The sequence below is a fragment of the Pseudorasbora parva genome, chromosome 11 (assembly GCF_024679245.1).
Source record: "Pseudorasbora parva isolate DD20220531a chromosome 11, ASM2467924v1, whole genome shotgun sequence".
NCBI lineage: Eukaryota > Metazoa > Chordata > Actinopteri > Cypriniformes > Gobionidae > Pseudorasbora > Pseudorasbora parva.
The window spans coordinates 15,126,155-15,268,080 of NC_090182.1; the positions used below are offsets into that span (position 1 = coordinate 15,126,155).

The following is a 141,926-nucleotide window of genomic DNA, read 5'->3' on the forward strand; positions in this document are numbered from 1 at the left end:
GAAGGAAGGCTTTGTGATTTAGCACAGCACAGCCTCCCATGCCTTATTACTTACTTACAAACCACCGCTTTGGTGAAAAAAAGTTCTGCGAATCCATGCGGCCCTGCTCTTAACTGATAGTTACTCAGAGGAAGAATGTGCCCCTGCACACCTGCACATCAGATCCAGCAATACTGAAAAGAATTTTGTGCTTTGTGGATCAGAAGGGGCCATTGTTACTTAGACAATAAGGATTCTGTCTTTAGGTAGAGACTTAAGTTGCTCCTTAATGATCAAGAAGTTTCTCACTAGTATTAAAAGTTTGAGAAAAGCAACAGATTTTAGATGCCTAATTACATTTTTTTTTTTTTGTAAACCTAGCCTTTAAGAAAACAAATCGTAAAACATGAAACTTGTTGTTGTTTTTTTGCAAGGAATATGCACCACGACCGGATTTAAGAACCACTGCTGAAAGGCGAAAACCTGTTAAGTTTTTTATAAAGGTTTGTGAGGCTTGAAAAACAAACTTAGCTGTATGTTATGGTCACAGTTTCAAAGGCATTTTAACAGATTGTCAACTTATTTAAACAAATACTAAGATTTAATAGTATCAAAGGAATCAAAACAAATACTTCTGCAAGTCCAATTCCCGAGTAAATCACAGTACATTTCTGGCCATTGTGATGTCTTTAAATGGTAACCCTTACAGCTTCTCCAGTGAACTGAGGTTTCCCTCTTGTGGGAGTAAAGGGTCAACACCTCAGTGAAACAGTTTGCTGGCTATTGTTTTCAATGTTTCAGTAAGTAAGGGTTTTACTTTTTATGCCCATACAAATCAACAATCAAATGACTGTAATCTAAGTCAGTTTGGTCTGTAGTGAAGCAAAGAATATGTCATAAACCAATACAAACTGAAAACTGGAGTAATGGTAGTAATATTTCACAATATTACTACCATTACTCCAGTTTTCAGTGTCACTTGATTTTAGTAGAAACTTTTTTTATTTTTAGTAGAAACCATTTTAGTATTCTTTGAAAGAATATAAAGTTAAAGGTGCACTATATAATATTTTTGCAGTAAAATATCCAGACAAAAACACCAGGCCAGTGTTATATATTTTGTTCAGTTGAGTACTTACAATATCCCAAATGTTTCCAACTATTTGTAAATTGTGAGAAAATTGTTATTTTTAACCAAGGAGCCAGGAGGTGAGGGAGCTGCCTTTGCTTCTGCTTTACCCTCGGTTTTGGGTTTTATTTGGCAGAAGCGATTTACTCTTAGCAGTGTGAACAAGTGTCACAGCAGCCACTGAGCGAACACAGAGTAACGTCGTAACATAATTTTCAACACACTCAAACATATCTAATATGATAAACAGTTACATTACCTCATACTCATGACCGGAAAGTGAAAATAGCGCCGGCGACTGTGTCCCGTCCGTCATAATAAAAGACCTGATGCTCATGAGGCGTGTATTGTTCATCTCATTAATAATTCCTCCAGCGGCCTTGCTCAGCTCCACGAAAATCAGTCCTACTCTGCTTCATACTACAGCAACCTAAATAACTGCATCCATGAACACGATTTCTGCCTGAGTCCCATCCCAATTCTTTGCCACCGGCTGAGAGGTGTGAAGACCACCAATCTGCTGTGCTCAAACTTGGCGTCATCTAACCACCTTTTGTTTAGAATAGGCGCCCTCTAGCGGACGGAAAAGTTGCATAATGCACCATTAAAAAAATGTTTGAAATAGAATTATTTGAATGTATATATTTATATATAATTTATATTAAATTATATTGTCTTCTTTGCTCACTTTTTTAAGCATTGTATTTACATGTATAACACTGATAGTGTATACTAAGATAAATTATTGCATATTAAACATTTTCAAAAAAGGCGGTATAAAATATTCTAGAGGTTCTTTTTAAATTAAAAACAGCATCATGCATTTGTGCAAAACTTGTTTATAAAACTTGTGTGTAGAGGCAGACAGAAAACTCAAAAGCTGAGTATAAATATTTTTATTATTTAGATGCAAGTATAATAAACATACTGTACTGTTAGAAGATCAATATTTACAATAGTTGCCTTGTGGTAGTTAGTAGAGAAAGCAGAGTCATTTCTCAATCACCGAATGAAAACTAAAACAAAAAAGCACTTTACTCTGCTTTGATCTTACAAATTTCAGGGAGGTAATAAATGATTGTCTACTAAAAGAAATATCAGACAAAGTTTATTATCAGATTTATGTCAGTGGCCACATAGCACTCCTACACACCTCTTAAAGAGGACAGTCTTTGCTTTTACCAAAATGAAAGAAAAAAAATCTGACATAGTTTGCTGTAAAACACAGCTGTGCTGGTACGCCCGACCTTCGAGAATGTCAAAGAGCTCCAGAAAGGTTTCTCTCTCAGATAGATGATACTCAGGTCTCAGGTCTGGATCATGTATGCTATAGGTGGGCAGGGTTTTGAAATTTCTTTTTTCCATTTAATCACTGTAAAAGGGCAAACCACACATTCCGCTTCGGCATGCACATTTCAAGATATTGATCTCAAAGTGAAACGGAACAATCAGCAGTTACATTGTGTTAAAGCCAGTGAGCATTTGATGAATATCCTGAGGGATACAATATTATTGAACCTTCTCCCTTCACCTATACAGATATAAACAATGAACTTTACATTCAGGGATTATGGAAAACACCTGGAAATTCTCATCTCGATGGAAAACATTAAAACACAGTCAGTCTACCATCAACTGTACATTAACGGGCATATAGTTTCATTACATTATGCTGGCAAAGTTTCAATCGCTAATGCAACTGTCTGCAAAGGATGCATTTCTCGAATCTGTGTCTGTCTGTGTGTGTCTGTGTGTGTGTGTGTGTGTGTGTGTGTGTGTGTGTGTGTGTGTGTGTGTGGTGATTATTTAAGCAGAGGAGCCCAAAGACGTGACAGCTAATGCAAGCCCAGTCAAATCTGTTAAAACAATTTGTGTGTGTGTAAACTGTTTAAATATATTACATATGTAATAATTATACTAATGAAAAGTTATACCATCACAAATCACTGCAGATTTTTAATAAACTTTTTTTTTAAAAAGAGCAAGACAGTTTGGATGAAGAGGTTTCCTCTGACATCAGACCAGTGCAAGGAACAAGATCACAGTCGGCACACACACATCCTCTGATCTCTGATGAATATTCACACTAATGCACTAATCAAAATGCCATTCACTCCAATTACATTTTTTTTTACATTGGGAAAAGAGACGGAATTTGTTTATAATCAACAGGCACCCGTTCACCAATCATTTTTATTCTGTAATTGTTAATATACATACTGAAAACCCATTTCTATCACGTACATGTGCAAAGAATCCCCCGTTCATGGATTTAAATGTGATTTCAAAAGAGGAAACTGTGGATATATTCTGGCAAGAAGTCACCCACACAGATGCATCACGCCTATTTGCTTAATAAAAGTCTCAAAGAAAAAAGGTGTTATACCATGGAAACTTAAAAATACTCTGCAATTAAAACAAATGAAGAGGAAGTGAAATGCGCACACACATACATACTCATAAAAGCCTGTTTATACTAGGCCTTGTTAACAAATGAATGATCCACAATATCTTTTCCTCGTTAGGTACACTTACTGACTCGGGTTCTACAGGTGTGTTGCCATGGCCACCGGCCTCTGCAAACTAAAAGCTTTGGAGAGGGAGGTGGCGTCGCGGGGGAGAAGCCGCCACAGAAGGCTCGTCATGCCAGTGAATGAGGATCATTCTAACTGTGGCTCCAAGAGCTCTTCAACACATCATTCAGCTACACTCCGAAAAAAGACATCAGAAGAAGATCTGTTTGGCATCTGATGGATTCTGCTCCATTGGACAATATGGGCATTTAAGTCTGGAAATAGAGTTTAAGACATTGTCAGTAAAGAAAATCATTTAATTTCAATACATTTATATAATTTATAACTGAAAACAACAATGAACCCCTAGTTTAAAAGGTGAAATATGACTAACAGCACCAAACATTGGTTTCCAGTGCATTGCTATGTGGTTGCTACTAGGTTCTCATTCTTGAATGTGCAGAGTGCACTTTTTAAATAATCAGGCATCGGGTCTGGGGTCAGTTTGCCAGCACAGATTAAATGTAAATGTAGAGTGAAGTAATAAATATTTATAATAATAATTTATTACACTTATATAGCGCTTTTCTCTGCACTCAAAGCACTTTACATATGGAAGAGGCAATCTCCACCACCATCAATGTGTCCACCTGGATGATGCTACAGCAGCCATTTTGCACCAGAACACCCACCACACACCAGCTTATTGGTGAAAATGAGACAGCTTAGTGAAGCCAATCAGTATATGGGGATGATTAGGAGGCCATGATGATGGACAAAGGCCAATGGGCAAATTTCGTAAGGATGCTGGGCTTACACCCCTACTCTTTTTCAAAGGATATCCTGGGATTTTTTTCATGACCACAGAGAGTCAGGACCTCAGTTTAACATCTCATCTGAAGGACGGAAAGTACACTTCATTTGTGCCTGGGTGATGCCTAAGTCAGCGTCTTACTTTCCAGCATTGGTGAGTTTGTTTAGAGCGTCTCTGGATATGACATGTCCACAGATGAGCTTCATGGGTGGATTGCTCTCTGATGTCTGCTGCCTCAGGATAGGGCAGGCAAACACAGAGTGATACCAGCACTTCTTCCCCAGGTCTATTTCAATCTAAACACACAGAGAGCAGAGATTAACAGATAAAGCATTAATATATTTGAAATGATCACAGTTATCCTTTAACATTATAATAAGCAGATGTATCAGCCAAACATTGGCCAATAAAAAGTACTGGTCTTTAAAAAATAAACTAAATGTATCTGTTTTGAGTAGATCATTATTTGATTTGAATTATCTGTGTTGGGGTCTAATGCTATTTCAAGCATTCCTACTTACACTGATCAGGCATAAGATTATGACCACCTTCTTAATACGGTGTTGGTCCCCCTTTTGCTGCCAAAACAGCCCTGACCCATCAAGGCATGGACTCTACTAAATCCCTGAAGGCGACACCCCCTTTAAGTTGCGAGGTGGAGCCTCAATGGATCGGACTTGTTTGCTCACCACATCCCACAGACGCTCGATTGGACTGAGATCTGAAGAGCCAAGTCCACACCTCAAATTCGTTGTTGTGCTCCTCAAACTCAAATTCCTAAACCATTTTAGCTTTGTGGCAGGGCGCATTGTCCTGTTGAAAGAGGCCACAGCCACCAGGGAATACCATTTCCATAAAAGGGTGTACATGGTCTGCAACAATTCTTAAGTTGGTGGTACCTGTCAAAGTAACATCCATATAGATGGCAGGACCCAAGGTTTCCCAGCAGAACATTGCCCAAAGCATCACACTGCCTCTGCCGCCTTGCCTTCTTCCCATAGTGCATCATGGTGTCATGTTTTCCCCAGGGAGGCGATGCACATGCAACCAGGCATCCACGTGATGTAAAAGAAAATGTGATTCATCAGACCAGGCCACCTTCTTCCATTGCTCTGAGGTCCAGTTCTGATGCTCACTGTTGGCACTTTCGGCGATGGACAGGGGTCAGCATGGGCACCCTGACTGGTCTGCGGTTATGCAGCCCCGTAATGCAACAAACTGCAATGCACTGTTTATTTTGATACCCTTTTCTTTAATAAGAGCTAGTATTAACTTCTTGAGCAATTTGAGCGACAGTAGCTCTTCTGTTTGAACGGTCCACTGCAGACTGGGAATACCCCACAAGAGCTGCAGTTTTGGAGATGCTCTGACCCAGTTGTCTAGCCATCACAATTTGGCCCTTGTCAAATTAGCTCAAATTCTTATACCTGCCAATTTTTCCTGCTTCTAACACATCATATTTAAGGACAAAATGTTCACTTGCTACCTAATATATCCCACCCACTAACAGGTGATTTGATGAAGAGATAATCAGTGGTCATTTTAGTGGCCTGATCTGTGTATTTACACTGTTAAAGAGTTAGATTCTCAAGCTAAACAAGCCAAAATTTTGAAAAATTTGTTGGACATATGACATATTTGTGTGCCAAAAACACTCCTTAAGGATTTGAACAAGTTTCAGAAAGTTTTTTTGCTGAGTACGGCCCTGTATGATGTCATAAAGAGCAAAACTGTTTTTATGGGCACTTCTCCCGGATGAGCACATGCCCACATCAACCCGGGCAAGAGCATGAGCACACCCATCAAGGAGCTTTGTTCATGTTATGACAGCCATCAGCAGTGGTGTAATTTTGTTTTAGACCATGAAATCAACAGTCAATAAAGTGCGTTTTTGATTGTGAGGGAAAGATAACATTCTTAAACTTCCCAAATAACCCAGCATTGAGGAAACAGTGGATGCAGTTTGTTTTTCTTGAGCAGCAACGGAATTCTGTGAGTATGTTTGTTTATTCCTGTCCATGAGTCGAAACCACAGGCGGTGAGTTAAACTGCATCAATTATCTGTATTTTGTTGGCAATTGGCGCATATAATGTAAAAAACAAGAATGTATAATGAATCAAAAGTTATCCATGGAAAATGCCCTGATGTATTGTGTGTATGCTTGTGACTACTGCACGAGTTCTGCTATAACAGCTCCAACTATTATGGTACAACTTATCTGTCTTTTATAAATATGATAAAACTAATCACTCTTCAGAGATATGAAGGATGAAATACTATTCTACTCAATATTGTTTTGTACCGTTTACAAAAATTAGAACCATCAAAATACTGGTATCAGTAATTCTGGTTCTAAGTCATTAGTGCATCCCTAATTATGATGTAAACATTTCACATAATTCATACAAACAAACTGTTTCATAGACATATAGACATTTAAAACCAACAAGATTTAGAATAAGCATTAAAAGGTAAAGAGAGAGACTTACTGGCAGCTCATCCTTATGTGTCCAAACACCACTGCACTGCCTCTGTTCAATAACCTGTTTGATGTTCATGAGAACAGGCAGCGCCATACAGCCGGATGCAAAACTAATGGACAGTCATAGAATAAAAACAGGATTTAGTAATAAAGTAATAATAAATCGTTAAAGCTAAGAAAAGATTTTACTGTCAGTACTATTTGAAAGAAATTGCCTAAAACAGAGCATGACTGTCAGTCGATAACAGTACATTATGCAGATGAGCACTGAATACACATTACAAAAAGTGGACTTTCAAGTTTAAACTTTTTAATGTTTAACTTTTAAAAGTGTGCTTCAATACCCTTACACCCTCATTACTCTCAATACCCTTAACTGACATCTAAGTAATCAGTGGTTAGGGCCTACCCTTAAAATCATACATGATCAGGAGAGATTTTAGGGAGATTGTACAATTATTTCTGACCTGACACTGAGCGGGGACTCCACAGAGAGTCCAAGCAAGGCGCAAGCGTCCCGTGTGAAGATGTTACAGATCTCTGCCCACTGATCCGTCTCCAGCAGACTGCGGTATGGAGAGTTCTCAATCCCATGGCGGAGGTACACTAGACTACCCATTAAGATCTGAATATCTAGAGAGCACACACAAGGCTCAGATGTCAGACTTTGTTCATAATAATGAATCAGGTAGCGCAACACAGCTGTCAATCCACCAAGAACTTTAAAATGAACAAAATACCTGCTTCAAATAACATGACATTACTGGTAAAAACAGCCTCAATGGTGATTTGGTGGTTACACCCATATGTTTACATAAAAGACTTGAGGTTAAAGAAGCAGTTTTTCCATCAGTTTGGGACTACACCTTTCCTCACCTCTCTGATGCTGTGAGGCAAAGGGTTGGAAATGGCGTGCATACTGTAAAGCTTCCTGCTGTTTGCTTATGCCCCCGTTGAGCAGGCTGATGAAATAGAGTCTGTGAAGCTTGAACTCAAGGGTGCTGTTTAGATCCAGCAGCCGCTGTCGGTTGGTCACCGCCCACCTACCACAGCAACCATACAACCAAAATAACTGTTAGAACTACTAACTTGAAATCTACAACAACAAACCAATATTGTAAGCCACTCCCCGTCCAATTCAATGTTCTGAAAAAATCAAGGGTATTTTTAAAGTCTGAGAGGATGTGCATACATACAACACCATACAAAAGTTTGAGGGTCAATAAGATTTTTATTGTTTTTAAAAGAAATACTCTTATGATTGTCAATGCTGCATTATTTGATTAAAAAATTGAGTAAAAACAGTAATATTGCGATATATTCTTAGCATTTAAAAGAACCGTTTTCTGTTTTAATATCTTTTAAAAAAAATATTCCTGCGTGTGAATTTGAAGCAACCATTAGAAATAATTCTAATATGCTGATTTTTGGTGGTACAGAAAAATGTTTTATTATTATCAATATTAAAAGCAGTTACGCTGCTTATTATTTTGTGGAAACTGTGATGCCTCTGAAACAGAAAAAAATAGCATGTTTAAAAAAAACAGCAATTTAATGGATCCTTGCTGAAGAAAAGTAATGATTTGTTTAAAAAAATAATCTTTACTGACTTCAAACTTTTGAAATGCAGTGTACGTGAAGATAAAATAAAAAAAGTGGGCACCAGAAAGATGGGACACATACTCTAAAGCTGGTCTGAGATCTTGTGTTCTTAAAGCCTCTAAAATCCGGTTGAGCTCGAGAAATGGCTGTTTCATGCTCATGTCGATTACTACACCAGACTCCTGTGAAGTCAGATTGAAACATTCTATGTTAATGGCAGGATCAAATTGTCAACCAAATACTAGCGCTTATAAATCCAAAGGTTAACAAAAATGTGAAGTACAGCAATGTTAACAGAAATGCACACTCATTTTTACAATATTTTTAAGAAAAATACAAAAGAAAAGCATACCTGGCAGAGGTCCTCTGCAACACTTAGCATACCTTGTCGATACAGGTGCTCTACGATAGTCTCACTGAGGTATTTTTGCCTCTCTGGAGAGTCCCAGACATTCTCAGCTACAACTGCACTCACCTCTGCATCAAAGTTCTGGACAAGAGAACACAGCATTTAAAAGGCACTTTTCCGATCTCATATTATTTACTATGTTAACTCATACTACAAGGCTAATTTTACCATAAATAAAGTAAAGAATCTGGGGTCTCATTTATAAAGCTTTGCGTAGATTTCATCCTAAAAGTGTACGTACGTACTAAAGTTAGATTTTGCGCACGCTTCAAAAAATTCTAATTTATAAAACCATGTGTACACAAGAACCTGCGCAAAAATCCCTTTATAAATCACAGCCAGCAGCATATTGTGCGTACATGCATCTCCATCCTGTCTCCTCCCCAAAATCCCCATATATGGAGCTTACAATGCCTAGTTTTACTATGCATGACCTCATCTGCATATCATTTGCATGCATATTCCCATTAATTTTAAACACTACAAATAAAATAAAATTCATGCAGTTTTGCTGATAATGTCCCTGAATGAAAACTCGTTCTCTCCATATCCTCCATGAAGCATTACATACCCAGGTTACCAGAGGATTTATATGTTTCTAACAAATAGACTGATCGTTAACACCTTGACAAAATCACAGAATTAATTTGTGGGATAAAAATTTAAGACCAAAATGTTATAGTGAACACATGCTTCTTCATGACGTTTTTGTAATGTAATAGTAGGCTAGGACCGATGAGGAGTAGCGATTGTGCTTCATGACTGTATTTGCAGACTTTGACATTTTATGATATATGTACATTAAGGTAAATATTTCTTTTTTTAAATGTTCTGCAGTTTTCTAATAAAAGGGTATTTGATGCTATTCTGTATCACATCGCGCCATCTCCTCCTGCGCTCCCGTTGTGGACGATGTGACTGTAAGGCAGCGCTGATTATAATTTTTTACAATTTTTAAATACATTTTGAATTACGAATGGATTTTACTAGATGCCTTTAACATAAAACAATCAGCACAAATAACACTGTTGGATTTAATCTTCATGATAATGTGGATATAACGTATGAAATGGAGTGAAAATCATTAATTCTTATAATCGTTCTCACCACCTGTGTCGCCAATTCCCTTTGTCTCCAGAATGTGCGTACCCACAGCTCAAAGTTTGCTTAAATGTCCGCATAATCTGCCGTGAAGTTTGTTTTTTATAGATCACAACCATTGTGTGAGAACTGGCGTGCGTACGTTTCCAGCCCTGTTTTGTGCGTACGCGCGCTTTATAAATGAGACCCCTGAGCTGTACTTTGTCACTTTTAATTTGATTTTTCTTTCAATTGTAATTTTTTGTTTTAGATTTTTTATTCCAAGAGGTTTGCAAACCCCACTTTGAGAAACCTTGACTAAGATAAACTGCCAATAAATAAACTTGACTATATGATGTGCTGTTAATTTTTAATGCAATTGAATTGAACAACAACAAACAATTCCGGTCTCAAACTCTTACTCTGTCAATCGCTTTCCCCACTTTTGACACACTGCCATGGATGTCCTTATGCCTTGAGGCGAGCATCTGCACAGTTTCTTTGATTTCCTTGCAGCACTGGGCCATTGTTTGATGGAGCACTGACAAATCCGCATCTTGTACACCTAGAGTAGAAATGGAGTACAATGAAATATAACAACTGAGCGAACTTTGATCTGAACAGACATATGCTACTGTGACTCATCTATGTAACGGAGTTCTGCTTATATAACCATCTACAAACCTAACGTGTGGGCTAGAGGTTATACAGCTAAAACAGTTTTTTTTTCTGTTTTTACATGTTTGTTTGCACTGCAGGCTATTATTTATGCAGGCATCCAAAGTACACCTATTGTTCCTGACTTAATGTCACTGAATATTTTTTTTCAAAGCTGAAAAGGCACTTGGTTGACTTCATCCTCCTCTTTAGACTTGTTTTCATATACAAGCATTGACATATGAATCACTCTCTCAAGTTGCTAACTGGCTTAAAACATTTTTTTTTATGGACCAATACACCACAAAACGATACCAAATTTCAGTACTAGTGTAGTGTTATTCACCAGATGAGGTGTTGTAATTAATTTCTATCATGAAAATTAATTAGCATTGACATGCAAGTATGAATGAAATACCATATTCTTCTACAAATTAACTTTTGTCCATCGTCTTTATACATATTATGCACATATAGGCAACACTTTATTTTACAGTGTCCATGTTACATGTAGTTTCTACTGTAATAACTATAAACGAGGCATTATTACATGCAACTAATCCTATACCAAGTACATGTTGCTCATTAAAATTACTCACTACTTAAATATATAATCACACACTGACAAGGCAGTGTAATGGCACAAATATTCTGCCATGTCACGTGTGTCATTCACATGAATCACCAAGCCTTCATTTCATCAGTCACCAGTAGATACACAGATATTTTGTTGCCTAAGGTAGATACCAAGTTACCAGAGGTTCATTTTGTACCAAAGCAAAAATTATGGTATTCAAGCAGACTCTGAGCTCACCATAGGCAACCAATCGACTCCTTAGCTCACAGACATTCCTTAAGAGTTCATCCAGCCGTTCTTCTGACTGATGCCCATACGTGACAAACCTGTGCAGCACCTTCTCAAGCTCCCGTTCCACACACGCACACTGCTCCATCAGCACAGCCGTTACAGCTTACACACACACACACGTCCTGCAAAACAACAGAAAACTTGTGTTAATCATCTTTTTTAGGTTAGTATATTGGGAATTGGGAACCAAAAATTACATATAAAGGCAACCAAACTAATTACAAGGTAGATAATTTAAATGAACAACTATAATGGAATTATTGCATGACTGAATGCTGATTAAATCAAGCCAATGGGTCAGTAAATGTTAAGAAGATTGCCAAAAGTCAGACTGACACCTTGGGTAATATACAAATAGTTTACATAGAATTTAGTAGTTAGATTCATAGCCTATATACATGATTATGCAACATCAATGTCCTTTTAAAAATAAACAGTTCACTTACAAAATATAATTTAGGTTCACAGGCCCTTTGTCATCAAAACAAAGACTTTAATTGAAATCCTCAATTGGAATAAAATGTTACAATAAAAAAACAATACTGCATTAATGCATACTTAAGCAATCATAAACAACTCTGAATGAAGCGAAGCATGAATAAACTACTGTGAATTGCTCAGTTTACAACATAGGCATAAAAAAAACTCTGCCGGGGTCAGGGATATGCAGCCCAAACACTGCATTATGATGAGCTAAAATAAACAACAACAGTCATTCTTAGTTTATTTCAAATGTTTAAGTAAGCCACTGAAATAAAATGTATGTCTACTAAAAAAAAGCTCTCAAAATCTTTGAAATTGTGCGTTGAAATGAGATGCTACATGATCAAAACAATCAGTTAGCTTGTTAGCTTAACCGGGAAAACATCAAGTCATTAGTACGAGTCTAAAACTCGCGAATTCAGCCTGTTCTTTGACAATAACGATACTATTTAAATCGTGTTAATCTAGTACTGACCTCGAACGAATTTTAGAAGACTGTATCAAACGCGTAAATTAAATAATACATGATGTTCTTGCCTGTTTTGACACCACTTCACCAGCAGACGTCCCTGAAGCTATGCAGTCTGTTCTTCTGGAGTAATGTGTGTTTGACGCTCTGCTGCCCCCTGTGGCCTGGAGGTGTAAATCGATTGACCTGAATGCTAAGATTAACAAAGCATGTGTACAAAATCACAACTTGACCAGTTTGATGGTCTTCGATAGTATAAGTTCGTTTCCCAGTTTTACTAGTTTAAAAGTGTCTATAAAACCAGGCAAAAGACTGGAGGCTATCTAAAACCAGCAAACTAGGAGGGTTCTTCTAAGGGATGTAATATATTGTGTCACAGTATATTACAATGCGAAAATGCAACCATATATATTGTGCAGTTTACCCAAAATGAAAATGTGAGGGGGAAAAAAAATCAATTTTGCAGAGTTTTAGTGTCAGTACTATAAGAAACGACTATATAATGTTGAATACAATGTATAATAATGTAATGGGGGAATATGTGGGTCCTGCATAATGCCAAATGTCTTGTGTCTCTAGTAAAAAAGTGCCCTACATTATTTTAAATATATCTAGTGAATTCTCTATTTTCAGCTTTAAAATTATGAATAATTTTTATTGTGGTGTCACCATCGTCTTGCATTGCATTTCCAGCACCAAGTCCAAGACTATTAATTTTCACCCCCAATGTAATAGAGGTACCACATGTAACATTTTAATCAACAGAATTAAAAAAAAAAAATTGTTTTAAACCTTTTAGCACAAGTCTTGAACTATTGCAATATCATCGTATCGTGGTATGGATCGAATCGTAACATGAGAGTTACACACCTTGGTCTTTTATAGAACATTCCCCAACCATGATCCTGAAGGCCCAACACAGCACATTTTGCATGTCTCCCTGATCAAACATACTTGATTAAAATTATCATATCTAAGACTCTAAGACCTGAAAATGGGCGTGTCAGATGAAGGAGACAAGCTAAATGTGGTTGTGTGGGGCCTCCATGAACATGGTTGGGAGAATAAAACAAACATACATAACACATTTAAACTTATATGGGGTATAGTTTTCACAGGACCCATAGGAATGGTAACATTTATACATTTTCATATGAAAATATGTAATGTCTTTCACTCTTGATTTTGTATTTTGATCGACGCCATTTTATTGTCAGCAATAATTGTTGTGCATTTGATAGAATTTAAAAAACATTCAGAATGTAAACTACTCCCTGGTGCTATCCACTTATAAGGACAGTAAAAAAATGGTGTCTATTGTAAAATTTTACTTATATTTATTATGCACATGGTACAGTACAAAATCATGGGTCTCTAACATGGCAGCAATCTTTTTGCCCAAAATGTCCTCAGGAAACAGTTATCTGTATTTTGTCTTCTTCGTGGTATCAAGGGGGCACAGTGCTGAAACACAGCAGCAGATTTAGCGAACATACAAGAAACAAGGACAACAAAAAATAAGAGAAAAAGGTTATACAAGGTCCATAAATACAGAGACAAAAAGCATGACTTTGAAAGTAACACAGAGCTAAGAAAACAGAAGTACAAAGGTCAATGATGATGATGATAAAGATAAAAAATGCTTTTTAGAAAAGCATCTGCGTGATTAGGTTGCAAAAAGAGCTATAGAGCCAGAAATAAGTGTAAGGCCTAGATATTCAAACAATCCAATATCAGTGATGATGGAACATATCTCCTTTTCCAAACATGTTCTGTTAATACAAACATTACTTCATTATATGAGGCAGTTTTTCAATCAGGGATTGTACCTGGTGCACAATGATATTGCAAACAAAAGGTGCTTTTATAATTTTTTGGGAATAAAGTGATGGTGAGAAAATGTTTGATATTTTTCAATTCTAAAATCATATTGCTGCAAAAGTTAAACCATAATATGACTGCTGGAAACAAAAGTTCCAGTCTGTGAATATTTTTTATTAAAAATATAAAATAATTTGGGTAAAGACAGCATTTATGTTTGAAAAAAAGCATTTTTAAGGGTCATCTGCATTCCCCAAACATAAATGCTTACATGATGGCTTACATGAGTCTAAATTGAGGATGACCAAGCAGCCACAATGAACTTACAAAATAAGTTTCATCACCTAGATCTAAAGAGTATGTTCAATGAGCTTTTAGCTTGGTATTACTAAATGGCTCAAAATGAAAAAAAAAAGTTACTGGCTTCATGAATATAACTGATTTCCTGATCTCTGAAAGAGTGCAAAACATTCAGAGGCACCTTTTAAAGTTTACCTGCTCATAGACATACAAACCTGACTAAACAGAGATCATAACCCACAAATTTGTAACAACGTGGGTGAGAATTTCTTTGACATTCTGAATGGATACCGCAATGAAGCATCTTAAGATTTTGACCAGTATTTTGACACTGGTTAAACTAGGGGACGTACAGATGGGCCTTGTGTAACATCCATCTTATCTAAGAAGTACAAAGTCATCTTTCCTAAAATCATCAAGACTCAAAGGCCACAAACATGGAGAATGAAAGGTGATACAAATCACTCGTCTAGACTTAAAAACTTAACTAAAAGTTTCAAATGCAAGACTGAAATCAAGCTGTGTATGTACTGACTTCTTTGTCCTTTTAGACAGTAGCACTCTTTTTTTTTTTTCACAAATCAGCTGATAAGATGGACTAGGACTCCTATTATTCATTCTCATGTAGCCACTCTGTGACACTAACAGACAGACCTGAAAAAATTATTTCAAGCACCTTGACCCATGGAGCGTAAACCCTGATGATGTAGCTATGTCATTGTAATCACACGATGACGGGTCAGCTGCTTTGGGGTTCTGCATTTTCTTTTTATAAATGATCAGACATGTTCTTAAAAAACCAATTGGTTGATCAATGAAGTGTAATCAAAATCTATGCATGGCAGATTCTGTACGTAAGACAGTATGGTGTGCCCCATTTCAGCCCCCCGTGAGGTCATCCTTCTGTTTAGATCAGAGAATGTAAACAAGTCGAGGAGGAAAATGTAAAAAAAAAAAAAAAAAAAAATGCACAAAAGAGCACCAGACACTATATACCAACAAAAGGACTGTGAAGTCACAGTCCCACAGCACCAGGTCCAACCCTCTTTATGGACTTTTTCAAGAGGACTTGGGTTAAGAAGGCTTAAGAATGTAGCACATGTCCATCTTTCCCAATAGTTGCTTCGCATTTAGCTGGGCACCGAATGGAAAAACGGCAACTGACTTTCCCTGCAGGTCACCCTCTGTGCCCGCTGTCCTCATCAGAGAGAGAGAGAGTTTGTGTGTTCGTGAGATGGATGTCTAGCAAAAATGCAGGAGAGCTCACTTTTCTCCTTCAACAGACTCATCCCATGATGATTCCTGGTCATCCCCCTCAACTTCCCCTAAGTCCTCAGTGCCTTCAAAGTCATCATCCACATATTCATCTCCCCAGTGCACCTCCTCTTCCTCTTCTTCTTCAAACCTCATCCCTTCGTAGTCCATTTCTTCATCCTCCTCCTCCTCCTCATCATCATCATCATCATCATCCACAACCTCAAGGCCTTCATCTTCTCCATCATCCCCGATCACTCCTTCCACCACCTCACCTTCATCGCTCATATCTTCTTCCTTGATGTCCTTAGAAGGGGAAGAGGATGGCAAAACCACATTGTCCACCACCTCGTCTGCATATGGGTCTCTTTGGGCTTGGAACGAGGGTCTGTTTGGGGCAGGAATGAAGAGCGGAGCAGCAGGCGGTAGGGCAGGCTGTGGTATCCTGCCGGATGCTGCCATATTGGGTGGCGGGGGTAGGGCGGGCACATACTCTCGTATCTCGCCCGGTTCCAGAGGATCGGGGCCACATGGGTCGTGCTCGCTGCAGGACAGCTTGCCATCCAGTTTGGATATGAACAGCATTCCCTCACGGTGCTGTTTGCAATAGGAGTTAGGACACATCTCGCAGTAGGACGCTGCCTCCCTCCTGCACACCTTACACTGATGCCATGGACACTCCCAACGGCCTACAAAAATTCACATGGATTCAGTGGAAAAGTTTTTCCATTATTTAGCATTACAATATCAAGAAACTTTCTTTTAAAGTGATGAAAATAATTTAGAACATTTTAGTTTAGTAAGATAATTTTTTTGTTTTCTTTCTTCCAAAAAACAAATGTGTCATATTAAATCGTTTAAACTGAGACACAGGGTTCCCCAGAGGTATCACAAAGAGTTTTTTTCTTTTTTAAGTTACATTTTTATATATTAGGTATGATACATTTATTAAAATATTCATATGCTACTGTTTAATACTGCTTTCTAAAGACTAAAGTGAAAAATCAGGAGATTAACCATGATTATTTTACTCTTGACAGCCAGTCACTAATCTGCATAATACCTCTTGACACAAACAAATAATAGCAAACAGCAAATAATGATTGTGTCATGCTGTAACATACACTACCATTTGTGGTCAGTAAAATTTTTCTTTAAAGAAATTGATACTTAATAAATTACATTTTAAAATATATTAAATTGAAAACTTAAAGGCCCACTGAAGTGCCAGGTACCACATTATTCAATGTGTTGATGTAATTTCCGCTGAAACGGCTTCAGCTGTTAGCAGCTCCTCCCCTTTTTTGAAACAGCCAATAGCGTTTCGTTAATATACAGTTTGACTTGAGCGCAAGAGTGGACCTTTTCTGTTTGGTAAAGCCAGTTTCCTATAACACTGTTTACCAGGGATGCACGATATTAGATTTTTGCCGATATCCGATATTTTTCAGCTCCTTTTGGCCGATGCCGATACCGACGCCGATATATGTTTATTTGTTACCTTTGTTTGGAACCAACACCATTTTGAGCAAAAACTTTTTTTTTTCATTCTGGTTTCAGATTTCTGAGGTCTCTTTACTAAAAGGATTCTTGTTGAAGATAAATAAATGTTAATAAAGTTCTTTGTATGATAAGAGTATATTAAAAGCCCTGAAAATAACAATAATACATTTAACCAATAATAAATAAAATAAAAAAATATTTTTTTACCCCAGATGCAGCTGTAACCTAAATATTGTATTTTGGGATTTAGCATTTGTGCACACCTATTGTAGAGCTCCTTGGATTATTTTTCATCATCCATTTCCTAAAATTTTATTACAGAATAATACACGGTATATAAAAGTATTTAATGTACAAGTGTCTTGCTTGTGATTTATGACATCATTACTGATTTGTTTATTCAGAACAAGAAGTAACTTTAATTTATTAATATTCTACTGTATAACTACTTCTAGTAGTTAGTGTAACAAGTAGTGTATTCTACTTTTCATTGTATAACTGTAACAACAGCGCCCCCACTACATGTATAAATATATAGCGATTTGATGGTCGGGCACTAGGACCTGGAGGAGCTTCTGCTGCTGTGGAGGCTGCCGCGCGCGCTAGAGAGTGGGGAGACGCGATTGGGCTTGTTTTGGGTTCGTTTTGGTCTAGTTGTTGTGAATACCAGGCAAATCTGCTGCTGACGGTCACGTGCATTCACAAATTTAAGGCAGCATTTAAAAACAGTCAATATAAATCACTGTATATGCAATGTATTAGGTTGTTTTCACTTCAAGAATGACCGCAGTGCTGACATGGTCTCATCGCTGTAGCACTCCTTGCACACGTGAGTTATTGCAGGCGCATATTAACATGTTATCATATCGGCAAGGCATATCGGCATAATTTTTTCATTTTGGCCGATGCCGATTTATATATTTTAAGCGTTTATCGGCCGATTCCGATGTTGTGCCGATAATATCGTGCATCCCTACTGTTTACCATTATAATCTCCTCCATATCGCTTTAAAATGCAGCATTCTGTGCAGAATTCAAATGGGTCAATATGTTTGTTGTCTGCGCGGACTTGCGCATATGATCCGCGCTGCACTCTCGTGTCTGTAGTCTAAATTTAGACCAGAGCCGTTGGGATGTGTGCGCTTCTGCGGTGTGTGAAACTAACGTGAAAACACTTTATTCGCCTCAAATGAAAGCATATTTACACTGAATCGTTTCCTATCACATATATAGTGTGCTATGTGCCTTTCACAATGTAGAAATTAGTAAATGTGTGTTAACAACTGACCGATTTCAGCCACCTCTTCAGCAGTGTAGGGGGCGGGCTTTAGATTCTAGAGAGCATTTGGATTGGACAGAAGATTTGACGAGAAAGTGAAGTCTGCGATGATGTCACCAAAATCTGAGATTCGTTTTAACGGAAGTGGGAGACTGTAAATTTTGAATGCTTATATCTCCTAAATGCAAATTTTGTCATAGTTTTGGAACATACCTGCTTATTCATAACTTTAAGGCTAACACAGTCATACTAAAAGCTAAACAACTTAAATTTTGATTTCAGTGGACCTTTAATATATTTTTTCATTACTGTTTTTACTGTGTTTTTTAACAAATAAATCCAACTGTGGTGGGCATGAGATTTTAGAGAGCATTAAAAAAAACTGACCCCAGACATTTAAACTGTAAAATATTTCATTAAAAAAAAATATATTTTCTCAAACTAATATCAATACAAGGAAGAAAGGGGGAGCCTACCATGAAAGAAACACATCATAATGAAACTTCAACATAAGAAACATAAGAACATAAGAAAAAAAACATAAGACAATGAAACATGTTAAACAAATTAGATTCAAAAGACTCATGCTGTTTGAAAATGAGTCACTCACCTGCAGGTCTCCTGGACAGATTCAAACAGTCGGCATGATAGACTTTAGGACAGCCGGGCTTCTTACAAGACACAATCTGCCCTCCATCACCACAGTAGAAACATTCATCCTCTCGCTCCTTGGTGACCTCTAACTGACTCTTGCGCTTCCCAGCAGCCTTCTTCTTCAGTTTCCGTGCCTTGTCGTCAGATGTGGGCTGATTCTGAAGAGAAAATTGTGTCACATGGAGCATGGCGGAATAGGTAAATAATGAAGTACAACATACAAAAAAAACTTTAATCATGAATATAAACAAATCTAAAATACATGCTGCATGCCATACCTTCGGTCTGACACCAAGGAATCCGCTGCAGTTGGACGCCCCACATTTACACACCGTCTTCCCGTTACCCAGACACTCCAAATTGTAGTTGAAAGTGAGTTCAACACCTGAGAAGGTCCGAAAAATGATTAAATATACATTCACCTACTTTCTAGTATCATATTATCTACTTCATATATAACACCATATAATCTATTTAAACCCACCTGTAGGAATGTCCTCTAACGCAAACAGTCCGACCCTGGTGTCTCCATTCACAGTCCACTTCTGTGTCTCACAGTTTGGCTGGCAGCAGTGGTTCATAAAACGTGCTTGGTTTCCTTTTGGCCCGGCATCTATGATGCGATCCTGCACGTACATGACGAACACAGCCCGGTGTCAAAGTAAGTGAAGAACATGTTTATCAGGAAGATCTGGATTGAGAAATCGATTCAGGTGACTGACCTTATCCAGTGTGAGCATGTAGAAGTTACAGATGTCGTTTTCCTGTGCATGTTTGATCCTGGCTCGACACTCCTCTTCGTCAATGACCTCTCCAACATACTCATTCACAAAAGCTCCCTATTGATGACATTATGTAATTAAATGGGGAAAAGAGACATAATTAGTAGTGCACATATAATACCAAATAACTAATGTAAAAAAATATGTCAATAATATATACATACATATTAGTGATGCACGAATTGCGGTTATTATATCTGTGGACACTGCCGATAATCCGCGAGTCCGAATAATAATAAAGCACATTCCAATTAATTGTGGGTGTCATAATTTGACATTAAAAAGTAGAATATGCGTCACAACAAATACGAGTATCTCTTCAGGGAAAACTAGGGATAAATCAAGTGCTGGGTATGTGATATGTAACTTCTGTTAAAGGGATAGTTCAGCCAAAAATGAAAACTACCCCTCAAATCATCTTACGTGTATATGGCACTTTTCTTTTAGACAAATGCAATCAGTTATATTAAAAATGGACTGCCCCTGTTTTGAAGTCTATGTATCCTTTTTTATTTTAGTATAACGTTTTACAATCAATATTTACAAGTACAATATTTATTTAAAATAGTCAAGTCAACTTTATGTATTTACCGCTTTTACAATGCTGATTGTTTCAAAGCAGCTTCACAGTGTTAAACAGGAAAATATTGCAACAAAATTTGATTCGGCTGTACAGTCGCTCTGGAGAAAGCGGTGATGTTATTAGCTTATTTTAATTTATCATATAGCGACAGTGTTGACAGATCAGTATAATAGTAGGTAACTGTAGATGTCTATACATTGTTTAGAGACTGTGATTGCATTGAGCACTATATGTAAAGTGAAATATGCTACAAGAATGTATACTCACAATTGATACCACACAGCTCCGGGGGGATAAATGTATAACGGTAATTTTAATTTTTTGGTGAACTATCCCTAAGAGTTGAATATAACAAACTAATAAAGCATATATCCAGCCTTTGCGTGGGTTGAACATTTAATTTCTTGTGTGTGTTCGGGAAGTTGTAGTGATGAAAACGATGACATTCCAATTTAAGATGGAAGGGAGTAAAACCCGTGTTTATAATACCATATCATACTTAACAGTGAGAATTAGAATTGTGACGATCGGGTGCAGATATCTAAATCAGGGGATAAGGTGGGTGATGATTTATTTTCAATAGCGGATTCGGGTGATGTTAGAACTGAACTGTGCATCTTTTAATACACACACACACACACACACACACACACACACACACACACACACGTTTAAATAGGCATGTTTGGTAACAGTTCTTCTAACCCTAATGGATGGAGTGTGTAGCTTATTTCTTAAACAACCATGTAGGAATGTCAAGATTAATTTATCTATTATCTACTATCCACTGCCATTTTATGTCAACTCCTTAAATAAAACGGTAGTAACAAGTAAAATGTGCCCACCTTCTTGATGTCAGACACACTGCGTAAACCCCACCCGCGTGACAGTGTCCTGAAGATCTCCACCTCGGTGTATTGACGTTTGGTGAAGCTCTGGTTCTGACAATGCTCCCCTGCTGGACACACTTGAGGATGACACTCGTACATTAGCATGCGATTGATGCACTCCGAGTCAATGCCGCACGGGTTCTCATCTGTGGCTTTACAGTTGCAGCGTGGTATCTCAGATAGATCTGCTGTGATTATTTGCACCTTCCCTATTGGTTTGTTCACCTGAGCGAAAATCGATCAGTGTACATGAGATCAGTGTCACTATCTGAGAGGGGGGGCATTAAGAACGATATTAACACAGAAGATATGTCTGAAAGGAATGGTTCACTCTCTGTTGTCATTACCTTAATGTGTTTGTAAGGAGGAGGTTTCTTGTCGTTCTTCCTGTCTTCTTGAAGCTGTCTCATCTCTTTCTCCGCCAGCAGTTCCCTGAATCTTTCAGCTGCTTCATTTAAAGCTAAGAAAAATAAAACAAATAAATCTTTAAACCCATTTTCTTTTAGTATTGAATGAATTCACATTTTAAAGCAGTCATGACAGATTTAAAAAAAAAAAATATTACTACTATGTTCCTTGAGGTTCACGTATAATGTAAAAAAAAACTGACAAAAACAAATAAAATATTAAAAAATTTAACCATCATTCTGACCCTCTGTCTGAAATTATACATTTTTAATGGGCGGCTGTTTTAAAGTTTGTCAATAAACAGCTTACTGTTATGATTGGCTAAGGTCATTGCATAGAACAAATTATCCAAACACACATATAACCCCCCAATGCGAACCAGGATACATAAATAAACCATCCACAGAGATGCAAACGAGCTGCTTAAACAGGACACATCAAAGCTAATGTTCTTTCACTTTTCCATTTGTCCTGTTGTCCACAGATTCAAGCGCATGGAGTACGTCAATAAATTGAATGGGCATCTGTATACTGTATCCAGTGTAGACAGTGTCAGTTAAAATAATGGGTTCTATTTGCTTTGGGCCCGATTCTTGCGTCTGGCTTAGACTGAAGTCAGCCATTATAAAATACATACATGCAAGTATAAAACAGTCAACTTTCTTCAAACTCACTCCCTCACCCACTCACCCAAAAATTACAATATATAAAATTGTTTACAGTTCTGTTTTGTCTTTAGCCACAACTTAAAGGGTTAGTTTACCCAAAAATTAAATTTATGTCGTTCCTCACCCATAAGACCTCCATTCTTCTTCGGAAGTTTAATATATTTTATGTTTAGTCCGAGAGCGTATCTAAGTGTATGCACACTATACTGTCCATGTGTGACATCGGTTAATTAATTAGAAATTTCTCTTGAAGCATCGAAAACACATTTTGGTCCAAAAATAACAAAAACTATTACTTTATTCAGCATTGTCTTCTTCAAAACCTCAAAACCTTTTCAAACCTCAAATAAAGATTCAAATGGTTGTGAATCAGCAGATTTATTCATGATTCGGATCACCAGTATCACGTGATTTCAGCAGTTTGACACGCGATATGAATCATGAATCAATAAGCTGACGGTTTGAATTTTTATTTGAGGTTTGAAAACAAACACAGAAGAGAAGACCATGCTGAATAAAGTCGTAGTTTTTGTTACAAAAACTGTGGTTGCATAGGACTTTAGTTAACTTTAGTTAGTGTGTAATGTTGCTGCTTGAGCATACACAGTATCTGCAAAGTTACAGCGCTGAAATTTCAATGCAAATGGAGATATTGTCTTTTAAAGTTATGGCAGTTTATTGCCTACAAAAACATCCGGTTTTGGACTACAACGAGCTTCTTCCCGGGTTGGTGACAACATAAGCCCTTGCTAGTGGCTTCTGCCCGTAATGTAAGGGGTGTGGCATTTCTGGACACCTGTGCCTGGCACTTCAGCCAATAAAAATACATGAAACTGTATTTGGCCATCTAAGCAATCTAAGACCAGTGTTTTTCGGAGGGATGGGCTTCATAGAAGCAGGAAGCAAATGAGCCGTTCAAAGTACAGTGGAGACAGCGGTGTGGAATAAAGGTAAAATATAAGAAAAATATGGCTAAGTATTAAGACATGTTATACTGCGCCCCATAAACACAACCAAGCCTAGAAAAAAAACATGGAACCACCCCTTTAACCAACTGATGTCACATATGGACTACTCTGATGATGTTTTTGGATAGTATGGATAGCATGGATAGTATAGTGTGCATACAATTGGATACGCTCTCGGACTAAATATAAAATATCTTAAACTGTGTTCCGAAGATGAACGGAGGTCTTAAGGGTGTGGAACGGCATTAGGGTGAATCATTAATGACATACATTTAATTTTTTGGGGTGAACTAACCCTTTAAGTCTGGAAGTGAACTTTTAAAAAGTCAGATATGGAATGGCCATGGACACCGTGTTAGATAAATGCTAGAATATAAAACTACCTTTCTTATAGATGGCATCTGCACCCTTTCCCATTTTTTCCTTATTGTTGGCATCCCCTTCCATGTAGGGAAAACAGCGAGCTTGATAGGTCCACACATAGTCTTTGGAGCCAAAGAAGTGTACAGGAAACTCCCCCACCTCATGCCTCATACGGTAGATGTTCTCAGGAACGTTTTTTGGTTGAGTCACTTCAGCAGGCCACCACCTGACACAAATGCATCCTTGAATATCATCAATATTGCACTATAATTTTTGGAGGATTTTTTTTTTTAAAACAAACACAAACCTATAGCGGCCCACTTTCACCCAAAGAATGTCCTTGTAATGGGGTTTCTTTCCTGCTCGACAGTCGTTACAGAACCAGCTTCCCTGGGGCATGTCAATGCTCAGACACTCACGGTGAAAGGCAGCAGGGCAAGATTCACAGCAGAGCAGACTTCCTCCTAAAGAATTAAGGGCCCATTTTTTGACAGTTTTATCACCCATCAGGTAAATATTGCAAGTTAAGCACCACTGATAAGAGAATACAGTGCCTTGCGAAAGTATTCGGCCTTTTGGCACATTTCAGGCTTCAAACATAAATATATGAAACTGTAAATTTTTCAGAAAAATCAACAACAAGTGGGACGCAATCATGAAGTGGAATGAAATTTATTGGATATTTCAAACTTTTTTAACAAAACAAACTGAAAAATTGGGCGTGCAAAATTATTCGGCCCCCTTAAGTTAATACTTTGTAGCGCCTCATTTTGCTGCTTACAGATTACAGTTGTAAGTCGCTTGGGGTATGTCTCTATCAGTTTTGTACATCGAGAGACTGACATTTCTGCCCATTCCTCCTTGCAGAACAGCTCGAGCTCAGTGAGGTTGAATGGGGAGCGTTTGTGAACAGCAGTTTTCAGTTCTTTCCACAGATTCTCGTTTGGATTCAGGTCTGGACTTTGACTTGGCCATTCTAACACCTGGATATGTTTATTTTTGAACCATTCCATTGTAGATTTTGCTTTTGGATCATTGTCTTGTTGGAAGACAAACCTCCTTCCCAGTCTCAGGTCTTTTGCAGACTCCATCAGGTTTTCTTCCAGAATGGTCCTGTATTTGGCTCCATCAATCTTCCCATCAATTTTAACCATCCTCCCTGTCCCTGCTGAAGAAAAGCAGGCCCAAACCATGATGCTGCCACCACCATGTTTGACAGTGGGGATGGTGTGTTCAGGGGGATGAGCTGTGTTGCTTTTACGCCAAACATAACGTTTTGCATTGTTGCCAAGAAGTTCAATTTTGGTTTCATCTGACCAGAGCACCTTCTTCCACATGTTTGGTGTGTCTCCCAGGTGGCTTGTGGCAAACTTTAAACGACACTTTTTATGGATATCTTTAAGAAATGGCTTTCTTCTTGCCACTCTTCCATAAAGGCCAGATTTGTGCAGTATACGACTGATTGTTGTCCAATGGACAGAGTCTCCCACCTCAGCTGTAGATCTCTGCAGTTCATCCAGAGTGATCATGGGCCTCTTGGCTGCATCTCTGATCAGTCTTCTCCTTGTATGAGCTGAAAGTTTAGAGGGACGGCCAGGTCTTGTTAGATTTGCTGTGGTCTGATACTCCTTCCTAGCCTAGAAATCTAGACGCACCCTAGCGGCAGCAAATTTAATCTGCCCGCAAGTGTCGTCTAGAAACTCACAATACCCTTTTGAGCTGTATTCCCCTCACTCTGGACGAGCCAATCACATCGTGTATAGAGTCGGCGGGCGGGGCCATAATGACGACGGCCGAGTTGCGTTTGCGTGCTTCTAGTAAACACAGAAACTGGCGAACGGCGGCGGTCTTTCGAATCAGCTTTGACTGCGATTCTGGAAGACTTGGAGTTAAGCTTCTCTCTGAGAAAAGAACAAAGAACGGCACTGAAGTCATTCTTAAAAAGGGAAGATGTGTTCGGAGTTTAGCCGACCGAATACGGTGAATGTTTAATCTTTCAACAAGCTCTGTTTCACCTTCGTTGCTCTGGTTGGTGTAGCGATATCCTATCGCGTGCAGAGGGAGTTTGAAAGACAACCATTTATCCCGCCCCTCGGATTGAGCCCTGTCTATGGTGAGTTTCCAGACCAAACATCTTGATGTGGGTCTGGCTTGTCAGGCTAACTCCTTCCATTTCAATATAATCTTGCACAGTGCTCCTTGGGATGTTTAAAGCTTGGGAAATCTTTTTGTATCCAAACCCGGCTTTAAACTTCTCCACAACAGTATCTCGGACCTGCCCGGTGTGTTCCTTGTTCTTCATGATGCTCTCTGCACTTTAAACGGACCTCTGAGACTATCCCAGTGCCGGTGCATTTATACGGAGACTTGATTACACACAGGTGGATTCTATTTATCATCAATAGTCATTTAGGTCAACATTGGATCATTCAGAGATCCTCACTGAACTTCTGGAGAGAGTTTGCTGCACTGAAAGTAAAGGAATTAACGAAAAGAAATTCCACTTCATGATTGTGTCCCACTTGTTGCTGATTCTTCACAAAAAGTTTCATATATTTATGTTTAAGCCTGAAATGTGGCAAAAGGTCGCAAAGTTCAAGGGGGCCGAATACTTTCGCAAGGCACTGTAGTTACAATTGGTGTACGTACCTTCAGAACACACAAAACACCAGCTGACGTTAATGTGTTCATGGTTTTTGCACCCTTTGCGTGGAGTGAAGTGGTTGGGGCACAGGAAGCTGTTATTGGCCAATGGAACGCTGCCGGCAGCCATACAGTAGTCATTGGCATGGTAGGCCACAGGGCAGCGCACACAGCGGGTCAAACGGCCTGTGAGATCGGCAAGTTATGATCACGGACACATCCTTTTGTTATATTTTTTTCAAACAACAGATTTATTTCTTTAAATCAATAAATTTTTAATCTTTGCATATGCAATAGCTGAATGATGGGCACCTTTGGAGATACCAGGGTTGGTGGGGTTAGTGATGTAGCAGGACAAACAGACGTGGAGGGAGCAGCGGAAGCCACGGTTTTGAGCGATGGTGGGGGAATGTTTCAATATGCATTCCATATGATAAAACTTCCCACACACCGGGATCATACACCTCCTGACCTCCTTGTCAGGCTTTTTACACACAAAACATGTGTGGACACCTACAGGAAGGAAAGACGTAGAAATTCAAATCAGAGTATTACAATGTAATCAAGATTGACTATTCTTTTTTCACATTTTTTTTTACCGAATACTGCAGTAGTTATTATAAATTATTTAGCTGTACACATCTTTTTTTTAAATAATGTGCCCTTGTAATCTTTAATCAAAAGAAGTTCCCCTCTCGCAGCAACATTTCTTCTCTTCTCTGAAGACGTGTTTACTAGAGTGAGAGCAGGACAGCCTGTCACTCACATGGGATCACAGCAATAGCAAACCACAACCATCCAATACAGAAACTTCATTGATATAGGTACGTTCCAATAGAGAAGAAAAAAACTGTCACAACATCCGTTTCATGTTCACTTTAATGTGTTCACTGTGTAATCATTATTGAACTAAACTTTTTTTTCATGCAACTGGATTTTTGAGGACTGACTGCCTCATGAATCGATTGCAATATCATAATTTGAAGTAGCTGATGTGTTAAGTGCTGGTCACTCACCCGTCTTACACTCTTGGCAGATAAACCGGCCTTTAGGTGTTTCAGTGAGGCCAATGCACTGCAGATGGAAGGCACCACAGCACTGCCCCTCACAGAGGAGCAATTCACCCGTCTTCTCACATACCTACACCATATAGTCCCAAAACAGTTTTACACTGAACAGCTATAACAATTTTTAGGCCATACACTACCGTTCAAAAGTGTTTTGGCAACACTTTACAAAAAGGTCTCATTAGTTAACATTAGTTAATGTATTAACTAACATGAACTAACCATGAGCAGTTTGTTACTGTATTTGTTAATCTTGTTAGTTAATAAAAATCCAGCTGTATATGGTTTGTTCATGTTAGTTCACAGTTCATTAAATAATGTTAACAAGATTTTAATAATGCATTAGTAAATGTTGAAATTAACATTAACAAAGATAAATAAATGCTTTATAAGTGCAGTGCATTAATGTTAACTAATGAAACCTTATTGTAAAGTGTTACCAGTTTTTTTATGACTTATGCACACCACTTTTAAAATAAAGTACAACTTTTATACTTAACTAAATACTTAACTTAATATTTAACTTAACTAAAAAGTACAACTTTTTTACTTAAAGTTTATAGTATTATATTGTGTACTAAGACCGAAGGAAAATGAAAAGTTGCAGTTTTCTAGAAAGATATGGCTAGGAACTGTACTCTCATTCCTGCGTAATAATCAGGAAACTTTGCTGCCATACCATGAGTGCAGCGGTGCAATGATATTATGCAGTGCCTGAAAATAGGCTAACTTCCATCAATAACCCACGTAACAACCTGCTTGCACAGAGAGCATGCTGGGGACTATTTTCAGGTGCGATGGCACGGCAGCAATGAGCGTATAGTCCAAAGCCATATCAGTATTAAAAGTTGCAACTTAATTTTCCGTCGATCTTAGTACACAATGTAACTATACACATCACAACAAGCAAATAGGCAAATGTTGGTGTTATTTTGTCACTTATCGAGAAGTAGGCTAGATGAAGCCATTTACCTTCAGTCTTTGTGCTAAGCTAGCGGTGGGTGCGTCGGACAGGGTTATGGCACGAGCGGAGATGAAAACAGTATTTATATAATACTACTATATAATACTACTATAATACTATATAATAGTGGAATTTTTTAACTCTGGGGGATACGGTGAATAAGCTAAAGTCCCAAAAGTGGGTATTTATGCTGATTTAGTGAGCAAACCTTTTTGTAAGGATCTTTGATGAACAGAAAAGTAGAAAGGACAGCATTCATTTGAAATTGATTTTTTCTTCATTACCAATTTTGATCAATTTAATAATAAAAAGCTTCTTTAAAAGAAATTTAAAAAAATCTTATTGAGTGCGAAACTTTTGCATGGTGTGTATCAATATGACCAAGCTCCTAAACAAAACAAAATTTAAAATTATTAACTACATCCAGTATTTGGTATATCAAATATTTTTACCTGGCAAACATTCTCCTTCAACGACGCACCTCCGCCTCGCTCCCCTGATTTTCGATTTGTCAAGAAGTCACCTGATAAAGAATCTCTGCTTGAAAAAGCACTATCATTGAGTCCTGCACCAAAAACCTGAAAATTAAACAAAAAAACAGCTAGGTAGGTATGCAGGTATGCATGCAGGTATGTATCGTATGCACACACACACATATACATATAAATCTATATATATATAAATGTATTTTGAATATAACATGGGAAAACTTATACAGGTTTGGAATGACACAAGGTTGATTAACTGATGGCATCTGATGAAAAATGTGTAGTTTATAATAATGACCTCAGAGATTAGAGAGTCCTCGCCATCAGTGTGTGGCTCCTTTGCCTGAGGCTTTGATGGGCTACACTGCTCTCCTTCAAGCTGGTTCTGGCAGACACTAGGTGTGTCCTCCTGGATTGGGGACAATGTTCTTATCTCTTCCTCGCTTTGTGCTGCCGCTGAGGATGTCAGAAATAAATCTCATTGTACATTTTTCAAAAATACAATGGTGGATCATTTAGAATATTCTCAATAAAATACAACAAATACATGACAAAATATAGTTACGCATGAAAAACAAACCTGATGCAGCACAAGGGCTTGATGCCGTAGGTCCAGGCTCTTCTGGTTTCTATAAAAACATCAGTAGCATCACTTGTCAGACAGTATTACTATTTAACAATGGATAAATTATTTTTTGAAACATTACATTTACATTAGTAATTTAAAAATACATTTGACAAAAGGCATTTGATTTAATGCCTATTACCATTAAAAAACACTCAGTTTAAAAGGACAGTTCACCCAAAAATAGTGTAATTTACTCACGTCGTTCCAAACCCGCAAGACATTTGTTCAAATCTAAAAGCCTTCTATACTCTCAATTGACCGCTACCATTTAGACGTTAAAAAGTTAATAAAAAGATCTTAACACTAATCCATGAGTTGAGCGGTTTAGACCAAATTTTCTAAAGAGACAAATCAGTATATGACAAACAGATTGATTTTAGGCTTTTATTCACATTTATAAACATTTATCAACTCACACATTAGTTGAAGTCGATAACTGTGTTAGGCAGCACGCTTGAGCTTCCGCAAGAACCAATGATGTTCATTCTGATGTTAAGTAGCACGCTTGAACTTTATCAATAAACAATGAGGTTTATTCTCATGTATTACGCTGCATGCTTGAGCTTCTGCTAGAACCAATGAGGTTCATTCTCGTTTTACCCACCACTTTGTGTTTTGAAGTGTCAAAGTGGTAGTTGTCTATGGAGGGATATAAAGCTCTTGGATTTCATTACAAAGATCTTAATTTGTGTTTCAAAGATGAACAAAAGTTTTACGGTTTGGATCGACACTAGGCCGAGTAATTTTTGGGTGAACAAACCCTTTTAAGTGCATCCCAAAACATTACCTGCAAATCTTTGACACCCGAGTCGTCTTGGTTGTTATCTTGTGGTTCACTCTCCTTAAATAGCAGAAGTAAAAGAAAAACAAACAAATGCAAAAAAGACCCCAAAACATGTAATAATTTTCGTAAATCATATCAAGACCACAAATTCAGCACTCACCTCTTTCTTTGGGACCTTTACAGAATCTCCCTCAAAGCTGCAGTCTAGAATTTTATGCACAGGCTTACGTGGCCTCTTTCGATCTGAGGATGCCGCAAAAGCAATATAAAGTGTGTTTATACAGTGCATCCGGAAAGTATTCACAGCACATCACTTTTTCTACATTTTGTTGTTACAGGCTTATTCGAAAATTTATTCAATTTATTATTTTGTTCCCCTGATTCTACAAACAATACCCCATACTGACAACTTGAAAGAAGTTTGTTTGAAATCTTTGCTAATTTATTAAAAAATAAGGGGGGGTGGGGGGTGGGTATGCACAGCCTCTCTCCTATTCTTCTTTGCAGGACCTCTCAAGCTCCATCAGGTTTGATGGGGAGTGTCACAGCCATTTTCAGATCTCTCCTGAGATGTTCAATTGGGACTCAAGGACATTCACGGAGTTGTTCCATAGCCACTCTTTTGTTATCTTGGCTGTGTGCTTAGATTCATTCATCTAAGGTTCAGAATGCTCTGGAGCAGGTTTTCATCAAGGATGTCTTTGTACATTGCTGCATTCATCTTTCACTCGATCCTGACTAGTCTCCCAGTTCCTGCCACTGAAAAACATCCCACAACATGATGCTGCCACCACCATGCTTCGCTGTAGGGATGGTATTGGCCAGATGATGAGTGGTGCCTGGTTTTCTCCAGATATTACGCTTGCCATGCAGGCCAAAGAGTTCAACCTTTGTTTCATCAGACCAGTAAATTTTGTTTCTTGTGGTCTGAGTCCTTCTGGTGCCTTTTGGCAAACTCCAGGTGGCCTTTTACTGAGGAGTGGCTTCCGTCTGGCCACTCTACCATATAGGCCTGATTGGTGGAGTGCTGCAGAGATGGTTGTTCTTATGGAAGAGTCATCTTTCTCCACAGAGACACACTGGAGCTCTATCAGAGTGACCACTGGGTTCTTGGTCACCTCCCTGACTAAGGCCCTTCTCCCCTGATCACTCATTTTGGCCAGGTGGCCAGCTCCAGGAAGAGTCCTGGTGGTTTATCATTTACAAATGATGCAGGCCACTGTGCTCATTGGGACATTCAATGCTGCAGAATTTCTTTTTTGGACTTCATGGCTTGGTTTGTGCACTGACATGCACTGTTAACTGTGAGACCTAATATAGAAGGTTGAATGTATATTGAATGTACCACAGGTGGACTCTAATCAAGCTGTAGAAACATCTCAAGGATGATCAGTAAAAGCAGGATGCACATGAGCTCAATTTTGAGTGGCAAAGGCAGTGAATACTTATATCCATGTGATTTTTTTTGTTGTTGTAACAAATTTGCAAAGATTTCAAATAAACTTCTTTCACATTGTCATTTAAAAAAAAATCAATTTAAAGGGTTACTTCAGTGATTAGCATAATGGCTTTGTATCAGTAGAACTCTTTGTATCGGTGACTCACTCATTATATTGAACAGACACGTTCAGTTTTTTGTCTTCTCCAACTCAGTCACAGTAATCAAGTTGGTGGCTTTGAGAATGGCCACACAGGGCAGCAAAGCATTCTGGGAATTGTAGTCTTTCATCCCCATGAGACAAAAATACATTTTCTGTCTTTTCTCAGTCTAGAAGGCACCAAATTCAATAATAATTTCACATCTCTACTACATTGATGACCCCGTTTAAATACAGATTCATCTTCCCAGTGCTGAAGTACCCCCTTAAATGACTTTAAAAGTACCAATTTTGGAAAAAGGCTGTAACATAACAAAATGTGGCAAAAGTTAAGCGCTGTAAATATTTCCTGGGTGCACTGTACATACAGCTGAAAGTTTGAGACACAAGGTGTCTTAAACTACACATTCTTACCAGATTTCTTCTCACAGGACTCTCTGTCTAACGATGTGCCTCCACAGGGTGGTGATAACGGTAAAGATGGGACGAGACCATCTGGTTGTTGTTTCTGCTCATCTTCTGTGGCCTGCTCAGAGGGTTTTTCAAGTGAAGAGCTTAAACTATCAGGTTCAATCTGTTCTGATGCCGGCTGTGCAGCATTAGTGTTGGTGATGCAAGATCCCTTCAAGAAAGGCATGAAAGAATATTATTAATTTATTTCAAAACAGTTTGCAGGTTCAAGACCATTGGGTCAACAGAAACACTGTTATGTCTTGTAGAATAGTATTGTAAACTTAGCTTACTGTTTTACAGGAATCAGGGGTTTTCTTTGTTTTCTTCTTTGTGGAAAATATTTGATCATATTCTTCACTCCATTCAATCAGCCTCTTGCTTGGTTTTCTGAGTCTTTTGTTTTCTGAGAACAGAAGAATTTATTGAATTTTGCACTAAACATTTATGAGATTTTGTGAACTTTTGAGAGTTATTATTTCAGAGTTTACCTGAAGCATCTTTTTTATCAGGACTGTCAGAATGAGCAGTTTCTTGAAGAGTGTCTTTGAAGACTCCATTTAGCTCTGGGGACACCTTCACTACATCTGGATTCAGACTAACCGAATCACTTTTTGCCTTGGTGCTTTTCCCAATGCCACACTCAAATTTTTGCCATCGCTTTTTAGGAGCAACCTTGGAGATGGTGCCCTTGCCACAGACATCAGGAACAGCATCACTGTGAGAGTTAGAAAGTTCCCCTAACAGAGGCAAACCCTTTTCAAGTGCATCCAAACCTATTGAGGAGTTATGCTTCTTTAGAGGAGAGGCTAAACTGTTTCCTTCATCATCTTCATCTTTTTGAATCTCCTTTTTTGCAGCTGATTTTGGCTTAGCCTTGCTCTGTTTTGAGCTGTTTGGCGTTGACGTCTTACCCTGCCGACTGTTCTGATCCGCAATCGCCTTCCAGTCCTTTTCACAAGGCACCTCATTCGTTGCATCTTCTCCAGGTGAGATCAGTGAAGGTTCTTCCTTAATAAGAGAGGATGGAGATGTGGGAGGAAGTGTTAAAGGCTTCCCTTCCTTCTCCCGGCTATCGTGCATGTCCTTCAGGAGCATTAGGAAAGTGCTGAATTTGTAGTTTGAATCCGCACGGAGCGAAGATTCTCCTGAACTGCATTCCTCTTTGACAAGAGACCTGAAAGAAAGCTCCTTCATATCCTGGAAAGCATCCATGGGAGAGACAGAAGGAGACGGGATGGATGAAGATGATGTGTCCGAGATCATGCTCTCGTTTTTAACAGAATTAGGGGAGGATTCAGTCACTTCTGATTTGGGTCCTTTATGTCGGGGTCCATTATGAACGCCATTTTTCTCCTTTCGGATTCTGGTAAATTTAATAAGAGTTGGGTTTGGGGGTGTGTGGGAGATGGAGGCATCAGTGGACTCTTCACTGGCCTCCGTTTTTACCTCCCATTGTTGTTTTAACAACTTAGAATGGTCAATGGGGGATGAGCACTTGTTGTAAATCTCTGAGCATTCATCTCCATCACATGGTGAGAGAGACTTTGGCTCCTGACTTAAGTCTTTTTCCTCGGTTTCTTCGCTGGCGGCAAGTGCTCTTGACATTAAGCCACTGCTGGCAGGAAAATAGAAAGAGTGCATGGCAAAAGACCCATCTGATGACCCTGGGGAACTGCTTTCCTTCTGTCTGGAGTTCGTAGCCCTAAGTGTTTTATCTTTGGGCGCTGACTTCTTTAGCTTACTGTTTGTTGTGCATTTTGAACTAGACTCTGTTTTCTTCACCGGCTTGTTCGCAATGGCTTTTGTCGTCTTTTTACTTGGCTGTATTTTCTTAGGTTTAGTGCATGGTTCTTTTGCCACCTCTACTTGCATTAATTCCTCTGAACGTTTGGGGCACAGAATCCTCGGGACAGAGTCAATATCTGAATACGGACTATCTAGGGGGTCTGATTTGTGTCGTTCAGCAGCTGTGGAAGGTTTGTAGTTGTCTGATGATGGGTTTGATTTTGATTTAGATGATAAAGACCTATCATTTAGTTTCAAAAGAGATTTTACAGTTAAGCTTTTCTTTCTAGTTGCCTTCTTTTTGCTTCCAGTGTCAGGTTTTCCCCTGTTCTTAACAGATGCATCTAGTCCGTTGGTCAAAAGTGAGCTTGATGATGTGGACTGTGTATTAGACATTGGGCAAGTGGGACTTTTTGGTGCCTTTTCTTCTGTAATAGGCATGTGCACATCATGATCTAAAGACAATGGAGGTTCACTTTTCAACCATTTGGTCAGTGCTGCCTCTGCCTCCAAGACACTAGCTTTCCATGATGGCATTAGACGCTTAGGAACCTGCAGAATGAACAAATACTTTAAATTTTCTATTAAAAGCATTAATGCATTCATTGTTATTCATTGATAACCATTTATTGTTCCAATTATAAGTTGCATTGTAGCATTATAAGTTGCAACACTACCGTGTATTTGTAATCTTTGTCCTTCTGTCTTCCTCTCCGTCTCAGAACAGGGAGTTTTTCAAACTGATGACCTCCTTCAAAAGGAAAAGTGGCTTTTGCCGGGACCCAAGCTTGATCTATGATCTCCCCAAACATCCTGACAAAATAGAGGCGGCATGGCCGACGACTGGGATCTGCAAGAAAATGTCATCATTCTGTAACAATATGACAACAATGGGTTCTGAGAAAAGTTAACCTAGAAGACATTTTGGTTACAGAAGTGGAAAAAATTCTAAATATCCTGTTGCATTGCCAATAGAATTATAAATTAGTACATAAGCATTTACTTTCTTGAAAAGTAAAAAATAACATTTACACTTAGTTGTTTGTCTTATACTTATGGAATAAAAGTTGTTCTTTTAATGATACAGACAAATAGTCTTGAAATTCAATGTTGTACATGCACCACCTGTGCGGACACAAAAATTGTGCTGCATGCGTACAGTGTGTGCCTCCTGATGATGGCCGATTCCCAAAACGATTACGTCATGCGAAAGTATACTTCGAGCTTAAACCAAACCCTAAATTTATCCCTAAAGTAAATACAGGTAGGTAATTAATATTACTCTGTATTTGTGCAATTACACTGTAACAACGTCTCTTTAAATAAAGTGTAAACAAAACCAAAAAATATATATTTTTTGATAATAACATGTCCCCCACCATCTCAATGTCACATCAGATGAAAAAATATTTAAAAAAATTAAGCATCCTCTAAGATAAAATAAAATAAATCACCTTTCATTTTGGTGTGCACTTCAATCTGTGGGTCAGTGGTTACATGACAGGGCCACCAGGGTCTGCGGTTGAATTTGGCCCACACAACATCTCCAACAGAGTACTTTACACCTGGGAGCTGCTTCTTCTTTGGGCTGTTGGACTAAAATAAAAAAATTATTTCAATGGTCATTTATCAAAAATCAATCACACGAGACAAGACTGCTTAAAGGGTTAGTTCACCCCAAAATGAAATTGATGTCATTAATGACTCACCCTAATGTCGTTCCACACCCGTAAGACCTCCATTCATCTTCAGAACACAGTTTAAGATATTTTATATTTAGTCCAAGAGCATATCCAAACTGTCCATGTCCAGAAAGGGAATAAAAACATCATCAAAGTAGTCCATATGTGACATCAGTGGGTTAATTAGAATCTCTTGAAGCATCGAAAATACATTTTGGTCCCAAAAATAATAAAAACTACGACTTTATTCAGCATTGTCTCTCTTCCTTGTTTGTGTTCAAACCTCAAATAAAGATTCAAACGGTTATGAATCAGTGAATCGATCAATGATTCGGATCGCCAGTGTCACGTGATTTCAGCAGTTTGGCATGCGATCCAAATCATTGATCGATTCACTGATTCACAACCGTTTGAATCTTTATTTGAGGTTTGAACACAAACAAGGAAGAGAGACAATGCTGAATAAAGTCGTAGTTTTTGTTATTTTTGGGACCAAAATGTATTTTCGATGCTTCAAGAGATTCTAATTAACCCACTGATGTCACATATGGACTACTTTGATGATGTTTTTATTAGCTTTCTGGATAATGCATACACTTGGATACGCTGTCGCACTAAATATTAAATATCTTAAACTGTGTTCCGAAGATAAACAGAAGTCTTACGGGTGTGGAACGGCATTAGGGTGAGTCATTAATGACATCAATCTCATTTTTGGGTGAATTAACCATTTAAACTGTTTGTTTAGGCTACTCTTTTAGCATTTCAGATACTCTCAACTTTGAAAAAAGAGCATTTTGTGGGTGACAACTTAACTCAACCCACACAAGTGGGTAAAATACAGGTCTAGTGCATACTACGGCCATTGTCCAAACTGTGACAAAGATCATGACCAGATAAAGTTTAAAAAAAGAAGTATGAACCAACAAACACTGAGTGTACACCTCTGCTCCACTGGGAAAAAATACATAAAATTGAACTACTAGTAAACAATTCAGTACAACTTTGTGGTTCAATTGCGTTCAGCTTAAGGGAAAGCAAAACAAATGACTTCTGTTCATGACAACTTGCAAATTTAAAAACAACTGGCCAATACCAACTATAAATAAACATACCTCAGCCTACAAGTTGCAAATGTGTTGCTGAAGTCAAATTGTGTAATTTATGCACCACTAATTTCACTACAGAGAATTGCAAAAATAATGAACATTTTTCAAAGTTACCCAAACACTTCCCCTGTGCGCGACTGGTTAAAAAACAGTTAGTCCCATCCCAAATTCACACTACTGGTTTAGCTAATGTTGCTGTGGCAAAGCAATGTTGTGACAGACCCACTGTCTACTCTTTTAGACAAATCAAACTAAAAAATTGAGTTTCTGCATATTAAGCTAAGATAAGAGAAAATATTTTAACTTTAAAAACCTACACAAATGCACACAAAAACTGCACAAATTTTTCTACTATGGTACCAAGCAAAATATTACTACGCAGATATAAATACTGATACTTATTAGCATATATATAAAATCTAATGCATATTGAGGCAGCATTGTTTATCAGATTAAACATTTTATAATGATAGACTTACATACTGGATAAATACATTTTTTTAATTTATCTGCATCAGTTGGTTACTGTGGTCAATTGACAGTTTTTCTGTCAGCTTAAAAAGGTACTGAGATCTGTTACACTGCACCTTGTGTTTTATGATATGTTTGTGTTTATAGTGTGCAAATTAAGCTTAATTAAATTTAAATATTTAAAATTTAAATAATTAATACATACAAAACTACCAGAGGAATTGTTTCTATTCAACATTTTTCTGACTGAATACAACTGGGTTTTTTTTTGTCCATTATAAAACACTCTATTTTGCTTTAATAATAGCAGCACTCAAGGTGCCTAACAGATTTGTGTAAAACTTGATCATGTTCTCCAGCATGATTTGAGCATATTTTGCTTCAATGGAAGCAAAAAGACAAATTAGTTCAAATTTCTCAAACTTGATTAGCTGTTTAGTTACTTCTGTAGAATCTTGTCACGAAATGTCATAACATTTCTTTGAATTTAATGTTTATTACAAGGTTTAAATATGATTTTGAATCAGATTTGTAATGTGGTTTCAGACCTTTGGACCCCACTATGTGTGCATATAAACTCCATTATATATATATATATATATATATATATATATATATATATATATATATATATATATATATATATATATATATATAAAGGGTGCACTGAAATTTCAGCTATTCAATGTCCACAAAATCATAACTCTAGGGTAGGGCATTTTGTTAAATATGTGTACTGTATTATATATTTATTACTTAACCTGTTAGTGGCATCATTATTTAATATATGTTTGAATAAATCTGTCTTGAAGACAAGTTATTAGAGTTTATTAACGTTTAAATGTTTATATTTCACAAATTGGAGTAGAAACAAAAAACTGCCTTATTATGCAATTTAAATGTTTATACAAATGAGTTTTAGCTATTTGAGTGTTGATTATTAAATAAGCTTGATTGATTACAGATTATTAATTTATTAATTATTTTTGGCTTCAGTTGCATACTGAATTTTCAGACCAGAATTTATTTTGGTACATCCCTTCGGGATTATATATGGATTTCCCTTCCTGGACGACAGCATGTTCTTAAGTGGTAACACTATATCCATATTGTACACCTGTTTTTGTACATCTGTTGTACACCTTGATTGTGGGAAAAACCACAATCAAGACAACAAAACAAATCAGTTGAATATAAAATCATCTTACAGGATTTGAATGGGAGTCACTAGGTGAATTTGGTCTTTTAGAGAGACCAGAGTTAAATATTGAAGCGCTGTTCCCAGTGCCAGGTAGATCGCAGTCACTGTCTGAATAATCATCCATACTATCAAAATCCTCCATCATGACCTCAACAGGCAAATGTGAGGGACTAGCAGGAGGGTCAGACTTCACTGTATTTTTAGCAACACGGTTACAACTTCCATGTTTGTTTGTACTTAGGTCCAGCCTGTGACTGCTCAGAGATTTTGTATTGACCAGATTTCGTTTCTGGCATTTCTTTGACGCATCTTTAAATGGTGCCACTGCTTTTCCCCCGGCATCCACATCCTCATCATTATCCTTGCTGTCCCCACTGTCAAACAGTGTTGACTCAAAATGCAAAAATCCATTTGGGATAGATGGAAAGTGTTCCAAGCTATCAGAGCTTACTGGTGAGAAACCATTTTTGTCCAGATCCTGAATAGCAGTCCTGTCAGTGTTTCCTTGCGAACTGGATGCGTGGTAAAGGCCTATTCCGAACTCACTGCCACCGATGGGATTGTGCATGAGCAATTTATTTCGCCCGTGAAAGTCCTTGTCCTGTAAACTCATGTCCGCATGGTTCACCATAGTGGTCAGGTCCTGAAGTCTCCTCAACGGGCTGTAGTTGGAAGTGGATTCTCTTTGATTGTACGCGAACTGCGATGCGGAGAATTTGTACCCAGAGTTCAAGAAATGCATGGCAGACCCCTGGTCCCCCTGTCGCTTTGTGCCATGGGGTCCACAGGAGCTGATGCGGCTATCAAGTCCCTTGGACTCCTGTGGATTGCCACGACACTCCAAGCCATCCCTGCCAGCCACTTTATAGGACTGATTCATGTTGTCATGGCTCCATCCTGCAACAAAATAAACAGGGAAATGCTTTTAGAATGTTTTTAAGATAATATAACCCTTAGAATTATAACTTAGGGATTTCTGAACTTCTAAGGGGGTTGTTGCAACTGGCCACCGAACATGAGTTGTGCATTTAACCAAATGATTCAACAATTTAACAATTAAGCACCAAACAAAAAGATTACACATTATTGACATTTTTAAACACTGTAATATTGCAAAACACCAGAATGCACATGCAATATCCCTGCTGAAAATACAGATTGAGCTGAACTGGAGCGAGTTGGACGACCACACTAGACCAGCATAAACCAGATGCCAGTTTAGATGGTCAAGATGGTTTTTAGAGCATTATAGCCGGTCGACCTGCTAATGACAATCTTACACCGGTTAGAAACCAGCTATCATGTTCCAAAACAGAGCTAGCATCTTAAAGTGGCTTTTGTAACAGGGTCGCTACTCGGGTTTAAGCCGCAAACCTCGTAGGCCGTCTTGTCAAGAATCCATCAAGACAAAGATAAAAAAGCTTGAAAAACTCGACATGAATCGCTATATCGAAGGCACTTTGATATGCCCCTGCTGGACTGTTTAACGATGACCTCTGCCGCGATTTCAGTGTGAAAACGTTGCTTAAAGTGTTACATTATCATCATGTGCATCAACAGTTCCCATACAGTCATACAGCAGTAAAGTAACCCACGACGGTAAGATAAAAATGCACCAAATACAAAAGGTACAGGAGAGAAATAACCCGGTTTCTTACCATTTACGACTCGGTCACGACAAAACCACCGGAAAGCCCTTCAAATTCGAGCATGTAGCGTTACTTTTGGTCAATTTGTGAAAGCGGATCTGCAAAATCCCAGCAGCATTTGCACCAGTAGGCCCGGCCTCAGCACTCATTTCTCTCTCCAACATCAAAAATGGAGATTAATAAATAAACGAGACTGAAACTGAGCGCCTGTCACTTTCCCCCGAAGCACCACGTCAATACATCGAAAGCACGTTTTTTTTTAGCGGCCACGATTTCTATTGAAATACATGATTGTTTGCCCCGCTTGCCGAGTGCCCCTGGTTGTATGTGTGTGTGTATGTGTTAAAACAAGCCCTGACTGCCTCTGTGTGTGTGTGCTGGTAAGAGCGACCAATCGGCATAGCACATACCCAACCCCCCCAGTAAGTGTACATCCACTTAACCCGATTCACTATTTCCCACCAGGTACATCTCTCACTTTAAGAAAATGCATGTGGACAATGTTGCAAACAAACGCGATTTTAACTTTTCCCCCAAATCGTCATGCACAGTCACAGCCAACGCGGTGCTTGTTGGGTGCATGGAACGATACCACAGTGAGCATTTGCTTTTTAACCCTCACGCCATTTGTTTCCTTGTCCTAACAAAGGCGTAACTTCCTCCATTTTAGAGAGACGGTTCGTTCTTTGCAAGGTAGCCGACCACAAGAAGTCATATGAGGATAAAACACAATTTATTGGTCTCGATTAAAATACACAAGCTCCGACATGCTTCATGCTTCAAGTTTTCTTAGCGCATTTTGTGAGTGGTTGGAAATTAGGCCATGCCACGCATAAGTGTAATATGTCAGACAGTTATGGCAAGCGGGTTTAACATGTAACGTTAGTACTGTCACAAGGGCGCCAAGTGTGCGACCGCCCAGGGTCTCATGCAAAGTCAAGTGACAGCTGACTTGATTTAAAAAGACAATAGTTAAAATGTTTTTTTTTTTGACCCTTTAAAATACTATTATAGTTACATCGCCGTAGCTAAAAATGTTAAACGTGATACCTTTTCTACTTGTTCAAATGTTATTATGTAGTAGGCTAACTTGCAATATTTTTCTTTGCGTGAGACGGTAATATGTCACTCAGCGCGGCATCACACATCAGGCCAGTAGAGAGAGCTTTATTCACCCCATTCAAATTCTGATTTTGGCTCCCTTTGAAACCAAAGATATTAGACTACCTAAGAAGTTCAATAGGCTACACTAGAAATCCACGCTCATTGAAAAAAAATAATTTTAAATAAAGACTTTTATTCAAAACAATACTCAATGCCTCTCCATGTCTCCAGACATATATGGACCTATAATCTTACTCATGCTGCTTTTTATTTTTATTTTTTATAATCAACATATAAAATAAATAAAAATATTATAGGCTAATATTTAAACAAAGCCTAATTAAATAGGCTATGTTTCTTTAACCCATGCCAGCACATTCTGATGGACATTGTCCTTTATGGCAGCGGATATAACTCACAATATAATAGACATTTTTAGCATACAGATATACGCAATACATAATTATAAACTATAAACTGTCTACTTTTATTTGTGTACACTCACAAAGGTCATTGACTCAGAGAAATTATTATTTTTCATGCACTCCAAATGCTGTCTTCATTTAAAAAAAAATGCATTAAATGTGTATTAAATGCAAACTTTTTAGCTTAAAAGCATTTCTATATTCAGTCCATATTTCTAACAAATGAAATTCAAAGCCAAAATAACAAAAAAAGAAAACTTTGAGTTACCACAATGGAAATTTAAACATTTTGTTCTTTTAATTTTAATTAATGCATGGATAACACGCATGGATAACACGCATGGATAACCTTCCATTTCAAAATAATGGCTATTGCGGTGCTGGGATATACACAAACTTACTTCCAAAAAGTATATGTTGCATACTTTTTGGAATGACTTATCATGAGAGGGGAAAAAAACATTATAGACCCATAATAGCGGTTAAGTAAAACGCCGTCCTTTCGCAATAGTTTTTTATCGACATTTAGCAGCTTAAATATCACGAAGGTTTTGTGCAACTCTGTAATGGAAACGCAGCTACTGAGAGAGCAGTCCAAACTAATTCAAGTGGATTCAGGCCGATTTGCAAGCACATTTAACCCATTCATTGAACATAATTTAAGCGTCAAAATGTGCGCACTGTGCAGTTCAGTTTAACTTCTTGAACCCAATGCTGTGAATATATGATTTATTAATTTTTTTAATATCCACATAAACAACAAATTATTTGTCAATATAGACCCCCTTTAATGTAGCTACCCCTGGGCCTCGCACATCACATTCGCACAGGGCGTTTTTTTTTAAACAGCAGGCCCACCAGCAAACTATATATTTATTTTATTTGGTTTGATTGATTTTTTTTTATTCAAACCAGGCCAAGCAAATGGCCGGTTTCAGAGCTGTGACGTCAGAGTGCAGTGAAACACTGCCTCAACATAAGATGGACAATGATTCTGTAGCCCCGCCCACCGACTCATGCCACTGATATGACACACACCTACGTAGAGCTAAACCGAATACAACTTCTAAGCAACAAACATGCCGTTTAGCTTCATTCAGATTGCAATATTATGAATGCATGAATTTACTTTATTTTAAATGAATATCCAGCTCATGTGGGGAAGACCGAGCGTGTTTGTTCTTTTATTTCTGATCACAGATAAGTTTGTAAACAAGAGTCTGGATTTGCAGACAGGCTGAGATTACATGAACGAATGAAGCAACACTAATGTGAGCAAAAATGTTTTTTATATGTGAAAGTATGATCGTTTGATATAGATTTATTTATTATGTGTATGTGTCTAACAAAAAATACCTTAGCACAATGTCAAAGGCTGAATAATCCTTTATTTTGTGGTGTTGTTGGTTCATTGCGATTTGGGATCAGACTCGGACATGTATGGACCTGGGCACGCAACGCCCGGGCTACCAAAATGGACTACCAAACCGGCTACCAAAACATATCACCGGCCTGCCGACAAGCTGTCTTGAAATAACATTACTTCCTTGGCGTGTGTGGTTCGTGATTATATCCACCAATCGGACAGGCGGGCCAAGTAATACAAAAATAACATTCCAATCAATCGCGAGTGGATGAGAGAAAATAAAACATCAAGGAAAATTAAAGGGTTACTTCAGCGATTAGCATATGGCTTTGTATCAGTAGAAACCCTGGAGTATATTCAAATGATTGTGCTTCCCCCCTCATATCCCCCTGAGACAAGAGATTTGTGCAATTTATTTCTGTAAAAATTCCTCCAATGACACAAATTGACGATATTTGCGTCATAGGAGGAATGTTTGGCCAAAGGCTAAAGACTACAGCCAGCAGAGGGCGCTATTTTCTCATGTTTTACACCCGCGCATGGGGGATGGGAGATCGCACTTACAGCACTCAGCTCGCAGCTACAGCCTCAGGCATTCATGGAAACTGAACTATGCTGAGACAGAGAGCAATGTAAGTGTTTTAACTTCTCAAATTAATTTATATGAAAGTTAAGCTTCCAAAGGCATGAACTGAAAACGTGCCAGACTGAACACGCGTTGTGAATGTATGCCACGAATGTGGTCGCGATTACCTCAGCTCTCATCATGAGCTCATCAGCCCATAATGTTTAATATAATTTTACTCCTGCAGTTAGTGCTCAGTGCTATCACACTCACGTGATGACTCGCTCATGATATTGAACAGACACGTTCAGTATTTAATAGTGTATGTTCTCAAACTCAGTCACAGTAATCCAGTAGGTGGCTTTGGGAATGGCCTCACAGGGCAGCGAAGCATTCTGGGAATTGTTGTCTTTTATCCCCATTAGACAAAAATACATTTTCGTTCTTTTCTCAGTCTAGAAAGCACCAAATTCAAAAATAATTTCACATTTCTACTACATTAATAACCCAGTTTAAATACAGATTCATCTTCCCAGCGCTGAAGTACCCCTTTAACAGTTAACTCAGTCAACCTGACGGATAATCTTTATAGGACAACTTTATGATTTGAAATGGAAGTTCCCCAAACTGGAAGTGCCATCCATAATTCAAAATGCAGTTGGCTCATCAGGAATAAGATTAATGCATAACTAGCTACCGTTCATGTTATTACTTATTGTTATTAGTTTGTATTACAATTGTTAACATGTTTGTTAGTACTAGTGAGATTTGTAATACTATAAATTAACCAGGCTGACATATGATAAGTAAATAGTGAGATAAGACATTTTTAATAGAAAATGGAGTCTCATAATTCAATGGCAAAAAATTAATGCATTAATGTTAGTATCCAGTGAATAAGTAGCTAATGTCTATCAAATTCAAGCAATTAAAAATCACATAAAAAATTTAATCATTACTGGATTGTTATATGTGCTACTAACATAGAAACAGATGCCAGTTAGATTAAAGGAATATATGTTAAAATGGCTTGCCACAAACATCAGTCAACCTCTATTGTGTCATGAGATAAAATGTAATGTTGTTATTCGACCTATACAAAATAGAAGTGGCAATATATTTGCAATTAAAAAAATATTCAAATTTGTCAACTTTCCCTTTCTGAGAATTTGGTCCTTATACCTTATCCACACTCAGTATAGACACCGATTTTAAAACCAGAACAAAGACAGTAGGAGAGAACCCATAATTTGGCTGTTTGCATAAGAAATTTTAAGGGGGGAAAAAGTTAAAATTCGAGATTTTAAAAATTTCAACTTACCTTAGCATATACAATTATTAAAGTGTTTATGTAATTAACGTGCATGCCATTATTTTAGTGCTGTATTTTGTTTTATAATATTTATAATAAGTTTCTGATTCAGCCAAATAATATTTTTATTTTATTTATTAGACGTTAGTCATACTTGAATGCTTGAGTCACATCATAAAAGAGGAATTTATATACCAACTCAATTGACATTTAAAAATTGGTAAATTTGAACTGTATAGAACTGTTTTAGCAGTTTTTCCACACAATTTATATTTTTGAAGTGATACTTGTTTATTAAATTTTTTTATCAGATCAGGTGTATTCGATTACACAAAACTGAGCCTTGTTTTAGCCCAACAGTTAAAAAACAAAAGTAACATGGTGTTTTAAATGGGATCATGAATCAGCAAAACTATTTTGGCTGGAACAGAGCACACTGGGTGATATAAACTCACAGTTATATTTACAGGAGCATGTGTAAAGGTTTGCCATTGTGAAAATCTGTGACTAGACTTTTTGTGAAAAATCCACATCTTTCTCTGTCCTAAAAGGGCACCAGACATTTCATAAATACAACAATAACAACAACAAAAAGATAAACATATTCTTAGACATTACAAACAGAGCACTTTCACATACACATCAGGGGAACAGAGGAATTATTACGGCTGATCAGATTTTTCAAGTCAAAGTCCTCTAGCGTGAAACAAACCAGGTGTAATGAAGACTGTAATTGTACATCAAAAAATGTAAGTAAAATGTAACGTTCAATGTAAAACAACACAATTGCAGGTCTTTCTACATTTCACTTGAGCAAAGTCTAAGGACCAAAAGATTAATATGTGTTCAATACTGTAACTTTATTTCACAATACTACCGGTCATGCACATCTGTACAATAGGTTAACATACGTCATAGCGAGAAAGGTAATGCTAATGATCTTTGGAAAAAGATACACAAAAGGATAACACTGGCACATACACGCATTTAGGTATCAAAATCCATCTTTTTTTTCCGTTTTTTTGTTTTTGTTTTTTTGTTCCTTGCAAGAGTTTGACATTGCAAACACAATTCACTGTGACTTTGGACATGCACCCACATCCCTAGTCCCTCCTCGAAATAAATAAAAAAATGGTTTTCATTCCGTAGTGTCTTTCTCTTTCACAGTGGCGTCGCACAATGCCCTTTTCTGCATCATGGTGTAAGGGAACGGTGCACCATTGCAGGCGCCATAGTCCAGTTTGTTAAGCCTTGATAGTGTTTTGATGCTGCCTGGAGGCCTACCAGGGCTCACCTTGTAGCCTGCAGCTTTGGTGGTGCCCAGTGGCCTTCCAGGGCTGGTTTTAAAACCCGCTGCTCTGGTGGTCCCAGGCGGTCGTCCCGTACTTGTCCGGTAGCCTGCAGACTTAGTGGTACCCGAGGGCCTGCCTCGGCGTCCGGACTTCCCGAGGCCCTTCTTTTTCTTAGAGCCCTCTGGAGCATCTGCACCCCTCATTCTAACGGTTTGGGAGTGAAATTCATTCTGGGAGTCCTGCATCTGGCAAGACATGGGCTTGATCATGCTCTGTGGCAAGGGGGGCAAGTTTGGGAGTGGCAGTTGTAGTGAGGGAGGTGGAGCAGTGGGGTAAAATTTGTTGGACTGTGAAGTGCACAACTCAAAATGACTGGCTGGGTGTTGCCCATCATCCCCAATGCTACCCAGACCATAGTCGTTGCTGTTGCTGGCTACTTGGTGCATCATTTTCTGTTCAAATAAAGCATATTTTAAAACATTAGAAAAAAGGACAGTGGTTAGTTTGTTTATATTGGAAAATAACATCCAAATATAAAATGATTGCAATTTATACTTTCCAAACATCTTACAACAAGCGCGTGCATCGCAATTAACTGACTGATTGACAATGTCAATCAAAAAGAAAACAACAGGCCTGTTCAATTAACCACGGAAAGTTATGCAGAGAGAGTCGTAGATATACAAACTATGGAAATAGTATAATCACACTTCAAGTATGTCGCAATAATGTACAGTTGGATAAGCAAACAATGTTTTATCACTAAATGCCAGGGACCGCAGAATATCTCTTATGCAAGTCCACCGTTGTCCTGTCATTCTGCATGAAAAAAGTCTATTTTTTCAGGCACTCTTCGGTTGTTAATATGTAATATTATTTCAATTACTGTAAATAAAATTAAATTTATAATAAAATAGATGCAATTTCGCGTTAAATAATGCAATAAAGAAAGTACTTTACCTCATCTGGAACGCGGATCACGGAATGTAATGGGTTAAACACGAAAAAGATCTATCTTCCATTCTTGAAATCAAAAGCATCATTTTATTAACGCAATAATATACACATTCTTATAGCGCAATGCTTTCTTCCCGAACGATCGTAATAATTCTGGTTTAAGGGATGTATATTTTTTTCCCTGAACCGCTGAGGTTTAAAGCTGAAAGGCAGCCATTTTCACTAGAAAAAAATAATAAAATTGTATGAATAGCTTATACGCATGCGTCAGCTGCTGGTGGGAATTTATACTGTTCTTCAGCAAATACCAGAAGGCCTTGGTGTCAGCTCACGCGCCACTTTTTGTCCTCGATATTTGATATTGATTCATATATGTCACCATGTCACATTGTCTTATTGGATGTCTATTGTTGTGGAGTTTTAAAATTATTATTTCTATTCATTTAAGTCATATTTATGTTCAATGAAAAGCTCTTTTATTATGAGAACTGAGAAGAAAGCGCTGTCAAAAAGCCTATGTTCGCCGCGACAAAAATAAAACTATATAAGATATATAAAAAAATAAAAATAAATGAAAATGAACACATTATAATGATTGGCTATATCAGTATGATGAACAACGTTTAAATAAGAAATGTTAAAGAAAGACCATACATAAGACTGCTTTTTAAATTAGACCCATGGAAGACCCTTCACTTTCCAGAAACGGAAAACAATAATAGTAATAACTTATTTTTTTATTTTATTAATAATAATAATAATTATTATTATTATTATTATTATTATCATCATCATCATCATCGTGTAAAAAAGTGGATGCACTTTCCAGCAACAGAGCATAATGATAACATTATTGTTGTTATATTACTGTCATTCCCTGTATACATCACATGGTGGCACTAAACGCACAAGAGACAAACAATAGATCTGCGACAAATACTACTATGGCGAAAACGTATCTGGTCAATATTAATAATGTCAGGCTGACGTTCATTGATAGCCTTCCTATTGCAAACGGCTGACGTGTAAATATTAATTAGGTCATAAAGATGCAGCGTTGTAATCTACCAATGGAACAGGCTTGGCTCATGAATATTGAGGAGCAAACCTTCGCTGTAGTAGGATTCGTTATTTTGAATGCGGATTAGGTGACGTCAACCTACATACATGAGCGGATTCTTCGTCGCTGCTGCGCATCATAACCAGAGTCTGGCCGAATTCAAAGGAGCTTTTAGGCTGTAGTTTTAATCGTTTACTGTTTTAAAAGGGCTGTAATTATCGGTTATTCTTGAGGGAGTAAAACTAACAGGGTTTCAGTCCAGTTTCAAGTAATCTAGGACTTGACAGCTTCATTTAAAACTGGGATTGATTACTTTGACGCATGACGCCAAACCCATATAAAGCATTTTAAGTCGTTTTACCCTATTTTTAACATTACTTGAATGCTTTAAGGGAGTGTCGAGAATGGACGAGAAGGTATTCACGAAAGAACTGGACCAATGGATTGAGCAACTGAACGAGTGCAAACAACTATCGGAAAACCAAGTGAAAATTTTATGCGAGAAGGTGAGTTCCGTGTGACGCTAATCGTTAACCGTTACCTGTTTTTCAGTGTTGCATTGAATGTTAAAACCTCTATGGTTAATACACGTGTTATGACAGGCGGCTCGTGGGCGCAGCAGCAGACTCTCTAAATTTGTTATCGGCTCAGATACAGTTGCAGTGCGCCCTTCCCACTGGCCGCTTATCCGAAGATGGCGGTGCCGAATTATTCTATTATTGGCCGTCTGTGCGCCATGAATGTGACTATTGGTTGTCGGTTGTGCAGCGCAGTTAGCAACCAGAGCTCCTCAGGTTATGCCATAGACCGGGAAAAATGGGTTATGCCCACTTTTGTTATTCGTTGTTAGGCAGAGTTTGGGGTTTGTCTTTGCTTTCTAAGCCAACATAGGAGAGTAAACGTTCAGATACACCAACTTAAAACAAACTAATTTTGTTTTATATGTAATTTATGTTCTTTTAATGTGGTAAAAATAAAGCCATTCCTGTTTTAATTGCTTAGCAATATTATAATTGCATAACTTATTTCAAGTGGCGCATGTTGAATTAGTCCACATGCATTCATCATTATGACCTTATTCTGTTCCACCAAAATTTTCAGTGCTGCTATACATCCCCATAGCCCCACCACACACACATACATTGTAAAAAAAAGAAAATGTGCAATGTTTCCTTAAATAGTTAACCTAAAAATAAAAATTCTGTCATCATGTACTCACCCACACATTGTTCCAAACCTGCATGATTTTCTTTTTTTCTTTTCTTCTGTGGAGCACAAAGGGAGATCTGCCTCAATTTGTATAGGGAATAAAACCTACAATTTAGTAAGTAAAATAAATAAAAAACAAACAAACAATGACAATAATTATTATTACAAATTAATTTAGATACCACTTGAAGTTCAATTTAAGGTTACCAGACAAACATTGTTTACAGCATATTGGTTCCTCTTAATTTCCCAGCATAACGGCTCATTAAGCATAAGCCATTACTAAATAATCACTGATCAGTGTCAACATTGCCTCCCATAATTTGTAAGGAAAATGAAATGCCCTTTAAGTTAATTTCTTGTTGTCTGACCTACCTGTTTTATCTATTGCAGGCAAAAGAAATTTTATCCAAAGAGTCAAACGTCCAGGAAGTCCGTTGTCCGGTCACAGTATGTGGAGATGTACATGGCCAATTTCATGATCTTATGGAACTTTTTAAGATTGGGGGTAAATCACCAGATACAAATTACCTATTCATGGGAGACTATGTGGATAGAGGTTACTATTCAGTAGAGACAGTCACACTGCTGGTGTCTTTAAAGGTATTTGAATGGGCAAATCTTTAACATCGACTTGAAGTTACTAATACAAGAAAATGAGAATTAGCATTGTGTTAATAGCTTATTTTTGTAATTGTAAATCCTGAAGGTTCGATATCGAGAGAGAATCACCATCCTCCGTGGGAATCATGAAAGCAGACAAATCACACAAGTTTATGGCTTTTATGACGAGTGCCTGAGAAAATATGGAAATGCAAATGTTTGGAAATATTTCACAGACCTCTTTGACTACCTTCCTCTTACAGCTCTTGTAGACACACAGGTAAATTGGTTTGTGATTAATAGTATTTGCTCCATTGTAACTGTTTTATGACATTGAGATCAAAACGAAAAGATAATTACACAGTAATTTGAGTGCACTAAGCTCTGTTTGCTCTGTCTGGTCAGATTTTCTGTCTCCATGGAGGACTGTCACCTTCAATTGACACACTGGATCACATTCGCGCTTTGGACCGGATCCAAGAAGTTCCCCATGAGGTATAAATTCCACCTGTGAATATCAGAAAGATGTATAGTGTTACTTTAATAGTCAAAATTATTTTGAGTCTCAGCTGTGAACACTACTCACAGAAGCTTATGAAATCTTATTGGCAGGGTCCCATGTGTGATTTGCTGTGGTCAGATCCAGATGACCGTGGAGGTTGGGGGATTTCCCCCAGGGGGGCTGGGTACACATTTGGCCAGGACATCTCAGAAACATTTAACCATGCCAACTGCTTGACTCTGGTCTCAAGAGCTCACCAGTTAGTGATGGAGGTAAAAGAGAGGTTGATTACCAATGTTTATGTATTGTATAGAGGGCATATATTAGTGTTGTCAAAAGTACCGATCGCAATACCAAGTTCCGCGTTTAGTGGAATCTTAAACACCTCTGACAACACTCAGAGCTCAACACTCAACACTCATCTCTCTCAGAGCAACAACTCTGGCCATTGTGCTCACATGCTCATCAAATATGTCTGTTATTAGCTACAACGAGCATCGCTTCACAAACATGGTGTAGAGATGCTTTTCAAAGAGTGCTTACACAGATACACACAGGAGTGTTTGAATGCAGACGTCTTATCAGCGGACCGTTCTGCTGGTCAACGCCTGCTTGTGATTTTGAATGCTCCCGCTTACAAATCACTTTCATGTGCTTTCAAATGCCCCCGTGCATTGATCATTGTAGCCAATCACAGATGTATCCGATGACCTTATGAACATAATGGACAGTCAGAGGTGTTTTACGGTGTTTACGGAGGTGTTTACGGTTCTGAGGTGTTTAGAGGTGTTTACGGTATACACTCACCTAAAGGATTATTTGGAACACCTGTTAAATTTCTCATTAATGCAATTATCTAATCAACCAATCACATGGCAGTTGCTTCAATGCATTTAGGGGTGTGGTCCTGGTCAAGACAATCTCCTGAACTCCAAACTGAATGTCAGAATGGGAAAGAAAGATGATTTAAGCAATTTTGAGCGTGGCGTGGTTGTTGATGCCAGACGGGCCAGTCTGAATATTTCACAATCTGCTCAGTTATTGGGATTTTCACGCACAACCATTTCTAGGGTTTACAAAGAATGGTGTGAAAAGGGAAAAACATCCAGTATGCGGTAGTCCTGTGACCGAAAATGCCTTGTTGATGCTAGAGGTCAGAGGAGAATGGGCCGAGCTGATAGAAGAGTAACTTTGACGAAAATAACCACTTGTTACAACCGAGGTATGCAGCAAAGCATTTGTGAAGCCACAACAAGCACAACCTTGAGGTGGATGGGCTACAACAGCAGAAGACCCCACCGGGTACCACTCATCTCCACTACAAATAGGATAAAGAGGCTACAATTTGCACAAGCTCACCAAAATTGGACAGTTGAAGACTGGAAAAATGTCTCGATATCTGTTGAGACATTCAGATGGTAGAGTCAGTATTTGGCGTAAACAGAATGAGAACATGGATCCATCATGCCTTGTTACCACTGTACAGGCTGGTGGTGGTGTAATGGTGTGGGGGATGTTTTCTTGGCACACTTTAGGCCTCTTAGTGCCAATTGGGCATTGTTTAAATGCCATGGCCTACCTGAGCATTGTTTCTGACCATGTCCATCCCTTTATGACCACCATGAACCCATCCTCTTGATGGCTACATCCAGCAGGATAATGCACCATGTCACAAAGCTCAAATAATTTCAAATTGGTTTCTTGAACATGACAATGACTTCACTGTACTCAAATGGCCCCCACAGTCACCAGATCTCAACCCAATAGAGCATCTTTGGGATGTAGTGGAATGGGAGCTTCGTGCCCTGGATGTGCATCCCATAAATCTCCATCACCTGCAAGATGCTATCCTATCAATATGGGCCAACATTTCTAAAGAATGCTTTCAGCACCTTATTGAGTCAATGCCATGTAGAATTAAGGCAGTTCTGAAAGCAAAAGAGGGTCAAACACAGTATTAGTATGGTGTTCCTAATAATCCTTTAGGTGAGTGTGTGTATTATATATATATATATATATATATATATATATATATATATATATATATATATATATATATATATATATATATATATATATATATATATATATAAAAACTATGATATTTTAGTCATAAATGAATGTAAAACATTTTGTTTTGTTCACTATCTGAAATAAAAAAAAAGTTTTTTAAATATTTTATTTCAAGTAACAAAAATGTTTTGGTTGTGGTTTCAGTTTTAGTTAAATATAATAACCCTGGTACAAAGCTATTCACACAGCTATAAAATATATTTTAGTAGCACATGGATACTAATAGGCATACTGATGTTGATAAGCTAATATAATTTTAAACATCTTCACAGGGTTATAACTGGTGTCATGAGCGTAATGTGGTAACGATCTTCAGCGCACCTAATTATTGCTACCGATGTGGTAACCAGGCTGCTATCATGGAACTTGATGACACGCTCAAGTACTCCTTGTAAGTATATGACATAAAGCAATTTTTTCATTGTTAATTCCCCTTTCCTGATCCTGTTACACTTCTATAATTTTACAATTATAAATATTTATATTAAAAGAATGATTTTCTTTAGTTTACAGTTTGACCCGGCACCACGTAGAGGAGAGCCTCACGTTACTCGTCGCACTCCAGATTATTTTCTGTAAAATGGGAAGGCTTCTTTTTTCTTAATTGCAGCACTATCTGACCAGTGGACAATGAATACTCATAAAAGACATCTGTTAAAATTTTCTAACACAAACCCCTGTCTTTGGACCAAAACATGTGCCATATCTAATACTGCAATAAGATAAATGCAGTCATCTCAACAAACACACACCATGTAACACTACTCTCTCATCATGTACCTTTCTCTGTTCTGTTCTAAAAAAAACTGTTCAGGATGTAAGGGTTTCATCAGACTAATGGGATTTTGTGCATTCTTCAGAAGCGCTGTGTTTTGGAATAACAATATTTGAATATACACTCTAAATGCTTATGACTGGATAACGTACAAGTTGTGATGAGCTTAAAATAGTGCTGTGTATTATAGCTGCATTTTCATGCTGCATGGCCTCGGGTTCACAATGAGCTGTCATCTGGCAAATGTCCGGTTGCTGTTTTAAATGATTGCCTACTGCAGTGTTTGTTGCAGATGGGTGTGAGACTCTAGGTTTAGTCTCTTTTCAATGTCGTTTAAGCACTTTTTCAATGCAGTATTTGTTATTGTACTTAGTTTACAAGAGCCGTGGTTTTGTTTGCTTTTGCTTTTGTATGTTACTGCATTATTTCCCAATACTTTGTAAATCAGAGCACAATTAAATAGGGTTTTGAACAGCAATAAAAACCTCATGCTATTTATTTATGTAAAGTCTGTTTCTTTGTAGAAAACAGCTTCTGTCCATCCTCTGTTGTAGGATGGTGCAAATGTTATCAGTGTTGCTGATTGATTTTATTCGTCAATTTGGGTTAGGTCATTCCTGTTATGCAGTTCAGTTGTGCACTGTAGTTATATAAACAATGAAAATGCATTGAAATTTAAGCAAGTATGGAAAGAAGGAAGGTTATAATACAGCGTGCTTTTAAATATTTAGCCTACACAATGATGGAACGTAATAGGAAAAGAAATAAACTGCTAAAGTTAACCATTAGGCAGTGAGAGGTTAAGATTTTTGCTTACATGAAGGTGGAAACTATATTTAAAAAAATGTTTTAACAAAATAATTTGCATTCAAAGCATTATAGGTTTTCATTGCTTTTTTGTTTATTTGTTTCAAAAGAAGCCCACTTATTTTTATGTATATGGTATTTTCCTAGTAAAATCAATAACTGTATATGTTGTTCTTTATATTCCAAATTGTCGTTCTAAAAAGCACATCGAATATACACATTTCTATCAGACACTTCGGCTTTCTGATAATATAATCTTGAATAAATATAGCGGGCGGAAAAAACATGCAAAATAGTTTATTTTATATAGTGCACAGAATTCACAGATATTAGAAATATTAATCTTAAATCTTTTCAAAACTTAGCAGGGTATTATGAAGTATTTTGTAAGACACTTCCTTAATTTTGTTACTAACACAAAACCTATTCGGCAATTTTCCTGCTTTTACCCAAGAGATATCACCAAATAAAATAATTTTTCTGCAGCTAAATTTGTTTTAAAGAGTACCATCACACGCTTTGGAATCGCATCAAAAAGAACAATAGCAAACTCTCTTGGTTTAATTATTAGTATAATTTTTCGTGGAAATGTAGCATATAGCAACAAATATCCGTTGAGGTTCAGACATTACGTACATATTGCAATAACATAACATAACATAACATAACAGACTTGGTTGGTATTTAAAAAATATCCGCTAGATGGAGCAATTTTCCTAGACCTGTTAACTCTCATTCAATATTGTCATTAACGTTAGACCATGAGACAGGTTTTACTGTGGTTTTACTTAGCTAAAACCATAGGCTAAAACTTTTGGCTCATGTTACTGGCAAGGCATTTCGAAAATATAATAAGTAATTAAATTAATCTCTTTCTACAGAAAATCAATCGATAAATTAATACTAGGCTAAAATGTTCATTGCCATTCTTCTCTATTACATGGAAATTACCATGTAAGTAAAGTCAATAAATGGCAAACGGTACGAGTGTCTATCCAAGTTATACTAAGTGATAAAAGCCCGTTATTTGGTGAATACATGAATATATTGATACAAAATATAAATTATTAACGTTTTAGACGGACAACCAACAGTTGAAAATAATGCCAATGACTTGCCCAAGGCTTTTTAGACCTGATCTAGCGTGTTTGAAGAACATTACATTTCATAATCAAATTTGCATTTTTTTTTATTTCATAGCAAAACTCTTTTCGTGGACTGACAAATGTTTTTTAAAATTTTGTTGTTACTTGTTTCTCTTTTAACTAGTCATGGTTCGCGAAATAAATCTAATATTCTCATGTTACAAATATTTACCAAGATATTGGACACTTTTATTTTGAAATATTAGCACAACCTATGGTTTGTTGGGTGGCTTTTACTGCTGCGCCCTTCACATTCATTCGTAAATACCAAATTAGCCTCAGTGAGCGAGACTGATATCTCTGCGGAGTGCTGTGATTTTGTCTGACGGCGTGCTTTGCACTGTTGCACTGTAAGTAACAGGACCTTGTCATTTGTGTCATTTTTAAGATATATATTTTTTGTTCCTTCTTTTTTTACTGGCTGCATTAGGATGTAAAACCCTATGCTGCCAGTAAGTGGTTTTGTGATGTGGCGTCCAGCGGTTGATAAAGAGGTGCACAGCTGGAGTTGTACAGATGGTTATAAAGATAAAGCTAAAATGTATGAATTTGTTTATCATATGGAGCAACCCTCCAATATTTTCTTATCATGATATTTGAACATATAATATAATTCATATTTGGGTTTATGACATTGAAAACCCCAATGGAAGCCACCCAACCGGTACTGACTGGTTTTGAACCATTCTTTGCCGAAGGGCTTCAATTAAGATATTCTAACAATTTATTTTAAAACAAGACACTATCTAAATAATTTAATCTATCCCATGTTGTTTTGCTCTTCAAAGAGCATCAATATTGTAGCACACCAATAAAGCCTGTAATATGATGTGTACATGCATGTTATTACTATATTATTAAAATATTACAGATTAATATATAGTCATAATAGTATAATATTTGGCAAGAAATTGGGAAAGTGTCATAAACGCCGCGTCTCTGTTCAAAGTTCATATCGAATCAAGAGGCCCGTATATCGGCCAGTGTCTTATCTTTGCAATCCATAGTGTGTACTAAATGCTTTCATGTTTGGAAAGCATGATAATAAAGTCTTGCTTTGCAGCGATGTCCGAAACATGAATTAATTGTTCTTTTGATTCGGATCTTTCTTTAATGAACCGGTTGAACATGTGCACATAGAACGATTCAGAATCATTTGTTCACGATTCGTTTACGATTCAAACCGAATCAACGAAAATCTATCTTTTAATGTAGTCATGAGACGTAAAACCACAGAATGAGCTTTCGCTTAAACTTGTGGTCGCGGAGCATAAATAACTTTCTTCATTGGCAAATAGCAGAACTATCAAAAATGAAACGTTAATAAAATATATGTCTACTGTTAAAGTGAAAAAATCACTTGTCTTATCAGCACGCATATGAAATTTAGTTGGTTTTCTAAACATCACAACTTGAAGTTTTAAACCACATACTTATTTAAAAATGTATTTAAAAAAAAAAAGCAATGCATGCCTAGCCTACAAATTCAAATGTTGACCACGCGATGACGTATCACTGAATCCCTGAACATTTTAATCGGTTCTTTTAAACGAACTGTTCAAAAGAACCGATTAGCGAAAACGAGTCAGACTTTCTTTCACCAGTGAAACGCGTTACAAAAGGGAAGAATCGCAAAGCATCAGGCCCGCGCAGAACCAAGTGATCTCGTGCTAAACACATGAACCCTGATTTGATTTAAAGAGACACAGACCCACATTAGTAGCCGCGTTTAAGTGAAACGCGTGATTTATTGTCCTTCCTTTAGTGTATTCAGACTGTATTGTCAATGTCAAGATAAAATGGTTAAATTCCGTTAATTTTTTTCTGTTAGCTGAGATTCAACCTTGAAGCACTTGATGATACTGTTTCCATTCGTCATTAAAGATAACATCAACAAGGACAGTAACACAAATTTAAAAAAAAACATACAAATAAAAAAATACTACCCTCGTCTAATTTAAAACCCAAACTATTGCTTTCTTTCTTCAGTAGAAAACAAAAAAGTCGTCCTCCAGTCTCGCAGAATGACTCTGTCATCTTTACTTTCATTGCATGGAAAATGATGCAATGCAAGTGAAGGGTGACTGAGACTATCAGTTCTCTACATACTGTCTAATATCTCATTATATGTTCTACAGAAGAAAGTCAGGTTTAAAATAAATGATAATGTGACAGATTTTGTGACAACCCCCTACCCTGTGACTTTTTAATTTGATATTTTTTTCACAATTATTTATAGAAACATGCCATATATAGGTTTTGCTTTACATGGGACTGGCAGCACATAATGCCATTTTCAGAATGACTGATGTTTAAGCCTTTCTTTGCTTGGCTGATCAGCTGTGTCTTTAGAAACGACATGCTGATTCAGCAGTGGCTTAATCAGGGGAGGAATGTCATGCGCAAGCATTATGTTTAGTTTAGTTTTTTTGCTGGGAAAAATATGAAAGGCCTTTGATTCTCTAGATGTTGTTGTAATACAGAGTTTTCTTCATATGGGCAACAAAAAATGTACTGTGCACCCATAAATGAAGGATTTATATTACCGTTCAAAAGTCTGATGCAGGTAATTATTGTTATTATAATTTTGAAACAGTCAGTACTTTCATTCAGCAAGGATGGTTTATACAATAAATTAAAAAGTAATTTTTTATATAAATGTTACCATTTCAAATAAATGCTGTTCTTTTGAACTCTTCATCAAAGAAAACTAGAATAAAATATCACAGTGTCCACAAAAATATTGCATTGATAAGAATTACTGTGTATTTGTAACAGTGTAAGTTAGTGTACTTGCCATAATTTCAAACCTGCATGTTGTAATTCTTCTGTGGAGATTTTAAGAATCTTTCTTCGGCTTCTTGCTATAGCGGTCATGGTACCACCATAATGTTTTAAAAATAACTTGTTTTCAAAGACATCACTATTGTGTGTTAAAAGAATAAGTGAAGTGTATCCAAGGTTTTATCAGTGTAATATGTTCACAGTGTACCATGGCAGCCGAGCTCTCCACCTCCATAAACATTAAAGAGCCACGCTGGGATCAGGGAACATTTGTGGGACGAGCAAAGCATTTCTTCACCGTCACAGACCCTAGAAACATCCTCCTGTCGAATGAACAATTAGAAAAAGCATGTCAGATAATTCAGGATTACAAGTAAGGCTCAACTCTGCATGTATTTACAGTATTTGCTTTTGTAAAGCATTCATTGTTACATATGCTGAGTTTGCCAGATACCAAGTATGCTATCATCTTCCATTCTATTTATTTATTTATTTATTTTTAAGAAAAGGGGTGGTATCACCAGGTCTCACAGAAGATGAGCTATGGAGGGCGAAGTATGTTTTTGACTCAGCATTCCACCCAGACACAGGCGAGAAAATGCTCCTGATTGGTCGCATGTCTGCTCAGGTCCCCATGAATATGACCATCACTGGATGCATGATGACGTTCTACAGGTGAATCATGCTGGGTTTTGCTGTATAATCCATTATAGTGACTACAATGTAGCTATTGGGACTTGGTGGCTTTTTTCTGGACAATAAAACCACACATAATGCTGAATATTTATACTCTTTTGTGCTTTTAGAACAACTCCCGCAGTTCTGTTTTGGCAGTGGATCAATCAGTCTTTCAATGCAATAGTCAACTACACCAACAGGAGCGGAGATGCCCCCATCACAATAAAGTGAGAGGACTTCAGATCACGCATATATGACTACTTGTTTCAATTTATACATTTCTTCTTTAAGCTACTTTGCAATATTTCTAAATTCCTAATATATGTCCTTGCAGCCAGCTTGGCACAGCTTATGTATCAGCCACCACAGGGGCCGTGGTTACTGCTTTAGGACTAAATGCATTAGCAAAGGTAATGGTCTGTTATCGCCAGTGCTTGAAGTGGGCTGGTACACACAGTACTTCTAAATTTTAATTTGGAGTGTACTCTCATATTTTCTTGTATGCCGGCACTTCTCATGTTACCGGTACTCTGATCGCCCCATCACCAGAATTCAATTTTGACCCTCAGGAGTAACGGCACTTTTTCCTTACACTTCAATCACTGGTTATCGCTTACTAATAAGTTATAACTCACATCTAATTATTAAATAGTATGCTCAGTGTTCATGTTATAATTAGTATTTATGTGTATTTAACAAATTACATTTTCTGTCTTTCAGCACGTGTCTCCACTCATAGGACGCTTTGTTCCATTCGCTGCTGTAGCTGCTGCTTAACTGTATCAATATTCCACTCATGAGACAACGGTAAATAATTATCTAGAACAAATTGTATGCATAAAGAGGCTTGACCTGATTTTATTCCGGATTGTTTTTTTGGTAGTCATGGAATATTGTGATCACAATATAGACGTGGGGGGGGGGGGGGGGGGGGGGGGGGGGGGGGGGGGGAGACAGCATAACGGCCGTTAAAAGTTAAGCAAATCGGCCAGGTTGCACGTGAATAAACATGTAAATGGCAGATAAAAAAAACAGACTTGCGGCTTGGAAGTTCCCGGTAAACTGGACATCTGTCATGATGGCTTCAGTATACCTATATGCAATGATATGCAAACTACGCTCTACTTACCCCTCCCCTCAGACCCCGCCCCTCCCCACGCCAAAACAGTGACAGAAAGTTGAAACTGAAAATCAGTGACATTGAAAAAAAACTGACATTGTAAAAAAAATCTGTCACTGAAAAAGAGTGACATGAAGAAAAAATCTGAAGATTGTCATTGAAAAATACAAATAAATCCCAATTCAATAAAAGAATACGATTGTAATATTTTAATAATTTTATTTTTTCAGTGCCAATACTTGTTTCAATGCCAATACAACTGTTTTCAATGCAAATGTTTCAATGCCAATGTTTCCTTTTTCAGTTCTGCTTTTGTTTTCAATGACAATTTTTATTTGTGATGCCAAATTTTAAAGTCACCATTCTGGCTCCATAGAAGTGAGGATGTCATATGAAGCACATCTTTCCTTTTGTGTTTTAGGGAACTCAAACATGGCATTCCAGTAACAGATGAGAATGACAATCGGTTAGGAGAATCTTCAAAGGCAGCTCAACAGGCCATCACACAAGTGGTGGTTTCCAGAATCCTCATGGCCTCTCCGGGAATGGGTATGTTTACTCAAAGTCTTGAGTTTGTCTTTCATTAAACTGACTTTGCACCTATGCTTATTACCTCTAGCGCATGCTGATGACGTTTTATTCTTCTATAGAAACTTCGTAGCCTACGAGTCATTAGGTGTCATCATTGTACAGTCTACATGCACAGTGTGATTTGTAATGATCTTATAGGATTGCTAAAATAGTGCAGGCTATGGGTTATGGGAAACTGTAACCGCAATCAAGTAATATAACTAATTGTTATCTTCCTGTAGCCATCCCTCCCTTTTTAATGAACTCTTTGGAAAAGAAGGCCTTCCTCAAGGTAATTTCAAAATTACATTGATTTCATTATAAACGTTTTGTTTACATGACTGAAAAACTTAATGAAAGTTGTTAACAGAGCATGCACATACCCAACTACAGTGAATGCTTTAGCCCTTACAATGGCCCCAAAGAATCATGGGCTTTGTTGCCAGATTGATCCCCCCCTCTTTATTTTTTCAGAGGTTTCCGTGGATGAGTGCACCCATTCAAGTTGGCTTGGTTGGGTTTTGGTGAGTTGCCAAAGATAGATTGATGGTCTAAAAAAACAGTTATTTTCTGACAGGGCATTCAAGAATTTGTAACCCATTCATTCTTTTTTCTTCTTAGCCTTGTGTTTGCGACCCCATTGTGTTGTGCGTTATTCCCACAAAAGAGGTAAGAACATTTTCATAGCTGTTTAATGCATGTATTTTGGAATCTTTTGAATAATTTTAGAATGATTAATCAAATTTTGCTCTTTTAAATTATTCTGCTGCATTTCATAATTCCAATTGGTTTCTAATTAAACTCATACAGCTCTATGGCAGTGAGCCGCTTGGAACCCGAGCTGCAGGAGAAGATTCGAGCCAGTCATCCTGGAGTAGAGACGGTCTACTTCAACAAAGGATTATAAAGATAAACCTTGGTGAATCTCCTCTCTACCCAAATGGTTTGACATACCATCTAAAACATATTTTTGTGTGCCAAAGTTCACCCGTACCTCTCCAGGACATCCCAACTCATTTTGTAAGATGTTTTTACATTTTTGACTGTTTTAATTGTTTTTAAGCTAAATCCTTATTGTTGTTGCAGATTTGTGCCAGTCTTTTGTCTGACATGTTTTGTATGATGGTGCTCACTTCTGTATACATTTCGGTTTTTGTTTTTTTATTTCTGAAATAATTTTGTTTGCTGCCAGATAATTCCATGTGCCACTCAATGTCGTTTTCAAGGATCAAAGATGGTGGGAGTTGACCTCATTTTTTTTAATATTTTTTTTTATTAATCTCTATTGCATTGTTGTCATCAGTATTTCACTGTTTATCTCTTCATAATGGTTGCAATTTATACAGTAGTGCCAAATTTCAGTTTCAAGAAAAGTCAAGGGACCTCTTGACTATGACAATAGTGCAATCTGTTTAAAACATTGCCAAATACAAACCTCTGCTGCAAATGGCCACAAAAAACCTCCTTTGATGCAGGTTTAATAAACCAATAAATTACAGCATGAGTTTTAAGAAGAGTTTTATCTATTTTACTATTCTCAGTATTTGAGTTTCACTCTTAGGGTGTTATACAAGAAAAGTGTGTATGTTAATATAATTTCTTCTGCCTGCCGACGGTGCATGAACAAACTTTTTGTAAGTGAAAATAGTGTGAGGTTAAAGTTCAACGTGTTCTCATTGACTGTTCCAAAGTCCATTCCTCTAGCAGTTCAAGGAAACACATAGTTTTTCTGTACAATCTTTTCAAACCTCGCCTGTTTTCTGTTTAATGAATGGCCAATTACTTCGGTTCACCCTCAAAAACTTTTCATGTGCCATATTTTGTTACTTATAAGTTAAAGTAACTGTCTACATGAAACCTTCTAGATCTAGAATAACAAATAGAATGCTAATGTACTAATCAGTCTCATTTTCTGTATCTTTTTCCTCCAATTGTGAGAAAGAACACAATCCATATAGTGAGTTTATATATTTTTTTCTTTGCTGGTACGAGTCCATTTATGAAGTGCTACATTGCCTTTCCATAAATCCTGTTCTTATTTTCCATCTACACTACATAGCCAAAAGTTTGTGGACAGCTCCTTTATATAAACAGGTTTGGGTATTTCAGTCATTTCTGATGCCAAATCTAAATGCAACTGCACTTTTCTGAAAGGCCAGCACAAATCCCCGTCCTTTAGGAAGAATTGTAACATCGACTGTGAGCCCGGTCCCATCGCCGGGTCTAACATACTTGTAGAAAGCCTTCCTAGAAGAGTGAAATGTGGTATATTAGCAAACGAATCAGTTAATGCTTATTATTTTAAAAATTAATAAATGAAAAGTGGTATATTGTGTTTGGATGTCCATGTGCTTTTGGCTATGGTAATATAATTTTTTTAATTGAATGATGTTAAATCTATGTGAACTTTCCATTTAATTGAATAAGTCTTCATGTGTTGAGGTATTTAAATATGTTTAATGTTTGATATGTATCGTACTAAGAGAGCGTAACAGCCCATGGTTAGCTGTGTGTTGAGCACTCTTGATATTTGGTGTTGTGAGACCGTTGATGTGCCACATTTGTTCAGTTTATGAATGTAGTGTTGGCAGTAATGAAATCAAACTAAGAGCACATACATTTCTGTGAATATGCTGGTGGCTTTGTTTTTTTTTTTAATTGTGACAAAAAGCCCAACAGTCCTTGTTCAAGATTCCCTGAAAGGTTTCAGTATTATTCATCACGCATCTCTGTAGAAGATTATGGATAGGGAACCATTTTTGGTTATTATAATGTGTAAAATATTATTTTGTGGTTCGATCTGGGTCATCAGCGACACTAACATCGGCCCTGGGCCAGATAGGTGCTTAGATCTTTGATCCTTCCCATTCCATTTGAGAAACATGATTCTTATGCATCTTGTATAAATGAACTGAATTCATTGCTGATTTAACATACAACTGCTCAATGACTGCTGGTTTGTTTAGAAGAATCACAATAGTATTGTAGCCCTGAGGATCTTTAGACAGATAATTAAAGCACACCTGTTCTTTTTAACTTAATGAGGTAGTTGACTACTAATGATGTACTAAAAGTGAAATGTTTTCCTGTACTAGAATAAGTTCCCTTGTACATTAAACACAGCATACCAATGTTTATTTCCTAATCAATAATCAATAATTCAAGGTGTCTGCATACTTGGAACAAAACGAGAAGACTGTGAGGTGACAGGTGTGACTCAGTAGTCTACTCTTTAAATGAACAAGTTGCTCTGATTCGTACAATAATTTGTTTACAGTGAATGAAATGGGTTTAAGGGTTTCAAGATGAATATTTTAAAAAAGTTTCTTATTTTACAGTGGATGGGGAAATTGTACTGTGTAGATTACACTGTACTGTGTGGATTACCTAAATAAAGAGTATTATAAAGCAATGGATCGTTTTTGCAGCCTGTCCTCATTTAGTTAACGTTTTATAGCACACTACATTTTAGAGCTTTTTCATTTCCTACAGTTTTTCCTCAATATGAATGAACAGATGTTAGTTCACTTACCATTTATAGTCACGCTGAATGATGGAACTGTTTGTAGAAGCTTTATGAATGCCATTGCATTAGATACATAAAATAAGTAGAAATGTATAAAGTAATATATACTAGTAAAGCACATTTCTTGGCTTCGAAAGTTCGTGGAACATGCTGACAGGCTGTAAGGAATTACACACCGGTGTAAACTTGAGGAAAACTGACGTGAAGTTAGTTCTAACTGCGTAAAGTTGTTTCTAAGAAAAGCTTTAAAATATATACTTGCATGTGCCACTTGATCTCGTTTCCCAAGTGTCAAGCCCTGCGTCTCAATCAGCTCCCTAGTTCACTAGTCAGGGCACTGATCAGGACATAAGTCAATGGGCTGACTCCCTGATCAGTGCCCTGACAACTGGAGTTGATTGAGACGCACCCATGATATGTCTTCGAATGGATGGTTGTAGGTAAGGTGTATAAAACGGATAAATGGCGACACCTACTGGACATGTTTGGAACGTCAAATTGTGCTTTACTGTAGATACTATATTACACTAAGCTACAGATGATAGATCAAGTATAAAATATATTTTGAATGCTTTTTTAATTATTCAAATCCTTGTGCACCATCTGTTTTTATTTTATTGTAGTTGTCTTCTGGTAGATTAGCTAGCTATATCTAGCTGTAGTTGAGAGCACCGAGACTTGATTGGACACTTGAGAAATAAACAAGTCTTTTCTGAAACAAGTGCATTAGTAAGTGCAGTAGGAGGAGTGAACTTGGGCAACACAAGACCCAGCATTTTAATTCAGCCAGGAGGTGGCCATTTTGAGAGAGAGAGAGAGAGAGAGAGAGAGAGAGAGAGAGAGAGAGAGAGAGAGAGAGAGAGAGAGAGAGAGAGAGAGAGAGAGAGAGAGAGAGAGAGAGAGAGAGAGAGAGAGAGAGAGAGAGAGAGAGAGAGAGAGCAATAAATGAAAGCATACTGTCAGAGTCAGTACTATCTGCATGGCTGCCACTGATGTAACCATATATCCTGTAAGTTATTTACCTCTTATACTGCACATTATTATTCAGTTTAACATGAATATTTATTGTTGATAATGTTGCCATGTGTGCATCGAGAGGTATGACGAATGGATTAGTTGGTCAAAGATGCTTTAACTTTTTTCATATTTCATTAATTTGCTTATAATTATGCGCAAGATGTTGTTATATGCAATATGTGTTAAAAATGTTGGTTACAATAGAGAAGAGCTTGAGCTTGAGTTTTATTCGAGTTGAACTTATTCATCATGTTTGGTCCTACTCTAAATCACTGTGATTCTTCACAATGCATGTCATTCTGTTGATAGGCTACTATTAAAAAAAAAAAACATGCATTGTAGTTTATATATTTAGTTTAAACATTAGGGTCTAAATCTATTGTCAACGTCATTTAAAGCTGATTAGTACTTGTAAGCAGATCAGCTTTGCTGCTTCTGGTTGCCACTTCAGTCAGCATGTATCCTAATGTCCATCTCTCATATATATCACAATGTCCCTCTTTTTTCATGAGAGAATCATCCTACTACTGTTCATTTATGCTATTAAAATAAATAATATGCTTTTAATTCAGCACTTAAAAGATGTTTCTCAGGCCAATGGCAGTGGAAACATTCAGTTACTGAGAAACATAGGCTGGATAAAGAACCCTTTGTGCCCCAGTGTGTGTGTTAAGAATACTGGGGCAGTGGAACAGATGAAGGCTGTGTGAAACACTTCCTTGTGTTTGTACAGAGTGAGGAGCTCTGAATACCTCAGCATGCTGCTTTTCTCTGTGATCGAGACTCAAACCCGGGTCCATGCATACCAATATGCTCAGTTACAAAATGACATGGGTCAGCTTCACTGCTTTGAACATTATCGCCATACATTAAAAGACATATTAGGGTGAACAATGCAAAAGCGTCAATTTGTAATGGAGCACTGATGATATTGTAAAATATTATTACAATTTAAAGGAACATGCCGATTTTTGGGGACTTTAGCTTATTTACCGTAAAGGTATGGATAAGTCCATACCATTCTCATATCCATGCGTGCCATAACTCAATCTGACGCACCCACCACTAGCTTAGCACAAAGACTGAAGGTAAACGGCTCCATCTAGCCTACGGCTGAATAAGTGACAAATTAATGCCAACATTTTCCTATTTACATGTTGTGATGTCTATAGTTACATTGTGTACTAAGACAGAGGGAAAATGAAAAGTTGCAATTTTCTAGACTATGGCTATAAATTATATTATGCAGCGCCTGAAAATAGGCTAACTTCCGTCAACATTATCAACATGACAACCTGCTTGCACAGAGAGCGTGCCGGGGTCAGACAAAGTTATGGCGCGCACAGAGATAAACATGGTATGTATGGATGGACTTATCTAACTCATACGTGAATAAGCTAAGTCCCAAAAAGTGGACGTGTTCCTTTAAAGCTGTCTAACTTTTACAAAAAATTCGATTTACAAGATTTACAAAAGATTTAAGAATGTACAACATGAATCCATTTTCCAAACCATGTTTTGTCTTACCCTGAATCTTTATTGTACACTTATAATAAGTGTTTATATTGGGACTATTTCAGACCAGTCTGGTAGGAACCGCTGTGGAGGAGCACAGTCCCTGCGTGACTCGCCATAGACATGAACAGAGAGAAGTAGCTCCGGCTGTAATTTTCTTCTGCAAGATTTATGCAGTTCTGTTAATTAAACGTCAAATGTTACGGACTGCAGCTTTAATATAACTGTTCTATTTTAATATATTTTAAAATTAAAATGTATTCCTGTGATGCAAAACTGAATTTTCAGCATCATTACTCCAGTCTGCAGTGTCACATGATCCTTTATAAATCATTCTAATAGGCTAATTTGCTCCTCATGAAACATGTTGAAAACAGTAATATTTTCGTGGCGACTGATACATATTTATTCAGAATTACTTGATAAGTAGAAAATTCTAAAGAGTAGCATTTATTTGACCACGTCATTTATTTAATGTTACTTAAAATGTTTTTATTTTAAAAACCTTACTTACCCCCAACAATATGCAAATGTATTATTACATTTACTTTAGTGAACTTCTATACATTTATAAGATGAAATGGATATGTCATGTCAACTTTTCTTGATGTTGTAATTACTCAGAGTGAGGAGATGAGGTCTCTCTCTCTCAGCGGTCATGTCGGGTTTGACAGTCTACCTGATCAGCTGGTCAGCAAATCAGTGAGCCAAGGATTCAGCTTCAACATTCTCTGCGTAGGTGAGGAATAAGTGCTTTTAAAATCTTTTAGAGCTGGCATTTGAACATTAAGATTTTTGCAAGTGATTGCAAGATATTGCTTCATTTGTACAGGTGAAACTGGGATAGGCAAATCCACTTTAATGAACACACTTTTTAACACATCATTTGAAAATGAAGAGGCCAGCCACTTCCAGAATGGGGTGCATTTACGCCCCAGAACGTACAACCTACAGGAAAGCAATGTGGATTTGCAGCTGACCATTGTAGACACTGTGGGATTTGGCGACCAGGTTAATAAAGAAGAAAGGTAATGCTTGAGACTTCACTTAAAGGCACAATATGTTATTTTTGCGCTAGAGGTCGCTTATTAAAAATAAAGGCGTATCTTGATGACACCGTGAATGAGCTAGGAATTATGGGAGCTGTTGTCTTCACATCTAAAGCCGGTAGAGAATAATCTGACAGGACTCGAACAGAAATCATATTCATGTATGAGCTAATGAGTTAAAGATTTATTAACGTTACTGTAGGATGAAATAGGGTGAGGCTGAAAGCTGTTTGAGCAGAATGAGGCAGCTGGAGTGATTGCTAATGCTAATGATGTAGTAAGCAAGATCGATACAGGGCCACAGCCCTTACCATTACGGGCAGAAGTCACATCTGCGGTGACTAGCAAGGGTTTATGATGTCACCAACCCAGGAAGAAGCTCGTTGTAGTCCAAACAGGCCGTTTTTGTAGGCAATAAACTGACATAGCTTTAAAAGACAATATCTCCGTTTGCATTTAACTTTCAGCGCTGTAACTTTGCAGATACTGTTTATGCTCAAGCAGCAACATTACACACTAATTAAAGTTAAAAAAGTAAAATCGCTTGCAACCACCCCTTTAAAGCATTTTTGGCGTGTTTCCATGGATTCTACAAAATAAAACATCATTAAACAATGATATCCTTGATAGGAGATGCACAGACCCTGTCCGAGTCCTGGTTTAAAATTGCTTATTTCTCTGGATTTAAACATTCTTGGAAACATTTGGGATAATGTAAGTAAACAAGTCAACAAAATATATAAACATGTTCTAGTGGTTTTTGGATATTTGCAAAAATCTTACATATTGTGCCTTTATGACTGTCCCAATGACATTGATAATGAAATGTCAGGATGAAATCAAAGTCTTACACCTTTTATTATTTCTCTGCAGTTATAAACCTATTGTGGACTACATTGATGCCCAGTTTGAAAACTTCCTCGAAGAAGAGCTTAAAATAAAACGTTCCCTTTATAACTATCATGATTCACGCATCCATATCTGCCTCTATTTTATTGCTCCCACTGGACATTCGCTGAAATCTCTCGACTTAGTTACCATGAAGAAACTGGACAGCAAGGTATTGTATTCAGAAAGTGTTTGTCATTTATTGTCTTTTAGTAATAGCTTATAAATTGTGCATTTATTTAATAATTATATATTAAAATGATATTTCCTTCCCAACCAGGTCAACATTATTCCTATCATTGCAAAGGCAGACACTATTTCCAAGAGTGAGCTTCAAAAATTTAAGATCAAGATCATGAGTGAACTGGTCAGCAATGGTGTTCAGATCTACCAGTTCCCAACAGATGATGAAGCTGTGGCTGAAATAAACTCTTCTATGAATGTAACAGACGCCTAAGCATATTGAGAATATGAACTGTCAGTTAAAATGTTTCTTAATTTGATGTTTTATATAAAACAGATACACACTATGTTGCTATAGGCACCTTTAATGTTGAGCCTGTGACTTGTATTGCAGGCGCATCTGCCTTTTGCTGTAATTGGAAGCAGTGAAGAGGTTAAAATTGGGAACAAAATGGTGCGAGCCAGAGAGTATCCATGGGGAGTGGTACAGGGTAGGTATTGTACCTGTTGTTTAAATAGCAAGTTGTAAGTTGTTTGAATAGCAGATGCACTCCTGCCGTTCTATTTCGCCCATGGGCTTGCTGGTCTGAAAACGAGGTGTGTTTCGGTGCATTGTTGGCGCGTTGCTATTTTGAGGCAACTGAAAACGGCTGCACTATTGACCAACAGAAATCTGGTCTAAAGACATCATCATCATCATCTGCTTTTCCGGGGCCAGGTCGTGGAGTCAACAGTCTAAAAGTATAGATGCCCCGACTTCCCTCTCCTTAGACACTTCCTCCAGCTCTTGCGGGGGAATACTGAGGCGTTCCCAGGTGCACAGTGTGCATTCACGTTGCTTATTACAGACACAGGGACTATGTAAATAGTGAATCCACCATGGTGCGAGTTCAACTGGCTTTCAAAGGGAATGGGAGATGAGACTCGGACTGGTTTATTGCACGTTACACCGAACTCACATCCATGACGTATTAGGAGACTAGGTACCACCCTTTTGGACCATCCGGCTGGCGCGTTTTTTCCGTTGTTAAACTAGCAAAAGTGCACTTGCGGCGTGAGCTTTAACAGAGAGTAAAAATAGGGCCCTCAGGCTGCAACTGAAATCACATACTCTTTTGAATATGTACTTAATCTGAATAAGTAATTACTTATTCCACTAAAAAAGTGCTGGATGTGTGTAGAATTAATGTAATCTTTACATACTACATTTGCCATTACTGTCAGTCAAAAATCCTCTCACACACACACACACACACACTTCAAAATCATCGGATCATCTGGGTGCTTTTTGCCTACTCTTTTTTTATGAGTACTTTAAATTCGGACACACTACTCTTGTCACATACTGTTTTTCACCTATAATAGGCCATTTTGGATTTAGCTATCATCAGAGAAGAGATGATGATGCACATCATTTTTTTTAAAATAATAATGTGTACGGATTAATCGTTTATAATAAATACTGCAATATTCAATAAATTACAATTGTCAGTTTTGATTTCATGATAACTTTAATGAAGTTATGTCTGGGCTTTGTCCTCAGTGGAGAACGAGAGTCACTGTGATTTTGTAAAGCTGAGAGAGATGCTAATCCGTGTCAATATGTTGGACCTGAGGGAACAGACCCACGCCAGACACTATGAGCTGTACCGCCGCTGCAAACTGGAGGAGATGGGCTTCAAAGACACTGACCCTGACAGCGAACCCTTCAGGTACTGTAAGATCTCATCCAAGACTCTTCTAATTGCTAACTGGTACTAGTTAATCTTACATAATGCTGCTACTTCCTTTCAAGAAAATCATAAAAATAAAAAATAAAGATTATAAATATATCATATAAACATGTCAAACATGACATGGTTTAGTTTTGTAGGTATCAAATGAAATGTCTGTTAATGCTCCTCACATTCAGTCTGCAGGAGACATACGTGGCCAAAAGGAGAGAATTTATTGGAGAGCTACAACTCAAGGAGGAGCAGATGAGACAGATGTTTGTCAACAAAGTGAAGGAGACAGAAGCAGAGCTAAAAGAGAAGGAGAAAGAGGTAAGAACCACTGGTTTTAACTGGAAAACACGTTCAAAAATGTCAAGCCATTATTTTTGGCATTATTTCAAGACAGTATTATATGTGTACTACAAATGATCAGGCAAAACTTACATTTCAACTGCTTTTGGTGTAGATGCTGCTTTAGAGCTACACTGTGAACCCAAATAAGCTGGTAAAACAAAAACTAAAGCAATTGGTTACATCTAATCTTTTAAGTTAAGAAATTGAAAGTTTAGCAGAACTTGATTTTTATTTAGTACCCGTACATTTAATTGCTCAACTTCAAACATTTGAGCAAGCTAACTCATACTTATAAATTAAAATGATCAACTTATCAAAATATTATTTGGTAGTAGAAACACTACCAAATCTCCACCTTAACATTAATCTTGAACAAAAACACTTAATTTGAGCTTTTACTCTTCCTTTTGAGTGTCATGACAAAGCATGCTGGCAAATAGAAATCTCAGCGCATGTTTCAGTTAAATTTAAGTTTGTCTTAATTAAAAGAAACAAGTTAATAAAACGCAAAAACCATGAAAAAATTAAGATTACGTAAAATGAGTCAGTTTTGTGACCTTTTTGTGAAAGAAAGTTCTAAATACTCATAAAAGTTAATTTGACTGACCTAATATGTTTGCTTTGAGTTGGCTCTACTTAGACCAATTAATTATTTTGAGCGTTAGGTGACTGTAGGTTACAGTGAATAATTTAATTACTTATTATTAAATAATAAAATAAAATGTCTTAATACTTGTCTCTTCCAATAAAATCCTTAAATGCTTGACACCTTTTATTAAAAAATTAAATTAAAATCTTATAAATACCTGTCACTTTTTATTAAATAACATATAAATGTCTATAAATGATAAAAAACATGTCAACTTTTATTAATGAAACAAAACAAAATCCTTATAAACTGTTTTTATTTTAATTTAAAATTAAATTAATATCTAAACACTATACACTAGAGGTGGTAACTGATTAAAGGTGAACAAAATTAATTAAATGATACGGTCATAATAAATAATTGAATTCATTGCAAAAATAAAATCAAAGTGAGTATCTCATTAAATGAACTTTGTTCTGTATTCCCAGCTGCATGAAAGATTTGAGATGCTGAAATGTACACATCAGGAGGAGAAGAGGAACCTGGAGGAGAAGCGTAGAGATTTAGAAGAGGAGATGAACACCTTCAACAGGAGGAAAGTGGCTGCTGAAACCCTACAGTCTCTTCAAGGCTCTTCTGCCATCAAAAAAGACAAAGACAAGAAAACGTAAGCCTCCTCCTCCTCCCTCTCTTTCCCATGCTCTGAGACTATCTGTTCCCATCTCTGGTAGTCACCGTCTGTGAATGAGACTGATCTGTGTCTGCTTTCACAAGCGTCTGTGGTCTTTTTGTTTGTCCGTGTTGGCTGGGCTCTGATGCCAGAGCAGAGGATGCTGGGATAGTAGAGTTTCAATGCTGTAATATTAAAACACACTGGCAGACGAGGTTTTGGCATGTTTAGAGAGACAGATGATGACACTAGTTGCCTGAAACTGCCAACTGCCAGATCAGCATGCATTTACACCCCCTGATTAAGTGTGTTTACCATTTTTTTGAATTCACACTGGGGGGGTGGAGAGACACAAATTTTTAGCTGATTTTATTAATGTCTATTAAAATGTTCTTTTCAGTTAATTGACGATCCAAGGAAGTACCAGCATCAGCAATTGCTCAGTAACTGTGATAATCCACCGATGTGTTCCTGATTCTTCTGGATTTACATTTTTCCCCCCTAAAAAGTTCCCCTAAAATGTAAATTGTGTCATCATTTATTTAACCCCATGTCATTCCTCTTTTGTGTAACATGAGATATTTTTGTCAATGGTGACCATAACTGTTTGGTAACCAACATTCTTCAAAGTGAGCCACAGAAAAAAAGGCATACACGTTTGGAGACTGAGTAAATACTGAGAGACTTTACATTTTTGGGTCAATTAACCCTTTAGAGTAAACATGAAGCTTTAACTTTGTATTGGTTTGAATAAAATCAGGTAACTTTGTCATTGTCTTTTATTAATACAGAACTTGTTAACATATAATTTAGATTTTGTACATGAATATATTTTACTCTAAACAGTTTTATCAGATTGCAAAGTACTGTAGAAGATTAATTAGGATAACGATGATATTTTTAAAATGGTAAATATCTCTGCTATTATGGTTTACCTCTGCTACTAATGCAAATGTATATTTTTGAAGTTCAAAATAAAAAAATTATACTTTTACAGTTTGTGTTCTGTTTTATTACTCACCTTAAACAATGAAGATAAATATAGAAATATATACATGTGGTATAAATAAAAATATATGAATAAAACTGCATGAATAAAATAAATAAAAATAATTCTAAAATACAGAAATGGGAAAAAGGTAATACAAAAATAATTCAGGACTAAACTTTTTGTTAAAGGTTAATTAAATAAGTGTTATTTTGATCAATTACTTTATTTTTTGTATTATTACATTTTTATTTTCAATTAATTTAAGAGTATCAATGTATACTACAAGGCTTTGCTTTAAGATGACCAAAAATAAATAGTGTCTGCTGCCTTCCTTCACCAAGTTTGGTTCTTTCTTTACTTTCCTTCAGTCCATATTTTAGCTTATTTACTCGTCTGTCTGTATATTCCCTGACCTCAGAAAGGTATTGAACTAGAAGATTTGTATCAGTCTTAGTGGATTTTACTAAAGGATTACCACGTGTACTTAACCAAATCCCAAAGCACTTAAACCACCAGTTACCTGCTGAATTCTACAGAACAAGAGATGCATTTGCAGATGGTGCTTGTTATTAGTGAAGCAGGTGTCTGAACTGATCGCTTACACTTCAACCAGCCACTGCATATACATCATGACAAAACAGAATAAAAACATTGAAAATGAGGAAACATGGCTTGTGTTCACTCTTGAATCATTTATTGTTCTGTTGAAAATGTGTTGCTCGTGTGACTCGAGAGTCAGCGGCATTAAAGGAATACAGAAGGGTTAAAAATAGTCTGCATTCTTCCCCAAAACTCAACACAACAATCTAACCGTCATCTCTCAGATCCAATATGCAGACTAAAATAACCTTGACAACAGTTAAAAAGGCATCATAAGGCCATGGTGGAAATGACAAAAGATTTTTTTAAAAACCTTGCATGTGTCTCTGCATAAGCGGCTTTTATACCTTACACTGACCGGCCGCTGGTCCTCAGACCTCAAAAGCCAGACAAAAGACACAAACCACCTCTGATCTGAAACAAAAGGATAGTTGGAATGTGCTCTTGTACAACAGTCAAGTAAGTTAAGCTAATTTCACACTCATTCTCTCAAAGACTAATACAATCAAACATATATCTATGAGGAAAAAATGACTGCACTCTGGTTTGTTTATTTTAACCAATGTCCAGTTTAAATTAAAAGAACATAAAAGAACAACATTTCTAAATCAATGTCCCCATCTATATGATGGTGCATCCAGCATGTACTTGCACTGATCTCCTCTGGCTGAATAAATAAACTCTCTTGTGATTGGCTCACCATGTGTCAAGGGAGTATGGCTCCTGATTGGTGGACACGCTGACACAAAGTTACAATATCTTCAGTACTTTATCTAAATTACCTTTCATTTAACATTTTGTGCTCTTGTAACTTGTGTCTTTACAGATACATTCGCTCCTATTTGCCGAGTGTGCTATCTGTCATGAGTCTCTTTGGCTGAGAATTTCATCTGGCTGATGCAGCCATATAAATCTGACAAACACCTTCCCACCCAAAACAAACAATCATACATCATATGCCAGCATTTTAATATAATCTTCTTTATCAAACTTAATACTTACAATATACATCTGTACCTGTATAAAATAAAATAAAGTTAAAGGAACAGTTCACCCAAAAATTACAATTCTGTGATCTGCACACACGCACGGTTTTAAAAGTCAACACCACCAAATGTAATTCTTGCATTTTGGGCCCGAAGTTGAAAATGCATTTGCCAACGTTCGATTTGAAAGTTGTTAATGATGGCCGAATTTGCAGTTATCAATGATTTTGAATTTGTTCCTCAAAGCTTCACAAAAATCGTATGGACCATATTTATGGTGCTCTTTTTGTCTTTACTGAACACTATTGTCTGTAAAAGAGCATTTGTCATAAAATATATTTTGTGTTCCACAGAAAATGGAAAGTCAAACTGGTTTGAAACAACCTGAGGTTGTTAAATGAAGACGGAATTTTCATTTTTAGGTGAACTGTCCCTTTTAAAGGAATAGTTTACCCTAAAATTAAAATTCTATTATTTACTCACCATCAAGTTGTTCGAAACCTGTACGAGTTTCTTTCTTCTGCTGAACACAAAAAAATATATTTTAAAGAATGTCGGTAACCAAACTGTTGATGGATTTTTTTCCTACTGTGGAAGTCAATGGGGACCATCAACTGTCTGGTTACCGACATTTTTTTAAAATATCTTCTTTTGCGTTCAGCAGAAGAAAGACACTCATACAGGGTTTGAACAAGTTAAGAGAGAGTAAATGATGACAGCATTTTCATTTTAGGGTGAACTATTCCTTTAAAGGTTTAAAACGCACTGTGGAATACGCAAGATTAAACAGTAATTCATGTCATCAATGTTTCAAATGCTTATTGGCTGACTGCTGAGAGGTTTGTGGTTTCTGTTGACGTCATTCTGGATGAGACAGCAGTGTGTCTCACATGGTCCCGCCTACAAAGGCTGAATGTTCATTGATCATCGGAGAGTCTTAGGTACAAATCGGTAGGTAATACATTGAAGTACCAAATGATTCTTTAAATAACTATAAAAAGTCTGTGTTATTTATGTACCATATTGATATCCAGAAAACCAAACGCTGTAAGACTCGTCTTCACTGGTCCACGTTTTCAATCTATGTCCTCCACAGTGACTGATGAAGTTTGACAGGGAAACACTTACGATTTGTGTTTATAGTCTTTTTTGCATGTGTGGTTGAGCAGCTTTGCATCCATCTGATTGAGGCGCCGAGGGCAATATCTGGTGAGCAAATCCTGATTCTTTCTTGTCAGTCGTTCATACTGAAATCTCATAGGTTGTTCCTCCAACACCAGTCACTTTCTTCACCCCTGCTGCAGGTTTGTGTGAGTGGGTGTTATGATTGGCCACATTGTGTTTACAAGTCGAGCTGAATGGTTGGTGGGGGGACAAAATTTAAGAAAAATTAGATATGATAAATGTGGAAACGGTAATACAGCCAAACCCAGCTTGGATGCACTTAACAGTGTTGAAGGAATATATGTATTATATGTAAGAGAGACAAAGCAAGCAAGGCACATTCACAAAGAAGGTTTCAAGTCAACATGAAAGGATAAGCCAATTTATTACCATACTATGCAAGGAGGTCATTGTCAAATGATTGGATGGTGAAGGTGTGTTACTGTTTTTTGGGGTTTTTTTTTTGCTATTAATGTTGTAAACTTTCTTACAACAGTCAGGCCACAAAGGCTCAGGATTTTTCTCCTGACCATGATTTTCACTTGCCTTTAAAACTCTGGCAACATTTTTGTTAGCCCAAAATACTGCTTCATTTTTAATTATCAGTATTTATTATATTTTAATATGAACCATATTAGTACTTCCGGTTCCAATGTTATGAAATCAATACATTTTGTTTATGGATTGGTAGTTAAATGGCTGAAATAAGGTCTGTGGTGATCACAAGCTCAAGATATTTTTACATTTTATTCTACAACATAAAATACATCAGTATTTACCCTTGTGATCATTTTTTAGTAATTTTTACTTTTCTTGAAAAAGACAGATGCTTAAGAGTGGCTAAATGGGACAGCAAACAGGTAAGCACACTAGTCCAGTTTTACAGCCTCACTGTGTTCATGATCTTTTAAACACTTTTGAATAAAGTTTTCAAAAGCTTAGTGATTACGTTGAAGTCATGTGACCATTGTGCAGTTCATTTAAAGTCTACATTTAGCTTTTTACTTCTGGTGATTGTATTTAGGCTTAATTCATCCAAATTGTGTGCATTTGTAAAGAGTTTAATGATGAACAAAATGTTTATGACTCATTTTTTTGTTGTGCACCACTTCATATCTGCAATATCCAAAAGACAATGGAAAAATCCTATTGTTTGTTGTCAAAGGCACCAGGGTGACGGCAACTTCAGAACTGGCCTAAAAAATATTTAATTTCTGCAGCACTCAACACTTACCAAGGATTATTAGGAACACCTGTTCAATTTCTCATTAATGCAATTATATAATCAATCAATCAATCAATCAATCACATGGCAGTTGCTTCAATGCATTTAGGGGTGTGGTCCTGGTCAAGACAATCTCCTGAACTCCAAACTGAATGTCAGAATGGGAAAGAAAGGTGATTTAAGCAATTTTGAACATGGCATGTTTGTTGGTGCCAGACGGGCCGGTCTGAGTATTTCATAATCTGCTTAGTTACTGGGATTTTCACACACAACCATTTCTAAGGTTTACAAAGACTGGTGTGAAAAGGGAAAAACATCCAGTATGTGGCAGTCCTGTGGCCGAAAATGCCTTGTTGATGTTAGAGGTCAGAGGAGAATGGGCCGACTGATTCAAGCTGATAGAATAGCAACTTTGACTGATATAACCACTCGTTACAACCGAGGTATGCAGCAAAGCATTTGTGAAGCCGCACAACCTTGAGGCGGATGGGCTACAACAGCAGAAGACCCCACCGGTTCCCCTCATCTCCACTACAAATAGGAAAAAGAGGCTACAATTTGCACAAGATCACCAAAGTTGGACAGTTGAAGACCTGGATTTTGTTTCCTGGTCTGATGAGTCTCGATTTCTGTTAAAACATTCAGATGGTAGAGTCAGAATCTAGCGTTTAAACAGAATGAGAACATGGATCCATCATGCCTAGTTACCACTGTGCAGGCTGGTGGTGGTGGTGTAATGGTGTGGGGGATGTTTTCTTGGCACACTTTAGGCCCCTCAGTGCCAACTGGGCATCGCTTGAATGCCACGGCCTACCTGAGCATTGTTTCTGACCATGTCCATCTCTTTATGACCACCATGTACCATCCTCTGATGCTACTTCCAGCTGGATAATGCACCATGTCACAAAGCTCGAATCATTTAAATTGATTTCTTGAACATGACAATGAGTTTATTTCACTAAAATGGCCACCACAGTCACAAGATCTCAACCCAATAGAGCACCTTTGGGATGTGGTGGAACAGGAGCTTCATGCCCTGGATGTGCATCCCACAAATCTCCATCAACTGCAAGATGCTATCCTATCAATATGGGCCAACATTTCTAAAGAATGCTTGCGGTGCGGCCGGCGGAGCAAAGTGAGTGTTTCAACTTCTCAAATTAATTCCTAGGAAAGTTAAGCTTCCAAAGGCATGAACTGAAAACGCGCCAGACTGAACACGCGCTGTGAATCTATGCCGCGAGTGCGGTCGCGTTTACCTCAGCTCTCATCACGAGACAGCTCATTAGGAATGTATGTCATTTGACTCCTGCTGGGTTTGTGCTGACACTTCCTCAGCAGCTAAATCACATATTGAACAGACACGTTCAGTTTTTAATTGTAATTGTCTGTTCTCTAACTGAACGGATTTTATGAAAATGAACGCGGTCGTGGTAGGAAAGTGAAAGCGATCCAGTCACAGTGATTCAGTAGCAGTGGCTTTGTCTTAGGCTTAGGGCAGCGAAGCATACTGGGAATTGTTGTCTTTCATCCCGATGAGACAAAAATACAATTTCTGTCTTTTCTCAGTCTAGAAAGCACCAAATTAAAAAATAATTTTACATTTCTACTACATTAATGACCCAGTTTAAATACAGTTTCATCTTTCTAGCGCTGAAGTACCCCTTTAAGGCATTTCTGAAGGCAAAACAGGGTCAAACACAGTATGAGTATGGTGTCCTAATAATCCTTTAGGCGAGTGTATATTATAATATTCTGAAATTACTGCATTAAGATTTTAGAAAAGTAATTTGACCTACAACAGAAGCCTAATCAGCTTTGTTAATGTCAGACAAAAATAAAGTTGTTTCAGAGGTGGAAATGTTAAATATTACGGTAAAAAAAACAAAAAAAACTTTTTTTCCATGTGCACTAATGACACATTTAGAGGTAATTGTACATTTCATATACGTTGACTTAAGACATAAAATAAGCAAAATAAGACAAACCTTAGCACAGAGACAGAGTCATCCTTATGGCCATAAGGCAGGAGGAGAGAGGGAAGAAGAGAGCAGACGAACGTAAAGAAAGAGAACAGAGAAGGAGAAAGGACAGAGAAAGATGGAGGGTGCGTACAGAAATTCAAGGGACAGTAGGGTGGCCATGGGTTGCAAGAAGAAAGAGACAGTGTTACTGAACAAAGAGAAGAAGAGAGACCAAACCAAATGAATACAATCACGAACATTAGACCTCAATGTCCTACTTGACCATCACACACACAGGCGTGCAGGTTTTTTGGTGGGACGGGGAAAGAGAGAGACGGCTAAAATCTGCAGGCATTACTCACTTCTGCATCGGAGTCCCGCCCCCTGAGGTAGAGGGGCGGTGCTGTAATTCGGCACCACCTCCATAGGACAGTGATTTGCCCAGAGGTGTATGGCCAGGGGCAGGGCCAGGAGGAGGGGAGCCCAATGAGCGAGCGCGAGGGGAAAGGGGTGGAGCTCGAGAAGGGGGTGAGCTTGTTGGGTGCAGGAAAGCTCTATTAGGGGAGGGTCTTAGGGGGGCAGGGCAGGCCTGGAGAGAGCCCTCCCTCTGCTGAGCTGACAGGAAAGGGGACGTGTACCCCAAAATAGGAGGGGACCCCGGTACTGTGCTAAGAGAGTGCGGAGGGTGTGGTCTGGGTGGAGACAGCTCGTGAGCAGCAGACTCAAACTCTGGACTTTCGGAGGGTGTCAGCAGGCTTTCGTATGACAAGCTGCCGTTGCGCGTCTGATTGGCTAAACTCTTGTAGCTAGTGGAGGTCGTACCCTCTGAGATGAGGGGCCCAAGGGCATTGTGGGCTGTTTGGGCAGAGCGAAGGCTTGAGGAGCAAGAGGCTGCTGCTGATTGGAGGAGGGTGTCGGTAAAAGATGGATAAGATCGCCCACCAAACGCAGACACCCCACCCAGCCCCCCCGAGCCTGCTCTACCCCCCTCCCCTCCCCCACGGCACCCTGCACCCCCTCGGCTTGACAAACTGGGGTCTGAGCGGTAGCTGGGCTGCCCAGTAGTGACGGGGACAGAGGGAGACTCGGTCATACTGTTCCCTCGACTCATCTGAGAGGAAAAAGAAAGACAAAGTGTACACCAAACGTTCCTGACAGCTGAAGCATCACCAAAGAGATGAAGGATGGCACACAACTGAAAGTTTGAGCAAACCACACCGTATAAAAGGGACGTACAGAGCCCCTAAAGGGACATAGTGAGAGAAAAAAATATGAGACTCCAGGAAAAATTATATTTGAATAATTTTTGTATTTGCTTGAAAAACTTTTGCACTCTTGCACAGAGTGTTGCGTTCCAAAACTTTGAAAAGCATAGAAAACCATCTTTCAGCACTTTTGAGAATAGACCTTTAATCTCAAAATAAATCATGTATCTGAGAAAATGTTTTTCTCAGTTACAATTAAACGAAAAACACAAAAGTGTGCACAGATAACAACGTGCGAGTACCAAATTGAAGGTGAAATTAAGCAATTAATCCACAAAGATGCATGCCGAACCTCAGGGCCTGGTTGGTACAGATCAAGATTAACTACGGTCTATGAAATTTCTGATGAATGAAATTTTTTGATGGAGGAAATTTTGTGTATCCCTACAAAAAACAAAAAAGTCACTGCAAGTTTAAAACACTGAAAACAGCACAGCAAACGTTTTACAAGCAAAAAACAAAAAAACTAAGTGTTTCAGCAAAATTCAAAAGTTTTTGTGAGGGAATACAAAAGCACTGAAACAGTTTTTCCCTTCTCATATTTTTTTCCATGTCCCCTTGGAGGCTCTGTAGGAATGTATGGAGGCACAATAATTATTTAAAACACTGAGGATTTGACACTAGATTCATGCCATTTTTACAGAATGGATAAAGGAAAGGAAAGGAGTCAAGTTATGCTTCAGAATGAGAGGAAAACGGCAACAGGAAAGAGTCCAGCTTGAATATAACGCAACAACTGCAGAGTCAAAATGACAAAACATGAGAGCAAGGTGCAAAACACACCATAACAACAGATGACTCACATCTAAACTTACTCGCTCACTGACTGCCAGTGATTTCAGATAATCAAGAAAAATAGTAAAAGAAAAGGATTAACAAAAATGAAAAAATGAAAAAAATGCAATGCAAACCTCAAGGATGTCTTAGATATAGATGTCAAAAAAATAGATATATATTGTACAATTTCAGTACCTGAACTTGTGTGCACTGCACTTAGACTTACCTTGCTGGAATGTGTTGAGGCCGTGTGGTTTTTTCCTGGGCTGCTGTAGGCCGGCCTATATTTATACAATGATGGTGTGGGTGGAGCCTCAGTCAGCAAGCTGCACTCTGATTGGAAGAAAAGATTGTTATGAAAATCTTATTTTATTTTTTTCTATTTTTTTTTTAAATCTTTACTTGACCTGACATCTATGATACATCTGCATGTGCACCAACCTTCATTTTGTGTGTGAGGCAGCCCAGGGTATCTGTGCTCTGGTTTTGGTGGTGGAGGTGGATCAGCATCAGTGGACTGACTCTCCATTATCTCCAGACTACTTTTAGACTGAAGTACACACACAGAGAAACTCTCAGCAAAAATAGCCTGTTCTTCTAAAGGGATATTATGAACCTACTGTTAACAGAGATCTTTACCATTGGATGTCAATTATTTTCAATTTCAGCTGTAGAGACAGACAAATGTCTCAAGAGCATGACAAATTAAATAGTGTAAAGTTTGGAGGTAAGAATGGAAAAGGGCGACTGATATAGATTTTAATATCCAATGTCAATTGTTTTTTGTTTTTAAATATTAGAAAATCAGAACCAATATTTCATTTATTCATTACTTTTTTTGCACAGCAGTATCCAAATAATTATTAGACTACAACAGTTACACATCAAATTCATTATGAATAATTTATTTATTATTATAATGCATTGAATAAGCAATTTAATGACCACTTATTGGCTGTCCAATTTAAAAAAAAGTGAAATAGTTTCATATAAAAGTCAAAATATGGCTCAAAAACACTTCAAATTATTATCAATTAATGTGTAATTATGTTTTGCTTTATGTTTTGAAACTACAACCTTTCAGTTACCAGCACAGATCGAGTTTAACTATTATATTACATTATTTTTATTTATGCTGTGCAAAACAACTACCATAACAGACCTACTCCATTTGGAAAGCACTGGGCTGCAAATCATGAATGTCCAAATTATGAAAAAAGGTACAATAAGGCGTTTGTACCTGCTGGATGCCATTATCCTGGACTTTAGCAGCTAGCTGGGCTTCAGATAGAGGTGGCCGCAAAAATGGTGGCTGGACCTGAACAGAATGAGGCTTTCGTAAGCGACCAAGATACCTGCCCAAAAAACATTTACGTACAATTAGAACTTAATTCCAAGAAAACCTGCAAAACACATTTTCATTTTCTAAGGATATAAGACTTTTGAACCTGGGAGCCTGTGAACTACAGAGCACATATGCAATGTTTTTTAAACATCCGTGCGTGAAGGGGTTAACGCCGCCTCTAAACTTCCCGGTCACCTGAGGGTAAAGAGAGGAAAATTGAGACCACACACCCTTGGAAATCATGCAGAAAAAGAACATCATTCTGTTCGACTAAACACATTCAATGTGGACAAAAGACACACCCAAACACACACCTGTTCATTGGTAGTTCTCCCTCTGGCTACAAGGACAACATGGAACCCAGTGAGTCCCGCAACCGGGACAAAAAACAGACCAGCTACACACATCACTGCCATACTGAGTAGTGCGTTAAGGATACCAACAGTACTGAACAAGTTGATGTGCATTTAGTGTACATGCATAGGTGAGTGCATTATGTGTAAAGGATACGTGACTCCAGAGTGGACCTGTTCAAGTTGTTTTGTGTGATGGAGGATGTACAGCAGACTGAAGCCAAACACATTCATAATGTGAATAGTGAGTGAGAGCAGGAACAGAAAGAAATAACGATAGTTCCGCCTCCCAATGCAATTGTTCACCCATGGGCAGTGATGGTCAAACTCCTAAACACAGACACACATGCATATACATATTTAGACAATTAAAAAAAAAGAAAAAGGAAAAAAAAAAAGTCAAGAATATACACCGAAACACTGAAGAATTGTTTACTGTGACGCTACAACAAATACCTCCACACAGTTGTCACACACGGAGCAGTGTGAGCAGCGCGGTGGTCTATAAAAGCGGCACGTGGAGCACCACTTCATCCGCACCTGAATGCCCCTCACCTCCACCGTCTTATAAAGCGGAGCCCGGAAATCATCCTCTTTATCCTCATCTTCCTCAGCTGTAAGACGTGTGCACACATCACAGCTCAAACAAAAATTTTTGTTATAAATAAAGTAATTCAAAAATACTGTCCAGGTCATACCCAACCAGAATAAAAATGAAAGGAAATTATAATTTGCATCAGGAAAATTAAGACATTTTATATATATATAATATAATTTCGCAAATTATAATTTCCTTTCATTTTTATTCTGGAGATATATATATATATATATATATAAATTTAAAATATAATTAAAAAAAATACAGTAATATATTGTAAAATATTATTGAAAATAACTAATAAACCATTTTTCAGGATTCTTTGAGCAAATATATTTGTTAATGAGATGTTACTTTTGATCAATTGAATGCACCCTTGCTAAGGAAAAGAATCGATGTAATTTAAAATATATATATTACTGACCTTAAAAGTAGTGTACATTTGTAACTATGCATCACATTTGTTTTACTGAATTACAATTAGGCAAGTTAAAAATAACATTATTGTGTTACATAACAAAGCATACATTTGTTAGCTTCTTTTGTTATTATTATGCCAATATCTACTTCTAGTATCATGAAAATAAATTCAAAAACTAAAATGACCTAAGAATAGATTAAAATAAGTCTCAGTTCCACCCACCTTCACACAACTTTACTCACATTTACATTTTCTCAACTCATACTTACATTTTCTCAATGCAAATTACATTTTAAAAAACATAAGTGCGTACCTCTAGGAAAGATGCCAGGGTCCATGAATGTGGCCATACAGAAATTGGCCAGTGTGAAGAGAAAGACCACAGCATTATATAGCGGAATGGAAGAGGAGAACCGCTCTGTCAGCCATGGACACCTGCACAGAGATGGCTCTCATTACATTTACAGTAATTCTACTGCACTGAATTTGTGTTAATGTATTACGGTTCTACTTACGTAAAACAGAGAAACAGCGTTGTGGCCCCCACAAGGAAGGCGGTTGCTGCAGACACAGGCACATAGCGACTGGGGCGGAATGGGTGGGATGGGGAGGGGTCCCCGAGAGCCCCGCCCACACTGAGGCCCACAGGCATTTGGAGGAATTTAAAAAAAAAACAGGAACAGGGGAATTCGTCAGAGAGAGAAGGAAGCTTGTCTCCCACCTGAGTGAGGATGGTGTGTAGCCATGGCCATAATAATATGTTTAGTGAAACTGATATAAACAGAGTTGTGTTCTCACAAATCAATTTCTTTCCTAAATCAAACAGTAATGTAAAATAGTGCAGATGTTTTTTTTTGTATACGTCTGTGCTGATACATAAAAAATAGACTAATTTGCGATACTTTGACTTTACTGTAATACAAAAATAGCTCTAGTTCCATCAAAAATAAGTTTGTATGGCTTGAATGTAACAAGATTTGGTCAATAAAAGGAAAAATCAAGTGACAGCAAAGCTCTTTTAGTGCAAATCTCTGGTAAGCCCCATGTTACACCAAAAAGAGCTCAAAGGAAGCAAGCAGCAATTTGAGTTCAGGCATTCATACAGTATTCATACAGACCAATCTCTTATCTCTCAAAGCATTACAGCAGATGAGTGCATGACGTAAGACTACAGAAAGAAAAATGTTTTGGTGGTAGGTATACAGTGAAACAAAAGTTATAAGTGAAAGGATAAACTAAGAGAAAAAAAAGAGATGACTTTCTTTTCACAATCTCAATGGGAGTCTGGATTCCCCCTGGAACAGTCCGTCTAAGAAAAGATCGTAATTACTAGAACAAAATATAAAACAGAGCTCTTGATGTCTTGTGCCCTAAATGAGAGCTCATTCTCATTCATTCAGATCTATGCTCACACTTTGAAGAGACAAATTTGTTGAAATGTGAGCAGAAAAGCACAGCTTCCCAGGTCGCAATCATATGAATCTTGCAAGTTTAGATATCCACATGACAACGTGGCAGAGTTGTTCTTTAGAGGTCCATATGCAAAAAAGGAACGCCCGCAGCTGGGTGCATGTCCATCACAGCAATTGCACACAATCCGTATATGTCCAGGGTTGAAAGCGCCAAGTCGTGGTGACACATAAGTGTGCAAAACCATTTTACCCCTGCATAGTGTCCCATGAGGCCTTTCTTTCCTCACATGGATGAGACTGATGAGTCTAGAATGCCGCCCTGCTCCTTTCTGATTCCTAAACAGGCCAGAGCGGTATCTATAAGAAGAGAAGATAATTAAATGTCAGATAAGATATGAACTTAAAATTAAATTCTTGACTGTCTCCATACCGGTTCCATTTCATTTACAAGTAGCCCATATCATATGAATAATCACGCGAACAAAGCGAAACACAAAGCAATGAATTGTGAAACCTACATGTGTACACACATCGTGTTGAAACCTGATCATGCTTTTGCTGCCCTGTGTCACAACTTCTGACTCACCAGGAAAGGGTGTGCCTCTTTTTTCCTGTATTCTCCACCAGGTTTTTTTGTATACAATTCCCCCCATACCCCTTTTACAATCCCCCTTTTCTCCTTTGCTTTGCTGTCCCACTGACCACACAGTGACCTTGAGCCTTGCATACACAAGCCTTATTAAACCACTCATAATCTTCTTTTCTGGCAGCTACTTCTGCTGTCTTCATTCATGGAACCACCCGAAAACTGATTCATTTCATAAGGGAATTATATCTTGATTTTAATTATTAATTAAATGTGTTAGATCATGTCTGACCATCAATTTTTAATCAATAATGAACTGGATGATGGATGTCAGAGGATATCTGACCAGACCACATGATCAATAATAAACTGAAAAAATGTGCTGGGATTTGACTGATCCACAATGGTCAATTTTGTAGAAATGGTTCTGCGAAAATTGCACGCTGTGATGTTTACAACACATGTCCGGGTTCCTATATAGATAACTGCAGTACATTTCAAATAAGAAATAAAATCTACATTTAAAATTCTTGTGAGCTGTCTACCCACCTAGCATTTTTTTGACATTAACGTTATATGTGCATTGCACACAACTGCTGTCTAGGTAACTTAGGCAACTCATTAGCTGACACGGTCATACAACTACAGCAAAAACTCAAACCAAACTGATGAATTGAGTCCCAATATTACTTAAACATCAAAAACATTAACAATTTCAGAGATGAAAGTTCCATTCTGAGTAAAAAAAAAACAAAAAAACACGGTTTTATCCCGTCCTCGGTAAACCACCTCAGCTAAGAATAGTCCTCCAAACTACTACCGTACACAGTAAAACATGACGTCAAAACAATAATAATGTTTATTCATTAAATAGCACCACAAATACCGTATAAACCACTGAAAACTACGATCATTTAACTTTTTACATCGTGGTTTGCGTTCTGTTTAACTAGGCCACGAAGTGAAGCCTCGGACTCCATTTGTAACCTCTCCGACTGACGGAAACTCAAACGCAGTGCTATTGATCCGATGTCGAAACAGAGCAAAAGCAAATAGTAACTTGAGCCTAAACGCTTTTAAATAACAGGTCTGTTATGAATGTCCTACACCGGTATATACTCACTCTACGTCGTAAATCCCCACTTTACGTACTTTAAATAGCTGGCGTTTATTCACACATCCTGTGATTTGGAGTCTCGGTTTCTCTTCTGCATCCTGGCCCGGGCAGCGGTATTATCTGATGGGAGAGGAGTTTCAGCTCTCTCTATCCTCTCTCTCCCCTTAATCTCCGTATCTTTCTTTGGCCTGGGAAACGGCTTTTGATCTGTGTACGCCCGGGGCTGAAAACTCCCCAAGTCGTTTATCCAATGCGGAGTCTGATAAGCCAAAAATAAAACCCTTAACAAGACATCATCATTTTCTTCTTCTTCGTCCCCAGCATCATTTAAGGACACCGGCATAGGGCATCCAGCCAGAGATCCGGAAGAGATTCGTGTCTACACAATTTGTAGCATTTCAAAATAATAATTGCTCAATTTGTTTGCTCAAATTATGTAATTTCACTGAAGGAAAAAAATGGCATGCAGAAAAAAAACTGTCAAACTGGTTTGGGTTTGTTTTTATTGTATGTTCATAGGGACAGATAAAAATGCAATTAAATTTATTAAAAAATAAAAATAACAGGAGCTTTTACAAATGTACAAAATAATTAAAATGAGCCCTTTGAAAACCAAACATTGTTACAGATATTTGTAAGCTTCTATTTAAGATCAATGAAGCGAATGTCCATGATGAGCAGAGTGTGTCGTGGCAGCGGTCTGGGTGCCGGTGAGAGTACCGTCATCACTTGAGCTTGTGTGTCCACCGCTGTCACTACTATGAAGCCACACACAGGACTCTCTAGAATCCCTCTGCTCTGACCCGCACCCGCCTCTGCTTCATCCTCTACTGAACTCACACTCAGCACGTGGTGTGTCAAATCCCTGCCAGGGCTGACTGGGACGAGTTTGAGCTGAGTGTCGTCCTGAGACATACCCAGGGGGAGACAGGAGTCTGGGATAGAGGGCGCACCGATCTTATAAATGCGTACGTCTGAAAAGCGTACATCATAGGCGTGAGGGTAAAAGGACGTTCCACGGAAACCATAGAAGTATTCCCGGATCTTATCATCCCTTGACTCTCGCCGACAGTCCTTGGAGCGCTCCACCACACCACCGGATTTTGGCAGAAGGACCACACGTACAAAGTGTGGCAAGTCACGTTTAAGCTCATTGTAGAGACGCTCCTGGTCCAGGACTAGAACAACATCCACCTGGAAGGCTGAAGCACAGTGGACCAGAGCCTGGTAGCCAGAACCTTTGACCCAGCCACAGGTGTTGATTATACAGCCACCCACACTAGCTTTCCGGTTCACTTCACAGCGCTGGGAAAAAACTTCTGCAAGGCTTGAAGTCAGCTACACACACAAAGAAATTTTTTTTGACATTCATTATAACAGATTCTTTTCATTTGTCAACATGAAACAACCACCCCTTACTTCTATAATCTGACATACACAACAATTTAAAATTTTGGGGTCAGTAAGATTTTTGGTAACACTTTAGAATAATGTTAATTAGTTGGTTATGTATTAACTAACATGAAGTCACCATAAGTAGCACATTTGTTACAGTATTAGTTAATGTTTGTTAACGTTGGTTCATAAAAATTCAGCTGTTCATGGTTTGTTCATGTTATTCATGGTACATTAACTAATGTTAACAAGATTTTAACAATAAGTAAATGTTGAAATTAACATTAACAAAGATAACAATTCTTTATAAGTGCAGTTCATTATTAGTTCATTTTAACCGATGTAGTTAACTAATATTAACTAATGACCATTATTCTGAAGTGTTAGCAGATTTTTTAACGTTTTTGAAAGAAGTCTCTTATGCTCACCCAGGCTACATATTATAATTCATAATATAATTATTTATTCCTGTGATGGCATAGCTGAATGTTCAGCATCATTACGCCAGTCATTCTAATATGATGATTTGCTTCTCAAGAAACATTTTTCTAAATTCTTTGATGAAAAGAAAATTCAAATGAAAACCATTCTTATTTTTTTTTTTTAACCATTTAAGTCATTAGTGTCAATTTTATCAATTGAATGCATCCTTGCTAACAAAAAAAATTACAAACCCCAAACTTTTGAGCAGTAGTGTATTACAATCTGACAGTATTTAACAAGAAACATAATAAACAAAAATATAAATATTTAAAATTAAAATAAAAGAAACAAAATTAATATTATAATATTTAATATTATATAAAACATCATATAACATTAAATATTCAGTAAGTACAATGCCTTTTTAAAAGACATTTAAATCTGGAAATAACATGTACCACAAAACCAGGAGAATACATTATACAAGTAAATGGGTTAACAATTTGATTTAGTGTCTTACTACTCAGATTTATGCTACTAAACACGTTCACTCTGGTAATACTGCTACTGTTGTTGTGAAATGATTTTTTTAAAACGAGTACAATGTCACAATGCAACCATCAAGTACTACATTTCCTTCAGTTACTGCTGTATAAATGGTCTTTGCTGTTATTGTATCGACAATTACAGAAGAAGAGCAAGACTTTATAGCTGCATTTAAGTGAAAGATTAATGCACTTATTCTCGTTGTTATTGATTAAACAGTGGCAGGATAGTTTGGGGCCAAGCTCAATCTGCTCTAATAATTTATGGCCCAAAGCTCAGTGTATCACTATAATATAAAGACAATGATCCCTTAAGTGCAACTTTGTCATTACCTTGTTGTAAAGTTTGATGTTGGTTCCTGGTGTGGTGGAGCCAAAGTGAAAGACTAGCGGAGCCTGCACAGAGAAGCCCTCTTCTACATCAGCAGGACGCTCAATGCACAGAGCTGACATAGTTCCAGGCACAGAGACCTAAAGAAAATAACAATTAAACATGCATATAGCACCTCATTTCTTACAATTCTGTAATGTTAAGCAGATGATCGTTCAAACATCCTTTACTCACACTGCTCTGGCCGACATCCAGTTCTACTAGAGTAGGTCTTCGTCCCAGTCGCACAGCATAATTCAACAACACTCGACATACTGTTGTCTTTCCCACATCAGTTGGTCCGACTACCATTACCTACAACAAACCCCATTTAACCACATATATAGTCACACAGTGAGAGAAAAAAAGAAATCCTGTGTATAAAAAAAGAATAGTTTTATCATCACATCACAGCCCTCTAAAACATAATTGTAATCTAACCAATTATTCAGAAAAACATTTTTTTTGGTGAAATATTACAATTTAAAATAGCAATTTTCTATTTGAATATAATTTTAAAATTGTACTTGTTCCTGTTGTGGAAAAGCTGCATAATTAATCCAGTCTTCTGTGTGACATGATCCTTCAAAAATCACTCTAATGTGTGGATTTTGTGTTTAAGAAACATTTCTTATTATCATGGACATTGTGAAAACAGCTGTACTGCTTATTATTTTTTGTGGAAACTATGATATTTTTTTTCAGGATTCTTTGATATCTTTTCTCTAGACCGTTCAAATGTAAAGCAATTATTTGAAAAAGAAACCTTTGGTAACATTGTCATTTTTGATAATTTTAATGCATCCTTGCTGAGTAAATAAAAATACTTTGTTTAAAATAAAATATTACTGACCCCAATCTTTTGAAACAAATAACTTAGGATGCCTGTTAACATACCCGAGGGCCTCTTTCATTGTCTTTCTCCGCTTGACGTCTCATCTGCTCTAGAGCTGCATGGGTGTTGAGATACAGCATCATGGGTGTATCTTTGGACACATAAGCCACCTAATATTTATGTAAGAATGACATGTTTTAATTGATTTATCGTTCCTTTTCATAATAGCCTGTGGCATCCTTTAGTTTTAACCTCTCTCACCTCTGTCTTGCCAGAAAGTGACACAGTGCAGCCATGCCAGGTAAACACAGCAATCTTAGAGCCTGGCCCGAAAGTGTACTTCTTATTTCGGTTCAGTTCGGATCCGAACACCTCTGCCATACCGGAGAACAGCTCGAGCTGAACTCGTTCTCCTGCTTCGACTTCAAAACGCAGTTCTGTCTCTTTCTCCAGGTCGAAACGCGTGCCTGAAGTCCCAGCACTGCCCGACGAACTCAGGCCCTCTTCGGCTGACTTGTCTGGGGCTTCTGCAGTCATGGCTGTGGCAGAGAAAGAACTAGGGTGTTCAAAATTTGCAAGCTTCTTGTATTCTTAAATATGAGAAGAGGTATACCTGTTTGAATGCGTCCCTCAGTGATATATCTTGGCAATATATTTATATATTATTTGAATTTTGTCCCACTGAATTAGCTTGTTACCGTTCACTCGTTGAAAACATTTAAATTGACAAGGTGGAGCTTTGGTAAATATTTTTTTAAAAATATATCATAACGTATCTAGACTCCTCCAAACAGCCACTGTTTAAACTGCACCTTGTTATTTACAAATAATCGCTTCTTTTTCACAGCAGACCGGAGTGTTGTCAAACCAACACGCCAGACGCCAGACGCCACAGTGATGATACCGTGTCGCATGTAGATGATGTCATTGCAATGGATGACCAATGAACAAGAGCCTCTCAGAAAAAAAAAAAAAGAAAAGAAAAAAAGGTCCTCTCAGATCCCCTCGGATTTGTCTCGCTACATATATTTTTTTATGGTCTATGCTATATATATATTCTTTTTTTCCTTCTTTTTTTACAGGAAATCAAAATGTGGTCAAATGTGGCAAATTATTGTTAACATAACGTTAGCTATCTCAACTGTTGTGTCTGTTTGTTGTTTATTGCAGGACTGAAGGCCTAATCATATTATGGAAGTATAGCATTATAATCAAAATATAGTTATTATTTGTGAAAATGTACTAATTGTGTCTGTTTGTAGTTTATTGCAGGACTGAAGGCCTAATCATATTATGGAAGTATAGTTTTATAATCAAAAAATAAAAAGCCTGGTCTTCCCTAAGGGCCCCAGTCCTGTAAAGGGATTTCTACTGGACCCCACAACCGTCACCCTGGGATACGCAATAACGCAATGACCAATACAGACATAGAGTACAGAGGGCCCAGTTTACCTCGAGACACCACTCAAACAGTGGATAATCAAACAGTGGATATTTATATAACTGTCCAGGCAGATTATAAAATCCAAACATATAAAATATATATTTTTTAAATTCATTTGGATATGTTTGAATTAAGTCCAGAAAGATTGTGACATAAAATTATTTTTGCTGATCATTTCCCACTCTTGTTTGAAGGTAGTTTTAAGGTTAAAGTCTTGGCAGCGGTGTAGCCTAATTCTAGATTATCATTATCTCACATTTAAACACATGACTAATGTATGCCTGACACCCATCGTGACATTTTTACTGTTTTTTACACACTAATTTCAAAAATACTTTAACTGCGATAGTAACGTAACTTCATGGACAACACTGTCAAAACTTTCCACACCAAAAGGCGGCACTGTCCGTCTTGCTTTCACAGAATTTTTCAACAATTCAACATAACCCGCCAAACTCTTCATCATTCACTAAGAAGAAGATCTCTTCAGAATTTGCGACAATGGCGACTAGACCAAAATCAGGTGCGTAACGCGTCGTCTTTAAACTAGCGTTTTTTGTGCTGCGCTTTACATTTGCAGATTGAGTTTTGGTGTTTGTATGGAGTCACTCCATATTGTTTGTCATGTTTTGTTTTCAGTGGAAGTCAAGGTGGGTTGTGTGAAGTCACGCCTTCTCAGTGATTTTACATTTCAGATTGGGCAGCATGCAATCCCTCAAATTTAAGATCGACTTGCTTAACCTACGTTATATCATCAGTTTTTAAATGTCGTTATTTCTGCTTTTAACACACCATAATACAGGCCTACTACAACTATGAATTATACATATGTGTATATTAATGACAACACGTTATGCAACGTGGGTTTGTTATAATGGTCACGTGTATTTTAGTATTTTAGTTTAGGTTTATTTTTAGTTAATTTTAGCAAATAAGAAGTTATTGTGAATATATATATATATATATATATATATATATATATATATATATATATATATATATATATATATATATATATATATATATATAGAAGGGTAGTTAATAAGCAGTAAAAAATGTTTTTGTTGTTGTTGTGAAACCCCCCTTTTGAAGGAAAAGTATATTGTGCGAAGTCATACCGGTATGTTTGAAAAAAAAATTAAGGTTTACTAACTTTGTCAATTCTTTTACTTTTTTTCTGCAATGTCATGTGGTGTGACAGAAAGAATTAAATATAGGTGTTACACTGTCAACAACAGAAAATGCACACTTTTAAAGTGGTTCCAAAAAGTTAAACATTTAAACAATTCTGATTACCATTTGCACTTGTCATGTGCATCACACATGACCTTGAATAGGGTCCTTTATCTTATTAAACTTGTTAGTAGAATTGCCCAATTTTAAATCAGAAGATCAGGAGTGTCACGCCAGAGGACAAAATGCATCATGTATGCCTTTAGATGGTAAAAAAGATTGTCATTTACTAAAACAGACACTTGCAAAATTATGCCTGAGGTATTTTGACATGTGTATCATTTTCTTTTTAATTTATAAAAGTTGTAGTTTATTGAACCATGCTTGAGACAGTTACACCATAGGACAATTGAGATTTGGCTTAAATTTAAAAAATCTAAAGACAAGGATGTTTTTATATCAACAGGTCCATGTAAGACAAAGAAATGTATAACCATTTACTGCATTTTAAATGATGACAGTACCTAATATAATCAGGTCGTGGTCGGAAGCGTAAGGCTGATGTAGATTCAGAAGCAGCTACAGTGGAGGAGAAAAAAGAAAAGCTTGATGGAGTAGAGAAAAAAGATGAAGAAACAAGACAAAGGGTCATCATCGAGCATTGGTGAGAACACATGGCTAGTCATTTAAAATGTGTTTGCTATGTAATAATATTTTGTGCATTATTTACATGTGCTTTGTTTTTCTACTTTGATTTTATATCCCTAATAAATGTATTCACATTCAGTCATTTGTAGTGTTTTGCGTATCTAGAAGACATCTAAAAATCGCCCCTTAAAAACATTACTCACAGGTGGCAGCTATTGCCCTTTAATAAAGGTGCTTGCACCTTTATATACAAGTCATGTTCATATTCTTGCTGTTTTACAGTAAAAGCTGACGAGTCTATGGGCGGAATGCAGAAGCTGTGCGTGAGGCACTTGCGGCTTCGCACCCTGAACTTGACGTGGTGCTCAATCCACAGAAACCTCGACGGAACAGCTTTGAGGTCACACTGACGGAGGGAGACAAAGGCAAGCCAACCAGTATCCATGCATGTCTTTTTTTCTGATGCCACTGAGTAACAAGATTGTACAGCCACAATGTATGGATGTCCATAGAATTATTTACACATGCTATCTCTTTATTTCCTTCTGAACAGAGATTGCTTTGTGGTCTGGCATTAAGAAAGGTCCTCCACGCAAACTGAAATTTCCAGATCCTGCTGAAGTGGTGTCTGCCCTGAAAGAAGCGCTTAAGAGCAATTAGAAGTTACAAGGAGACAGGTCAGAAGATGCATTTCTTTGCTGTTAATTTTTTTTTTTTTTACATGTATCTTTGTAAATGGCAATAATATAATCTCTTCCTAATTTATTTTCTCCCTCTAGTCAGTTGTCTTTGTTCCTGAGCATTGGATGCATAATGATGTTAATGGACTAATGGGAAATTCTCCCCGTCTGTTTTCTGATGATCAGCTCTGTTGTTCTGGACTGGATAATTGACTGTGCCTTGTTTCTACTGTTAAGCTCTCAAACTATTGTTCACGTTGTTGGTTTTTGTTGTTGACATGACTAGTTTCTAGATTGCCATTTCCTGTCTCTATACTTCATGTTAATGCTTGGTAAAACTTTACCTGTACAAGTTTTGGAAAGCAAAACTGCACAATTGAGTTGTCAAGAAAGTCCCTATTGAAATGGTCTTCTTCTTTTAAAGCCTGAAAAAAAATTCATCCAAAACTGAATATTCTCTTTCCGAAGTATTCTCAGAAAGCTTTTGATTCTTTGATTATGTTTGCTTGAACCGTATAGGAAATTCCAGTGAAAAGTCATCAGTAGGATCTTGTCGAAGAAAGCTTGGCATAGCAACGTTTTTAGTCCCACGATCGACACAGATACTTCTAGGAAAACTATCTCTATTCTTCACTGTCTCAATAAAATATGTTGCAATGTCTTTCGGGTCATTATTGGTGAAATACACTTTCAACCACATCACATTACACGAGAATCCATCAACGCATATATTAATGCAGAGGCCGTACATTTAAGCTTATCTTATGAGTCAATGTGCCAAAGTTTAGACCAGGACTGTGGTACCTCCTCCAGCGAAGTCTTCTTGCTCGTCGACAGGCAACGGCATCTGGGTCAAGAACACTTAACATTAACCTTACTGTTTACCTCTTCACTGCGAATCCTGTCTGGATGCATTTTAAGTGCATCAATCTGTATCCAATCATTTCCTTCGATAAAAAGCTGGCTACCACCATCCAGTCTAAAAAGTGCTTTTGCCTGTGAAGTCTATTCCAGCGCAGTATATTTTCTAATGTCTTAAGACAAATGGTAATGGGATGTCGGTAGATTAGCACCTGTAAAATTTCCTTTTGTTGAAACCCCAGATAAAAGTAAAAAGCAACTATTACATTTAAGTCCTTTTAGATTGTGCAGATCGACTTCACGAGTGTAGTTCTTCACTAAAAAATATAAGTTTATTCTTGAAATGGTTTGACTTTAATCTCGAAATGTTAAAAAAGTTTATTTGTGTTTTTTATTCATTATTATGCGGTTAGAGCTTCTGTAGGCTATTAATGCCCTTTTTCACACTAAAAGTAAAATGAAGCCTCTGGCTGAAATAATGCAAATATACCTTTCATTCACCATTCTGAAAGACTGAAATTGGCTGATATTATAGTTAATTGCTTAAAGTAAAATAAGTGATTTGAGTTGCAATGTTTGTTTAAAAACTATAATAAACTATTATGAAAAATAAAACGTCAACAATAATTCCATTAATTGCATCTAAAGACCATATTTGGACTATAACTCAATCTCCTTTTTAGCATTATGACTTCCTGAGCATTTGTACAGGTCCTTCTCAAAATTAGCATATTGTGATAAATGTTCATTATTTTCCTTAATGTAATGATAAAAATTAAACTTTCATATATTTTAGATTCATTGCACACCAACTGAAATATTTCAGGTCTTTTTTGATTTAATACTGATGATTTTGGCATACAGCTCATGAAAACCCCAAATTCCTATCTCAAATAATTAACATACCATGAAAACGTTCTCTAAACGAGCTATTAACCTAATCATCTGAATCAACTAATTAACTTGCAAAAGATTCCTGAGGCTTTTAAAAACTCCCAGCCTGGTTCATTACTCAAAACCACAATCATGACACAGTAAGACACAGAAAGAAATTTCTGAACGAATAGGCTGCTCCCAGAGTGCTGTATCAAGGCACCTCAGTGGGAAGTCTGTGGAAAGGAAAAAGTGTGGCAGAAAAAGCTGCACAACGAGAAGAGATGGACCGGACCCTGAGGAAGATTGTGGAGAAGGACTGATTCCAGACCTTGGGGGACCTGTGGAAGCAGTGGACTGAGTCTGGAGTAGAAACATCCAGAGCCACCATGCACAGGCGTGTGCAGGAAATGGGCTACAGGTGCCGCATTCCCCAGGTCAAGCCACTTTTCAACCAGAAACACCGGCAGAAGCGCCTGACCTGGGCTACAGAGAAGCAGCGCTGGACTGTTGCTCAAATTTTGCATGTCATTTGGAAATCAAGGTGCCAGAGTCTGGAGGAAGACTGGGGAGAAGGAAATGCCAAAATGCCTGAAGTCCAGTGTCAAGTACCCACAGTCAGTGATGGTCTGGGGTGCCATGTCAGCTGCTGGTGTTGGTCCACTGTGTTTTATCAAGGGCAGGGTCAATGCAACTAGCTATCAGGAGATTTTGGAGCACTTCATGCTTCCATCTGCTGAAAAGCTTTATGGAGATGAAGATTTCGTTTTTCAGCACGACCTGGCACCTGCTCACAGTGCCAAAACCACTGGTAAATGGTTTACTGACCATGGTATTACTGTGCTCAATCGGCCTGCCAACTCTCCTGACCTGAACCCCATAGAGAATCTGTGGGATATTGTGAAGAGAAAGTTGAGACGCAAGACCCAACACTCTGGATGAGCTTAAGGCCGCTATCGAAGCATCCTGGGCCTCCATAACACCTCAGCAGTGCCACAGGCCGATCGCCTCCATGCTGCATTGAAGCAGTCATTTCTGCAAAAGGATTCCCGACCAAGTATTGAGTGCATAACTGAACATAATTATTTGAAGGTTGACTTTTTTTGTATTATAAACACTTTTCTTTTATTGGGCGGATGAAATATGCTAATTTTTTGAGAAAGGAATTTTGGGTTTTCATGAGCTGTATGACAAAATCATCAGTATTAAAACAATAAAAGACCTGAAATATTTCAGTTGGTGTGCAATGAATCTAAAATATATGAAAGTTTAATTTATCATTACATTATGGAAAATAATTAACTTTTATCACAATATGCTAATTTTTTGAGAAAGACCTGTACTTTACAGCATGTATAACAATAACACAACACCTCAATATAGTTTAAAGAAAACTTTATTGTGAAATTAGATGATCTGCTATATGCAGTAAGTGCTGTTTGTTAAGACTTAATCAACTGAAGTCATCATGCTCCCAACTGCGCTTTTTAAGTAAAGCTGGAATAGAAAATGAAGCCTTTAATCAGGCTATAAATCCATTTTCTTTATCCGAAGGTGGTGCTGTTCCAAGCCACATTGGCTCCATCCATATCAACAAAGTTTATATAGATCCTGAAAAGCAATACAATGAAGTTTAACTACACAAAAACTAAACTGTATGTACAAAACAACACAATATGAAGAGCAGACATATTCAAATAACTATAAAATTCATTTAAAGTTTGCAAGCTAAAACTTTACATTTGCACAACATTCTGGTAAAAGACTGCCAGTATTATGTGCATTTGCGTGGTACCTGTCAGGTGAAATGCCAAGGTGTTTGTTGAGCAAGCCCATAAGAAGTTTGGAGTATTGCTTATTTTGGGTGCCCCCGATCTTTCCAATGCTAGTGAGAGAGCAGAGTGCGCAGGGATCTCCTTTTCCACCAAACATCATCATCTGATCCGGGATGATGTGTATGGCAATATACTGTCACATATCAATAAAAAGACAGACACGATTAAACAGTTAAAGGTGCCCTAGAATGAGTTGAAACAATATGTTAAATTGTTCTCTGATATCTACATAGAGGGTATGTGGCTTATTTAAGGGCAAAAATTTACAACCCTATAAATTGTCCCTAGGATGTAATGCTTTGTTTTTGCCTTATTTGGAAGTAGGCATGTGCCGATATCAATTTTTCATGTTACAATTCATTGCGAAGCTTTTATCACGGTATACGATATTATCACGATATTGAAATAAGTTGCAAAAAAAGTGTTGCCACAGCATAACAGCTTTAAGAACTATTTTTGTAATAACAAAAATAACAATGTTTAAATACAATAATACAATGCACCAAAAATATATACAGCTCTCGAAAAAATTAAGAGAAATCAATGTTAAGTGGTCTTTTCCAGAGCTGTAAAAGTACAATTTTCAAACAGATTAAAGTGCAAAATAATTAGACTATAAAGAACAACAGGTAACAAATTAATATAAGGTCTCATTATTTAATGCATTAACTAAGATTGAGCAATAGCTACATTTGTTACAGAAAGTATAATGTTTTTGGTAATGTTAGTTAAGAAACACTGATCATTGTTAGTTTTATCTTAGGTCCATTAAAAAAAGTTATTTTGTGATTAAACAGTAACTAAGAAATGAACATTACTTAGAATAATTAATTCTTTATAAGTATTTTTCATTGTCAGTTTGGTAATAATGAATTAACATGTTAACTAATGAAGTCTTATGTCTTTTGGACAAATAATCCAAAAAATTCTAATCATTAGGGCATGTTGTAGTCCTGATTAAAACATAATGTTTAAGTTTGAAAATAAATAGCCTATTAAGTCTTTAAGTATTAATTATTTGGTGCTGAGCCTGTGATGAACAACATTGAGATTAAAAAAACGAATGGCTGTTTTAAAAACTTCTTCACTAGCAGTTGCTTTTGTTTCCGGGGTAACCGCTGCATTCTGCCGTTCCATCCATAGACAGTAAAAGAAATGGACAGAGCGTTCCCATAGACTTCAACGGTGGAAAATGAGGTCAATCAGAGGCACTCACTTCCTGACGGCTGAGCGAACTGCACAGGCTCACTGTGCGTTCACACCGCCGGCGGCGAGAGAGTCAAGCTGGCCGGAAGTCATTCATTTTCAATGGGAGCCGGGCGGCGAGCTCCGGCGAGAGCGGCGCGGCGCGTCGAGGAGAGTTGAAATCAGCTCAACTTTATGGTAATGAGCTATGACGCGGTTCGGCGGCAACAGGCGGCAACCAGTCTGAATGTAGAAGTGCTCCGCTTGAGAGAAATCCAGAGAACGCAGGCCTGTAAACTTTGGTTCCGACCACATTAGTTCCCAAGCAATTTGTAGCAGAGGTTGATCATTGCTGTGCGGGTTTCCCTATCATTTATGACAAGATCATTCATAGTGATGTGTAATTTGTTAAGAAGTCGCGCAACACTATTTTATAGGCGCTAGAACGCTCGTTGTTCAGCGGGTGTGCAATCAATTCTTACTTTCACATTTAAACGATTTCATGAAGTTAATTTATACCCTACTTGTGGTCAGTATATCCATCAACATGCTTGTTTGATTTGCAGCCTCTTTAAATACAGTTTAAAAAAAGAAAAAACATTCGATCTACGTCAGAGTGGAAGCACGTCCATGGAGCTTTCTACAGCGTTGTTGTCAGGGCGGTAGGGCTGTAACGATACACCAAACTCACGATTCGGTTCGTATCACGATTTTTGACCCACGGTACGATACAAACCTCGATATGGGGGGGACAAAACAGTTTTATTCTGTACAGTATTCTGTAGCCTATTTTGCCGTCAATACCATATATCTGTATGGTCAATAGGCTACTGCCAACGTTTTCTTTGCGGTACCAATAGGCAATATATATTTAACATGAAGTATAGGGCCTCCTGTACATCAATACCAACAGAAGTGCCGCGTCAGACATGCTTCTGGTGTGCAAAGAAAGAGAAAACGCCACGCAGCCGCCCCGCGGATGACACGCAACAGAAACGCCACGCTCACACCACGTTGCCAGCCGGTTGGGGAAGCTTCTTGAAACACTTACGGCAAATTGTGTGGGTCTTGTCAACTACACGATTGCCATCCTTGTTCTCCACTGTGTAGCTGAAATGTTGCCATACTGCTGACTTTAAAGTTGGACCTGGACAGGAAGGATAATTCTGGGAGTTGGAAGGGGTGTGTCGCGATTCTGCCTTCCCACATCGCGATACAGGTTCGTGGACCTGCGTATTGCGATTTCGATTTCATATCGCATATCGTTACAGCCCTACAGGGCGGCAAGAGCGAATTTTGACGCTCTCGCCGGCGGCGGTGTGAACGCACGGTCAGACTGAGCTTGACGACATAGATGTGACGTGAGCAACCTGTCTGACAGTTGCAGGTCTTCTAGTAGTTGTGGAAAGTAAAATCTGAATAACGTTTTTCTCCCGTTGCTTTTGGCTCGCTATTGGCTTCTCCCCATTCTTCTCCCTTGACTTTATCGGACTTTATGTTTCCACGTCCCCCTGACTGCCTCATAGACAGTAAAAGATTGTTTCCGAGCATCTCCTCCTGTCTATATGGTAATTTCTCAACTGTGCGACTGAGTCGCGTTGGTTATGACGCAATCGTTAGCCTATTTTTACAAAAACAGCTTCTACGGGGCGATAGTGTAAGATACAAGGTAATGGAGCCTTTTATTTATTGTCGTGTTTCTTTAGAAATAAACAATGGACAAATGGAGTCTTTAAACGCCTCAGATGTAAAGTTATACACTGTCAAAGTGACTCAAAAATGTATGGGAGTCAATGGGATGCTAACAACAGGTGATGGCTTGGTTAGCAATGGCCGCCCCTATGGGTAGAACGCTTTCCGAGTGCTAGATTACCCCCTTGGTTCCATCATCGCCCTCTGCTGTCACTGAGCGGACCTTCAGCAGCCTGTCTCCTTCAACCGTTCAATCATGTGCAAACGCACGTTGGGCTTGTTTACATCCGAGCGCTGCCCCTTTGACGCAGAATAGCGGTGTTGAGCATTTATACGGTTGATGGACAAAGTATTCTTGAGTGCATTATATATTTTTTTAAATGTTTAATAAATTATTATTTACGATATTTTGAAGTGCCCACGATAACAATATCGTGCATATTCATTATCGTGAAATATCGCATTACCGAAAATCAGCACAAGCCTATTTGGAAGTCATGAATATTAAAGCAGACCAACTGAATGACACTTTAAGCAGAACGTCTCAAATGGAGATTGCTAAAATGCGGCCTACTTGTTTATTGTTGCTTTCAGATCATCCACGCGTGAGAGCTCGCGTGCATATGGTTGCCAGATTGTACATATTTGGGTAAAACACACCGGATAGTATGTGTTCTTTCCCCATAAAAGCTCTGATTGGGGGATTTTCATTAATGAAATCTGGCAATTTGGCGTTTTGTTGAGAATCACTTATTTTTCCGTGGTGTTTTTCATGCATGATATTTACATAAGAAGTAGGAGGCGTTTGAGACTTACAGTATGTGATGTCCATGTACTGAACTCTTATTATTTCACTATGGCAAGGTTAATTCAATTTTTCATTCTAGGGCACCTTTAATAAATCAGTTTTTCTGAATATGATACTTTCAATTTGTTCATAAAACAGATGTAAACGATTCGGATAGGACCGAGACAACTCACGGACTGCAACAAAAGTAGTATCGGGCGATTAAATACATATTTGGTTTATTATAAAGTTGCTGCAAAACGTACTCGGTTACTTTCGTAACCTCGGTTCCCTGAGAGAGAGGAACGAGTATTACGTATGGGGAAAAACTCCTTTTCTCGAGAATGTGAAGCAAAACTTTTAATAAAGGTATCTATGTAAAGCGCAGTGAGCTGCACGGCCATAGCCCAGCGCGAGGAGCGCTCTGATTGGCCGGGCTGCGGCAACTGCAGGAACCTATGGTGAGGCGGCTGAGAGGAACGAACCAATGGGGGGCGTTCCAGAAGCCCGCCGAAAAAGGTGCTTATATTTGCATACAGGAGGCTATATAAGACCCTAATTCGCCATAGGTGTCAGGTTTTAAGATCGACTGAAGCGATACCTGAGAAGCATAAACACGGCACGGAACGTAATACTCGTTCCTCTCTCTCAGGGAACCGAGGTTACGAAAGTAACCGAGTACGTTCCCTTTCGAGAGAGGTTCCTCGTATTACGTATGGGAACACAATGTAAAGCGCCGTGTGTGCTGACTGACCCAGTATACCCAAAGCACATGTTATAAACCCCCGAGACACCGACAGAGGCGGCTTATAAGGGGAATGAAGAACCGGAAGAGTCGGTTCGTTTGAACAGCTGATCGGACATAGTCGGATCTTATGATGAATGAATAGTGCTTAAGGACTAATGTGTACAGGCCAAAATGTAAGGCAATCTGTTTGCCAGGGTCAAGATAGAGCCTAGATGGAGAGAAGCCCTGCTTGTAGAGCTGGAACCTCCAACTTGTAGAATCTGATAAAAGTGGACGGAGAGGCCCAGCCTGCCGCCGCACAGATATCTTCCAAAGAAATGTCACACGACCAAGCCCAAGATGAGGCCATGCCTCTAGAGGAGTGGGCTTAAATGCCTGTAGGACAGGTTAGGTCCTGGACCTATATGCTAGTGGGACTGCATCCACTATCCAGTGTGAGAGACTGTTTCATGACAGCACAAACTTTAGTGCGGCCACCGAAGCAATGAAGAGCTGATCCGACTGCCTGAAGGGGGCGGAGCGCTCTAGATACAATCTCAATGCTCTGACTGGGCAGAATATGTTTGCGTCTTATTCTCTCTAAGACGCGGGTTAAGCAGTGCAAAGACCTGCATACTGAAGGGGTTGATAGCACTTTCAGCATAAAACCATGCCTCGGTTTGAGCACAACCTTGAAGTTGCTGGACCCAAACTCAAGACAGGAAGGGCTCACCGAGAGTGCAGGTAAGCCACCCACTCGGTTAACCGAGGCCACAGCCAGCAGAAAAACGGTTTTGAGTGATATGTGCTTCAAGCTCGTGTTCTGAAGTGGTTAGGAGGGGGAACCCTTCACGGCCTCCAAAACCATGGCGAGGTCCCAAATAGGGACCGAGGTAGGGGCAAGGCGAGCTGAATCTCCTGGCCCCTTTAAGAAAACACACAATAAGATCACTTTTCCCTAGTGAATGTGCCGCGATAGGAGCGTGGCTAGCTGCTATGGCGGAGACACACACCCCGAGTATGGAGGGGGGACGACCCGCATCCATTAGCTCTTGGAGAAAGCGAGCGGTTCCGCCAGTTCGCATGAGTGTGCGTCGATGTTTCGCGTAGCACATTGGTTAGAAAACCACTGACCACTTCAAGCAGAGCTGCCAGATAGCAGGGGCTCTAGCTTCCGAAATAGTGTTCATAACTTGTCAGAGAGGTTCCCGGATACCGTTGATGGGCCATACGTGGAGGGCCCACAGCTCGGGATTGGGATGCCAGACCTTCCCTTTCATTGGCAGAATAGGCATGGGGCTGTGTCTGACAGCTGAAACAGTATGGAGAACCATGTGCGGTTCTTCCAAAGTGGGGCTATTAAAAAGCACCGGCTGCAGCTGGATCGCGATCGGAGGGAACATATAGAGGGAGTCTGGGCCAACATGGGCCAGGGCATCCCTGCGTTTGCAGAAAAAATATTGGGCAGCGTGTGCTGTGCAAGCTGAATTGTTTGCGGGTAAAGGGACCATCCCCCTGGGGACATGGGTCCTCTGGATAACATGTCCGGACCCTGATTCAGAATACCTGGCACGTAAGCCGCCCTTAGGGAGCTCAGATTGTGCTCTGCCCATAAAAGGAGATGCTTAGCCATGCAGTGAACAGAGTCTGATCTCGGCTGCCCTAGCGATTTTATGTACATTATCAAGACGTGGTGGTTCTTATGCCGTAAGTCTTGAGTCTATGACAATGACTGTACTGATAAGCCTGCCCCTCGAAGGCGAATCTCAAGAATGGCCTGTAGTGGGGGTGGGGGGTTATCGTAACGTGAAGTATGCGTTTTTCAGATCTATTGAGAAAACCCAATCCCCGGGGCGAATGTGCGCGAGGATTTGTTTCACCGTCAGCACCTTGAAACGAGCGTGTCATAAGTGCTTTGTTCAGATGCCTGGAAAATGGGCCTGAGACCGCCACCCATTTTCGGCATGAGGAATTAGCGACAGTAAAAACCTGACTCGCTAGCGTCGGGTGTACTGTTTTCGCCGCTCTCTCCTTTAACAGTCTCAATGCCTCAGCGAGAAGCACGTGACTGACACTGCTTCTTACAGAGGGCTCGACCACGGCTTGAATCGCGGGGTCTGCGAGCAAAACTGTAGCGAGAACCTCATTTTATATGTTCAACACCCAATATTATATACCAGGAATGGCCTGCCAGGCCTGGGCTCGTAAAGCCAGGGGTTGAATTAGATTCGGGGGCTGGCCGCTTAGTAATAGGGGCCTGTTAGCCGGGTTGCTTGTGCTGTAACACTGCTTGTAACACTGTGGGGATAGTGTTAGTTTTGGCGGTGCAGGCTTTGCAGTGGGCGCACGCCTCACATTTATATTGTGTGTGCGAGAGTGAACTTTGTGAAAAGTGCTTGGGTGCAGGAGTGCAGACTGTAAAGTGGGCACATTTCCTACATAGAAAGCTCTTTTGTGTGTAGTGTAAACAATGTGCAGTGGCGCACAACCTACGTAGAATACCCACGGTGCAAACCAGTGAGCAAATCCACAGGGGTAAACGCACACAGCATTAGTGTGCAGACGAGCGTGTTTAACACAGGCTAGTTGACTGCAATATTTCATCTCCAGTCACTTAACTTAAGGGAACTGGGAGAATGTAAGGAAGTGCGGGTGGTATGTGAGCCATTCCACAATGCCGTTATGCTCTAGTCTAGACTGAAAGCGCGCATGCAGACAAGCGTGTTTGACCACAGGCTAGTTGACTGCAATAAGGCTAGTTGACTTTATATGGTGTAATCCGGCCGCGGCGGGATTTATTTGTGATTTTGTGAGGCTGAATTAACAGTGCTTATGTAGGGGTGCACACTGTGTAGTGGACACTTTGTCTACAGTGTAAAAACCTTTCCAGCCGCCTGAATAAAGGGGACTGGAAGTGATAGAGTGAAAAAAGGGCTTAGCTTGGCAGCCATTTTCCGACGCCCTTATGCTCTGACAGTGAGCGCGTGCTATGACGTAAGCCGCGCTCTAGTCAGCAACGCGCTGTGGAAGGGGCGCGCGCTATCATGACAAGGCAGCCATTACAACTTCCTTGGCAGTAAGCGCGCGCTGCAGCGACATTGTTCTTGACATACCCAACAGCCCGAGCTCGCTCGTCTAACTTACTCTAGTATTCTCTGTCCGCAGCGCTTCAGCACGGCGGCGGTAGAATGAGCACGGCGAGAGCTTCGGCTCGAGTTTGTTTATTCACTCTAGTATTCTCTGTCCGCGGCGATAGAGCGACAGGACGAGAGAATTGGAAGCGTGAGGTAAAACTCTGTCCGCGGCGCTTCTAGCACGGCGAGAGCTTCGGCTCGAGTTTGTTTATTCACTCTATTATTCTCTGTCCGCGGCGATAGAGCGACAGGACGAGAGAATTGGAAGCGTGAGGTAAAACTCTGTCCGCGGCGCTTCTAGCACGGCGAGAGCTTCAGCTCGAGTTTGTTTATTCACTCTAGTATTCTCTGTCCGCGGCGATAGAGCGACAGGACGAGAGAATTGGAAGCGTGAGGTAAAACTCTGTCCGCGGCGCTTCTAGCACGGCGAGAGCTTCGGCTCGAGTTTGTTTATTCACTCTAGTATTCTCTGTCCGCGGCGATAGAGCGACAGGACGAGAGAATTGGAAGCGTGAGGTAAAACTCTGTCCGCGGCGCTTCTAGCACGGCGAGAGCTTCAGCTCGAGTTTGTTTATTCACTCTATTATTCTCTGTCCGCGGCGATAGAGCGACAGGACGAGAGAATTGGAAGCGTGAGGTAAAACTCTGTCCGCGGCGCTTCTAGCACGGCGAGAGCTTCAGCTCGAGTTTGTTTATTCACTCTAGTATTCTCTGTCCGCGGCGATAGAGCGACAGGACGAGAGAATTGGAAGCGTGAGGTAAAACTCTGTCCGCGGCGCTTCTAGCACGGCGAGAGCTTCGGCTCGAGTTTGTTTATTCACTCTAGTATTCTCTGTCTGCGGCGATAGAGCGACAGGACGAGAGAATTGGAAGCGTGAGGTAAAACTCTGTCCGCGGCGCTTCTAGCACGGCGAGAGCTTCGGCTCGAGTTTGTTTATTCACTCTAGTATTCTCTGTCCGCGGCGATAGAGCGACAGGACGAGAGAATTGGAAGCGTGAGGTAAAACTCTGTCCGCGGCGCTTCTAGCACGGCGAGAGCTTCGGCTCGAGTTTGTTTATTCACTCTATTATTCTCTGTCCGCGGCGATAGAGCGACAGGACGAGAGAATTGGAAGCGTGAGGTAAAACTCTGTCCGCGGCGCTTCTAGCACGGCGAGAGCTTCGGCTCGAGTTTGTTTATTCACTCTAGTATTCTCTGTCCGCGGCGATAGAGCGACAGGACGAGAGAATTGGAAGCGTGAGGTAAAACTCTGTCCGCGGCGCTTCTAGCACGGCGAGAGCTTCGGCTCGAGTTTGTTTATTCACTCTAGTATTCTCTGTCCGCGGCTGTAGCGCGACGGAATGAGAGAAGAGTGGGAACAACTCTGTGGCAGCGGCGGAAGAAGAGCCGCGGCGGCGGCAGAGTGAAGAGAGCTTCGGCTTGAGTGTGCTCATGTCCTCTAACATTCTCTCTTTCCGCGGCGCTATTCAGCGCGACGGGACGAGAGCAGAGGGAGAGTGAGAAGAGCTCCGTCTTTCCGCGGCGCTTAACGACGCGGCGGAACGAGAGAGTCCTCGAGTAGAACAAGCCTGTAAGCTCTAGAAGTGGCGTTGCAGCGGCAACACAAACACATATAACACTCAACATAGACACAGTTTAAAGGATATATAACGCCGGATGGCGTAGCTGGAACGGCAGAGAAGGCGGAGAGGGAGTCCGTCGTCCTCAGCTGCAGGTTCCGCTGGTGCCTTTTCAACGGCGGTGCTTCTTCCGGAGACCAGCGAAGGTATCGCTGAAGGAGATAAAATCTGACACCTATGGCGAATTAGGGTCTTATATAGCCTCCTGTATGCAAATATAAGCACCTTTTTCGGCGGGCTTCTGGAACGCCCCCCATTGGTTCGTTCCTCTCAGCCGCCTCACCATAGGTTCCTGCAGTTGCCGCAGCCCGGCCAATCAGAGCGCTCCTCGCGCTGGGCTATGGCCGTGCAGCTCACTGCGCTTTACATAGATACCTTTATTAAAAGTTTTGCTTCACATTCTCGAGAAAAGGAGTTTTTCCCCATACGTAATACGAGGAACCTCTCTCGAAAGGGAACTGAAATACACAGTCATGTATACACAGTAATTTAATTCTAAGCATATTAGTGAACATACCCTGCGTCCCAATTGTGCATACTATGCGCCCTAAATAGTACTGACTATGACTATTACACGTATCACACGTACTATTTATGATGGCTAGTATGCGCAGCACATTGAGGTGCAGGTAATTATGTAGCCTAATGTTACTGAGTAACGGTTTGCGTCATGACGTAAAAGAATCACTGACTCGTTTTTTAACTGGTCCTTTGAAACGTTCGAATTCGAATACTTGATTCAAGGAAATGAGCCGGACTAATTAACCCATCACTAGACTAGTTAAATCGAAGCAAATAATTATGTATATGCTGCCAAAATGTATTTTAGGTTAAGACAAACATCCAATGAATTAAGGTACAGCTAAGAGGATAAGTGTAGGCTACAGTAAGTCACTTGTATATGGTTTCGAGGCAGTCATTATAGTCCCTTTTCCCATGCAGACTAATATGCAAACTGCAAAGTCTAACTTTTTATAAAACAAGAAAATAAAAATGCATTCCGCTCACCTGCGCGGGTTTACCCATCGCTTTGGCGAGTTCCTGCGTGGCCTCCGACAGCAGCTCAGCAGGAACCGAGCCCTTTGCTACATTTGTGTTCACTACGAACATCGGCATTATGATTGTAACGGAGAGACAGGCAGCACGCACTGCAAAATAGTGCAACGTAGAAAGATCAAAGCCTTCGGAAATGTGTCCAGATGTGAGCCCTGGTTGAGCAAGTAAGGTAAGTAACCACGATGCCAGTACTTCTTCCAGGCTACCGTAAAACACCGTGTAGATGCGTTGGCTAGGCTTTCCTCGGTTGTTTTGCTAGCGCATGCAGCCCGGAAGTCCGAGATGCTCAAACTGTCATCTTTACTTCTGTACAATGTAAGATATGCTATGTGTATTTTTTTTTGTTTGTTAATTATTGTTTTATGTTAAATGTCATTGTATTTTTTTTAAATTTAGTATTAGGCCTATTTAATTTAATAAAAAAGTCCTTCCGCGAAAAAAGAAAAAGAAGGCACCAAATTGGTACCAAGTAGGCCTATTTTAAATGAAAACAAGCAAAAATAAAAATTAAATAATAAAAAAGAAACCTACTTTATAATGATAAAAGAAGATAAAATAAATGAATTGCATACATTAAATGACTATAATAAAAGACAGGAAACCAAATAGCAAAAGGCTACAAAATATGAAGAATGTTTCTGGCTCATTTAATATCAACTGGTAGTGTTCCATAGTTTTAAGGATTAATTGACAAGCCCAGATAACATCCCCAATAACATAACATAACATAACATAACATAACATAACATAACATAACATAACATAACATATATTGTAAAAAAAAAAAAAAAAAAAGAAAAGAAAAGAAAAAGAAGCAAATGTTTAAAAAAATAGAAATCTTTTGTAACAACAAAATACACTACTGGTCAGTAATTTGGGGTTAGTCATTTTTTTCCTTATTTTGAAATAAATCAATAATTTTATTCAGCAAGGATGTGTTAAATTGATAAAAATTGATAGTAAAGGAGATTTATATTTACAGCCTATTTGAAAATATTTTTTTATTTTTGAATAAATGCCATTCTTTTGAACCTTTTATTCATCAAATATATTAGGCAACAGAACTGTTTCCAACACTCATAATAAATCAGAATATTAGAATGATTTCTGAAGGATCATGACACTAAAGACTGGAGGAACCATCCTGAAAATTCAGCTTTGCATCACAGAAATAAATTATAATTTAAATTATAATAAATTGAAAACCAAATATTTAAAATTGTAATAATATATCACAATATAAAAAAAAAATCTGTATTTTTAATCAAATAAATGCAGGCTTGATGAGCAGAAGAAATTTATTTCAAAAACATTACAAATAGTAATATGTCCAAACTTTTGGCCTGTACTATAGGCAGTATATATATATAAATCAGAATACTCTTGAATAACCAGAAATATTCCTTTTGCACATATAATAGTGCAGGATCTAATTCTGGTTTTCTATAGTTTCCTCGGCAGCTTTAATTTATTTATTTATTATTATGTTTTATTTTGGATGCGTAACTGTATAATTTTCTGCCAAAGCTAAGCGGTTTGGTCATAGACGGTAAAAGAAGGGTTTGGCCTTCTTAAGTCCACTTTTCCGGTTAATTACGGTAGCTGTACGCATGCGCAGAACGCGGCATCCGGAAATAATATTGTAGGCAAGAATTAAAACCTCTTGAGTTGAGAGGGGTGGTCGCTGCTCGGTGAAATTGTTCCGCGGATAGCGCATAAACACTGGTAAAACATGAACACAGATCTTGTTTAGCCGACGACCATATTTGTGCGGTCATCTGGAGTGGAATTTCATCTTTTGAGGGTTTGATTTGTGTGGTCGCTGGCTTAAAGAGAGCGCAGATAGAGGAACAGGGTCCATTCCGTTGGCTGTATACAAAGTTACGGGTGACAGCCGTTCCTACCGTTATGTCAGATTATTTTAACCACATGCGCATTTAAATTAAGTTTTATTATTGTAAAGCGAATGTTTAAAATCATGAAGTATAACTGATGCTCGTATATGGCGTAACTGGGATTCGTTGATAGTTTTGTTGTACACAACTTTATTTATTATATGTTAGACTGAACACTAGAAAAGCTATGGCGGAATCGGTCAAGACATTTCAAGCACACCTGACCGCTGTCATGGACAGTTTGGTCCGCGCGTCCGTGTGCGAGATCACCAAACTCTTCCAGGACACGGTGAACGACTATCTGGTGGAAATCTCGTTGAATAGAAAAGAGAACGAAGCGCTGAAATTGAGACTGAGGCTAACAGAAAATAAATTGAGAAACGAACGCAAATATGGCATGGGCTGGGCGGCCAGTCGGCGCGCGGCTGGTATGCTTGGTGCGGACGACACCGTGCGCAAAGCGCGAAGAATGGATCTCCAAAGTAAGCGCACTGGTGCCAACTCGCATTCATTGGGTGATACTGTTTTATCCTGCTTTAAGTGAGAAACCATAATGGCGACCTGCTCCTTAGTTCTCAGGTTTCTTTCTCCTTCCTCTCCTCCTCTTTTGGATTCCTCCCTCCCCCTCCTGTCCTCCTCTCTCCTCTCTTCCCCCTCCCATCTTTCTCTCTCAGGAGGCAAGCAAGGGAAGGAGTGGAGTGCTAATGCGTGGGAGGAGGGGACTGTAGGAGTGAGGGATGAGAGGAGGGACGTGTTCTGTGTCCATCTGCCAACTGGAGGAGGAGGTGGTGGAGGTGGAGGGGAAGAGGAGGAGGAAAGGATATGCGTCCCTGGGGAGAGGAAGGAGGTGGCCAGCATTAAAGAGGAGGTGAGTAGCCAATCGGATGTGAGGAAACAGCTGCAGGGAGTGGAGGAGAGGAAGATGCAGAGGGCTATGGATGGACAGGAGAAGGATATTAAGAGAATAATCCAGTTTTGCAAACTCAAACTCATTTTAATCAAATATATTTTGCTAGTGCAAAAACTGCACTAGTTCATAACCCATCATTGTTGACAACAATTATAAACTGAAAGGAACTTTTTCAGTGCTGATGCAGTGTCTTTCCATCTAGATTGAGATCATGATATTTAGGTGTTCGTATAGGATAGATAAGAACAACATTGGACAATGGTAATTGCTAGTGTAAATAGAGTCCATGCATTTTATCATCTCAAAAAAGCACATAACAGCATCAGGAAAGGATTCATTGTCCATTGCACTAAAACAAGTTTAAATGTTAAAATAACAGCACATAAGTAACAAAAAGTTACTCCCACCTCAGATGTGTTGTGAATTTCAGTTTTAAAAGAGATGCATTATTGTAAGCAAAGGGAATTTATTTCACACCTTGTGTTTTCGCTCTTTCTGATTCTGTGGGATGATGGATAAAGGTGGAAGGCCACAGATCAGACTCCCTGAGGCTGTTGCAAGAGGCTCTACAGATGAACCAAAGTGAAACCAGCCCTCCCTCCCCCAGTCCCACCCACGGTGAGCACTGCAATGCTTTGTTTTTGGATAATGGTTATTAATTTTGTGTGTGTGTGTGTGTGTGTGTGTGTGTGTGTGTGTGTGTGTGTGTAATTGCGAGCATGAACAGTTGAAGGAATAGCTCATTCGAAGATTACAAATCTGTTATTGGTTATTCAATTTATGTTGTTTCAAATCTGTGTGCTTTTTTGTGAAACACAAGGAGAAATATTGAAAAATGTATTTTTTCCCAAGCATTACCTATATAGTATATAGCTCATAGCTTTCATGTTGTTGGTTTTCTACATTTGTGTTTTTATTTTTTGTCCGTGTGTATGCATGTGCGTGCGTGGGCACCATGAATTGCAGTTGTATGGAGAAGTGTGTGTAAATTCTTCAGATGTTCTTCTTTTGTGTTTTCCAGAAAAAATGAACAGCATACAGGTTTGGAACAACATGAGGGGTGATTAAATACACACACAAAAAATACTTTTAAAAAGAAAGCAATAGTTTGTTGTGAGTACGAATTAGTTTTATAAAGTAATATATATATATATATATATATATATATATATATATATATATATATATATATATATATATATATATATATATATAATATATATATATTTTTTTTTTTTTTTTTTTTTTAGCAAGGACTACATAGATCAAACTTTACTGTAAACCTTGTAAAAATCTTTTTTTGTAAAAATTTACATTGTTACAAAAACATTATATTTGAATTAAATGCCAATCTTTTGATTGTTCTACCGTATAGTTTGGCTGGTCCTGTGACTTATAGTCAGGTGCGACTTATATATCAAATTTAATTCATACTGACTGATAAGAATAAACATTTAGCTGCGTCTATAGCCATGACAGGGCGCTCTATGCTGCCTCTTTAGCCTACCCCTGAAAAAAGAACTGTTAACTGAAATATTAACTTAAAAACAACTAATGAGAAAGACTGAACACAATCCCCCCTATTCTTATACTATTTACCCCTAAATCCTATTCTTCAGATTACAAACTGCATGTAGTAAAATATGCAGCCGAGAACGATTCACACAGAGTTTGTCTCGCGCGGCTGAGCCTCATTGTTCAAGCACACATCTGTGAACTCGTTCCTTTAACTCTGGCCATCTTGCTTTCAGTCCGCGATTAGCTTTCTTTGTTTTCTTCCTTACAGTTAAAGTTACCACTGCTTTTCGCCAGTCCCTCACAGGTTTCTCACTCACTTGAAACTGTCTTTCTGCTGCTCGATTATGCACATCGCGCGGCTCCCGCTCTCTGCGCTGCTTCTGCACTAATGTGACTTATAGTCCAATGCGACTTATATATATATTTTTCACTCTTCATGACCCATTTTTTGACTGGAGCGACTTATAGTCCTGAAAATACGTTAATACCCATGAATCCTGAATTTTTTTAAATCTAAGTTTCCACAAAAATATTAAGCAGCTCAACATTTTCAGCGTATGTATTAGTATGTTTCTTGAACAGCAAATCAGCATATTATGAGCAATGATTTCGGAAGGATTGTGTGACACTAAAAACTGGAATAATGATGCTGAAAATTCATAATAGTAATAAAAGTATTTAACTTTTTTTTTTTTATACTGTATTTTTAATAAAATAAATACACATTTTCTGAACCTAAAGTACCCCTATTATGCTATTTTAAAGGTTGATAAATTTGATTTGGAAGTCTTACATTCATCCAAGGTAAAAAACTAAAACAAAAACTAAATATCTGATATATAGATTTCACATCACCTCATTTCTCAAAGAGCCTGAAACTATTTATTTAAAGATACAATCTTTAATCCACTCTTTTATGTGAGCTTACTCTGCTCTGATTTGTAAGGTTGCCCAATCTGTTGTGTTTTGTCTTCTTTCTAGCATTTTCAATTTGTGGTGAATAATTTCCTTAAAGGGCTACTTAACTGATTTAGCATGAAGCTTTGTATTTAAACTGGGTCAATAATGTCGTAGAAATGTAAAATTATTTTTGAATTTGGTGCTTTCTAGACTGAGAAGACAGAAAATGTATTTTTGTCTCATGGGGATGAAAGACAACAACTACCAGAATGCACTTGCTTCGCTGCCCTATTGCCCCACTCCCAAAGCCACCGCTACTGGATTCCGGTCACTTTCCCACTGCGTTTATTTTCATAAAATCAGTTCAGTAAGAGAACAGAAACTATAATTAAAAACTGAAAGTATATGTTCAATATAATGTGAGTGAGCCAAACGATTGTCACGGCACAAACGCAGCACAAGTCAGATTGCATTTATCATTAGAGCTGAGGTAATCGCGACTGCGGCATACATTCACAGCGCGTGCCCAGTCTGGAGTGTTTTCAATTTATGCCTTTGGAAACTGATTAATTTGAAAAGTTGAAACACTCACTTTGCTCAGCTCTGTTTACATTAATCCCTGCAGCTGCCTGAGCCGCGCACTGTGAGTGCGATCCCACCCCCATGCACAGGTTGAAATCATGCAGATATAACACCTGCTGCTGGCTGAATTCTTTAGCCTATGGCCAAAAAAAATCCTCCAATGACACAAAATGATGATATTTGCGTCCATCATCATTATGAGCACCATCATTCGAATATACTCCAGGGTTTCTACTGATACAAAGCCATATGCTAAATCACTGAAGTAACCCTTTAATGTGCAAACAATTAGTATTTGTGTCTGCAGGAGAAATGGGCACCGTCTCTACTGTCCCTGAATCTACTGCTGCTGAAGTGTGGGAGGCACAAACGGCGGGGACAATGACTGGTGGAGACGAGCTCAGTGGACTGGAGACGGCCCTCAAGGCGGAGCGTGAACGCGAGGAGGCAGAGTCCGGCCTGGGTAGCCCATCTCAGGAGGCGTGCGGATCCGAAGGTGTGGCGTTCATCGGACTAGATGGTTTATGCAGCTCTCAGCAGGCCATGTCGTCACATAGGGCAGATCCTGCAGAACTCCCATCAGCCCCTACGAACAAGGAAGAGGAAGAGGAGTCAGGAGGAGAGAGCGGGGAGCTGCTGCATTTCTGCGCACAGTGTGGCAGCGGCTTCAATTCCACGTCTGACCTCATCAAGCACTCGTGCCCTGCGGCAGAGGATCGGCCTTATCAGTGTTCTGTTTGCGAGAGAGCGTTCGGCCATGCCTGGAGCCTTAAAAGCCACGAATGCGTGCAGACGGGAGAGCAGCCACACCACTGTGAACTGTGTGGCAAACGCTTCACACACTCACGGTCCCTCGAGCGGCATCAGCTGGTTCACACAGGTGAGCGTCCCCACAGGTGTCCGCAGTGTGGCCGCAGCTTCAGTCGCCTCGGCAACCTGGAGAGACACCAGCGCATCCACACTGGTGAAAGGCCGTATGAGTGCGGGGCGTGTGGGAAACGATTCAGTCGAGTGGAATACCTTAAACGGCATCAGCAAATCCACATTGGAGATGCAATGGTGAAACTCCCACCGCTGCGAAACTCCCACCACTGCTCTCAGTGCAACCAGACATTCAGCGATACTGAGCAGTTCAAGCAGCATCAATGTCTGTATAACACTCAATGATATTCAGTGTTTATGAGAATCTAACACAATGCCAAACCTTGATCTGCAGCACTCAAAATACCTTATTCTTCATATTTCTATTAATTTTCTGTATTTCTTATTTTCTATTTGCATCTCAACACATGCTTTTTCCTTTAATGACCCCAAACATGATCTCATTGTGACTTGTACACAAACCCTAAACCTCATAGCAAAGCACATTTTAACATACTGCAATGACAATATCTAAAAAGTTACATTTATTATTTATTTTTATTATTATTATTCAGAAACTGTATACTCTGTGTGTGTGTGTGTGTGTGTGTGCGTGTGTGTGTGTGTGTGTGTGTGTGTGTGTGTGTAAAATGCAAACAACTCTTCTTTTTTTTATGTCAACCTAGTACTTATAACAGGTTGTGAAATATTTCATTGAACAAGGACATTTATAAAAAACTTAAATAACCAGCTGTGTTATTCATGCATTATTAAGTATCTTCTTTCTCTTATAGATCCCATATGTTTGTTTTTAATTCAGAAGTGAAATATTTGTTGTGATGATAACAGTATTGCTTTAGGTCTTGTAATTAAAGGGATAGTTCACCCCAAAATAAATTCTGTCATCATTTACTTCTCATCATTGTTTATTTCGGTCATACATTTTATTGTTTTGTTTTATTGTGGAGAACACAAACATGAGCATACAGTGATATAATATACATTAGTACAAAACATCACACAATAATAATAATAATCATTTGTCTCTTATGAGAGGGTCAGTGGAGTACAAAAATTGTTACAGTTTTCTTTGAATCTTTATTTGCATTAGTTAACTGTTAATGTAACATTAGTTTAGGGAAAACAAATACATTTATAAAAAAAAAACAAATATTCTTTGTGGGATCTAAAGAGTTAATACCATGGTTAATACCTAATCCATGACGTCAGACTCCAGAAGACATCGCTGAGCTGGACACCTCTTCTGCCGGTCTACTTTTACATTTCAAAGGTTTGGGTTTCATTTACATGATTTATTTTTATTTAGTAGATTTATACGAGTATACATTTAAGCGAATGAGATTAATTGTGCTTCAGATGGGACTGTAACGGTAATGGGCAGCGTATTGGATTGTTTACCTCATCATCTGTGTGTCAGCTAACGGCAGCTAAACTGAGTAACGTTAGCAGCAGTTTCACAATAAGATATAAACTATTTGCGCTTCATTTGGTGTATGTTGACTTAGGCCATCTACAAAAATATATAGATTATTATTATTATGTTACATAAAGTATACATACACAATGCGCATGGTATAGTTAACTGTTAGATATGTAACGTTAGCGTCTAGCATTGCATTATCAATGAATAAGACACCACATCTATGATTGAATGCCTCTTTGTAAACTCCTGGTCTATGTTTTTAGTTTTCATCAGGCCTTGTGCTCATCCTGAAGTGTGTCAAGTCGAGTTGCAGCCCTGCATTTCACAACAGTAGACGAGTATTTCGCCATGAATTCTGACATGGATGGTAAGTTTGTATGGATTAAGAATAGAATGTGGATAAATCTTAACAGTGATGAAATTCTATAAAGAAAGTGATTAAAGAAGCAGCGTGCATTGGAGAGTTTATCCGTTACGCGTTTAGGCTATAGTGACAGAATTTTGCACTCACGCCAAAACTCCCGTTTTATTCAACGAATCTCATAACTATATCGAGTTTGCACTGTTAGTGAACATGAAAGCTTTCGTTAGTGTACAGAAACTGAGTTGCAATGACGAGATCAACATATGCAACATGCGTGCTCCATTTGTCTGTGATCGGCTACAATTTTCATCTCTGCAACCTTTCATGCCACTAGGCATGTGCCGATATCAATTTTTGCCACAGCGTAACAGCTTTAAGAACTATTTTTGTAATAACAAAAATAACTGAATGTTTAAATACAATGCACCAAATACAGCTCTGAAAAAAATTAAGAGACCACTTAACATTGAGAAATCAATGTTTCATGGGGATGAAACACTCAGTTTCAGTCAATCTCACGTCAATCTTGAGTACCTATAGAGTAGTATTGCATCCTTCATATCTCAGAAAAGTCTTTAGTTTTATTATATTTATAAAAGAAATAAGTGCTGTACCGGAAACTCTATCCCGGAAAAACCGAGCGTATTGTGTGGGCGGAGCTAAAGAATGACAAGCTCAAAGCGGTGACGTCCTCAAGCGGAGAAGCCCATCCATCTCAGCCAATAGATATATGATCCAGAATCATTCAGAGGCTGAAATAAATTGAAAAGGAGAAATAGCAACAGCAGGATGTCCGTCTCTTTGGTATGTACTGTATTTAGTGGCCTGTCAACCTTTGTGTGTCTTTACTCGCAGTTTATGATGACATGATTCGGTTTATGGACTATTGTATGCGACTAAACCTTAGCAAGCAAAACGGTTTTGCACGTCAGACTAGTGTAACGTTATACATAGAACAACAATGGTGTCCGTTAGCGCATTTGAATGACGAAGCACACGATCGTGTCGTTTACTGATGTTTACTCACATGACGATAGCCAACAGCATAGACATTTGAACAGTTTTACTCACCGGCTGCTTCCAAAGCAGGACCGAACCTTTATCGCTGGGACCGCTCCGTCAAAAACACACTTCTTTGGTATGATTTGGTAAAGTCCTGACAGCACTGAACGGTGGAGATCCACTTTGCGACGCGACTGAAGCGATGTTGTGAAGCTTCCCGTCATTTCTGCGTTCAAATCGGTTCAAGTGCAGCGCTGCCTTTCCGGAATGCTGTGCTGAAGCGTTGAAGTCACTTGATGTCACCCATAGGAATAAAGTGGAGCGCGGCGCGACCATAGTGCGCGTCAGAAGTGTTCACGGATGACTGGATCTGCACCTGAGAGAGTGTTTACGGGCGGGCATTTCCTCTCTCGCTCTAGTCACACGCGCGCGCACCCTACCGGGAGAAGAGTCCGTACGGCCCATACAAGGACCTTCCGATCTAATAACGTCAAGCCGAGCCATACTCGAAAAAAACCCTCCGAAACTTGTGAGAAACCGGAAGGAGTATTTTTAACACAGAAATACTCCACCAAATGTCCAACTTAGTTTTTGAAACTTTGTCTGTTTAGGATGGGAAATCAAGTCTTTAACAGTGTAAAAAGCTCAGTATGCATGAAACAGCATTTCACCCCCCCCTTTCAATTTGGTGCTGCGATAAACAAAAAATGAATGGTTGTTTTAAAAACTTCACTAGCACGGTTGCTTTTGTTTGCGGGGTTTTCGGGGTAAATGCTGCATTCTGCAGTTTATCAGCGCCCTCTGCTGTCATTGAGCGGCACTTCATTAGCGCGTCTCCTTCACTCGTTCATTTGCTTCTCATTTACATCTTACACCCTTTGATGCAGAATACAGCGGTTTTGAGCATTTATACGGTTGATGGGCAAAGTATTCTTGAGTGCATTATAAAAAATATATAATTGTTAATAAATTATTATTCACGATATATTGAAGTGCCCACGATAATAATATTGTGCACAATTATATTGTGCACAATTATTATCGTGATATATCGCATTACCGATATATATACCTTTTCACAATAAGTTAAAGCTACACTATGTAACTTTTCCATCCGCTAGAGGGCGCCTATTCAAAACAAAGGCGTAGCTTGATGATGCCAGGTTTGAGCGCAGAACCTTGGGACGTGGTCTTCACCTCACAGCCGGTGGAAAAGATTCGGGATAGGACTCTGGCAGAAATCATGTTCATGGATGTGATTATTAACGTTACTGTACTATGAAGCAGAGCAGGGCCGAGTATTTAGGAGCTGAGGAAGGCCGCTGGAGCGATTGTTAAGCAACACATGCCTTGCGAGCAGCTTTTATTATGATGCGACATAGTCGCGGGCGCCACTTCCGCTTATCCGGTCATGAGAAATGGAGCTTTGTTTATCATATCACATACATTTAAGTATGTTTAAAATTATGTTATGATGTTACTCTGTGCGTTTGCTCAGCGGCAGCTGTGATGCTTGTTGCACATGGACGAAGAGTAAAGCATTTCTGCCAAAATAAAACCGGAAACTGAGGGTAAAGCAGATATGAAGCAATTGACAGGCGACTCCCTCAGACGTCCCCGTTCCTTGGTTAAAATAGCTAATTTCTCACAATTTACAAATAGTTGGAAACATTTGGGATATTGTAAGAACTCAACTGAACAAAATATATAACACTGGCCTGGTGGTTTTGGGATATTTTACTGCAAAAATACTACATAGTGCACCTTTAACCATGAGAGCTGTAATAGTAGAAACGCGCTAAAAGTGAGCGTAATACTATTTCAACTGGAAAGACGTTAACCAAACACAGCAGTGGGCGTTTTACACTGAAGTCTCACAGTGGACACGCCCCTTCAAACAGAGTAATCAGAGCAGAGGGCTAAAATCAGGTAGGAAAAATGCATTTTAATTCTAAATTATTACATTTTTTTGATGTAAAAAGCATTCTAACATTAAAAGTTCAACCTAATAAACATCATAAAACAATAAAACTACACAGTTTATGACCCCTTTAAATATGGGCTGCTGGACCACTCAGATGATTTATTTGATACCTTTGAAAATAATGCATTCAGATTATGATGTTAAATATGGGCTGCTGGACCACTCAGATGATTTATTTGATACCTTTGAAAATAATGCATTCAGATTATGATGTTAAATATGGGCTGCTGGACCACTCAGATGATTTATTTGATACCTTTGAAAATAATGCATTCAGATTATGATGTTAATACTAAATCAAACCAGGAGAGGTAGCTATTTCCAGCCGATTCCCGTATTAGTTACAGTGTAGGATGTGCACGTAAAATGACGTTTACTAAACGTCTACTATACGTTTACTAAAATGAGCAGTTACATAAGTTATACAATAATTTACCTTAATAAAAATTAAACTGAGTACAACGGTGTAAAAAGTGTGAATGTGGATTTGATATGAAGGAGAAAAAAATGTTGGCCCTCGTCATTATCGAAGTTGCCCATCCCTGGTTTAGAGCTAATGTAGAAACATGACAGCGCAAAATGGTGACTTCACTGTGAGGGGACTTGTGGTGTATGCAGATAGAAATGGCTCATTATACGGTAATTAAGTATAAAAGTCTTTATACACCACTGAAAACATAGTTATGTATATTATATTGCATTTCTGTCAATAGATCCTCATAAATACTACACAATGCACATTTAACTCTAAGTTTGTCTTCTAGGAGACATAGAAAACCAGGTGGAATTGGAGGAGAAGACCAGACTTATAAACCAGGTCCTTGAGTTACAGAATACTCTTGAAGGTAAGTAACCAGCGCCACTTGGTATGTTACCTAATGTTAACTACTTTACATTTATGCATTTGGCAAATGCTTTTATCCAAAGCAACTTACATTGCATTGAAGGTATACAGGTCCTTCTCAAAAAATTTGCATATTGTCATAAAGTTCATTGTTTTCCATAATGTAATGATAAAAATTAAACGCTGTCTTTCTTACTGTCATTTTGGTAGATCTCTCAGCTCGGGTGGACGCAGTAAAAGAAGAAAACCTGAAGTTGAAATCAGAGAATCAGGTTCTCGGGCAGTACATTGAGAACCTCATGTCGGCATCTAGTGTGTTTCAAACCACTGACTCCAAAAGCAAACGGAAGTAAGAGAGCGTCCCTCTCTCCCAGACCCGCAACCCCACGCAGATGAACCCTTCCTCTAGACTCATTTTATCCCTATGTCACTAAAATGGTAAATGTTTACATTAGTTTTATTTATCAGTATTCATGTTTGTTTACATTTCATTTTCAATGCCTTTGTTCAATATATTATATGCTAAAAATCCTTTAAGTTAGATATTAAATTAAGTTTAATGTAGTTTTTTATGTTCAGACAGGGTATGATATTAATTTGTAATATGTTAAATTGTTTTTAAAATCTGGATTTTGTATTTCACATTTTTGTTTAGTAGTTGAGAGTGCAGTTGTGATGTTATGACAGTTGCTCTCCTGCTGAGCTGTTTGTCTGTATCAGCACTGATAATACTCAAGTTGAGAGAAAACCTTTCAGGTTGATCTGATGAGGGAATGAAATTTCGACCCTTTTCTTGGTGCTATCAACAGAAGGGAGTTCTCTGGCATGCATTACATCTGTGCCTCTGAATATCTTGATGTATTTGTTGTGTTTGTATGTGTAGAATCTTACCATTGTTTTAATTAAAAAAAAATATATATATATATATTTGCTGTGAGCGAGTCCTTCTGTTTAGGTTCTGTTGGCCCCTGTGGTTGTTTGCTTCTCGTTCAGTCACCTCACTCCATCTGCGATTCAAGACTGCACATATTCCATCAGAGTTTGGAGGACTATAGTCTCATCAGAGGAGTGAGGAACTGAGTCTCATAGAGTAGCATTATTATTATCCACACACCTTTCTCTTCCCCAACCTTGCTCTAAGTCGTGAATCTGCATCTGAATGTGTCTCTTCATCTTTCACAGGGTCACCAAAGGTGTTCGAAAGGACCCTTAGAAAGAGTTCAGTGTTTAACTACACAGTAAACATTACTAGTCCAAGTTTAAAACTGATGTGTACATTTCAGTTTCCCAGTTTGATTCATTCTGCTAACTAAAAATTAAATAAATTATAAATAGTTATAAAATAGACAATTATAAAAAAAAGAAAAAGAAAAAATGTTGCCTTGGCAATAAACTGAAACAAGTTTAAAGGGTTAGTTCACCCAAAAATGAAATTTATGTCGTTAATGACTCACCCCAATGTCGTTCCACACCCGAGAGTACCCGTACACACTAGAGTACCCGTAAGACCTCCGTTCATCTTCGGAACACAGTTTAAGATATTTTATATTTAGTACGAGAGCATATCCAAGTGTATACACACTATACTGCCCATGTCCAGCAAGATAAAACATCATCAAAGTAGTCCATATGTGACATCAGTTAGTTAAGTAGAATCTCTTGAAGCATCGAAAATACATTTTGGCCCAAGAATCACAAAAACTATGATTTTATTCAGCATTGTCTTCTCTTCCGGGTTTGCTTTCAATCCTCAAATAAAGATTCAAACAGTTATGAATCAGCGTATTGATTGATGATTCAAACTGCTGAAATCACGTGACACTGGCGATCCGAATCATGAATCAATACGCTGTTTTAATGCAATTCTAATTAACTAACTGATATCACATATGGACTACTTTGATGATGTTTTTATTTTCTTTCTGGACATGGACAGTATAGTGTGCATACATTTCCATATGCTCTCGGACTAAATATAAAATATCTTAAACTGTGTTCCGAAGATGAACGGAGGTCTTACGGGTGAGGAACGACATTAGGGTGAGTCATTAATGACATCAATTTCATTTTTGGGTGAACTAACCCTTTAAGCTGAAGCACTACAATTATTAACTGAAATAAAAGTAAACCTAAGTAGCAATATTTAAGAAAAATGACAAAAGCGTATAACAAAGTGACTAAAATGTAACTAAATTAAATAGAAAAATTATAATACACAAATTAATATGGAAGCTCATTTATGCCAGAGGATAAAAAAGATATCTCACAATTGACTATTTTAACTCAGAGTAAACTTTTAACTCCGAGTAAAAAAGTTATTTTTCCCCCTCAAAATGGGACTCTCACAATTCTGACTTTACTACTCGCAATTCTGACTTTGTCACGCAATTCTAAATTATGAGATAAAAAGTCACAATTATCTCTTACATTTTTTAAATTTTGTGGCGGAAGCAAGCTTCTATAAATTAAAGCCAATTCAAAATATTAATAAAACTAAAATAACAATGCGATCAATGACCAAATTAGTCTGGTACAATAGCACTGGGCTGGACTATGTTTATCTGAGCAATGGAAGATGGGGAACTTTTAATGTTTAGGAAATTGTTCTTATCTATGCAATTCCACTGGAAATGAAAAACATAATAAAATAAACAAGAATATTGTATCAGCAGAAAAGGACACATAATGATGAACAGTTGAAAACAGTTGGTGTTAATGGCATTTATTAAAATTTAGGTAAAATTTAATTTAATATAAATTATGGTCAGATAACATGTTAACCGATTGTTTTTGCAACACAAAACAATACATAAAAAAAATAATAATAATTTACACAAAAATAGACCAAACAAACAAAACCACAATAAACAAACAACAGTGTAAAAACTTTGCTCACATTGATGAGGGAAACATCCTGTAACTGTTGAGTTTTCCATTGCACCTCAAGATGGCACACAGCTATCACAATTCTTCAAGCATAGGGAGGTTCCTTTCCAGACCAGCAGCGTGCGCTGCCGTCCAAAGCAGCGGGGGTATTACATGTTACCACATGGCTCAAGTTTCTCCTCTCTCCTCAACTCATCAAACTTTAATAAAGATCTGTCAAAGAGAGAGACGTGACTTTTAAGCAAACCTTAGATACAGTGTCACAACTGAAAACAAGGCTATTGAAACTGGCGGAGTCTTTCTCAAATGAATAAACAAGAATAGGACTAGTTACAGTTACCCAGAGCTAAAATGCCAATAAAATGGTGAATAATAATAACTAAACTTTTCTAATGTCATCAACATCTTTGGAATAATTTCAATCCATCTGCTGAAATACTGTGAATGAATTGCCAGGAAGTTTGCAAAACATATGCAAATTAAAGTACAGAGAACGGATGACAGAGATGCTCGTTCTTTCATTTGTTAAGCGTCGTTGGGTTGATCTCTTAACTAAAAAAGTAGACAACATTTTCTGTTTTTGAGAAAATATCATACTCTTGGTTAAATTACAGGAATCTTAATTTTAAGTGTTTAGATGTTAAAATAAACTAAAGATCAAACTAAAAAAACTATATTTTTGTTTCTTTTCCAATTTAACTGCAACTTTGTTATTCACAAATGTAATAAATAAAGGCCGGGTTTCACAGATAGGCCATGAATTAAACCAGGATTAGTTCAATTAGTACATTTAAGTATCTTTTATAAATATGCCTTTCATTACTGCTGTGCGTCGTCTTGAGTAAAAACAGTGGCACTGACATATTTGAAGATATGTCAGTTCAGGTAGCTTTCAGTTAAAACAGCTCAAACATGCATTTTAGTCTGGGAATAAACTCAAGCCTTGTCTGTGAAACCAGGGAAGTAACAATTTTGACCTAATTCAGTGGTTATAAAAAGGCAAAAAAATTAAGGAAAACTGAAAGAAACATGTTAAAACTCAAAGGCACAATCAAGCATGAAGTGAAGTTCCTAACTGTCATTTCAGGAAGTAACCTGTTTAATCTTTGAATTAACTGCTGGAGCATATACAGTAAGCAGCCAAAAAGACTCAATAAACCACCCTGACAAGTCCTACGAGTACTTGACTGGATTTGTTCATCACACAGATGATTTATCACCTCTCCATCACATAATTAGATTTACTGTAAGGGAGAAAACCTCACATACCTATGTGCTAACAAACCAGTTTCCATTGTTAATTTCCCTGGAGATATGTCAACAAAATTGGGTTTGGACTATATTTCTGTGTAATAGTGTTTCATGTTAGCGTTATTCATATTTCGAGAATGCTCACATGACTCATGTGAGCATTCTCGAATTAAGAGATTGATAGCTCAAGCCCTTCCCAGTTTAGTGAGGCCTGTTTCTAAAGGTTATATATAGATGATGTGAATGTGGTTTACCTCACTGAGAAGAACCCAGACGTCAGAATCTGAGTGAACCAGAAGTCTCATGGCTGCTAATTCTCCTAATGCTTTATCCACGTCTCCATCTGCCACTCCATTCTTGAAAGAACCTACAAACACAAATATTGATAACATCTCATCGTAAAGTACATGGTAATCTTGGCCTCTTTCAATTTACATTTTATGAAAAACGCTGTATCCTTAACAGTGGCCTTACATTTTTACATAACCACTTTTTGTGCTCACATTTTTTTACTGTGGTTTGCCCGGAGGGATACAATCGAAGCGAGAGAGTGTGTGTATTACAGACACACACATTTATACTAGCTCACGTTACTGATCAGTTAGCGACAAATAGAGTTTGATAACCTTGTTTGATCATCAACAGTCATAAAATACAATGTCATGGCAATGATATGGTCATAACCCTTGTCGTCATGAAACTAGCAACTCAGTAGTTCATAATAAAATTAAGAAATGTAGCTGGTTCTTGCAGTTACTTAATGTTCCATTAATGATCCTATAAAGTCTTTTAGAGAACAAAAAATATTGACTAATTTAAGTTTTACAAGCTTCAAGTATATTTACAAAAGTTTGGGGCAGTCTCTATGCTCACCAACAGTTGTGCTGCTTCATGTTCAGGATTCTTTGACGAATAGAAAGTTCAGCATTTATTTGAAATATAAATCTTTTTTAATACTATAAACGTTTTACAGTCATTTTGAATCAATTTAATGCATCCTTGCTTAATAAATATCATGTCTTCCTAAAAATCATTTAAAATTGTAGTGCAAGTAAACATCCTTTGTTTATTGAAACAACAAAAGTAATGACTTGCATTTTAGTGAGTGAGAACAATGACTGTTTCAGCAAATAAGTGAAACAAAAAAGTATTTGGCCAATTTATTCAACATGGCTCATAGGAGTAATTCTGAATTGGACTACACTGTATGCTTGTTGTTGGCTACTGATGTGGACAATGCAATACAAATAAGTGTTGCTGCCTTATTTATTGAGTATAATTTGACAGCGTTCTCAAGTTCTCTCAAAACGGAAAGCTAAAAAGGAAACCTTAACATTTCTTATTTCTTTTGCCATGGTGCTAGAGATTCAGGCAATACATAGTGTCATAGCTTCCAGGCAAAAATGCAGACAATCAAGAACTGTTAATGAAACAGTACGTCATGGAAATCATTCAGAACCATTATGGAAAAAACAAAACACTGAACCAGCTTTGAATAAGAACCGGTTTTTAATAACCAACCCTACAGCTTGTGTTAACAGATATGCAGTACTCGGTGGCCAACTCTTTCTAGAGTTTCCTGTTATTATCATCACATTTAACTTGATAACACTAATATCTGACTAGTATTACATTTTTTACTATGTATTACTCATGACGTCTTTGGTCCACTGACAAACAAATGTATTTATGCAAACTTACAATTGAGGGACAGAAAAAACGGCAAGAAAAGAAAAAAAGAAATAGGAGATTAATGATGGTTGTGTACCTATCTCAACAAAGCCATCGGATGAGGGTTTACAGCAGGATAATTCTCCTCTCTCCACCTTCTCTTTCACAGAGTTCTGTAAAATAGACAGACATGTACCAGTTAGCACTTTGTACTTCGGTGCAAATGAATTAATAGGGTGTCCGTATCAGGAAGTATGTACACAAATCCTATTCTAGCAGGTTTGAGGTAACGTTGAAACTTTAACGAGATCTCAAATGATGCAAAGCCACAAATTTGTTTTTGGGTGTCAGCTTTCTGTTTTTTTTTCTGTGTTTATACGGGTGTCTAGCAAACAAAGGAGCAAGACTCCTTTACTGCAAGCAAATGAAGACACATGTACAGAGAGATAAAGGGTGTAGTCTACTACGTCCCAACATACAAGGCAACGTCTAAAGCTACTGTATATACCTATATATCTTACACAAACAGCCCATACTAAACAAACTGAAAACCGCCCTTTTTTTCTGAGGCACTGGTTCTGGAAGTATTTAGGGATTTCAAAGAATTTAAAGGATTTCAAAAGACTCGTCAAAAAAGCAAACCAACCAGTCAGCTCTGAGATGAATGCCAACAAAAAAAAGAGAGAGACTATGCTTAACATCTTTTATTAGGAAATGAATTACAGTGCCATGAACCACATTGAATAAAGTAATCAAATGAACACAACAAAATATAAAACTATTGAAGGAAGACTTAATTATGCCATGTACAATGATTCATGGGAGTGGGTGGTAGGGATGGGTATTGAGAACCGGTTCTATTTTTGAGCCGGTTCCAAATTGCCCAGAACCAGTGATTTGATAGAAACACTCTTTCCGATTCCGCTTATTGGTTCGTGTGTGCACATTTTTATGTGATTTAAACCATTCAAGCTCAAAAGACTTGTGCGCTGTTTTCTGTGCTTGTGCAAACATGGGTTCTCATAGTGAATAATGCATGATAATGAGTTCTCTTCCTCGTCTTTTTGCACAGCACACAAACAGACACTTACACACAAAAATATGTCAAAATATTCTCGTAAACAGTCGGTTATGTCTTAAAACAGTTGAAAAAAAAGATGAACACGCATGTAACAGTATATTGAATCTTAAAGTGACAGCAGATTTTGCTGATGCATCTCTATGATAACGTTAATCAAAAAAAAATGACGTGCCGTTCTAGACAGAATAACTTTAGTGACTAGTACTACATTGGTAATGTATAATATATATTTTATTAATAAAATGCAGTGATATTTTACATTTGATTACAGTTTCCTTTAAAAAGATCAAAAGTGACAGTAAATACATTTTTAAGATTACAAAAGATTTCTCTTTCAAATGAATGCTGTTATTTTGAACTTTAAATTCATTAAAGAATCCTGAAGATAATGTTTTCCACAAAAATTGTTCACAGAACTGTTTTAAACATTGATAATGTAATTTGACAGAAACGTGTTGGTATGACACTTACATTAGTAGGGAGCACCTCCACAGTTGTGTTGTAAAACCTGTCACCATTTGTCTCGATATTGCCAGACCGAAAAAGGTACCTGTAAGTGAGTGGAAAATAATTGATAAATATGTTTAATCAGTCAGTGGAAGTTTCATTATAAGTCCATTTGTGTTAACATATTTTTTCGAAATGTCGAAATGTTCCTCATTCCACAGATGCTGTTGATAGAGTTTAACTTGTATTTAATCAGAACCTTTAAACTGATGACTGTAGTCACAAACTACACTAAATGAACAGGTGGTTTTGTTATGTGTAAAGTTGTGTACAATTTAAACAACTTATTATTTCTCTATCTTTTTTATTTGTTTAAAAAGCCAGGAATTTCTCAGGGTTCATTATGCCACTCATTGTCAAAAGATGCAGTCAAAAGATTCAGAGCTGAAAACTTCCCTTTTAGTCAAAGAAAAACTTTTATAGGCACCAGAAAATGGATGTGCTTCATCCTTACATTATCGCGCGACGAAACAGACCTCTACAGAACGTGTGGTTCAGTACCGCGCCAACACCGACTCATGGAGCTGTTCGGATCACTAGCCAGCATCAATAACAATATGGAAGAAGATAGCAAGATATTGTGGAAGAACACAGTCGCTGCCTTCGGATCATAATATTAGGAATGTGTGATACTTCATTTATTTTTAATGAAAGTTCCAGCTTACGTGTGTTCGCTTTATTTCACTGCGGAATAATTTGTAAACATGTAATACAGAAATAATATTCCAATCAATCGCGGGTGGATGAGAAATAAATCATTGTGTTTGTTTGATAAAGACGTTTACGAGCCCTGTGGTCGAGAGAATCATTCCGGTTGCCGCTTTCAAAACAATCCCTCCCTCATGTGAACTGAAACCCAGTGTAGAAAATAGCCTATTACTTATTAGTTATGATGTTTTTAAATGTAAAAAACACAGAAATGTCATTAGTTGACCTCAGACAACACAACAGTATAAAACAAAAAAAAAAAACAGTTCATGACACATTTAGGGGAATTAAACAATATATATCCTGGACAAAGACGGGCTGTATTGAATGTCTTGCTCAGAGGAGCTTAACAGAAAACACTTGTTAATTTTTTTTTTCAGCAGGGCAAACTTACTTATATATAAAGGCACTCGAGCAGACAGCTGGGTACATTTACATTACCACAGGGTATTTACTTCTATATTTACATATCCAACTAAAGAGATATTTACAATGCCCATAGATAAAGGTATAGTTTACCAAAAATTTACCTGAAAGACAAACTAGAATTTGAGCAAGATTGCTTGTATCAGTGTGAATGTATGTATGCTCATCAAATTAATGTCCTTTGGCTGTGTCTCACCCTTTCACAGCTTGAGACTTGGTAAACGTGATGAGGACATAATCTCCTTTTTTGGGTGTGAGGCCCCAGAAGAAGTCCTCTCCTTTGTAAGCTCTCTCCAGAGAGTGAGACTGATATTTCTCCAGACTGCTGCTGATTTCTGCAGATGGGTTATTACTGTGGCCTTTAAACAGCACCTGGTTCCCAAAGTTTTTATCCTGCATATGACATAAATACAGACAAAGACATAAGCTCTGTTCCAAAACCTGGTAAGATGCCTTGCTGTACATTGCCAACACAGGCAGTCCTAAATAGGGATGGGTATCGTTAAGGTTTTAACGGTATTACTACTCTTACCGATACTGCTTATCGGTCCGGTACTTTAACGGTATTCTTATCGGTACTTTTTGAGATTTTATTTATTTATATATATATATATATATATATATATATATATATATATATATATATATATATATATATAATATAAACACACACACACACACACAATTAACAAAAATACACAGCCTACACATGCAGTGCTTTCATTTCAGGAAGAATTCTAGTAATCAAATGTAAAATAACACTGTTAATCATAAATAGCCAAAATAATGCTTATTAAAGCTGAAGTTATTCATTTAAGAGCTGTGAGTGATTTTCTCTTTGCATTTGGTTGTTTCATTCGCAATAATTCGTCAGCATGTTTATTTACACCGCTGCCTCTTTAAGACAGATGTGCAGATCTATAGGCGACTGATAATGGGAAGATGCACTACATTTTCTCCCGACTATATCCATAATAACAACGTCCATTTTAGACACAAACTGTGTTGTGTTTAAGAGACTCTCCAAGCCAGTCATTTTGACATAGATGTTTGTGTACATTTGATCGTTTAGACGCGAGTGTGAAACCGAAAGTGTAATTTGCTCGTCTCGTTGCGGGCTGTTTCAGAGCGCGCGCCGACTTGGGAACTATCTCTTGCGGACATTTTTGTGCTTTTAATCGCTCTTTTTATTATTAAACGCATCCCACAATTTACCAACAGTAGCTAGACTGTATTTTACAACAATCACTAATCGTGCTGATTCTGTCATTAGGTTTGAGTTTTAGGGAGAAATGGCAGCGTAGGCTACTGCTGCAAGGGGAATTAAGTTGCGCTAGACATAAATATTATTATAATCTTTGGAAGACAAAATCTAAAATAAAATCAGACTATCACAGATCTAAAGCGTCACCAGGCTATGTTTGAATGTTTGGTTCTGTCCTCGGCTGTGCGGCGCTCTCTCTCTCTCTTTCTCTCGTCACGTGTATTTTCTAAAGTACCGACAGCAGAACCGATAACGTCCGAGCTTATCGATACAACGGTTTTTCAAAATTCACCCCCGGGGCCCGTTTAATACCGGTTTTCGGTACCCATCCCTAGTCCTAAAGGCCCGATAACACCAAGGATGTAACTATAAAGATAGCCTAAAGTTCTAAAAATCGTTCTCAGTATTAATAAATTACAGAGTTCACACCACAGCTAGAACGATATTGAGACACAGAGAAACAATATTGTTGGAATCACTTTCAGATCTTTTTTCAGCTGATGAACGACAGTTAAACATTGACAACCAATCAGTTTCTATTCTGCAGTAATGTGCTCGAGCATTTAAAGTGGCAGTCAAGCATGCGCTTAGAATAAACAGAACGATATCGTCCGCTGGTGTGGCAGCTCAAGTAATTATTATTGTTGGTGTGAATGGGCTGAAATGGGATCTAAGCGAGCGATTTACTCTCTACATAGGCATCATGGAAAGAGCACAGGAAACTCAAGTCAAAATCAATTTATACTAGCTTGTACAATTTTTTCTGGACACATTTGGAACTTTGTATTGCTGCACTTTTAATGGTACTGTCTCTTTAAAGGTGAAGTGTGTAATACATTTAGACATTAAAATCAGAGGTTTTCAACCATGCTCCACTCATCTTTAAACAAACACACCTGAACCAGCTTTTCAAGCTCTTCATGAGCTCTACCGGTCACATGCAGGTAAGCTGAAGCAGACTGGATATAAACTCTGCAGGTTAGTGGGTCTTGAGGGCTGTGTCCGAAATCACCCCATACATAGGCCTCTATCTGAGGGGATAGCCATTGGTAGTGGTGTCCGAAACCACTGTGGACGTTTTGCTCATTTAATCCCATAATGCACCATAACGAGCGTAATACCGATGTACACTCTACGCTTGAGAATACCCATAATGCACTGTGAGGGTCATGCTGAATGAATTCCCGTGCCTCGACAGAAGATGGAACCCACAGCTGAATCCGTTAAAGTGCTTGTCCAATGTATACAGAATAATATCATACAGGTATACATTTCTTTTTAATTGATTATTATATTGCTTAATTAAGTTTTATACATGACAGTTTCAAATGATTATTAAACATCAAGCACAAACTACGCAAAAGTAGCAGCCTTTCCGGCGCACTCAATATCTGAATTTGCTCACTCATTTTAATTCACTCCTTCAAGTGGACTATGTTAGTGGACTAATGTAGTGAATAGTGAATGAGGGTATTGGGGCGATTTTGAAAACAGCTCATGACAAGGCTTGAAGGCCTCTGGTTAAAATTCTACCTCCTAGTCCAATTTATTTTCCATAGAGAATTACATTTATAGAGTGACTTCGCTAAATAGATAGCAAAAAATAAAAACAAAAACATAATATATTATGTCTCGTTTTGGTGCCATTGGCACAGCAGAAATGCACACTTTACCTTTAAAATATGCTAATATAAATAATGTAAATGTCATGTTTGCAATGTAGATAAGCTGTCGTCTAGGCCAACAGACCTCTACTACTGTTGGTGGTTAAGTAGATAGCCACTAGTCTACTAGAAATGCTTCTTATACTATTAGTTTTTATTCTTATATTTTCCATTTTAATTTGTATTCATTTTTATTTAGTTTAAGTTAGTTTAGTAAATAAAGTTAAACTAAATTATAAATTGTGCCTTGGCAACTAGCCAACATACAAGGAAGTGGACATTTAAATTACCTTTAGGTTTTGTATTTTACCAGGTAGTGAGGAATGCAAACCGACATGCTGAAACAAGGAAGGTTTGTAAGTTCTCTTCAGTCGGGCCTTCTCATCACTGCAGTGTTTCTATGAAAATAATTATAAAAAATTATAACAATAAACAATGAAATGCCTTATATCAATCTTATTAAAGAGCAAAAAAATATTTTTTTTATAAAAATTATATATATATATATATATATATATATATATACATACACAATCACCTAAAGGATCATTAGGAACACCATACTAATACTGTGTTTGACCCTCTTTCATCTGCAGAACTGCCTTAATTCTACATGGCATTGATTCAACAAGGTGCTGAAAGCATTCTTCAGAAATGTTGGCCCATATTGATAGGATAGCATCTTGCAGTTGATGGAGATTTGTGGGACGCAAATCCAGGGCACGAAGCTCCCGTTCCACCACATCCCAAAGATGCTCTATTGGGTTGAGATCTGGTGACTGTGGGGGCCATTTTAGTACAGTAAACTCATTGTCATGTTCAAGAAACCAATTTGGAATGATTCGAGCTTTGTGACATGGTGCATTATCCTGCTAGAAGTAGCCATCAGAGGACGAGAACATGGTGGTCATTAAGGGATGGACATGGTCAGAAACAATGCTCAGGTAAGCCGTGGCATTTAAACGATGCCCAATTGCTACTAAGGGACCTAAAGTGTGCCAAGAAAACATCCAACACACCATTACACCAGCAGCCTGCACAGTGGTAACAAGGCATGATGGATCCATGTTCTCATTCTGTTTACACCAAATTCTGACTCTACCACCTGAATGTCTCAACAGAAATCGAGACTCATCAGACCAGGCAACATTTTTCCAGTCTTCAACTGTCCAATTTTGGTGAGCTTGTGTAAATTGTAGCCTCTTTTTCCTATTTGTAGTGGAGATGAGTGGTACCCGGTGGGGTCTACTGCTGTTGTAGCCCATTCGCCTCAAGGTTGTGCGTGTTGTGGCTTCACAAATGCTTTGCAGCATACCTTGGTTGTAACGAGTGGTTCAGTCAAAGTTGCTCTTCTATCAGCTTGAATCAGTCGGCCCATTCTCCTCTGACCTCTAGCATCAACAAGGCATTTTCGGCCACAGGACTGCCACATACTGGATGTTTTTCCCTTTTCACACCATTCTTTGTAAACCCTTGAAATGCTTGTGCGTGAAAATCCCAGATTCAGATGGTAGAGTAAGTATTTGGTGTAAACAGAATGAGAACATGGATCCATCATGCCTTGTTACCACTGTGCAGGCTGGTGGTGGTGGTGTAATGGTGTGGGGGATGTTTTCTGTGAAATGCTCAGACCGTGGCCCGTCTGGCACCAACAACCATGCCACGTCCAAAATTGCTTAAATCACCCATTCTGACATTCAGTTTGGAGTTCAGGAGATTGTCTTGACCAGGACCATACCGCTAAATGCATTGAAGCAACTGCCATGTGATTGGTTGATTAGATAACCTCATTAATGAGAAATTGAACAGGTGTTCCTAATAATGTTTTAGGTGAGTGTATTATATACTCTATATATTATACCCAAACTTACTGAGTCTTTCTCTGGGTTACACACTTTAACCCACAGGATGTGATCAAGCAGCCAGTCAATCGGCTTGTCTTTGTGGAACATCAGGATGAACTCCACAATCAGTGGCAGATCTGATGAGCGAAAAAGCTTGCCTGGAACATGAAAAATCATGTTTAAATTCATGCTAGGACACACATAGTTTCACAGATTTAATCATAGAAAACAGTATATATGGACCTTAGAGACATTAGCAATGTTCGTTCAAACCTGATGCAAGGATGAAAGATTCTGGTTGATTTAAAAAAACGATTCAAATAATCGAAAGTATGTAACAGAATTGTTCTTTTGATTTCCTTTCAATTTTTGACCCTCTTCTGACTGCCTAATAAAAGTGAAAGTGACACGTGAAGGCCTAGTATGGCAACTCAAACTCGGAATTTGTCCTCTGCATTTAACCCATCTAAGTTAGTTCACACATATTAGGAGTAGTGAACACAAACACACAGTGCAAACCATGGACACACACACCAGGAGCAGCCATTTTTGCTGTGGCACCTGGGGAACGATTAGGGGTTAGGTGCTTTGCTCAATGCCCCTCAGTCATTTTTCTGGTGGTATTGGGAATCGAAACTGCAACCTTTAAGTTACCAGTCTGACTCTCTAACCATTAGGCCATGGTCACTTCAAAATAAATCTTATTGCTAGTAAACATTAAGACTATAAATTTGCATTGATAACAATTTACAACTATTTTGTAATGAAACCATGGTCCAAATGTTCAAATTACAAAACATGCATGAATGAAACAACTGATCAAACAGAAATGGTTGAAGAGAACGAATGGAGAGGACAAGACACTTACCAATGAATCCCAGCTGGGAAAACTCCAGGAAAAGCCACTCCTCGGAAAGCACTCGATTTATATAAGTTTTCATGGATTCAAGGAATCCTTGCTTTGCTACAATATCATCTTCTAGCTGAAACACATATGCAAAAATGCAGAATGATAAAAGCAATGAAACAGTGCTATCAATGAATTGTATGGCAGTGTCTTCGCATTATTACCTGGAGATAGTATGTGCCCTTAAACCGCGCATACAGCATGAGGAAACTGTAATCAAGGTTCTGCTTGGTCCTCCATCTGTGACCAATAAAACAAATGCTTCACAATAATACACAATCTATTTCCAGTTCATATTTGCACAACATCACTGGTGAATCTCTAACCTGACTCGCTCCTTGGGGTCTCCAAATGTTTCCTTCAAGTCACTGAAGTCTGGGTAAAAGTAAGGAGATGGAGAGATAACCTCAATCACTCCAGAACTGACAGCATCTGGGAGACTACAGAGTAAAATACAAGGACTTGTGATCAGTTACTTGCACAGTGAGTTTACAGAAAGATGGAACACCTTGAATGAAACAGAGGAGTTGTTAAATAAACACTCACTTGGTCTGTACACTCTGTACAACAGCATTCACCAAAGTTGCATTTGTCTAAGAGAAGAATGAAATACATATCAGTGAAAAGAACAATAAAACAGTACCATTCAAATGTTTTTTGAAAGACAAATACGAATGCATTAATCTGATCAAAAGTGACTGTAAATATGTTACAAAATATTTATATTTCAAATAAATGCTGTATTCTTAATTTTTTTTATTCATCAAAAAAGCACAACTGTTTTCAATATTGATAATAATAAGAAATGGTTCTTGATCATCAAATCAGAATGAGTTCTGAAAAATCAAGGACTTAAGTAATGATGTTGAAAATTCAGCTTTGCAATCACATGAATAAATTACATTTAACAGTTATTTTAAATAGTAATCATTCTTCACAATGTTACTGTTTTACTGTATTTACTGTATTTATCAAATAAATGTAGCCATGGTGAGTAAAATTTACTGAGCCCAAAATTTTGAATGGTAGTGTATATTGTCAATAATTATTATATGTAGATATTAATTCAAATTAAGTTTAAAATCAAGAAGGAAGAATCAACACACCAAATCACATTTAATGAACAAAAGCCCAAGAAAAGTGTACCCAAAAAGAAGAAGTGCAGAGATAAAAACGCAAATTAAGCAGGTTTAGATGCGTTCGGAACCTAAGAAAAACAATTTAAGCACACTTAGACACTGCTTCAACTTTTATTATTAATTGTGCCAACAAGTTCAAATTAGTTCAGCTCAGGCAAAGGTGCCTTTTTGTAAACAACTGAATTTATTTTAAACTATTTAATACAACCACCGCATTAAAGACTCTAAGTTAGGGCAAAGACCTCATTCCTTTTTTCCTTTAAAATTATAAATAAACAATAGCCATTCATTTATGTGAACCAGGGTTTGCTAAGTGCTACTGGTAGTCAGGGGCAGGTGGTTTTAGTGGGCAGGATATTGGAAATTTGGAAACAGTGTAAGATATGATCAATATTCTGGTTTGTTTTCCCAAAAGAGCAATATTGTCAATTAAGAAAGCATATAGATAGCATATACATATCCTCGAAGCTAAGGGCCACGGATCTATGTTTGGGGTCACAGGTTTATCAAAAAATGTCAAGTATTTAAACTTCAGAAAGAAACCAAAGGAAACAGAGAGGTTAAGAGAAATGAACTGATAAAGTTTAATACAGCCTTATCAGAGCAATAAAACAGATAAAGCCGGGAAAGTGGCATATAAGAGAACAAAGTGCAAAGGTCAAGGGTTACCTCGGCAACAAAGACTACAATGACAATATCTTTCCTCTCTGCAGATGAAAGGTCAAATAGAAGAGATTGGAGTGTGTTCACTAGATAACTCTGTTTCTGCCTGTGCACGGTGGGTACTCCTAACACCAGGGACACTGCGGAAACATTTAAACACCGTGTGTAAGCTTATGTCAGTCTATGCTGACTCCATCACAGTGATAAAAAAATAGTAAAAAATTATTCCAGAACATATTGTGTATGTGTAAAACAATTAGAAACAATATAACTGACAAAGTAAAATAAACATATGCTCAAAAATTCAATAAAAATATATAATAAAGGGCATCAGATTTGCAGGCCTTGCAAGGGAGAACAAAACTTTTACGTTTCAGTTAGGCTTAGGTTTTGATTACAAATGCTGCTTTCATAACACGAAATAAGCATCAGGAATTTAAATAATGCATAAAAACCACCTTCACTGTAACAGCAGCTACAGGTCATTATAAAGATACAAAAGAGCAACAAAAATGTAGTATGCAGTTAGTGAATTTGAGATTTTTATTTTAGCTTCTAGTGCTACATCCAAAATAAAAGTTTGTGTTTACATAATATGTGTGTGTATGTCATGGTTTTGGGTTTTCTCATGTGTTCCTGTTGGTCATGTGATCCTGCCATGTGCTCCATTGTCATATGATTCCCTTGCCCCCATGTGTTATATTCTCATTGGTTGTTTTTGTCATGAGTTCTCAGTTTAGCTCTGTCATTGGTTCATTGTCTTGATTGTGCACAGTTGTGTCTTGTTTAGTCATTAGTATGTATTTAGCCTTGCCTTGTTCCATTCCTTGTTCCATTGTCTAGTATTGTCCTTGTAACCATTGTTGGTGAACTCCATTGCTATAAGTCAAAGTCAAAGTCAGTGTTGACTGGATTTCAGTTTGTGTTCTGGATTATTACACTGTTCTTGCCAGCAGTGGACTATTGTTACAGTGTACTACTGTGTATAATTATTATGTTTATATATAAATATACACATATGCATGAGATTTAATATATAATATAAGAATTGTTAAATATTTATTCATATAACAAATGGCCTCACTTTATATTAAGTGGCCTTAACTACTATGTACTTACATCAAAAATGTGTTAATGTTGCGTTCATATTGTATTTCAACACTTTTGCTCATGTTGAGGTGAGATATGGGTAACGTTAGGCATAGGTGTGGTTAAGTTTAAAGGGGGGATGAAACACTTAATTTCAGTCAATCTCATGTCAATCTTGAGTACCTAAAGAATAGTATTGCAAGCTTCATATCTCCGAAAAGTCTTTAGTTTTATTATATTTATAAAAGAGTCTTTCCGGAAAAAAACGAGCGCTTGGAGGCGTATCGAGTGGGCGGAGCTAAAGAATCACGAGCGCGCAGCTACAGCACGAGAGCATCTGAAAGCTGACATCGTCATGCATTGAAAAGAAAACGTTACTCTAATAAACCATGGCTATCAATCAGATTCAACTGATACAGATATGATCCAGAATCAGATGCGGAGGATGAAATAAATTGAACAGGAGAAGCAGCAACAGCAGGACGTCCGTCTCTGTGGTATGTTCTGTATTTAGTGGCCTGTCAACATTTGTGTGTCTTTACTTGTGGTATATGATGACATGATTTGGTTTATGGACTATTGTATGCGACTAAACCTTAGCAGTAGCAAGCAAAACGGTTTTGCACGTCAGACTAGTGTAACGTCATACATAGAACAACAATGGAGTAACCGTTAGCGCATTCGAATGACGAAGCACGCTTTGTGAGAACGTCCCCTATGTTTGGGTGGTTTTACAATAAACAAACTGACATATTGGTCAGCTAAACAAATATATTTAAACACACACCATACATTGCATGCTCCATTGATATATATATTACTTACGCGACGATAGCCAACAACATAGACATTTGAAGCAGTTTTACTCACCACCTGCTTCCAAAGCACGACCGTGAACCTTTATCGTTGAGACTGCTCAGTCAAAAACACACTTCTTGTTGATTTCGTGAAGTCCTGAGACAGCAGTGACCGTGGAGAGCCACTATTTCGACACAGCGTGATGTTGTGACGCTTCTGTCATTTCTGCATTCAAAACGGTTCAAATGCAGCGCTGCCTTCCTGGAATGCTGTGCGGGCGCATTAAAGTCGTTTGACGTCACCCATAGGAATAAAGTGGAGCGCTGCGTGACAGAAGTGTTGCACGGACGAGTGGATCTGCACCTTGAGAGCAGTGTTTATGGGGCGTGCATTTGCTCTTTTGCTCTAGTCACGTGCGCGCGCACCCTTCCGGGAGAAGAGTCCGTACGGCCCATACAAGGACCTTCCGCTCTGTCGACGTTAAGCGGACCCATACTCGAAAAAAACTCTCCGAAACTTGTGAGAAACCGGAAGGAGTATTTTTGACACAGAAATACTCCATCAAACGTCCAACTTAGTGTTTGAAACTTTGTCTATGTTTAGGATGGGAATCCAAGTCTTTAACAGTGTAAAAAGCTCAGTATGCATGAAACAGCATTTCACCCCCTCTTTAAGGGTAGGGTTGAGGGTAAGGGATGGGTCAATGGTTTTTATAAACGTAAGCACAGAAATTAATTACAGATGTAATTACATACAGCTAATTTTATGTAAGTACAATGTACAAGTGCTTTGTATCAAATTATTCATTCAAATGTTAGTACATAGTAGTTAAGGCCACCTAATATAAAGTGGGTCCTAAGACATTTATATACAGTATGTACATGTTAATATGTATCTGTGTATATTTAAATATACATAATAATTATACACAGTACAGACATATATTATGAAAACACTTTTATTTTGGATGCGATTGATCGTTTGACAGCACTACTTCATACATAAACCCAGCTAAGGGAACATTCTCAAAACTTTAGCTAACTTTCTAGTAAGGTTCTCAAAGTTATTAACATTTTTTCCAGTAATGTTAATAAAACATACATTTAAAGTTATCAAGTCTTTTATAATGTTCTCAAAAAGTTACACAAAAACATTATTTATACTTTCATGTAATATTTTGACCAGAAAAATTCTGTTGGGTGCCCGCCTAACATTTTTGTTTTAAATGTTACTACTTGTTTTAGAACATTCAAAACAAAAGTAATGTTCCCATTACCTTTACAAAATAAAAATGGAATGGAATAAAATGGAATATTTTCCTTCAACATTCACATAACCACAAAAGTTTTGTTTTTGTTTTTTTTACAGTTATTTCAGAGAATATATGTTATAACTTAATGGGCATGTTGGTGATACGTTCTTACAGAATCTTTTTGTTAGCTGGGTAGACAATTTTTTCCTCTTTTATTATTAGAAGTTTAACACACTTAGACAATATGTTTAAATCAAAATAAATTGCTGCATTGCAACTTGCAAGCACTGCATTTGTATAATCGCAAAGAGTTATAATGGGAGACAAACCTCCAGAGCGACGCTGCCCCAGGTGAACGATGGGTTTCAGACCGTCTTTGTGCTCTTTCAGGTGAGGCAAGTAGACGAGAGCATTAGGCTGTGAAGACAACAATCGCTCAAGGATTCTCTCTTCTAATATTGCTGAAAGGAAGATAAAATACTAAATAATGGAACAGACACAAATATTACAGAAAGAAAAGTGCTCGGACTCACCTGAAGAGTTGCCGATTGTGAGATTAGATAGAGGAATGCTGCGGTTTTGTAGTTGACCCAGCACTTTAAGCAGCTCTTTTGACAAGACCTCAGCACGGTGTTCTGCCTGCAGTAACCTCTCATAGGCCGAATGCAGCTGCAGTGGCAAGTTATCTGGAGTATAGAACACCAATCATCTTGAATTAAAGTGATTTTGGGCTCAAAACAAGTTAAACTTTATCAACAGGATTTATGGCAACAATGTTGATTTCATGGAAATTAATATGTTCCTTGAAAATATAAATGGGACAAAAAAATAAATACATATGATGAAGGCCCTTATATGCAATTTATATCAAAATGTTTAATTGCTGCCTGCCTATAGACACTCCAAGCTGCATGCTTGTTGTAGTTTGTAGTTTTAAGGAAGTCTGCAGTGTTGTTGAATTAATTCTGCTACAGATGGTAACGTTACTATATACTCATCTCTGTTGATGAGCTGCAGAAGTTCCTCTTTGTTGCTGCACTTTGTTGTTGTGGTTGTTATTTGGCACACTGTGTTCCAAAGTGACTTATCAGTATGATTTCATTACAATAAACATTCAGATTTTTTTTTTTTTCAAAGAAAGTTTTTTTTGTGTGTGTCTTTTTAGATAACTTGATATCAATCTCAGACAGGTTTGTTAAAAAGCTTGCCAGGTCTACTTGGATAAATGGAAAGTACTAAAAGAGGTTGCTCCACATTATAAAGTTCTCATGCATTGTGAAATGAAAATCATGAAATGGTGCAATGTTATGCAAAAGGCATGAAAACAACTAATATTCTGTGAAAACTGAATGGAGATGATCAAACTATCATAAGATTTGTGAGTAATATACAGCACAGGATAACTTGGCTAGATAAAGGCTTATTCGTCACATGCCTGTCCTGTCTTGTGTGCACATGTGGGTTTTTGTTAGTTGAGCATGTGCTCCTGTCATTGTCTGATCCCTCCTCCTTGTTATCTGATTAGTGCACTGTAAAAAATGTTGGTTGTTTTTTGTTGGTTTAACTTAAAAAAGTAAGTAACCTGGTTGCCTTAAAATTTTGAGTTTATTGAAATTTAAAATTTGAGTTGATACAATGAAGGAAATTTGTTTAATAAATAGAAACTCAAAATATTTTTGAATCTGAACCACATAAAAAAATTGATAAATCATGAAAATAGCACTATTTGGCATGTTTCACTGCATCATCAGAAATAAAACACACACAATTACCCAATATGCTTAAAAAAATCTTTTAATAATATTTTAATAAAGGTTGTCGAATCTCAAAATTTTTTCATTGTTTTAACTCAAAATTTCAATTTCAATAAACTCAAAATTTTAAGGCAACCAGGTAACTTTTTTTCTAAATATTTTTTTACAGTGTGTTTATTTCTCCCACCTGTTCCCTCTTGATTCCTTGCCCTTATAAGCTCCTTGTGTGTGCCAGTCTGTGTTGGATCCTTGTTTCATGTTTGCGTCTCCCCTTCCTCCTGCGATTTTCATTTGGTA

General features: G+C 38.0%; 13 protein-coding genes across 19 annotated transcripts in view; 6 read left to right on the plus strand and 7 right to left on the minus strand.

Annotated features, from left to right (window-relative positions):
• Positions 1 to 1,989: 1,989 nt before the first annotated feature.
• Positions 1,990 to 12,667, minus strand: rmnd5b (required for meiotic nuclear division 5 homolog B). 2 transcript variants are annotated; one of them, XM_067457193.1, is made up of 10 exons: positions 12,555 to 12,667; positions 11,481 to 11,656; positions 10,432 to 10,574; positions 8,873 to 9,010; positions 8,602 to 8,702; positions 7,795 to 7,961; positions 7,386 to 7,551; positions 6,926 to 7,028; positions 4,577 to 4,731; positions 1,990 to 3,896 (listed from the first exon to the last, which is right to left on the minus strand). In XM_067457193.1, the coding sequence occupies exons 2-10, from the start codon at positions 11,617 to 11,619 to the stop codon at positions 3,833 to 3,835; spliced, it is 1,176 nt and encodes a 391-aa protein (XP_067313294.1). In that variant the 5' UTR covers positions 11,620 to 11,656; positions 12,555 to 12,667; the 3' UTR covers positions 1,990 to 3,832. The 2 variants fall into 2 exon arrangements, with proteins under 2 accessions (XP_067313294.1, XP_067313295.1); XM_067457194.1 differs by having other exon boundaries at positions 12,493 to 12,627.
• Positions 12,668 to 13,797: 1,130 nt separating this feature from the next.
• Positions 13,798 to 41,184, minus strand: nsd1a (nuclear receptor binding SET domain protein 1a). The gene is made up of 24 exons (XM_067457195.1): positions 40,491 to 41,184; positions 38,840 to 39,729; positions 35,824 to 35,965; positions 35,047 to 35,219; positions 33,073 to 34,921; positions 32,875 to 32,987; positions 32,546 to 32,753; positions 30,694 to 30,776; positions 30,537 to 30,590; positions 29,702 to 29,750; positions 29,420 to 29,577; positions 29,086 to 29,211; positions 27,619 to 27,742; positions 26,915 to 27,115; positions 26,609 to 26,788; positions 24,267 to 24,423; positions 23,980 to 24,185; positions 21,900 to 22,012; positions 21,508 to 21,777; positions 20,020 to 20,136; positions 19,782 to 19,923; positions 19,576 to 19,682; positions 19,254 to 19,455; positions 13,798 to 16,550 (listed from the first exon to the last, which is right to left on the minus strand). The coding sequence occupies exons 2-24, from the start codon at positions 39,710 to 39,712 to the stop codon at positions 15,871 to 15,873; spliced, it is 6,327 nt and encodes a 2,108-aa protein (XP_067313296.1). The 5' UTR covers positions 39,713 to 39,729; positions 40,491 to 41,184; the 3' UTR covers positions 13,798 to 15,870.
• A 4,188-nt stretch (positions 41,185 to 45,372) lies between these two features.
• Positions 45,373 to 47,740, minus strand: si:ch1073-44g3.1 (uncharacterized protein LOC797133 homolog). Its single transcript, XM_067456488.1, has 2 exons — positions 47,506 to 47,740; positions 45,373 to 46,997 (listed from the first exon to the last, which is right to left on the minus strand). The coding sequence occupies exon 2, from the start codon at positions 46,992 to 46,994 to the stop codon at positions 46,392 to 46,394; it is 603 nt and encodes a 200-aa protein (XP_067312589.1). The 5' UTR covers positions 46,995 to 46,997; positions 47,506 to 47,740; the 3' UTR covers positions 45,373 to 46,391.
• A 905-nt stretch (positions 47,741 to 48,645) lies between these two features.
• ppp2caa (protein phosphatase 2 catalytic subunit alpha a) lies at positions 48,646 to 54,222 on the plus strand. The gene is made up of 7 exons (XM_067457196.1): positions 48,646 to 49,068; positions 50,165 to 50,374; positions 50,481 to 50,654; positions 50,780 to 50,869; positions 50,987 to 51,148; positions 53,222 to 53,340; positions 53,456 to 54,222. The coding sequence occupies exons 1-7, from the start codon at positions 48,967 to 48,969 to the stop codon at positions 53,526 to 53,528; spliced, it is 930 nt and encodes a 309-aa protein (XP_067313297.1). The 5' UTR covers positions 48,646 to 48,966; the 3' UTR covers positions 53,529 to 54,222.
• Positions 54,223 to 55,896: 1,674 nt separating this feature from the next.
• Positions 55,897 to 61,875, plus strand: sfxn1 (sideroflexin 1). Its single transcript, XM_067457197.1, is given in 12 exon segments — positions 55,897 to 56,026; positions 58,664 to 58,833; positions 58,965 to 59,135; positions 59,267 to 59,365; positions 59,473 to 59,548; positions 59,859 to 59,912; positions 59,914 to 59,945; positions 60,680 to 60,807; positions 61,071 to 61,120; positions 61,303 to 61,352; positions 61,450 to 61,497; positions 61,639 to 61,875. Coding segments are annotated over 11 exon segments (969 nt in total). The 5' UTR covers positions 55,897 to 56,026; positions 58,664 to 58,669; the 3' UTR covers positions 61,736 to 61,875.
• Positions 61,876 to 65,215: 3,340 nt separating this feature from the next.
• Positions 65,216 to 73,328, plus strand: septin8b (septin 8b). 2 transcript variants are annotated; one of them, XM_067457198.1, is made up of 10 exons: positions 65,216 to 65,363; positions 67,511 to 67,625; positions 67,719 to 67,914; positions 68,809 to 68,995; positions 69,104 to 69,265; positions 69,401 to 69,497; positions 70,550 to 70,718; positions 70,919 to 71,051; positions 72,153 to 72,331; positions 72,735 to 73,328. In XM_067457198.1, exons 1-10 carry the CDS (start codon positions 65,334 to 65,336, stop codon positions 72,736 to 72,738), a joined length of 1,272 nt encoding a protein of 423 aa, XP_067313299.1. In that variant the 5' UTR covers positions 65,216 to 65,333; the 3' UTR covers positions 72,739 to 73,328. The 2 variants fall into 2 exon arrangements, with proteins under 2 accessions (XP_067313299.1, XP_067313300.1); XM_067457199.1 differs by lacking the exon at positions 65,216 to 65,363 and having other exon boundaries at positions 67,511 to 67,621.
• Positions 73,329 to 73,997: 669 nt separating this feature from the next.
• On the minus strand, positions 73,998 to 87,509 carry zdhhc5b (zinc finger DHHC-type palmitoyltransferase 5b). Of its 3 annotated transcripts, XM_067457203.1 has the most exons (13): positions 87,174 to 87,509; positions 84,539 to 85,792; positions 84,337 to 84,458; positions 83,461 to 83,618; positions 83,162 to 83,334; positions 82,966 to 83,068; positions 82,755 to 82,846; positions 82,547 to 82,661; positions 81,748 to 81,856; positions 81,533 to 81,639; positions 79,627 to 80,375; positions 79,289 to 79,311; positions 73,998 to 76,265 (listed from the first exon to the last, which is right to left on the minus strand). In XM_067457203.1, the coding sequence occupies exons 2-12, from the start codon at positions 84,673 to 84,675 to the stop codon at positions 79,290 to 79,292; spliced, it is 1,887 nt and encodes a 628-aa protein (XP_067313304.1). In that variant the 5' UTR covers positions 84,676 to 85,792; positions 87,174 to 87,509; the 3' UTR covers positions 73,998 to 76,265; position 79,289. The 3 variants fall into 3 exon arrangements, with proteins under 3 accessions (XP_067313304.1, XP_067313301.1, XP_067313303.1); XM_067457200.1 differs by lacking the exon at positions 79,289 to 79,311; XM_067457202.1 differs by lacking the exon at positions 79,289 to 79,311 and having other exon boundaries at positions 87,145 to 87,509.
• Positions 87,510 to 87,624: 115 nt separating this feature from the next.
• Positions 87,625 to 91,624, minus strand: clp1 (cleavage factor polyribonucleotide kinase subunit 1). Its single transcript, XM_067457204.1, has 6 exons — positions 91,320 to 91,624; positions 90,968 to 91,245; positions 90,769 to 90,876; positions 90,067 to 90,186; positions 89,835 to 89,972; positions 87,625 to 88,476 (listed from the first exon to the last, which is right to left on the minus strand). Exons 2-6 carry the CDS (start codon positions 91,241 to 91,243, stop codon positions 87,781 to 87,783), a joined length of 1,338 nt encoding a protein of 445 aa, XP_067313305.1. The 5' UTR covers positions 91,244 to 91,245; positions 91,320 to 91,624; the 3' UTR covers positions 87,625 to 87,780.
• A 726-nt stretch (positions 91,625 to 92,350) lies between these two features.
• On the plus strand, positions 92,351 to 95,312 carry selenoh (selenoprotein H). Its single transcript, XM_067457205.1, has 5 exons — positions 92,351 to 92,673; positions 93,861 to 93,987; positions 94,254 to 94,396; positions 94,525 to 94,648; positions 94,751 to 95,312. The coding sequence occupies exons 1-4, from the start codon at positions 92,652 to 92,654 to the stop codon at positions 94,629 to 94,631; spliced, it is 399 nt and encodes a 132-aa protein (XP_067313306.1). The 5' UTR covers positions 92,351 to 92,651; the 3' UTR covers positions 94,632 to 94,648; positions 94,751 to 95,312.
• Positions 95,313 to 97,763: 2,451 nt separating this feature from the next.
• mif (macrophage migration inhibitory factor) lies at positions 97,764 to 108,665 on the minus strand. The gene is made up of 3 exons (XM_067456489.1): positions 108,374 to 108,665; positions 98,181 to 98,353; positions 97,764 to 97,996 (listed from the first exon to the last, which is right to left on the minus strand). Exons 1-3 carry the CDS (start codon positions 108,479 to 108,481, stop codon positions 97,930 to 97,932), a joined length of 348 nt encoding a protein of 115 aa, XP_067312590.1. The 5' UTR covers positions 108,482 to 108,665; the 3' UTR covers positions 97,764 to 97,929.
• Positions 108,666 to 110,034: 1,369 nt separating this feature from the next.
• Positions 110,035 to 115,968, plus strand: si:dkeyp-121d2.7 (zinc finger protein 483). 2 transcript variants are annotated; one of them, XM_067456490.1, is made up of 4 exons: positions 110,035 to 110,798; positions 110,889 to 111,184; positions 111,748 to 111,844; positions 114,534 to 115,968. In XM_067456490.1, the coding sequence occupies exons 1-4, from the start codon at positions 110,504 to 110,506 to the stop codon at positions 115,391 to 115,393; spliced, it is 1,548 nt and encodes a 515-aa protein (XP_067312591.1). In that variant the 5' UTR covers positions 110,035 to 110,503; the 3' UTR covers positions 115,394 to 115,968. The 2 variants fall into 2 exon arrangements, with proteins under 2 accessions (XP_067312591.1, XP_067312592.1); XM_067456491.1 differs by having other exon boundaries at positions 110,991 to 111,184.
• A 312-nt stretch (positions 115,969 to 116,280) lies between these two features.
• On the plus strand, positions 116,281 to 121,628 carry scocb (short coiled-coil protein b). 2 transcript variants are annotated; one of them, XM_067456492.1, is made up of 4 exons: positions 116,281 to 116,378; positions 116,795 to 116,898; positions 120,646 to 120,726; positions 120,936 to 121,626. In XM_067456492.1, exons 2-4 carry the CDS (start codon positions 116,880 to 116,882, stop codon positions 121,076 to 121,078), a joined length of 243 nt encoding a protein of 80 aa, XP_067312593.1. In that variant the 5' UTR covers positions 116,281 to 116,378; positions 116,795 to 116,879; the 3' UTR covers positions 121,079 to 121,626. The 2 variants fall into 2 exon arrangements, with proteins under 2 accessions (XP_067312593.1, XP_067312594.1); XM_067456493.1 differs by lacking the exon at positions 116,281 to 116,378 and having other exon boundaries at positions 116,846 to 116,898; positions 120,936 to 121,628.
• A 1,821-nt stretch (positions 121,629 to 123,449) lies between these two features.
• Positions 123,450 to 141,926, minus strand: part of zgc:154054 (Alpha-1,3-mannosyl-glycoprotein 4-beta-N-acetylglucosaminyltransferase B-like) — a 20,906-nt gene continuing 2,429 nt past the window's right edge. The window contains exons 2-15 of the mRNA XM_067456494.1: positions 140,409 to 140,561; positions 140,205 to 140,336; positions 136,743 to 136,876; positions 135,481 to 135,527; positions 135,261 to 135,374; positions 135,099 to 135,174; positions 134,896 to 135,010; positions 134,055 to 134,185; positions 132,474 to 132,581; positions 129,452 to 129,648; positions 128,086 to 128,164; positions 126,631 to 126,706; positions 125,117 to 125,229; positions 123,450 to 123,824 (exon numbers count right to left, since the gene is read on the minus strand). Coding sequence (XP_067312595.1) covers positions 123,807 to 123,824; positions 125,117 to 125,229; positions 126,631 to 126,706; positions 128,086 to 128,164; positions 129,452 to 129,648; positions 132,474 to 132,581; positions 134,055 to 134,185; positions 134,896 to 135,010; positions 135,099 to 135,174; positions 135,261 to 135,374; positions 135,481 to 135,527; positions 136,743 to 136,876; positions 140,205 to 140,336; positions 140,409 to 140,561 — 1,493 coding nt within the window. The 3' untranslated portion in view covers positions 123,450 to 123,806. The remainder of the gene's footprint in view (positions 123,825 to 125,116; positions 125,230 to 126,630; positions 126,707 to 128,085; positions 128,165 to 129,451; positions 129,649 to 132,473; positions 132,582 to 134,054; positions 134,186 to 134,895; positions 135,011 to 135,098; positions 135,175 to 135,260; positions 135,375 to 135,480; positions 135,528 to 136,742; positions 136,877 to 140,204; positions 140,337 to 140,408; positions 140,562 to 141,926) is intronic.

Bases quoted from the DNA above. Each gene is read 5' to 3' on its own strand.
- rmnd5b (XM_067457193.1), bottom strand. From the start codon at position 11,619: ATGGAGCAGTGTGCGTGTGTGGAACGGGAGCTTGAGAAGGTGCTGCAC. The intron at 10,575-11,480 runs GTGAGCTCAGAG...TTTCTACTCTAG, and splicing joins GAGTCGATTGGTTGCCTATG to GTGTACAAGATGCGGATTTG. The intron at 4,732-6,925 runs GTAAGTCTCTCT...CTGTGTGTTTAG, and splicing joins CACATAAGGATGAGCTGCCA to ATTGAAATAGACCTGGGGAA.
- nsd1a (XM_067457195.1), bottom strand. From the start codon at position 39,712: ATGAATCAGTCCTATAAAGTGGCTGGCAGGGATGGCTTGGAGTGTCGT. The intron at 27,116-27,618 runs GTGAGTGACCAG...TCCTTCCTGTAG, and splicing joins CTGCCAAGAGTGTAAGACGG to GTGTCCACACATGTTTTGTG. The intron at 22,013-23,979 runs GTAGTTTTATAT...TATTTTTCTTAG, and splicing joins AGATGCCATCTATAAGAAAG to CTTTAAATGAAGCAGCTGAA.
- si:ch1073-44g3.1 (XM_067456488.1), bottom strand. From the start codon at position 46,994: ATGATGCACCAAGTAGCCAGCAACAGCAACGACTATGGTCTGGGTAGC.
- ppp2caa (XM_067457196.1), top strand. From the start codon at position 48,967: ATGGACGAGAAGGTATTCACGAAAGAACTGGACCAATGGATTGAGCAA. The intron at 50,375-50,480 runs GTATTTGAATGG...TAAATCCTGAAG, and splicing joins CACTGCTGGTGTCTTTAAAG to GTTCGATATCGAGAGAGAAT. The intron at 50,655-50,779 runs GTAAATTGGTTT...CTGTCTGGTCAG, and splicing joins CAGCTCTTGTAGACACACAG to ATTTTCTGTCTCCATGGAGG.
- septin8b (XM_067457198.1), top strand. From the start codon at position 65,334: ATGGCTGCCACTGATGTAACCATATATCCT. The intron at 67,915-68,808 runs GTAATGCTTGAG...ATTTCTCTGCAG, and splicing joins CAGGTTAATAAAGAAGAAAG to TTATAAACCTATTGTGGACT. The intron at 69,266-69,400 runs GTAACAGACGCC...CTTGTATTGCAG, and splicing joins AAATAAACTCTTCTATGAAT to GCGCATCTGCCTTTTGCTGT.
- zdhhc5b (XM_067457200.1), bottom strand. From the start codon at position 84,675: ATGCCTGTGGGCCTCAGTGTGGGCGGGGCTCTCGGGGACCCCTCCCCA. The intron at 83,335-83,460 runs GTATTTGTTGTA...GTCTGTGTTTAG, and splicing joins TGTGTGACAACTGTGTGGAG to GAGTTTGACCATCACTGCCC. The intron at 81,857-82,546 runs GTACAAACGCCT...TGTGTACTTCAG, and splicing joins AGGATAATGGCATCCAGCAG to TCTAAAAGTAGTCTGGAGAT.
- clp1 (XM_067457204.1), bottom strand. From the start codon at position 91,243: ATGACTGCAGAAGCCCCAGACAAGTCAGCCGAAGAGGGCCTGAGTTCG. The intron at 89,973-90,066 runs GTGAGTAAAGGA...TATTTTCTTTAG, and splicing joins TGGATGTCGGCCAGAGCAGT to GTCTCTGTGCCTGGAACTAT. The intron at 88,477-89,834 runs GTAATGACAAAG...TTGTGTGTGTAG, and splicing joins ACATCAAACTTTACAACAAG to CTGACTTCAAGCCTTGCAGA.
- mif (XM_067456489.1), bottom strand. From the start codon at position 108,481: ATGCCGATGTTCGTAGTGAACACAAATGTAGCAAAGGGCTCGGTTCCT. The intron at 98,354-108,373 runs GTGAGCGGAATG...GATATGTGACAG, and splicing joins CGATGGGTAAACCCGCGCAG to TATATTGCCATACACATCAT. The intron at 97,997-98,180 runs GTACCACGCAAA...ATTGCTTTTCAG, and splicing joins CTTGGCATTTCACCTGACAG to GATCTATATAAACTTTGTTG.
- si:dkeyp-121d2.7 (XM_067456490.1), top strand. From the start codon at position 110,504: ATGGCGGAATCGGTCAAGACATTTCAAGCACACCTGACCGCTGTCATG. The intron at 111,185-111,747 runs GTGAGTAGCCAA...TGATGGATAAAG, and splicing joins TGGCCAGCATTAAAGAGGAG to GTGGAAGGCCACAGATCAGA. The intron at 111,845-114,533 runs GTGAGCACTGCA...TTGTGTCTGCAG, and splicing joins CTCCCCCAGTCCCACCCACG to GAGAAATGGGCACCGTCTCT.
- scocb (XM_067456492.1), top strand. The intron at 120,727-120,935 runs GTAAGTAACCAG...TCATTTTGGTAG, and splicing joins GTTACAGAATACTCTTGAAG to ATCTCTCAGCTCGGGTGGAC.